This window comes from Phoca vitulina, unplaced genomic scaffold (assembly GCF_004348235.1).
Source record: "Phoca vitulina isolate PV1807 unplaced genomic scaffold, GSC_HSeal_1.0 scaffold14, whole genome shotgun sequence".
Taxonomy (NCBI): Eukaryota; Metazoa; Chordata; class Mammalia; order Carnivora; family Phocidae; genus Phoca; species Phoca vitulina.
Genome location: NW_022589717.1, coordinates 30,823,967 through 30,968,145, shown reverse-complemented (window position 1 = coordinate 30,968,145; position 144,179 = coordinate 30,823,967). Strand labels below are relative to the sequence as shown.

The 144,179-nt window shown below is 37.5% G+C and overlaps 2 protein-coding genes and 1 pseudogene across 3 annotated transcripts; 2 read left to right on the top strand and 1 right to left on the bottom strand.

The window, feature by feature from the left end:
* Positions 1–15,302: 15,302 nt before the first annotated feature.
* On the top strand, positions 15,303–15,828 carry LOC116637586 (annotated as a pseudogene).
* A 65,436-nt stretch (positions 15,829–81,264) lies between these two features.
* On the top strand, positions 81,265–118,995 carry MAP9 (microtubule associated protein 9). Of its 2 annotated transcripts, none has more exons than XM_032413047.1 (14): positions 81,265–81,384; positions 82,462–82,618; positions 83,391–83,475; positions 84,589–84,909; positions 90,888–91,117; positions 94,036–94,129; positions 95,676–95,914; positions 97,558–97,628; positions 98,645–98,813; positions 99,997–100,086; positions 101,513–101,674; positions 101,807–101,952; positions 102,133–102,265; positions 114,874–118,995. In XM_032413047.1, exons 2-14 carry the CDS (start codon positions 82,544–82,546, stop codon positions 114,994–114,996), a joined length of 1,938 nt encoding a protein of 645 aa, XP_032268938.1. In that variant the 5' UTR covers positions 81,265–81,384; positions 82,462–82,543; the 3' UTR covers positions 114,997–118,995. The 2 variants fall into 2 exon arrangements, with proteins under 2 accessions (XP_032268938.1, XP_032268939.1); XM_032413048.1 differs by having other exon boundaries at positions 81,265–81,414.
* Positions 118,996–142,294: 23,299 nt separating this feature from the next.
* LOC116637573 (60S ribosomal protein L30-like) lies at positions 142,295–142,642 on the bottom strand. Its single transcript, XM_032413075.1, has one exon. The coding sequence runs from the start codon at positions 142,640–142,642 to the stop codon at positions 142,295–142,297; it is 348 nt and encodes a 115-aa protein (XP_032268966.1).
* Between the last annotated feature and the right edge of the window lie 1,537 nt (positions 142,643–144,179).

Genomic DNA, 144,179 nt, shown 5'->3' with positions numbered 1-144,179 from the left:
CCGATCCTGTCTGATTCTTAGCTATTAGTTTACACATAGATACTTCTTCCAATTCCCTGGACTCTCAGGTCTTAAAACTCCTATCCTTTAAAGACCTTGTCTTCCACCTGTCTCAATCACTCTACCTGTATGATTACGAAGAAACACAACCCTTTATCAATTCCCTTTACTCTTTTAGCACCACCTTCTTTCCTTCCTGCACATTCTCTTTGGTTCTCTGGCTTCAGCATTCTTCCAAACCTACTGAAACGTCCAATCCTACGATCCTATCCCTTTGCACTCACTTCCATCTTCTTCATGTATTTTTTGCTCTTTATCTGGCTAAAACTTTACCATCTTTACAACACTCCCATGAAATCATCCTCAGCTTTCATGCTTTTACTTGGCGAATCACCACTTGATGAAACCAACTCTTCACCTAACCCACACCTACACTTCCACACCTACACCAGAGTGGCTGAATGTGGTAGTTGAAAAGCATGAAACCACACGACTGTGGACCTGAAAGAAGCCATCAGTTGCCTGGTGCTGACCTCTGCCATTCTCTCTGTACCTCTTCTCTTCCAATTCCCAACACCGCCTCCTTCTCTTCCAACTCCCAACTGCCTCCTTCCTCATTGCTCACAGGTGAGAAATTTCTTCCTGTAGAGCTGAGAAAATGGAAACTATCAGAAAATAATTTCTGGATTCCCTTTCTATATCTCCAATTTACAGGCATTTATGCCCATGATCTCTGCTTTTATTGAGCTATCTTGCTTTTTATCTAAAGCTAATTCCTCTATGTGTGCACGAGATCTTATTCACCAACAATTCTTCCCTCTATTTCCTATGTCAGCAAATTTTCTCCCTTTACTGGATTATTTCCAGCATCATACAAGCACGCAGTCATTTGACGCATTTTAAAAACAACAACAACGAACAAAAGCAAAACAAAACATGGTAAAACCTTCTTTTGATCCCACTTTCCCCACCAACCACCACTCATTTTTCTATTACCCTTTGTATCAAAACTTCTCAAAAAATCATTTATATTGGATGTGTGTGTCTAATTTCTTTCCCTGAATTTTTTAAATTAAAAAATTAGTTTTATTTTCTAAACAATTTGAAGTTAGTCATATAATATTCAAAAGCATGTAGGACTAAATGTTGGGAAAAAAATAGTTGAAACATTGATAACAATTCCTGAGTTACCAAGTTGATGATATTGTGACTTCTATAAAGGTAGAAGAAAAATTATGAGTATTATTTCTTTGGAATATTTGAAATGAAAATAACCATACAGGGGCACTTGGGTGGCTCAGTCGTTGAGCATCTGCCTTTGGCTCAGGTCATGATCCCAGGGTCCTGGGATCGAGTCCTGCATCGGGCTCCCTGCTCAGTAGGAGACCTGCTTCTCCCTCTCCCACTCCCTGCTGTGTTCCCTCTCTTGCTGTGTCTCTACCTATCAAATAAATAAAAGAAAAAAAATCTTTAAAAAAAAGAAAAAGAAAAAGAAAATAACCATACAAATAGGACTGAGAGGCACCGATGCTTTCATGCATTAACAATAATTGCATTTATCTTATTTTTTATTTTGTACTTATACAGGCCTATACCCGGTCAGGTCTCTCAACATCCATTAAGATGTAAATCTACACTTTACGGACATACTTTTATTAATGTCGCAGTAAAGGTGAACAATTAATCCAATAGAAAACTGCTTCTTATAATTAAACTTAAATTTGTTGAATTTTAAACTGGGATTTAGGTTTGTTTGGAGAATAAGCAAGTTATTTTCCTGGGATAAATATTTCAGAACCATTGTCTACCCTCAGGTTATACGCTTTTTCATACAAATGTTAAAAGGTCGCGTTGTGAGAACATTTCCTGCAATGTTTGATTTCATTTCAAGGTAAATGAGAAGTGAAGTTTCAAGCCACGTTCTGAAACCATTTAGCCTTTCCAGTCATGCCCAGTGACGCCAAACTTGAATGTTTTGAGAAAAGTTAAGTGCTCACAGTGCCAACACTAGGGAAATATTTGCACAGTCCTCCTTCAGTGCATATCAATCTGAGTGCTACTTTTATTTCATCTTCATAAAGCATTAGATTAAAAAATTAGTTCCAGAATGGATGGCATTTCTAAATACTCAGTTAAACTATAAACCACTTAGTCTCCAGTCATAATACCTAGGTTAGTTTACTTCCCTTAACTCTAAATCCAGAACGGCTGATTTCATGGAAATAAATTCTGAAAGAAGTGCATTCACATAAACAAGAAATTAAATGCTAAATATAGAGATTGTACACTCCTTTGTCTCCATATTTACCAAGCAAATGATTTACCAGTAAAAGGAATATATCAGGGGCTCCTGGGTGGCTCAGTCGGTTAAGCCTCTGCCTTCAGTTCAGGTCATGATCCCAGGGTACTGGGATTGAGAACCAATCCCCCCACCACCACCACCGTTGTCGGGCTCCCTGCTCATCAGGGAGACTGTTTCTCCCCCTCCCTCTGAGCTTCCCCCTGCTTGTGCTCTCTTTCTCAAAAAAATAAATAAAATCTTTAAAAAAATAAAAATAAAAAAGGAATACATCGTCTTTATTCTTTCTATATTAAAAATATTTAATTATATTGCTTCAAATTATTTAGTGTTTAATAAACTATAGTTCTGCTCTTCGGTGGTCAGCTCGTGATGGAAAAAGGAAATAATTATGGTAACATATTTGAATAGCACCATCTGCTTTTTTAAATTTGTTTTTGCCCTATTCAACGTGCACACAAAAGCTGATTAGAGCTTTTATCAAAGAATGTCATTAAGAATGGTGAGAAACAGTGGAGGAGAATGAATGAGAACAGTGATGTTTCCAAGCTAATTAATCAGTTATATGAAGGCAGGGCAGGCTAAAATGAGGTAATGATAAAAAAAAGAGGGGGTGGGATTCAAGATGACATCATAGCTTCTAGCTTGGGTTACTGGATAGACGGTAAAGCCATCAAAATAGATAATAAAGAAAGAGAAACTGGTTTGCGGGGGGAAACCATGAATTCGCCTTTGGATAGGTTTCATTTGAAATGCCCCTGAAATACAGACTAACACTGATATTTTTTAAGAGAGTGGTCAAAATGTAAATTCTGGAGTCATAAGAACATGGTAGATAGGTGAAGCTCTGTCGTAACACCTGTAGGAGCGAAAGGCATCTGCCTGAGGAGAGCAGCTTGGAACATGTAAACCTTAAAGAAACAAACAGAAGGAAACTAGGCAGGATGAGGGAGAATATGAAGACCAGAGAGGTAGAGGGGTTTGAGTCATAAAATCATAGGTTTAGAGAAAAGTTCTTCAAATGGGGCTTGGAGGTTAAGTTTGTGTGGACTCATCTCTACAACATTGCACAAACCATTCAGATGGCCTCCCCTTCCTCTTTCTGCTCATGAACTCTATCTATCCTGCCAGGTGCTAGCCTCCCTTCTCCCAAGCTCAGAGTGAAGCTCTCTATACACCTAAAAGCATTTTATAAAAGTATCCTTCCACCAGCTAACACTCTTAATTATTGCTTAAAATTTCAATCTTAAAAAATAAAAAATGGCAACCTTAACCTCTCCTTGGCCCTCTAACTTTCACTATTCTGTGCTACTTTTTTCAATGATACGTACCATGCTCTGGGGTACCGTAAATTTTATTTTTATTTTTGCTTACTATTTATTAAGTGTTTTCCACCATAAGGGCAGGAGTTTTAATCTTTTTTTCATTGATATATTCCAAGTGTCCAGAGTAGTGCTGAGTACATATCAGGTACTCAATAAATCTTTGTTGAATTAATTAATAAAGGCATACTTCTTCTACAGCTATTTCTCATTGTGGTTGTTTTTCTCTCTGACCAGGGGGCTCCTTGTTCCTCATTGTTGCTTCCAGACCATTCTCTCTGCTTGACTATGAAATCACCAGTGTTGGATTCCATATACCAAACTCCAGTCCCTCCATATCTTCCTGTTACTATCTTCTTTCTTCCATACTCCCAGGACATCCATCCTTCCCCACCTTCCTATAAATCTGTCCTGGATTTTGGTTATTGGATCACCGCCAGTCTCCTTAACCCTATATATGGATAACTTGTGTTTGCTCCCCCAGATCTACTCCCCATTCTTCTCCACTCTGCTCTGTGTCCCACGTGGATTGCATCAAAAAATCTCCCTTGACTTCTGGCTTCCCCATGAGTTAGACCAATGGGAGGGATTGTAGGACACTAGAGGACAGGAGGAGAGTGAAGTCAGTTCACACTATTTCCAGAATCCCCTCCCACCCAGTAAAGGTGGCTTGGCTTCCAATTCCATCAGATGACCGTCTCCATGGAACTTCCTTCTAACTAGGTTCCAGCTTCCTCTTCTTCAGCCTTAAGGTTTAAGATTGTTAACCCATCGGTAATCACAGGGTACCATACAACTATTCCATGTGGGATCCTTAAACTGGAATCCCCATCTGTAGTCATCAAACTTTTCTCAAATTGCCCATTTTGAATATGCCATTGGTTTTTCTGCTAGATCCCTGACTGATATAACCTCCTTTTTTCTACTTTATTCTTTCTAGTATTCATAGTATTCACCTTCAGAAAATCCCTACCTGATTGCAATCTTTAGTACATTGCTCTTATTATCTTTCACTGTCCTTCATTCACCTTACGTCCTCTTTTCCCTCCTTATTCAGCTCACATTTCATCATCAATCCTTGTAATCACTCTCTTGCTTCCAACCTCAGCCTCTCTGTCCCACTCTAGCTGAGTTACACTGGCATAGTGAAAATACACCTCATTAAATCAACTTTCTCCCTGTTCTGTGCCTGCACCCATGCAGTGACTATGGCAGGAAAAAAGCACATAATCATGCTGAATTCATGATCACTAACCAACCGCACCCTTAACAGCACCTGGCAGTCATACCATACCCCCCATTCATTTACTCCCTCTTATCTCTTCTAGATAAGATTTTATGCTTCTCCTTTCTCTTCTCAAGCTGCTGAAATCTCCTCTCTAATCTCCATTCTCAACTGATGACCTGTTTCTTTTTTCACTAAGGAACTTGTAGCAATCAGAAGAGTTCTTATCTTTATATGTATCCTTCTACTATGATTTTCTAACTTCTCTCTTGTTCCTGTGAAGGAATTATCTAGGTAAAGCTGAGCTTTCTTTTTTTTTTTTTTTTTTGGTAATTTGTCCATTACATCCCTTTCTCTATTTCTTATTCTCCCCACTCTTTGTGTATTACTATTTCCTATGCTACTAAATTATTCTTGTGAATATACAAAGATGTGGTTATTTCTCCCATCTTAAAACAGACAAAATTTATTTGAGCCCATTTCCCCATCCAGCTACTGACCCATTTCTCACTTTTTCTCACAGCAAAATTCCTCGATAAGGTTTACAGTAATTACTGGCTCCAGTTCCTCTCCCCCTATTGCGTCTTGAACCCATGCCAATTAGGTTTTTGCCCCCTACTAATCCACAAAAAAATATCAAGTCGCCAGTAATCTCCACATTGCTAAATCCAAAGGCCAACTCTCAGTCCTTATCATACCAGATCCATCCAGCATGTGGCACAATGAATATTTCTCTTCCTGGAGATGCTTTTTCACTTGGCTTCCAGGACATCATAGTTTCTTGGTTTCACATCTACATATCTGGCTATTCCTTCTCATGCTCCTTTGCTAATTCCTTTTTATTCTTCCAACTTTAAAATGTGGGAGTTTGGGGCGTCTGGGTGGCTCAGTCCTTAAGCGTCTGCCTTCGGCTCAGGTCATGATCCCAGGGTCCTGGGATCAGCCCTTCATCAGGCTCCCTGCTCAGCAGGTGGCCTGCTTCTCCCTCTCCCACTCCCCCTGCTTGTGTTCCCTCTCTCACTGTGTCTCTCTCTGTCAAATAAATAAATAAAATCTTTAAAAAATAAAAAAAATAAAATGTGGGAGTTCTCTTAAACTTAGTTCTTTTTTTCTTGCAATATATCTTTCCTTTGTTTCATTTGTACATTATGAGGTTGTAATATTTATTTTAATTATACAATTAAATTAATTTTAATTATAATTAAATTTAATTATGCAATTAATAATATAATAATTTAATACATATTAAAATACTTATAATATAATGTAATTATAATATTAAGTATGTTATATTGTATAAAATTGTTTTTAGTATTAGTATTTGGCAATAACTGCAGTTGAAAACGTTTGACCAGTTTCCTTGAACATTTTAGGTGTTTGATTTTTTTTTTTACTTTTTTTCTGCTTTGTTGAGGTATAACTGACAAACAAAATTGCAGTATATTTAAAGTATATAAAATGAAGATTTGATATACATATACATTGTAAAAGGATTTCCACAATCAAGTTAATTAACATGTTCATCATCTCACATACTTTTTTTTTGGTAAGAACATTTAAGTTTTTCAATCATACAATTAAATATTATCAACTATAGTCACCATGTTATAAATTAGACCCTCTGACCTTATTAATCTTATAACTGAAAGTTTGCCTGTGTTTACCAGTTTCCCTGTTTTCCCCTACCCCTCTGGGTACTGGCAACCTTCATTCTACTTCGTTAAGTTTCATTTTTTTTTTTTTTTTTTAAGACTGCGTATAAGTCATACCATGCAGTATTTTTCTTCCTCTGTCTGACTTATTAACTTGGCATAATGTCTTCCGGTTCCAGCCATACTGTTGCAAATGACAGGATTTCCTTATTCCATACCTTGACTATTATGAATAATGGTGCAATGAACATAGTAATATGCATATCTCTTTGAGATAGTAGTTTCATTTTCTTTGGATATATACCCAGAAGTGGAATTGCTGGATCATATGGTAGTTCTATTTTTAGTTTTTTTGAGGAAACTCCATATTGTTTTCCACAGTGGATGCACCAGTTTGCATTCTCACCAACAGTGCACAAGGGTTCTCTTTTCTCTATACCCTCACTGGCATTTGTTATCTCTTATCTTTTCCTAAGAAACACCCTAACAGGTGTGCAATGGTATCTCATTATAGTTTTGACTTGCATTTCCTATATGACTAGGTTGAACACAGAAGTGTTGAACACTTCTTTATGTACCTGTTGACCGTTTGGTTGTCTTCTTTGAAAAAAGGTCTATTCAGGTTCTCTGACCATTTTTTAATTGGATTATTTTGGGGGTTTTGCTAGTAAATTGTATGAGTTCCTTGAATATCTTGGATATTAACCTCTTATCAGATATGTGGCTTGCAAATAAATATTTTCTCCCATTGCACAGCTTGCCTCTTTATTTTGTTGATGCTTTCCTTTGCTGTATAGATGCTTTTAAATTTGATGGAGTCTCAGGGATTCCTGGGTGGCTCAGTCAGTTAAGTGTCTGCCTTTGGCTCAGGTCATGATCCCAGGGTCCTGGGATCAAGTCCTACATCAGGCTCCCTGGTCAGAGGGGAGCCTGCTTCTCCCTCTGCCTGCTGCCCCCCCTGCTTGTGCTCTCTCTTTCTGGCAAATAAATAAATCTTAAATAAATTTGATGTAGTCTTACTTGTTTATTTTTGCTTTTGTTGCCTTTGCTTTTGTCAGCTATTTCAAAAAATTATTGTCAAGAGCAATGTCAAAGAGCTTACTCCCACGTTTTCTTCCAAGATTTTTATGGCCCAGGTCTTACATTCGAGTCTTTATATTGAGTTGGTTTCTGTGTCTGGTGTAAGGTAGGAATCCAGTTTCATTCTTTTGCATGTGGCTGTCCAGTTTTCCCAGTATCATTTATTGAAGAGACTATTCTTTTTCATTGTATATTCTGGGATCCTTGGTCAAAAATTAATTAATCGTACATACATGAATTTATTTTGGGCTCTCTATTCCATTCCTTTAACCTATGGGTCTGTGTATATGCCAAACACCATACTGTTTGTTATTACTATAGCTTTGTAATATAGTTTGGAATCCGATAGTGTGATGTCTCTGCCTTTGTTCTTCTTTCTCAAGACTCTTTTGGCTATCAGGGTCTTTTGTGGTTCCTTATAAATTTAAGCATTGATTAGTCTATTTCTGTGAAAAATGCCATTGGAATTTTTTTTTCCATTGGAATTTTGATAGCAATTGCATTGAATCTGTAGATCACTTTGGGTAGTACAGACATTTTAACAATATTATTTCTTCCAATCCATGAGCATGAGATATCTTTTCATTTATTCATATCTCCTTCAATAAATTTCATCAATGTTTTATAGATTTCAGGGTACAGATCTTTTACTTCCCTGTTTAAATTTATCTCTAGGTATTTTTATTCTTTTTGATGCCATTGTAAATGGGATTATTTTCTTAAAGCCTCTTTTCAATTATTTAGTGTTAGTGAATAGAAATGCAACTGATTTTTGTACTTCTATATGTTCTCATCCCCCATACTCACCTAGTCTCATAGCTTTAAATACCATCCATATGGTGATTACTATCAAATCTATATTTCCAATCTAGACTTCTTCCTTGAAATCCAGATCTATTTATCTAATTTTCTATTCTCCTTTTCCTCTGCAATGTTTAATAGACACCTGAATCGTCATGGGAGCAACACTAGAGAAAGCGAGCAGAGAGAGTTAAAAAAATAAATCTTTAGGGTTTTTTTTTTAAGACTCATTTATTTATTTAAAGAGAGAAAGAGAGAAAGAGTGTGCACAGTGGGGGAGGGGCAGGGGAGAGGGAGAGAATCTCAAGCAGACTCCCCGCTGAGCACAGAGCCCCATGTGGGGCTTGATCCCAAGACCCAGAGATCATGACCTGAGCCAAAATCAAGAGTTGGATGCTTAACCAACTAAGCCACCCACCCAATAAATCTTTAGTTTTACAACTGGGATTTTCTATTGCAACATCCTGCCAAAAAAAATCTATCCATCTACGAACAGATACTTTACATTTAATCCTCAAACAATCTCCTAAAATGGGTTAAATCGATTCTGTGTTACTCATGAGAACCAAGGCTCAGAATGGCTAAACAAATTGAGATCACAAAGCTAATGAGCAGCAGAGCTGGGATTGAACCCAAATAATCAGAATCCGCTTCACCAAGCTGTTCCAGTGTATAGATTTCTAAATCAATTCAGATAATATACTCTAATCAAGATCTTGATGCTGAAGAGAAGCAAAGGTTTCCAGGATGAAGTTAAAACAGCTGTAATAAATTTTTTTAAGTATCTTAAAAATGTGTTATTTGAGCTTTTTCATTATCCACATCCCAAAGGAAATACTTGATTCATTAATTTTGGAATTTATCTCTGAAAAACTAATTTTAGTGTTGTTTAAAATTTATCACTTATAAATCCCTTCCATTAGAAGTTACTTTCCTTGGATATTTACTGATGGTCTTAATTTCCCTTCAACTTTAGGTCTTGCTTCAATCACAACCAAATAACAAAAATCTATCCATCCATGGAAGTTGTTAATAATATATCATCAAGTACCTAATCAAAAAAGGAAAGGAAGTTTTGTGGCAATCTTTTCTCTAATTTCCACAAATACAAATGACATATCTCATGAGAAATAAGAGACACTTAAAAAAATAATTACGTGATGCAATATGGCAGGATTTTTGACACAGGGATCTTTCCTCAATTTAATCATTTTTATTTTATCATTTCACTTAAATATGAGCAAATGTTTCTAGCCCTATCATTCCTTGAATCCAAGCTGCCATCAGGTCTCACCTGTCAAGATCCAGCAAGCTGCAAAGACAGAAACCACTTGAGGCCTTTCACATGTAGTCTATGGTTACCTGTGTAATAGAAGACCTAAAAAGCCAAACAAGAAAAAGTGAGGCAACTCCAAGACTAGTTGCATCAGGGAGCATCCACCATCCCTGAAAGGTGAATGATGAGAGGTGGGTTATCAGAGTCCTAAAGCCAGAGGTGTCTGGTAGGATCTGAAACCATGATGGAGTCTACATGTCAGGAACTCAGACCTACTAGGAGGGGACTTGTGACTGGAGCTGGAGTCATAGCTAGAGGAGGGAGAGGGAGTACATGGTAGGCAGAGTAATGTCCCCCTCTAAATGTCCACAACCCAATCCTCAGGACCTCTGCATATGTTGCTTGACATACCAAAAAGGACTCTGCCGATGTGATTAAATTAAGGATCTGGAGATGGGGAGATTATCCTGAATTATTAGGACTGGCTCAATGAAATCACAAGAGTGCTCTTAAGTAAAAGAGAGAGACAGGAGAGTCAGAGATGTGAGGACAGAGGCAAGGGTCAGAGTCAGAGAGATATTTTGAGATGCTAAATTTCTGGCTTTGAAGATGAGAAAAGGGTCACAATCCAAGAAACACAGGTGACATCTTCCAGCTGGAAAAGGCAAGGAAATGATTCTCCCATTGACTCTCCAGAAGGAATACAGCCTTGCTAACACCTGATTTTAGCCCAGGAAGACCTTCTTCAGACTCCTGTAAGATAATACAGATATGTTTTTTAAGCAATTAAATATGTGCTCATGTATTGTAACTGCAGTAGAAAACTAATACAGAATGATAAACCCAGATTTCCACCCATCTCCTACTCTCCAATCTTCTACCAGTAGCTCAAAATAGTAAATGCTACCAAAAAGGCAGAGAAGCAATAGTTCTCTGCTAGACAGGGGAGAGATGGGAGAAAAATAGGGATCTTCCTTCATTCATTCCTGACCTTTACAAGTCATGTTCTTCTGTGTGGCCATTATATTTTAAAGTATGGGGTTTATTTGGTTCTGCACTGCCCTATGTTCTTACTCTATACTCTCCCTAATTCTTTAATTTCCTTAATGGCAAATGCCCAAAAATATAGATTTTTTTTCCCCCAACCTCTCCTCTAAGCTCCAGTATACTAACTGCCTGTTTGAATTTATCACTTAAATGTTTCAAGGTTATCTCAAAATCAACATGTCAAAAATGAACCTCTAATGTTACCCCAAATCTGCTTCTGTGTTTGGCCTATAAGGGATATATGTAGGGGCAAGTTTGGAGGTTTATATGCTGTCTCACATCTTCCATCCTTCTCTCCAATCCTGTTCCTTTTTCAGCATTCCCTCCTCCATGAATTCAACTGTGCAAGGAAGAAACATGGGAACCATCTCTGGCTCTTGTCCAGTTCCTTGCCATCCCCATCTCACATCCCCAGTCTGCATAACAGACTAATAACTAATCTTTCCAAAATGCAAATGTGTCAAGTCATGGGCTCTTCAATGATTACCCAATGCTCTCAGGATAAAGAGCCATATTCCTAAAGCTGGTCCCAAGACTGCATGAACTGACTCTACCATGAACTGGATCCTCAGCCTCATTCCAAATGATACTCTCTCTTGTACTCTGCACAATAACCACACTGGCCTTCTATCGCTTCAAACAGACCAAGTCATCTTCTCGTACAGAATGTATATGCCTGTCTAGTCAGTTCTGGCTGCAGCGCAAACAACAGGATTGTTGTAACTAACATAGATTGTGGCATAAACAACAGAAATTTATGTTCTCACAGTTCTGGAGGCTAACAAGATCAAGATCAAGGTGCCAGCATGAAAGGTTTCTGGTGATATCCCTCTTCATGACTGTAGGCTGCTGCCATCTCATTGTGTATTCGTATAACTTCTTTTGTGTGTGTGCACGCAGGGAGAGAAAAAGAAAGAAAACTCTCCCATGTTTCTTCTCCTAAGAGCTCTAATCCTATCATGGGAACTCCACCCACATAACCTCATCTAAACCTGATTATCTCCCAAAAGCCCTATCTCCAAATACTTTCATGTTGGGGGTTAGGGTGTCAATATATGAACTGGGGAGGGGAGTGGGGTGGGGAGACACCACTCAGTTTGTAGTAATGCCTGTGTCTTGGACACACCACAACCCCATTCTCATAGCTCAGCCCTAATGAACATTTTCCAAAGCAACCTTGTAGGACCCCTCCCTAAGAATACAACCAATCCTTCTATAACAAATTATCGTGTCTCTTTCTTCATAACAAATGTCAAAGATGAAATTGTACATTTATTTATGTGGTTACCTAATAACATTTCATATCCCATATTCTGTTGTTGTCTTTGTGGAAGAAGGGACATTATCTTTTTCTGTTCACCCTTATATCTTCACTGTCCAAAACAAAGCCTGATATAGAGTAAGGGAAGGATAGTTGAAAGAAAGGCAGGCAGGGATAAGGGGCCTCCACCCTAAGAGGAAACCACCCTTAAAAGGATTTTATATCACCCTGGAAGGAGCTCTCCACCCTTTCCCACATGATAGGCAGATGACAAAAACCTGATTGGGTGACAGATGCAAGGAGGGTTAATCAGATTAAAACAGCCCTCCAACAAGCCCATAAAAACCCCTAGATCTAAAAGCCAAATCCACAGCCCTCTCGGGTCCCCTCCCTCTTCAGGAGCATTGTACTACAACTCAATAAACTTTGCTTTGTAGCCCACCACTCTTCATTTGGTCTACCTCTTCATTCTTGGAAGAAGCGTGACCAAGAACCGCCATGACCTAGAACCGCGGGCATTAAGGGAAAGAAATCCTGTAACATAAGTATTCAACATATATATGCCAGATGAAATAATGAATGGGAAAATTAGTTCCTAATTTAATTTCACCACTTCCTAGCTATAGGACTTTGCCAGATTACTTAATTTCTCTGATCCTCAGTGTTCTCATCTTTAACATAAGAGTAACAACTACCTCCTGCTGTAGATCTAAAACTTCTAGTGCAATCTGTGGCCAATAGTAAGTGGCAATAAGTGTTATTGATGAGAGATTTTACCACATGGTTTAAATGCCCTCATAAATGCTCTAAAATTTAAAAAAATATCTCTCTGATTAAACTTTAATCAGGCTGGCTCCCCTGAGCCCCCTTCTCAATGAGGCCCTACCTTTCAATCTCTATTCTTGTGGAGTTCAGTTCTTTTTTTTTTAAAGATTTTATTTATTTATTTATTTAATTGACAGAGAGAGAGACAGCGTGAGAGGGAACACAAGCAGGGGGAGTGGGAGAGGGAGAAGCAGGCTTCTGGCCGAGCAGGGAGCCTGATGCAGGGCTCGATCCCAGGACCTTGGGATCATGACCTGAGCTGAAGGCAGTCGCTTAACCAACTGAGCCACCCAGGCGCCCCTTGTCGAGTTCAGTTTTAGCAAGAATCCTGCTAAGTCAGTTTAGCCAGGATCCTCCATCTTTGGTATCTGATCACCCTCTATATCTGATTGAATTCCTCATCCCCCACCCTGGATGTCTTAACACCCTGGCCTGACCTCAGCAAGAATCCTGTCAAGTCCCTTTAGCCAGAATCCCCCTAGCCTTGATGCTTCCTCTCAGTAACTGTTCATCCACTGACTCCCACCTTGTTCCTTGGCTATACAATGCTGTTTTTCCTTATTCAGAGTTGAGCTTGATTTCTCTCCCCTACTGAAAAGCCCTATTGCAGTAATCCTCTTGAATAAAGTTTTCCTTACTATCTTCAATAAGTGTCATGGAAAAATGTGTCTTTAACAAAACTATTTGAAACAAAATAAGTTTATTTTATTCATTGTTATCTAGACCCAAGTGAGAACTTTATGTCACTGAAAAACAAGGAAAATAGGGTATAATTAAGGGGAAAGAAGTATCATAAAATCTGAAAAAAAAATCAAGATGTGATGATTCTAGTAAGATTGAGAAAATCTTTTTTTTTTTTAAGGATTTTTATTTATGAGTGAGAGAGAGAGAGAGAGGGAGAGATCACGTGGGGGGAGGAGCAGAGGGAGAAGGACAAGCAGACTCTGCACTGAGCACAGAGCCCTATGCTGCAGGGCTCGACCCCACAACCCTGAGATCATGACCTGAGCCGAAACCAAGAGTTGGACACTTAACTGACTGAGCCACTCAGGTGCCCCAAGATTGATAAAATCTTACAGATAAAAAAAAATTACATTTAGAATAAATTATTGGTAGACAAAATTATCATATATGAAAATAGAGTAGGAACCAGACTATAATTCCCATAACTGTGTGGCTCCTCTGAACTCAATTCAATGCCCTTCGGGTCCCAGGAGAAAAAATTCTAAAAGGCCTATCATAAGAGGAAAACTGCTGCTTTTGCCCATATCAGAAAAATTATTACTGGAGGATCAGAATAAAAGAGATCAAAGCTATTTCATGCCACTTGCCTTTGCACTTGAGAGCAGGTTCAGGAGGTAGAGCAGAAACTGTAAGACAATACTATGCTCCTTTGAGGGCATAATTACTTTTTAAAGGGGGGGATTAAAGAAGTCAATAAACCAAGATATAGGATGCTTGCCTATCATCTCACAAAATACAGTAAAATGTAGCCAAATACAATTATGTTCTTTATAAGAAAGTATGGATGACTTTATTCTGCATAATATATCAAAGAGCTTAGATCAAGGTCACTATAGTTTTAGGTTTTAATTATATATCACATGCATTTCAGATTAATAATATTCAAAGTCTATCAATCAAGATTCTGGCATTTAGTGATCAGAAATATACAAATTGGTTATAACCTCTATAATAGAAGCAATTTTAGCTCTACCATGTTCAGGAGTAATATGTGACTCCCAGGGGAGTGCCTCTCTATTTTCCCTTTGTGTATTTAGCATTCTTGCATTTGTTTGTAGTTATTTCTTCATTGTTCATCTCTCTAACTAAGCTGTGAAACTTTTGCATATAAGAACATGGTATTGTTTTGGTAACCTTAAGATCCAGCACCTGAATAGAATAAAAGAACAGATTTACTATACATTGAGAAATGAGAAAACTTAATATTTTCAATAATAGCAGTCACCATAAGTAATATTTATAATTGTAAAAACTTATTAAATTTAACAGAAGTTGATAATAATGTACAAGTTTATGAACTTGTTACTACAGAGGATTAAAAAAAGATACAAAAAACCCCGTATCTTTTTATTTTCAGTTAATCTACAGTGTAATAGGTGATGACATGTGTGAGACGAATTATTAAAAAAAATGAGACTAGTGCTATTATCAACAAATTTGTAGATTCAAAGGACAGATGACTTATGTAAGTAGTCTGAATAATGGCCACCCAAAAAGGTCAAATACTAATCCCTGGAATATGTAAATCTTGCCTTATGAGGAGAAAGGGCCTTTGCAGATGTGATTCATGATCTTGATTTGAGAAGATTATCCTGGATTGAGTAAATAGGCTCTCAATCTAATCACAGTGTTACCAGAAAAAAGCAGAGGGAGGTTACACAGACAGAAGAGAAGGTGATATGAAGATCAACAGAGAGAGATTTAAAGATGGCAGCCTTCCAGGACCAGCCAATACCTTATTTGAGCCTAGTTCCTTATGATAGATCAACCATGAGCTCTCAGATTCCTCACAATTATTCCACCAAGGTGGAGGCTGCTATCAACTGCCTGGTCAACATGCACCTGTGGACTTCTACACCCATGTCTCTAGGCTTCTACCTCAACCTTGATGAGGTGGCTCTGGAGAGCTGCGCCATTTCTTCCATGAGTTGGCTAAGGAGAAGCACAAGGGTGCTGAGAGTTCCAGGAAGATGCAAAACCAGCACAAAGGTTCCGTCCTCTTCAGGGACCTGCAGAAGACTTCCCAAAATGAGTGGGGTAAAACCTTGAACATTATGAAAGCTGCCCTGGTTCTGGAGAAGAACCTGAACCAGGCCCTTTTGGATCTGCAAGCCCTGGGTTCCCCCCACCCTGGGGAAGACTCTTATTTCTGTGCCTTCCTGGAGAGCCACTTCCTAGACGAGGAGGTGAAACTCATCAAGAAGATGGGCCACCACCTGACTAACTTCTGCAGGCTGGCTGGCCCCCAGGCTGGTATGGGTATCTCTTCAAAAGGCTCATCCTCAATCATGACTAGGAGTTTCTGAAGCCCAGCAGCCTTGGAGGGGCCCTTCTGGCATCCCTCTGGTGCCAGGGCTTGTGTGTGAGCCTTTCCCTGCAGCTCCTGGGCAGCTTTTTAACCACCCTGGAGTCCTCTCCCAAGCAGTGGACCAAATGGAAGCAATAAAGCTTTCTGCAGCAAATAAAACAAAATAAAGATGGCAGCCTTGAAGATTGAGGTGATGCTGCCACAAGCCAAACAATGCCAGGGGCCACCAGAAGCTGGAAGAAGTAATGGGACAGGTTCTACCCTCGGCCTCTGGAAGGAGCGTGACCCTGCTGACACTGATTTCACCCTTCTGACCAGAACTGTGAGAAGATAATATTTCTGTTGTTTTAAGTCACCAAGTTTGTAGCAACTTGTCAAAGCAGCCACAGGAAACTAATCCAGCTTTTAAATAAGCGATAATGAAAATCGCACAGGAGAGACACATTTAAAGAGTAATGTAATATTATGTAATATTCATATGGAAATGGAGGCTGACAGGGGAGGACTGAGGGTGGAGGAGAGTGTTGCTGGCAGAGTCGGTAACATGAGCAGAATTCAGTCACAGTCAAATTTCGTATTTATTATGTTGATTAATTACAGGAAAGTGCTGTGTTTTTGTTTTTGTTTTGTTTTGTTTTTTAGAAAGAGAGAGAGAGCGTGAGAGTGTGGGGGGGGAGAGGCAGAGGGAGAGGGAGAGAGAATCCCAAGCAGGCTCCATGCCCCAGCACATAGCCCAACCATGATCTCACGACCCTGACATCATAACTTGAGCCAAAATCAAGAGTTGGATGCTTAACCAACTGATCCACCCAGGCGCCCCTCCAGGAAAGTGATGTTAATAGACCAAAGAGAAATGCTGTACTGTTCCCAATGAAGTAAAGCCACAAAGCCATAAATCTCATATTTAGTGGCATACATTTTATATGTCAAGCACTGTTCTAAATACATTATAAGTATTTGTCCTGGTCAATTGCGGCTGCTTTAACAAAGTACCATATACTGTGTGGCTTATAAACAACTGATATTCTTTTCTTGACGTTACAGAGCCGGCATGGTCCAATTCTGAGGAGATCCGTCTTTTGGGTTGCAGACTGCCAACTTCTTGTATCCTCACACGGCAGAGAACGGATAGAGAAAGCCACCTCTTGTGACACTAATATGAGCACTAATCCCATTCTTAAGGCCTCCAGTCTCATGACCTCAGCAAATCCCAATCACCTCCCAAAGGCCCTGTCTCCTAATACCATAACATTGGGGGATACCATTTCAACACGTGAATTTTGTGGAGACACAGACATCGAGTCCACCACATTTATTTACATAAAAATCACAACATCTCTAGTATTATTCCTACTGACGTATAAGGAAACTAAGGCACAAAGATGTTGAAAGCAACCTGACCAAGACAACACCAAGAATTGTGGGCTTTTCACCACTGTAGGTCACTGCTACTCCTGCCTAGTAGTTTAGTTTGGTTTTAAGGGAATAGAGGGAATAAGGAGGATCAGGGTAAAAATAATCTGACAGTTCATTTTAAGGATAATAATATTAATAAACCTTATTCTACTCCCAATCTAATTTGCCCTCTATTATATCATTTGAAATTTAAATGGACAAGCATATTCAACTTAATTATTTTTCTTTACTGTTTTCTTTCCAGTATCAGGAAAAAATACATGTAAATTATTACAATTTATTTATAATTGGAGAATGAAAAGTAAACCAATGCTACACATCATTGGCCTCATTTAAGAAAAATTCTCTTCAATGTCATCCTGAGCTTTATTTTCATTGGGGAATTTTTTTGCCTACCAGAGGAACAGGCATTTTGATAAACAAAAGTTTTTTTTTTAATTTAAATTCAATTAATTAACATATAGTGTATTATTCATTTCATAGGTAGAGTTCAGTGATTTATCAGTTGTATATAACACCCAGTGCTCATTACATCATGTGTCCTCCTTAATGCCCGTCACCCAGTTACCCCATCCCCCACCCCCTCCTCTCGAGCAACCCTCAGTTTGTTTCCTATGATTAAGAGTCTCTTATGGTTTGTCTCTCTCTCTCTCTGGTTTTGTCTTGTTTTATTTTTCCTTCCCTTTCCCTATGCTCCTCTGTTTTTAAAGAAGGGTGTTTAATATTTCAATGGAATTTGTCAATTTTCAACAAGAACAAATTACCATTTTTAAAGGAGGCCTAGTTCCTATAATAACACATTTAAGTATGTTATCACTGAAAGAACTTCTTAGGGTGTTGTGAGAAATTCCAGTTTGGAGTAGCTGATGACTAAAATAATTGAATCTGAAGAGACCTAGGATTCACACACTTTGATTTTTGCTTTCTGACCAAGCATAATTCTTCATACTCTTTCTTTCTCACATAGCTTTTGTTTTTGACTAACAAAAATGAATGACTATTTTCAATAATTATTTGTACGAACTGTTGAGTTGACAAAGAAGTTAAATGTGGAAGGACCAATGTAGGTCAGCTTTCACAGAGCAATTTGGTCTCTTGGTGGCCATGATGGTTCAGAAGATGGCTCTTAGCTTTATGGCTAAGAAACATACTGCCATCAGACACAGAGGTGATCAGGCAAAGATAAAGTGATAAGTTATCCAAATTTGTAAAACACTGTTACATAAAGCCAATCCCAATTTTTACTCATGCAGATGGTTCATGCATTCCTCATCTAGTAAAGAAAGTATAGAGTGAACATGAAATTACCATCTAAAGATTGTTTTGTGAATAGGGACCTGGGGTGACATAAAGGGCAATATCATCAAGCTCATCAGAATCTATGCATACTTTTTTTTATTGAAGTAGAGTTAACACACAACGTTATGTATTCATTCTTAATGTGACAAGGATATGTCTGCTAAGCAAACTAGAACACTTTCAATGGACAGCACTAAAGACAACAATAAAAAATGCTTATTGACAAGTACTCCTTTTATATAATCCATAGAAGGTGGCATGGAAATAGGATGATGAGCACAAACTTTAGAGTCAAATTCTGCTGTTGCTATGTGATCTTGAGTAAAATCTATTCAGATCCCAATTTCCTCACCTAAAATGGAAGCAATAATATCTTTTTCATGGAGTTTTGAGAATATTAAACTCAACAATAAAATTAACATATAACAAAGTGCTTTTCTACCTTTTTGCAGAGCATTTTTTTCTGACAGTGATATTCCCATGTATTCCCATCAAAAGAGTATAGACCATATATCATCTTATTTTTTCTATATTTCCAAATCTTAACCAGCAACATAGCTATACAACATAGTTTATTGTGAAATATTTTTATACTGATAAACTACATTATTAAATGTTATTTCTTTCCCTTTCAGAAAGTAATTTGCTCTTGAAGATATTAGGACTCCACCCTATAGACTTCACCATTAACAGTGACATTGACAAGATAACAGTCAGCTATTATTGACTTTTGACTCCCATGTGCAATTTCTTAATCTTTGACCATATGTCTTAAAAATAAAAGGCAAACATGGGTGACACACAAAACTAAATATCAACTAAGCTTTTACAAAATAAGAAAGAACATAGCTTTAAATTATAGTTTACATTTACAGCTATTTTTCCCAAAGAAAGATTCATGGTATAATTTGGTACAGACATGTTAACAAAGCTTTGCTATCTGAAACCATAGATTATGACATTCAAATATATCCAGTTTGGGAAATGGGATACATCTTCTTGGCTTAATTAACCACAGTCAATCTTATAAGCTCTTTTGAGAACAATTGAAGAAGAATGGTTGGTTGTATGTTTAAAACCTGGACTGTAGGGTCATCTCTGACCCTAATATATCTAATAGTCTATGATTTTGAGAGGTGCCTTACTTTGGAGTCTTAGCTTCCACATCAATAAAGTTGAAATGTTGGGATTATTTTGAGGACTAAATTCTAGCATATGTAGCTTACTTTACACTGCAACTGACACAGAAAAGCTTACTAACTGCTCAATCATCTTTATCAATTGAAGTAATTTGTTAACCTCAGGTCTTTAACCCCAAAGCATACACGTCTGTTTACATATATACATAGGTACATCCACAAATACACTTAGAAACACACAAAACACTAAGCAGCCGCAGTACAAATGTAAATAGACCCTCATGTAACTCAGTAAGAACGTAAGTAATATTTAGTTTCCACACATAGCTAGAACTACAAGAAACATCTCTATCCCACCTCTTACTCATGAAGCGGGGTCAAGAGAATTCATGTCAACATAATTAACAATATGTGTCACCATCTATTAGAATCAACAAACAACCCTGTGGCTATTTGGCATCAGAAGCAACACAGAAAAGGCACCTAGTGGCAAAGACATGTCACTGTCTATTATTATTAAGAGAACAAAATAGAATCTCTCTCTGATTATAAAGTACATTCCCAGTTTAAATTTAGCACCATGCTCTTTTTGATTATGAAGTTTCACATTCGGATGATTTTAAATCACATGAAGTGGTTTTGTATCGTGAGCAGCAGGTTAACTAAGAAAGCCAAGAGAAAAATTTTCAAGTAGATATATATTCCCTCTGGTACTTTGTCCTCTCCTGAGAGCAAAATGGAGCTAAATAAAACCCATGACATGTGAAAAGTGAAAATATGTTATCACCGTTTCAAGTTCAAGAACTTAGGCTGTTTTCATAGGAAGGCAAACCAATACAACAGGATGGAATTAGCCGTCATCTTTTGGAAGAGCTGCTAGGCAGATACATGTTAGTTTAGGGCAGTACTGTATGCCCTGCTAAGAGAGTGCAGTAAAATACATTGGCAATCCCTCTCAGTCTCTCTCTTTCTTTTTTTTTTTTTTTTTTTTTTTTGGCAATCCCTTAATATTTTAAATAAAGTTTCGTGGACTAAAAGTCAGTCATTAAAGCATGCTTTTATTTTTATCCCTCTGATACTGAATTTTCACACTGTGTGCCAACACATTACTTCCACACTGTGTGTAACACAATCTAAAACAATTTTTTGGCTAAAATTAAGAAGGACGTCCATCCGAGACATTCTCACAGGGATCCCACTCACCACCACTTCTTCTTTTTGCTGTCTTGTTTATTGCAGCCTTAAAAAACCCTGCAAGCCTGGGGCGCCTGGGTGGCTCAGTTGGTTAAGCGACTGCCTTCGGCTCAGGTCATGATCCTGGAGTCCCGGGATCGAGTCCCGCATCGGGCTCCCTGCTCGGCAGGGAGTCTGCTCCTCCCTCTGACCCTCCCCCCTCTCATGCTCTCTCTCTCTATCTCATTCTCTCTCTCAAATAAATAAATAAAATATTAAAAAAAAAAAAAAAAAATTAAAAAAAAAAAAACCCTGCAAGCCTCAAGTCTGAATTGAGCCTATCATCTGAGTGTTCTGCTGGTATATTCCAATTATGCTGCAAGGCTGGAGAAAATCACATGAGAGTAGTGATGGGTGCCCCTGCAGAGTCATGGGCTCCAACCCCGTCTGGGGCCTTGGTGCAACCCAGCAACCCTTCATGTCCTGGTCAGTGTGATTTTCCATTGCCTTCAGCAGTCTTCTCCAAACTTTGACTTCAGTGTCCAAATCTACTACCCTATCGCCTTCTCTGTCACTTATAGTTTTATTTCCTATCATCATTTCATTTGCACTTCATTAATTTCTTTATCACAGAAAGAGAAGCCTTCCTAGGAGGTCTCCCTTGAATGTCTTGCTGCATAGTGCGCATAAACTTCAGCTCTTCTGACTCTCTCTCAGTAGAGGAAGAAACACCACTTCCTGCTCAAATTAAATTTATCCACCCTTCTCCTCCATGTCTCTGGGACTTCAGTTCACCATATATCATCTCTCCCTCCATAGCTTTAGAATTGTTCTTATCTTTCATAATGTAATGATGACAAAGGGTTCTCAATTCACAACAAAAAATTTAATCTCTCTTGACTCAACATCTCTGTGTAGTCATGGGCTTTACCAGTAGCTGTTGGAACAGTTGTCTGTGTTTGTGGCCCCTTTCCCAACCGTCCACTGCTCAGTCCATTGCCATCAGGCTTCTGTCACCACGTCTTTGCAACTCCTCTTTGTAAAGTCAACAATGACACCCTTGATGTATTATCTAATGAATTATTTTCAGTCCTTACCTTAATTTTTTTGTGAAATTTTGAGCTCTGAAATTCTTTCTTCAGCTTTGGTGATTCTTTCCTCTATCTCTCTGGCCGCTCCTTCTCACTCTCTTATGCTCTCTCTTTCTCTTCTGTCCATCTCCAAATCCTATTTCCCATCACTAGCCAGAGGGCCTGTGATATCGCTTCACCCAGTTTTTATTGCTTCATACAAAAATGACAGTGCAGGGGCACCTCGGTGCCTCAGTCGTTAAGCGTTCTGCCTTCGGCTCAGGTCATGATCCCAGGGTCCTGGGATTGAGTCCTGCATCGGGCTCCCTGCTCAGCGGGGAGTCTCCTTCTCCCTCTGCCCCTCCCCCTGCTTGTGCTCTCTCTCCCTCTCTCTATCTCTCGCTCTAATAAATAAAATCTTAAGAAAGAAAAAGAAAGAGAGAGAGGGAAAGAAAAAAAGAAGAAACAAAGAAAGAAAAAAGAAAGAAAGAAAGAAAGAAAGAAAGAAAGAAAGAAAGAAAGAAAGGAAGGAAGAAAGAAAGAAAAGAAAGAAAAGAAAAGAAAGAAAGAAAAACTTCCCTTTACCAGTTATAAACCTCTATCTTCCTTAGTCCAGGTCCTTATCAAATCTGATTATTACAGTAGCCTTCTAAATGATTCCCTCCCATCCTTATTATTGCTGCCAAAGATAGTTATAAAATATAAGCATGATTATGATACAACCCAGATTAAAATATTTCACTGTATTCCCATTTAGTTACGGTCGTCTAAACTACTTTAACAACTAGGCCCAGTTGTAATGACCCAAACATTGGTGATGTAATAGTTTAGATCAGGTGTTAACCTCTAGGCTGATAGAGCCTCTGGCACCTTCAACACGTGGCATCCAAGGTTATCCAGAATCTCACCATCCCGGAGGGCTAGAAAGAGAAAAGAGAATGGGACATCCATAGGGGAAGCACCTATCACTGCTCACTTTTCACTCACTGGAGCTCAGTCACATTGGCTAAACCCTGTTCTGAGGGAGGCTGACATACAGTTAAGCTATAACCCACGGGGAAAAAAAGAGAGATTTTGGTTGAGAACGATCAGTCTTTGCATTATTTCCCCATGGATTCAAAATACATTCAAATTCCTTCTCTTACCATACAAAATCTCTCTACTTTTTATGTCACCTAGGACTAACTCCTCCACATCGGTCCATCAATCTCTGCTTTTGCCATAACCAACTTACTTTCCTCAAACTTACGCTCAACTAGACCTTCACGGCATCCGTGATGTTGTTTCCCTCTGGCTCATCACGTTTCTCTACTCCTCCTTCTTTCCTTTAGCTAAATTCGCCCCTTTATTACCAGTTCAGATCACTTTCCGTGACACCTGATTGGATGTGCATCACCTCTGGCTGTGTTTTCACAGCCCGCTGTACAGAGCACTGAACAAAGTGATAGAGAGGCTTAGGTTTTCTTGTCCATTTGCCCATTGACTGCAAATCCTGACAGAATCTATTCATTGCAATGATTATGTAAGATAATGTTTCTTTTAATACATTCAAAATTACCCCTCTGCTTATTCTAAAATTAATTAAATCAGGCCCATTTTTTAGCCCCCAATAATTCAGTATTAAAGACAAATTTGATATTACTAATGATTTTAGACTTTTGCATTTGCCAATTAGATGGTTCAGAAATTATCCTCTGGCAGTGTCTGCGAAAACGTGTTTCTTGAGCTCTACTTATTACCAGTTTTATAAAAATTAACAACTCAGGCCCGTGTGCTATTGTCTAATTAAGCATGTCATAGGAAGCAGAAATATAACATAGGCACACACAACCACAGTTGCAGGTGTGTATACACTTGATTATGAGTAGCTTATATTTACATCTGCATAACTAAGACAAATCACAAATTATTTGGGGGCATCTGCAATTGGGTAGACCTCACATGTTGTACAAAGAAAACTTTGATTAGAATTTAAATAAAATTGATTTTAAAATAGTTTTTCCTTGGTTCTGCATAAGTCAAAAAAATAGGTAAATTTTAAACACCAATCTATATTAAGAGATAATAATATTTTAAGTGAAGATAATTTACTGAGCGTGTGAAAATTTACTCAAATAAAATTTTATTATAATTGTAACAAAGTATTAGATTCAGAAGACCTGAATTACATTTTTACTTTCCTAACTAGTTTACAAACTGTATGATATTGGGAAAACTAGCAACCATAATTTTTAATATTCTCACTTATTAACTGGAGATTTGCCTCACTCACAGAGTTAAGAGATCAACTCTATGGAGAAACTATGAAAAAAGAAAGTATTATTGAAAAAAAAGTTATCTTTCCAAAATCTTATCCAATGACATAATAGTATTTTGTGGCAAACTAGCACTGAGTCCTAGGCCAGGTTATATTTGAAATTCAGAAGGCCATTTTACCAATTTACAAGTGAATAAACTTCTCAATAAAGGAAGATCTCCATGTGTGTGGAGTTTGTATGTGAGTGTGTGGGCAGCTTTTGGGTATACACACACATATATATACTGTGGTGTGGGGAAGTCAGTAGAGGGAGGGGTTCTTTCTGGCACAGAAGAATAGGAACATTACTGATAACGTTGCTAATTGCCAGCACATAGTGATAAATGTCACCCTGACTTTTATTGATTTTATTGTTTTTAATTCTCTAATGACATGTCCCTAAATAGCCTGCACCCCAGAGTGACCGGACCTCACTGCCCCCACCATTGGTTACATCCCTGTCCATATGTGTATTTCTTCACCAAAAGCACTATCATTAACAGTGTTCTCACACGAAAGCACCGCTGTAAAAGAGAGATCTATCCCATTAGCTTTCAATGACGTGGGGCAACAGTTTTTATGGCAAGCTATCTGAAACTCTGAAATGTACATCTAATATACCTTCTAATACTTTATCAAAGAAAGTTGTCTGCTGGTTGGGGGCTCCATTAAAACTATTTTTTTAAGTTAAAAAAAAATCACAAACTACCACATTCCCGTGTCCTCTCGCTCCCTACAAGTAGATTCCTGTTTCCCTTAACAGCATTCTTCCTCTCCATAATAATTGTAGAAGCAGCTACATGAAAATGCCTGACGATTTCTCATTCCTTTTAGGAACTGTGTTTACTATCCGGATGACGACAAATGCTGGTTCTGTTTTCAGCGCTTGGTGTTCTGTTCTGTGCCAGGGGTGGAGCGCGCCCGTCATCACAAACGGGATTTTTTGAGGCTCTGCTCCGTCTACTTCCGCTGTAGGAAGCCAAGTGGTGAGGCTTGGCTTTCTTGCCTCTTTGCACAGATGCTTCTGTCGCTCTCCTGGGGAGAGGTTAAGCCCCTTGATCTCTATCCTTCCTCAGCAGGATCACTTTTTATCTGCTCTGCACCCCAGGGGGACAGTGGCTGCCTTTTCTGTTATTGATAAATTAATTAACAACCTTGGAAGCCCAGACCCTTTGGAGGGATTCTAAAATCCTCTCACTTGACGACTTTCACTAAGTAGAATATGTTTATCCATTTCACAGGACCTATATTTTTAGATCAACGACCTTTGGGTGTATGATTCATTCTGATTTCATTTTTTTCCCAGCGGGTGCAGTTTCACATATGCCTATTTAAAAACAATAAAGCAAAGCAATGTTTTAAATGGAATATAATCTATTCTACACCTGTTTCCTTAGGCTATTTTGATGGATGTGAATGGTTTCTACGATAAATTATCTTTCATAAATAATAGACAACTAAAATATATAGTCATTTCCCATTAAAGTTTCACATGAATATTTTGATTTTAAAACCAGTCAATTGAATGTAATTTTTTTTGCAGAACAGCCATACATCCAAAACAAGATATTTTTAGTTGAAACAACAAATATTTTCTAAACATAATTTGTTGGGGCAAGAATTTATTTTGTAGAGTTTTCTCTAGTTTTCTCGTCTCTTTATGTAATGAGAAATAAACCCAGATAGTAATAAATTGTGTAACACAATCTACTTACATGATTTCATCCATTTTGGTCACCAGAATCTTGGTTGTAATATTCACATAGGTTCCACATAGATCTTGATATCTCTATGTAACAATAAGAAAAGGTAACATTCACCTGGAGACAAGATCAAAACCATAAAAACAGTCTCTGGAGCATGATGCATTTACAACCCAGAAATATAATTACAGGATTTACTATAAATATAAATATATTAAATATAAATATTTTCATACAATTATTCCAGGCCTTAGGAGGGATGAGAATTATTTTTATTGCAATCTAAACTGAAAACTGGTTCCCCCTTGAAAAAACATGTGTTCTCCATGACACTTTTTTTTTCTTTTTTAAACGTTGCCTGATCCTTCCTCTTTCCTGTTGTCTTAGCTACCACCATCACCACTACTATTACCCTCTTCATTTTAAAAAGCACTAGAAGCTTAATAGGGGTCTTGGTGTTTATTTGCTTCTCGCCAAGATTTCAACATATGTACCTGCTGAATTTCCCCTCAGAATTCTACTGTTTACTTCAGGATCATCAATGTCTACCCAAACACATACTACCACGTCCATGCCCTTTGCCAATTTCTAATCAGAAAGAGCTGTAAACACTAATATATAGAGCTTCAGAGTAGCTCATTTTACCTAAACAATTGCATTAAGAATGAAAAAAAAAAAAAAGGAAAAAAAAAGAAGAAAAAAAGAGAAGAAGATAGCAGGAGGGGAAGAATGAAGGGGGGGAAATCGGAGGGGGAGATGAACCATGAGAGACGATGGACTCTGAAAAACAAACTGAGGGTTCTAGAGGGAGGGGGTGGGAGGATGGGTTAGCCTGGTGATGGGTATTAAAGTGGGCACATTCTGCATGGAGCACTGCGTGTTATGCACAAACAATGAATCATGGAACACTACATCTAAAACTAATGATGTAATGTATGGTGATTAACGTAACAATAAAAAATTAAAAAATAAATAATAAAAAAGTAAAACAGTCAAAAAAAAAGAATGATGAATAGAAAAAAAGTTAATATATATTTGTTGTATTTTACAACATTTGCAACAAACTGTAAATAAAATGGTATACAAGAACTATAAAAAAAAAAAAAAGAAGAATGACTGATAGCCACAGGTAGGAGGTGAAAAGGGCAGGGTATGGGGGAGGGAAGAGAGACATATGTATGGTTCTAGAGTCTACAGTGCACCAGAGAGCTCACAGCAAGACTATGTTGTGCATGGTATTCACACATCCCTCCACCTTAGTAATCGTCCTACTTAAGTCCTTGCTCCCCCTACTTTTGGGGCTGTTTGGGACTGATATAATAGCTTTCAAAGAGTAAACAAAATATCAGAGAACCTCAAACTTTTTGGACTTAAAGTTGTTCTCATGTCAAAGACCTTTAATGTGTGTTGTTTTACTTTTCTGAAGAGAAGACTCTTAGGACTGGAATTATAACCTTTCATAATTGTGTCCTAAGCAGTGCATATATTTTCTATTTCTATTCTCTGGCTTTTGGTTTCTTCTCACCAACTTTAGGCCAACGATGGCAGAGAATATTTCTAGGGCTAGGTCTTTGTAAAAGTGATAAATAGATGTATTCTATTCAGTCCCCATTACTCTTCTTTTAAGCTACTTCTTCTAATTAAGGCTTGACACATTCAAAACACAATTCCCAGTAACATAAACCTAGAAGCAGTCTAGCAAGCTAATTCCCTAGCCCTTTGGTCTTCGGATTTTGTTAGACTATAAGCTTCTTGAGGGCAGAGACCATATCTTTTTTTTTAAATCTGTATTTGATCTCCAGTGCCTAAAAGAGTATTTACCCCTAAGTAAGTGAGCAGTAGATACTCAAATGAATGCATAAAAAATGATAAACATTTTTTAGTTCATTTTAACATTGTTTTTCTTCAAGATCATTAAAATGTTTGAGAATTCTGAAAACCCTTAAACAAGACTATTATTGATTGAAAGCATAGTCTTGAACATAGCAGCCCAGTGGAGCAGCTACATCATATTCTGATTCTTGCAGAAATTACGCATCCTCATTAATATTAAATATAGACATGCATAATTATTGGCAATGCTGTTGAGGTGTTCAGGTAACTAAACTAGAAAAGAACCTGTAATCAGAGTAGGCTTTTCTGTTTGTCATCTTTGTCCTTAATAATAAGCCAAATGTGTTCACCAGGATCCTCATAGCTTTAAAATTCTGATTTTAAAAGACAGAAATAAACATGTTAATAACTTGTACTCAAGGCCTCTCTGGAATTCTGTCTTTAGCAATAACTCTGTGGAGGGAGATTACCTTATAAAAAGTCTTATTTGTCATTTGGGTAATTGATCCTTCTACAGTGGAGTCCAAATATACTAACTTTGGGGGAAAAATGTTACTGCCCTATTCCAATGTATGAGGACTCCATTAGAGATCGCAGAGTTCTGAAGAGAGAATTCTTGTAGGGAACAGAATGAGCCCACTGATCACTAAAAATAACTAGGAATATTTACTAAAAAATAAATAAATAAGTGTTGGCCATATAAGTAATACAAATAATCTTAGAGAAAATGTGTTGGTTTTCATCCTATGATAATATTGAGTTTCTATGGGTATTTGTGTGTTGGCAAGGGAAGGTAGGAGGAGCGCCAGTTATTTTTATATAGTTATGCCCACAATAGCTCCAAGTTATTTATCAGATGCAATATAAGAAGATCATTTGGCTATCTGAAGGTTCCAGAATTTTTTTTCAGCTTTTCAAAATAACCGAGTTTTAGGGACATATGGTGAAATGCTAGCAATTTTTTAGTATACACACCATATATACCACCTCCCCACACCATCATTCACACACACACACATACACACACACACACAATACAGAACTTTTAATTTTCAAAGTAAATCTGTCTTCTGAATTTAATTACTGGATCGTCAACACTAATAAAATCAAAAGATGATGGTCAAAGATTCACACTGTGTAGTGCTACATAATCATTCCCCTGATGGTCACACTTGGTGGCCTGTGTGAAGAGTTGCTGCTTGGCCACATAAATACTGGGAGATTTATGGGTGAGGTTTTTGTTTTGTTTTGTTTTTTTCCCATTTGTGGCATCATGTGTATTCTATTTTGTTCACACTTTCCTGGTTTACTTACTTTATGATCAGTTACATGCCTCTGTGAGAATTTGTCCTAGGGTAAGGGCCCGATATATGACCACAAGACAGCAAAAATAAGAATGACTCATACAAGAAGGAATCTTTAACTGTAGTGATTGGCCTTATTTTAATTAAATGAGTTTATTTTTCAGCACACAACATTCGCAGTGATAAAGACTGCGTACCTTTGAACTAGTAATATGCTTTATGTATCATAGCTTCTGCAGAGAAAAGACATTCTAGTCTCGCCCAGGTCCTGGAGGAAAAATATGGAAAGAAAGGAACAAATGATGAGTCAGACCAAAGGCTGCATGAGTTAGCCATTGATGCGAACTCACAGTGACTTCCAGAGCTCGTGAAGTTCACAGGCAGCTGCAGACCTTCGCACACGTAGATATGCCTGAATACACTGAGCAATTTCTCACTCTCCACAATCTGGGGGGCCTTTTCATTTCTATATTTGATCAGCAAAGGTCATTCTGCACTTACTCATCATTTCAAGTTAACAATAGCTCTGCGACTTATGCTGTACTACCAGTAATTGTGTATAATTCTACCCACAAGAAATCATGTGAAAGATGAAATCATTAAGTTGAGATGAGATTAAGGTCAACCTCATCATAATGTTAAATAACAAAAATGCAATTTTAAAACAGAAGTTCTGTTCCAGCTATACAGAACAATAGGAACAGATAAGGGTCAGGGAAACTGGGTTCCAGTTTGAGTTGTGCCAACTTGTCACCAACTTTAAAGGAGTCACGCAGCATTTCAGGGCCTTTGTCTCCTTACTTACATAGCCAATGAGTGGGATAGCGTATCTGCTAAGTCTCTTTCCCTACGTAGCATTTCTTTTTGTAAATATAAGACCAGTTCTAGCTTTCTGTCATCTCTTTTTGGAGGCTGTAGAGAGGGACAGGTAAATCCCTCTAGTCCTGTACCACCTGAGGCTTAGTTCGGGGAGGAGGGGCTTTCTGTCACAAAGAACCATTTCAAGCTTCTGCAGAAAAAGATGTTTCTGAGAGGCATTAAAATTTTCTTTAGTGGGACGCCTGGGTGGCTCAGTCGTTAAGCGTCTGCCTTCGGCTCAGGTCATGATCCCAGGGTCCTGGGATCGAGTCCCACATCGGGCTCCCCGCTCAGCGGGGAGTCTGCTTCTCCCTCTCCCTCTGCTGCTCCCCCTGCTTGTGCTCTCTCTCTCTCTCTCTCTGACAAATAAATAAATAAAAATCTTTAAAAAAAAATAAAATAAAATTTTCTTTAGTGAAAACAACTTACCTCATATTCCCAGTGATGATATTTGAAAGACCACTAAAATTCTCTATTCTGGGTTAAATAAGTGAGGAAGGTAGTAAAATGCAAATGTTATCTGGGAGAACAAATATGCTAGACCAATTTTTTTTTTTTTTTTTGATTTTCAATCTCAGGACTCTTTTGTACTCTAAACAATTTTTGAGGACCCCAAAGACTTTTTTTTAAAAGTATAGGATATAAACATAGAGACAGTATTAGAAATGAAAACTGAGACAATTTAAAAATATTTCTTAACGTTTTTTAAAATAGTAATAACAAACATGTTAGATATTAACATGAGTTGCCTGTTTTATGATAAGTAACTCTATTTTTCCAAACAAAAAATTGTTCATTTTATAAATGTCTCTTGTGTCTGGTTGAACAAATTGCAGCTGCATTCTCTGATTTATTTTTACATTCAATCTGTTTTAATGTGTTGTTTTGATTAAAGTATTTGAGGAAAATTGAGCTCTTCCAAATACAGTTGGAAAAGGGAAGAGTATTTTAGTAATCTTTTCAGATAATTGTGGGTATACTTTTTGATACAACACCAAAACTCAACAACTTGTATTTCTTTGAAGAGTACCTGGATTACAAATCTGAAGCCATACAAATAACTATTTGCATTCGGATACATTGCAATCCGTTGTTCTATCTTGCCCTTGGAATAAGTCTTTTCCCGTGTTTTATTTTGTAAGACCATACACTGAACATTCTCAAATATTGGTTTGCTAAATAGTCAAGAGCTTCCAAGTTGAGTAGACGATATCAGAGCATCCTATTCACTAATATCACCATCAATCTCATCAGGAAAGTTTTTTAAGTATTAGGAAGCTGGCAGGCTCTCAAGAGCTGACACAGGTTTTCAAAAACTCTAGTCTTTGCCTGAGAGCTTGAATTTTATCATTGACAACAATAACCATTTGGCTCATTCTGTTCATTTTCACAAAAATATCTGTCAAATGCCCAAGTGTGAATAACCATGGTTTGTCAGATATCCTTTCAAGTAAAAATATGGTTCTAATAAAAAAGCCACTTGTTGAGCTCACAGCTTAATCACACAAGAGCTTGTTCTAAAGACAACCATCCTCCTTTGGAACGAAGCAGCTCTTTATGCAAACTTCTCATTTTGTCGCACAGGATGTTAGAAGACTTTCCCTCAAGGATTGAAATGTAATGAAATAAATAATGTTCATTGCTTCATCAAGGACATTCTTAAATGAAAGTGACTTTAAAAAATAGCCAATTTGTGGCAGTAAAATATACAGAGAACTAGTGGTCTGGTGTGACTGCTTTGATTTAGATGAAGATGTTAACAGTTTTACCTATCATGGCTTTTATATCATTGCTGCAGAGGAAACAATGAAAAAGGCAAAATAAGATAAACTAAATAAAATAAAATAATCATTTTAACCCTACAGATCTCTTAAAATGATGTCACAGACCTGTGGTCCTAGAGTTCTGTGGTCAAAGTTTGAGAACTACTTCACAAGATTAATACTGTCAAGTAGATATAATTTATCACATTACCCGGAGCATGAGAGGTGCTGGTTGGACCTCCTGGAGTCCTTAGCAGAAAATATTTGACAGATGGAGGCAAAGAAACTAGCAAGAGGGAGAAGCTGTTAACAGAAAAGGGAAAAGCTTTTTATATTTAATGTCTTCCATAACTGAGTTTCTCCATGTACTATTGTCCAGACCTTACAGAGGAGGGGGTGTAGGATCCTTGAAAGATGAAAATAATCAGAAACTGAAAGCCTGGCTTTAAGTCCCGATTTTCTTTGTGGACTGAAAGAAATCATCTAATATCTTTGAAACTGTTAATTCTTCCTTCGAGAGTATGTAAACAAAACCATCTAACTTAACTACTTCAAATGTATCTAACGCCTTACAATTTATCATATCTTTTGAACTGGTAAATTCACTGCAGTGAAGTTACCCAGGGATGTAAGGCCCAGAAACTGAATGCACAGGGGTGTTTCCTCCTATGTTATGTGTAAAAATTAAAGACCTCCAGGCCAATAATAGCAGATAACCACCCCCCCCAAAAAGCAAATAAATAACTATGGTGAATCCTCTCTGCAATGTTCCATAGCATTTATAATTATATACATGAGGATTATCCAAACGTGTGTGTCACACTGAGGGCCACACTTGCTTCAAGTAGCAAGTAACAGATACCCAATTGCTAGTGACTTAAATAAATTTTGACTTATTTTTCCCATCAAATAAGTTGTCCAAGGTAGCTGGCTGCTGGCTGGCTTTGGCCCAGCTGCTCAAGAAAGACATCCAGAAGTCAGGCTCTCCACTTTTTCTTCTCTATTATGAGCATCATGTTGACAGTTCATTTTTTTTTTTTTTGACTTATCACCTCATAATCACAATTTGGCTTCTACAGATGACACTAAAGCCAAATTCAAAGGCAGGGAGCAAAGCAGTAAATCTGATAACAAGAGATTTTCTCCTTGTCTGCTTGACATGCATCCCCATACATACATCTCAGTAAGCAGAACTGGGACACTGTCCCCCTTACTACACAGAACTAATGTGAAGATGGGAAAGGGAGTTGGAACTGGATCTGCCACAATAAGTTACATGGGAAAAAAAGATATAATATTGTATGAAAAGTATGGTCACAAATACATTTTAGTAACAAAGCAAACATACTGGCATTTGAAAGTGACTGGAGAAGGAGTCAACACTTAATACTAGTTTTCTTAAGTTACTAGGCTATGGGCAACTTATTTATTTTTTATTTTTCTTTATTTTTTTCTGTATTCTGGATTTGGTCTCCTTGAGGACTTCTTCTGAATATCAGAGATGAAGTCTCCTATATTTGATGATGGATGTTCCACTCAGTGCCGTCAAGCAAAATTGAAAACTATATATGTGATTGTCTTCACGTGTATCTGCTGTGTGCAAATAATCATATGTTTAGCCTGATGATATAAAGCCATCACTTTTGTATTCTGTCCTGTCTGCAAACATGCTCTGATGAAACTATAATGTGTGTTGTGAATACAGGCAAACAGCAAACCAATTTGTTCTGCTTCCAAGTTTAAATTATATCCGAAATATATCCAAAATCTATATATATACTCTATATCTGAAATATCACAAGCTTTTCTCACACCTTTCCTCATCTCCTCCTTTAATTCACAGATAACTAGCCAAACACTAACCATCTTGGAATTGGCTTTAAGATTAGATTATGTTTAATGTAAGTCTGTGTCCTTTGACCTACGGATGCTTCATCCATATTTCCTGTTGGTTAAAAAAATATGTTTATAGTAAAATCATCCTAATGACCCCATTCTGTTTCTGTTACTGCTGCAATAATTGAGCTAAATATGATTTGTGTTTTAATCAGTGTTTCCATTCTGCTGGTCGTTAAGTTTTACAGAGCAGGAAACCTCATCCTAGGAAAGATTGAGCTCTTTTTGGTAAAGGACAGCAGTAGCTTGGAATGTGGTAGCTCTACAAACCTCTGTAACACCAATCAACTATTCTTATGAAATAGTATGATATTTATGGAATAAATATTTTAATACTTATCATGAGTTGGTTTTCCAACTAATGGCTAATAATTTAATGTTGGTCTCCTATTTGGCCCCCCACCTTTAAGTTCTTACTTTCAATTCATTCTTATGTTGCAACTTTTTGAAAAACAAAAACCACCGAATTAGCTCCACATTTTTTAATTAAAATTTTAACAGGTAATTCTAGACTCACATGCAATCTTAAGAAATAATACACTCCCATTCTTTTTTTTTTTTTTTTCCTATAACCACTTCCAACAAGTACTGATGAATTTCCTCACTCACAAAGCTTTGAAACCTCACTCCCCAGCTTCAGTGTGAAAAACTGACAATAGGATTCAAACCCACATGTGAGGACAGACCCCAGTGGATTAGCAGTCCATCTCCTTAACCACTCAACCACCTCATCACTTATAAGAAATAATAAAGAGAGATCCCATGTGTTCATCCAACATCCACCAATGAGAAAATTATGGCAATGCAAAAATATAACACAATGCAATATCATAAAGAGCATACTGGTATTTTTAATCAAGATGCTAAACAGTTTCATCACCACAAGGATGTCTCACATTGTACTTAATAGCCACATACTGTTTTTTTAAGATTTTATTTTTAAGGGTGCCTGGGTGGCTCAGTCAGTTAAGCATCTGCCTTCAGCTTGGGTTGTGATTTCAGGTCCCGGGCTTGAGCCCCGAGTCAGTCTCCCTGCTCAGTAGGGAGTCTGCTTCTCCTTCTCCCTCTGCCTCCTCCCTCCTCATGTTGTGTCTCTCTCTCTCTCAAATAAATAAAATCTTTAAAAAATGTTTTTTTTATTTTTAAGTAAAAATACACCCAACATGGGGCTCACACTCACAGTCCCGAAGTCAAGAGTCACATCCTCTACCAACTGAGCCAGCGAGGTGCCCCCCCCATACACTTTTCTCTTACTCCCACCCTCTCCTTAACACCTGGTAACCACTAATTTGTTCTCCATTTTGGTAGTTTTATCATTTCAGGAATGATATTTAAATGGAATTACAGGTTATAACCTTTGGGGATTGGCTTTTTTCACTCAGAGTAAATTTCTCGAGATCCATCCAGGTTGTTCTATGTATCAATAGTTCTTTTGCTTTTATTGCTGAGTAACATTCCAAGGTATGGATGTACCAGTTTGTTAACCATTCACCAGTTGAAGGACATCTGGGTTGTTTCTAGTGATTAGTGACTTTAAATAAAGCTACTACACATGCTTGTGTAAAGGTTTTTGGGTGAATATAAATTGTCTTTTTTTTTCTTTTTCTTTTTATATAGAGAGGGAAAGAGGAAGAGAGAGAAAGAGAGAGAGAGTGCGAGAAAGAGGGGCAAGGGAGGAGTGGAGAGAGAGGGAGAGAGAGAGAATCTAAAGCAAACTCCATGCCCAACACAGCGCCCAACACAGGGCTCAATCTTACAACCTTGAGATCACGACCTAAGCCTAAATCAAGAGTTGGAAGCTTAACCAACTGAGCTACCCAGGGTCCGTAAGTTTTCTTTTCTCTGGGATAAATGCTCAAGAATCCAGTTTTCCCTCTCAGCTGCTGTTGACTCCCAAGTTTGGAGAGCGAGTGGGAGTTGGTCTCAACTGCTGGGATGGGTTTGGAGTTCCAGCTCCCCACTAGGTTCCACCAGTAACTCCCTGCCTGGGACTGATAAGAAGGGGACTGATAAGAATGCCTTGTGATTGCTTTCTCTGTGGCCTCTACTACTAACTATACTTAACACCTCTAAATACCAACACTACTAACATTATGTGGACTCATTACCACCCAGTAGGATGAAAGCCCCAGGTCCCTACCCAGCTTTCTCTGACATCACCCTGGAAGGGAGATTGGGTGCTTTGTCACAATCTGGCAAAGGTGGAAGGCTAAGCTCCCCACCTGACCTCTGCTGGAAAGGATGGGGGTAGAACCACATTTTTTTTTCTGTGTGATTGGCTGAAATAGACCTGTTATTGTCTAATAGTTTTCTGTCTTGCTCGGCTTCTCCTCTCATGGTTCTTTGACTAGAGAGAGAGAAAAGGCTATTGTTGGAGGTGTTCTGTTTGGTTCTTTTTCTTCCGTGTCTCTTGGTGTTTCTGGATTGCTGGCTTCTTCATCTCCAAGCTCAGGATATATGAGGCAAAAGTAAAACCCAAATAATTCATCACCATGTTGCTCCTTGGATCCTTAGGTTTGTAGCTGGTCTGCCTTCTTCTCTCCACCGTTTAGTGTCTTCTTACATTTCCTGTATGTGTAAACATACAGATTTTACTTGGGAAAAATCAAGAAAAATATATCTACTCCATTGTTTTGGAAGCAAAAGACCAGCTCAAGATCAGCTTATTTTAAGGAATAAAACCTCCTTTGCTCTGTCAGGCATAAAAGCATGGCTCAATTTACATTACATAATTCCTATTTTGAACTTTTTTTTTTTCTTTTTTGAGCCTTATATGTGAAATCCTTTTGTTGTTCCTTGTGTCTATATTGAAGCAAACTTGATCAGTGTGTCAAAGCTCAGACAAATTTCACTTCCTCTAAGAAGTCATCCCTAGCTATAACACCCTACAACGGCTTCTCACTATTCTTATAATAGTCATTATCTGTACTATTAGTTTTGTTATTTATTACTTATCTTGTTATCTGGTGACCTTGTGTTATTTGGTGACTTTTGTTATTTACCTTCCCACCACCTTCTTGACCTCAAATAAAGAGATTTTGTTCGGAGGGCTTTGTGTTAGTTATTATTATTATTATTATTATTATTATTACTTTACCTAAGACACTTTTAAAAATTTCTGTTTGCATCCATATAAATATTCTTTTACATATTTAGAAACTCCTGAAAAATAAATCTGAAACTTTCAGGACAGCATTAGCATAGTGCCACAGAACTTCCTAATGCATCTGAACACTTAAAAAAAATCTAGTAATCACTGCCTTTTAGTTAATGTTTGCATTGTAGAGATGAGAATTAGAAGCTTGAGACAGAATCGGCTAGAAAGGAAAAGGATGAGGCATCATAATCAGCTATAAATTACATTGGCCATATATAATCTCCTTAACCAAACCATTAACTGGTGATTGAAATGTATAATCAAGGTTCTTATCAGAGCATATTATTAGCTTCTCTCTCTATAAAATTCCTAGTAAAGATTTTGCCATTATTAAGCTGCTTCTTGTATTTGCTGCTTTGGGTATCTGATAATTTATTATTTATTATTTAAAACTTCATGGTCTTGCCCATCTTTTATAATTTTCAGTGTTCTTCCAGGTTATAGTAATAAAAACACATAAGGATTACTTACTTTTATCTAGCAGAAAATTTGCACCAGTGAAAATGGAAACCAGACTGATTTATAAAGCTGAATCTCCAATTTTGATGAGAATTTTTAAAGGGGAAAGAAAAAACGACCTGAGGAACAAGAATTATTTTATTCTTCAAGAGCAAATAGAGCTTTCAGGCTCAATTTGCTCTACTCTTAAGTATTAGCTGACTTTCTGGAAATTCATGTGCAAAGCAAATACAGCAAATCATATTCTGCACTGAAAATTATAAGCTTTAGAAGCTTATCACTGAAAAAAAAAATCTCAAGTCATAAAAGTGTTTTCAAACAAATACATTTTTAGCCATCTATTACATACACTTTAGGTTAGGAGGAAATCATAATGAAAATTTTAGAGTAGTATTTAAAAACAGCAATAAGAGTTCTTAGCATTTGTATAGTGCTTTATAACTAGCAAAGATCATCGATATACATTATTTCATTAATTTGATTCTCAAAAAATTCTATATATTAAGCAGTACAGTTCTCATTTTAGGGACCTCTGCATTCACTTTGAAAGTCACTTTCTTTGCTAACCAGTAGATTTTCTATGCATTCTACATCCTCATTCCATGTGAGATGAGGTCATCATAAGTACCATCAATCTTTATGATATTTGCACATTTGTTTTAAGCAAACATATTAAAAGTACTGCACAATTAATTTCCATTTCATGGGGTGTTTTCCCTAGTTCAATAGTTGGCGATTAAGTAACTACAGTGATGCTATTGTTTCAGGTCTTCACCTGACCTCAATCATTGAAAGAAGGTAGGAGGCCCCTAATCTTCTTGTTTGCTGGTGCCACGTTGTGAACCATCTCTTTAGATTCTAAAGTCTAGATTATCCAACTCCTGTTTAGAAGACTCCATTACCAGTCCACATTAGGATGTAAGTAAGCATTAAGTGTATGCATGTTCATTAAATAATTGCTAGGTAAATATGGCTCCAGACTGAGATTTTAAATCCCATTCCATATATTTTTTAGAAGTTTTTCTCATGCTTCAGCAAAATGGTTATATACAAAAAGGTCTATCTATACAATTTGTGTACCTAGACCTTAAAAAACATGAAAGGAATTGCCTGTTGCAGAGACTTACCCAAACTCCATCTTCTCCTCTCCTTCCTGAGCACTCCGCTGGATAACATTTCCTTGCGTCACTTAAATTTAGTTATGGAATATGACTGACTCAATGGAATATGAACAAAAGTGAAAAGCATCACTTCCCAGGCTGGCCTCCAGAATCCTCCCCTGCACCAGTTTTTTTTTTGTTTGTTTGTTTGTTTTTGTTTGTTTTTTTTCTTCTGGCTGCCTAGGATGTTGATGACCCCACAATTACTTTAGAAGCCATATTGGCGATGGCAGAATGCCCATTCCTCTGGGTCCCTGAATGACTGTATGGAGAAGGGCTCCCCATAAACCTGTTCACCTATTCTGCAGTATTATATGAGCAAAAAGCCAAAAAGCCAAAAACAAACAAAACAAAACCCATTTGAATTATGTTTGAGGTTTTACACATTTTGCATCTACTTATTACAGTTGGGGGTGAACCCAGGTTTGGTCAAACTTAAGCTTACACATTTTGAGAGGCCATCTTCATGGAAAATAAACAAATTACAAATACAAAATTCACACAAGTGAACACTTAGAATGAGACTGAAAATCTCAATAAATTACAGAAGTCTTATAAATTTAGGTCCCTTTCTTCTGAGGTCTATTGAGACAATTACCAGGATTTCTTACACAAAAATGTTTTCTGGTTACAGCTTGGATTTTCACCTAGAACACCTGAAACTCTCAGAAAGTCCCAGCTCCCCCACAGGTTTGGGCAAGGGAGGGACCCCAGAGTTTAAGCTTCATTAGCTTTCCAGGGAACCTGCCTTTGGTAGCATCAGTTAGCATATCCTCATATTAAAATAGGAGCATTCCTCACGTCCTACTGTGAGGCAGAGTGAGATGCAGGATGACTAGAGAGCACAAAGCTCGTGGTAACACAAGTTTAGTAATACCCTCTTGGGAAAGAGGGACAAAATTGTTCCACTGATTTGAGCTTTGCATTATAGATAAAGTAGTTTTGCAAAGCTTCCTCAAGTTTTTAGTAATTGATGTTTCTTGAAAATATGATTTACTCGAAGGCATTGTTTCTCTTATTATCTATAGGACCCCTAGCCCTTTCACTACTTCCAATCAAAGACAAACAAATTTCAAACATTTTTTCCTAAATACCAGAGAATTCACTAATTTCACCTGCTTTCAAACTTGTACTAGAACACACCATGGAAGATATATATGTGTGTGTGTGTGTATATATATATATATATATATATATATATATTACTATTATTATATAATTATATGTTATATAATTATATAAATATATAATATATTATATTTGATACATATATCTGAAATATGTTGGTTTGTCTACAAAACTCTTTCACATTTTCTATTCTTATATTAAAAAAAAATGTTATTCAGGAAGTGTCAATATAACCTTTTGTTAAATGAACTAATGGCATGAAAATTCCTGGATTATAGAGTCATGTTATCTCTAAATTGCCCAGACTTTAAGGCTATATACATTTCTAAAATTTATTTTAAGATTTTTTAAAAATAACACAATATGAACCAAAATTATGTGATCTACACTATCCATATTATGATAATAGTCCAACTATGCCCCATAGCGTTATGGAGAGGAAGAGTATCATGAGGGGTTAGATCTCTCAGTGCTGGGTTTTGACAGTGACCCTAGTCTGGTTCTGTTCCCCATCCTCATCCCCCTATCCCTCTTAGCCCTCTAGCTGGGTTCCTTTTCCTCAGGGTCTGCTCACTAATGCTGTACAGCAAATACACCCCTAAGAATCGTTCTAAGTCATGTAATGCTTTCAACTCCTTCCAAAATCTAGGATAAGGAAGCCAACCATCGTCTCAACCAATGTCAGGACACCCGCTCCCCCACCCCCCAACCCCCATCCTTCCCTCTTGCTTCTGCAGTGAGACTTGACAAGAAAATAACTCTCCCAATCAAGGCATTTCTTCTGAATCCGGTACCTTCTGCCATCAGTCCTAAATGCTACTCTCCTACTCCCAAACTAAGCAGAACTCCGTGTCCTGAGAGCCCTCTTTCTATTTATCACATGCTAGAAACAGGAGACAAAGAGAGAATGATCAAATAGCACAATCTGCTTTCTCTTTAGTGACTTTTTCTCTAGAAACGGTTCATTAGCCAGAGAGAAACCCACAAATATACTGAGATTTTGCATGTTTAACAACCTTGAGCTGCAGCATTGAGCCACACCACCCCCTAGAGATCGTTTGTGGGCACTGCGCAGCCTGCTCTGTCCCTGAAATAAAAGCTTCTGTGTGTCTCAGACACATCGAAATATTTGTTGAGACACATCCTTTGATTTGGGAGATTTCATTTCTTGCTTTCACATCTTGTTGGGATGGCAAAAGGAGAAAGCACGTAAATTCCTGATATTTGTTGAGTAAATAAGAGGTTTCCTCCTCCTCAAATTTACAGTGAGTTTAGTGCTCCAGATGACGCAGAAATCTTATGAAAAAGAACATGCATACTATTAAAAGAGAGATGCAAATGTGTTTAGATTGTTGAGCACTTGTGGTAATAAGTTTATGAAGTATTTCACATAACGCCTGGCACATAGGTGCTTAGAATATATTGAAAGGAAAGAAGAAAAAAAGAAAGGGAGGGGGCTGAAAGAGGGAAGAGGAAAGGAGGGATGGAGGGAGGGGAAGAAGGAAGGAAGGAAGGAAAGAAAGAAGGAAAGGAGGAAGGGAGGACAGAGGGAAGAGGGAGGAAGGGAGGAAGGAAGGAAGGAAGAAGAAGAGGGAAAATTATAGTATGAAGTTGCCAGTCCAAGATACAAGGCACAGATATTGTGGGGGCAGGAAGAGAAGGGGACTTATTCCAGGTACAGAGTTAGACTACATCTGCCCAACCAGGCCAACACCCCATCCAGCCTGCTCCCTCAGTAGCCCTGTCTCACGTCAGCATCTCCAGGTATGCAAGCTCTGGGAAGGAGATGACCCTATTATAAAGGAAAGAATTGTGTCTAAGAGCTGATGGAAGAAAAGCAGGAGTTACTCCGCAAGACAGAGAGAAACCCCCTAGAGTGCTTAGAAAAGGGCAGATGGGCCGTGGCAAGTGAGGTGAGTCCCAGGGGGATGGCGAAGCATCCTGGATACCACAGCAGAGGAAGTAAAAAGCTTCAGACAGACTCTCACATTTATATTTATGTGTGAGCTAGCCCCCTCCCCAGGAACTGCAGACAGAATGAGTACTAAGGAATGGAGAAGATTCCAGAAAAAGACTAGATTTTCTGCATCGCAAGTATGCAGTGGCTCAGAGTACCTCTAGACTTGGGGTTCTGCTATTGATGGAGGAAAGAACGTTAGGGTTCGAAGCCAGCGGCCAAGAAAGAATTCTTGAGCATCTTTGGTGCAAAAAGGTGATTTTATCAAAGCAAGGGGGCAGGACCCATGGGCAGAAAGAACTGCACTGGGGTCATGAGGAGCTGCCCATGACCTTAGAGAGCTGTAAGTCTCTAAGGAATTTTGGAAGCAAGGTTTCCAGGACCTTGAGGGGGCTAGCTGTTGTTGGGAAAAGGTCATTTATTACCGTCTAATAAAACCTTAGTTCATGAGACCCTTCAGATGTGTATCGGTGGGCCATATGCTTGGGGGTTGATTGCCAATGCGTATCTTGGGGGGGTTTAGAGATAAAGGAAGTTTCCTAAGGAAACGTTATACGTTATACGTTAAAGGAGACTTATAGGATCCTCGCTGGGGGAGAGGGGGGCGGTCAGGCTAGGATTGCCTTTTGCCCTTAGCAAAGTCTTAACATGGAGGCAGTTGAGTCCCTAGAGGAAGGTCACTCTGCCTGTTTCAAGGACTTGTCAGTGGGCTGTAGGTAGGAAGGACATTGAATAATTTTTCTCCTGCCTTTGTTTCCCACATCACTATGACACATTTACTCTCAGTAGCAAGGGAAGCAAGAGGAATTTAAATTCTCAAGTAGTACTCCCATATGTCATTTTCTTTCTAACTTTTTGTATAATATTTTAGTATGATAAAAAAAAGTCTTGTTCTCCTTTAATGCTATTTAAAATTTCAGAAAAATCTAAGCCCAGAGCAATGATAACTATAAAAAGAAAACATTGTTTTAATATTAAAAGAAATATTTTCTTCTTACTTCAATCAAGATAACAGCTGACTCACAAATTTGTGTCAGTTGCTAGTTATAATATTTTCAATTCTAAGTAAATCTGAGGATAGAACACACTTTTACCATCAAACTTGTTGCACTGTTATATTTTCACAGCCAAAAGTGCAGAGAAGCAAAATTTACAAATGAGTGTTGGTAAAAATGGGAAAATTTGTTGTAAGACATGTTCACATATTTTAAAATAAACTGAGACTTTGCTGTAAAATTTTCTAAAGTGATTTTCTGAAAATTACTTTGATTACGAAAAATTTTATTGAATAATAAAAACTTCTTTTAAACATCTTCCCAGAAAAAAGTGAGTGTTTAAAAAGCGAGGCTCACAAGCTTCTACCTAGCATTTTTTATCTATAAAATAATTTCACTTTAATAATTTTAAATTACCTTAATTCAGATTTAATTATTTCCTTAGAAATGACTTTCAAGAGATTTTTCTTTCAAAGCCATAGCAGGTCAAGAAAAGTCTTTTATTTCCTGTGAGGCCCGATTTTGCTCAAAGTTCAGGAACAGCTTCTCCAAGGAGAACACAATGAGCAACGGATTGGAGTTTTTCCTGGCATTTCAGATTCAATGCCTTGAAAAGTCCCCAATTCATATGTTAAATATGTCTAACTTTGTTGGCAGTGGACTTTTTTCAGATGTCTGAGATGATCTTTCCTCTGATACCCTAAAAATATAAATCCTGATACGGGGAGTAGCATTTCCAGAACAGCATAGGCCTACTCTATGGTTTTTTTGTTTTTTTGGTTTTTTAATTTAGCGTATTTTACTTGAACAATTTTGACCCCAATATTTAAGAAAACAAATTATTCTCTCTACATTAAATAAATAGCTAAGCACAATGTCCTTCACCAGAAGATTCATTAGAACTAAGAACAATATAAAGTAATGAGTATCTACAAAATTAAAAAATATTGTCAGCTAAATTATCAGTTATGCATCTCACAGAAAAGTAAGATAAATATTTTTATGAGAAATGTATGTTCTGAAACTTTTCTTCAGCATTTTGAGATATTTTTTCTATTCTCTATAATTTATTTTTTTTAAAGATTTTATTTATTTGTTTGAGAGAGAGAGGGAGAGCACAGAGGGAGAGTGAGAGGGAGAAGCGGACTCCCCGCTGAGCAGAGAGCCCGATGCGGGACTCGATCCCAGGACCCTGAGATCATGACCTGAGCCTAATGGCAGATGCTTAACAGACTGAGCCACCCCAGTGCCCCTACAATTAATTTTTAAAAGCCCTTGAAGAGTTTTGACTGTATATTTCAGGATATCTAAACTCATGAAAAACAAATGATTAAACTTGGAAAGATATCTTGCTTTTAAAAATAATATATCCCCGTTTTTACCCCAAATAGTGCTCAAATATGAAGGTGAGTTTGAGACATACTGTTTTGATGTAGATCATAGTATTAAATTGGTTGCCATCCCTTACAATATGTATAACCTGAACTTGGCATAAGTCTCATAAAATATTTTGGGAGAGTTTGTTTTTTGCTTATTTACTTTGTTTTGGTTGCTAAATTCAGATATCCAAAGAAAACCTTTAAAAAATTAAAGAAGATAAAAAAGGGAAATAAGAAGTATAATCAGACTGTCTGAATGATGGTATAGCAAGTGTTGATTTCAAGATATCCCATGATGCCAAAGGCTGCTCATTTGCTCACTCAGCTCATCCATTGATTCAGCAACTATCTATCGAATGTCTACCCTGGTCCAGGAACTGTTCTAAGCTCTGGTAGTACACTGGCCAAACTGTGCCCCTGTTCTTGCATATTCCCTTGATGGAGACAGAAAATTAATTTTAAAAAACCTTCTAAATATATAATATGTTAGCACAATAAGTGCATAAAGGAAAATAAAGTAGGGAGAAGGACTAGAGACCAGTGAGAAGGGATGGGGTGGAGGTGTGGCATGTTGGCATCTCTGATGGGTGAATTCTGAGCAGAAATCTGAATGAGGTAAGTCACGAGCCATGATGATGCCAGACCATTTCAGGCCAGGGGGCGGGGGGTGGCTGGAATGTAAAGGTGAATCAGAAACAGAGTGAAAAATGAGAAGAGCTACTACTGGCCAAGGCCAGAGCATGTAGGGTATCATAAACTCTTACAAAGATTTGGGATTTTATTTTCACTAATATTTGTGGTATACAATTGAGCTAGCTGTAAATATCATACCTTACATGCACACAAAGAAAATAATAAGTGATAGACGTGGGCCGCTGACCTCGTTAATTGCATGGCTCACCCCAAATATTTTACTACTCTATTAGCTGTATATTTCCATGACCTAAACTGTTATCAAGATGGTTTTTTTTATAGTTGATAATTTTAAAAATACGTGGGTTTTTTTGTTCTTGTTTGTTCAATGTATGAGACTCTAATGTTGAAAATCTTTTTAAGCAACATATGTTTCCTCTCATGCCAGGTGTCTTTACAATTCTGATGAGGTCTCAGAATGTGCTCTCTGGAAGATAATCACTAGACAAATAGCCACGAAGAGTGAAAGTTACCCAATGATGCATCATATATTAAATTCACCCAATAACTACATGGATCTACATTTAAGATAGTTGTCCTTTGCTCTTCTTACTTAAAATTCTTGGTTAGTCTAATAAACTATATATTAAAAACTCACTGTGAGTCAGGTATAATTTATAATATACCCACATTACCCAAGTTCTTATACCACAAAGTTCCTTTTTGGAAATCTTTGCCAAAATCAGGAAAACTCTTTTCTTTTTACCAGTCCCTAATAATCAGTTGAGTCTTTTCAAAAGCAGTAAAATAATCAGAACTCAAAGAGATAGAAATCAATCGTAGTGTGATTTGTTTTCTAAATTTCTATTAAATTCATATAGTTCATGTAATAATGATGTATCATTCACACTAATTTCTCAATCATTTTCTGGTGAAACTTCATTTAATTTCAAAATTCTGAACAGATGAGGTACTCTTATCTTAGAAAAAGTGGAAGAAAAGAGAGACATGTCTATGGCCAAGTTCCATTGATAAGACATGGTAACACTTCCCTAAAGTGAGGCAGAACCTTGAGGCCTTGCTCTTTTTTTATAACCTAGATAGGATAGCATCTAATCATAATCTGTCTGATTTTCTTAGAGCATTTAATGACAATTTTCTTTTATTAAAAATATTAGTAACTAATTACCATGCATCTTTTTTTTACAGGGAGGAAAAATATTAAAAATTCTCAGTTTATTTCAAACTTCTATGTCCTTACCTTATAAATTGGAAATATTTTCTCAATGGAATATAACTTTAATGCCTTGTACACCATTCCCGAGAAACAATAGTAAGAGTTTGCCAAATCCATCCCTCCCAAATGGAACAAATATTGTCATATGGCAAACATTCAAGAGTCTAAGTCTACAAAACAGATTTATTCAAAGAGCTCCTGGATCAGTGAGCTAAATCTCTCCCAAATCCACCCACACTCATACCTTTAGTGTTTCACAATTTCTACCAAATGGTCATTCTCTCCTCCTATCCAACTTAAGCTTATTTGGAAAATCTTACAAAATGGCCTTACTTCCCACGCTCAAACATTCCTTTGTCTAAGATATGCTTTATCTTCAAATCATTTTTATATGCAGCAAAAGAAAATGAAATTCAATAGGACTTTAATTCACATAAAATAAAATTTTGCCTGATGATGTAATATATGCTTTATGAGTTGTCTTTTTAGTTAATTTGCACTGGCTCTTTTACTCAGGAAAATATTGGATTTGCAAACTTCATCAAACTATCAAGACTAATTTTATATCTGAGTGGAATGGAAAACTTTGGTCACAGTCTACACACAAAATCACATTAACCCTGGGAAGAGAGAGTGACACAGAAGGGAATCCAAAGTTGAGAGACACATAATGAATCTGAATCTGATCACTATCAGTTATCTCATTTGTATAAATTCAAAAACTTTAGCATATAGGGGCATCTGGGTGGCACAGTCCATTAAGCATCCAACTCTTGGTTTCAGCTCGGGTCATGATCTCATGGTCATGAGATCCAGTCCCACAGGCTCCGTGCTTAGCATGGAGTCTGCTTAAGATCCTCTCTCCCTTTGCCCTTCCTCCCCCCACCTCTGTCTCTAAAAATAAATAAATAAATCTTAAAAAAATACTTTAGCATATAATTCCTATAGAACTAAGCAATGTGATCTCTGAGGCATAAGATTATACAAAAGGAACCAGTTTGTATGTCACCTCATCATATTTTTTTTAATACAGAAGATATCTGTCTTTCATTCATTCTGTACACACCTACTCAGAGATTATTACATTTCTGGTAGTGTTCTAGGCCCTTGGGATACATTAAGGGGATAAAGGAAGAAAAGAATTTCTGTCTTGGGGAGTGGGGAGGAGACAGAAAATTAACAACTATGTAATAAATGCGTGAATTGTACAGTATATGAGAAAATGAAACTCTTATGGAGGAAAAGGCAGAACTTTCTCAGAGGAATGAGATCTGAGAGCAAGGAAGTGTCTATCAGCAATTTGAAATGAGATAATCAGGGCAAACTTTGCTGAGAAGATGACCGTTGTCTAAAGACATGAAGTGAAGCAAGCCGTGTGGCTATCTGAAGGAAGAGTCTTTCAGAGAGAATAATAGCCAGTGCGAAGAATGTAAGGAAGCAAGATGCTCGGCACGGTCAGGAAATGCAAGGAGGCCAGCATGCTGGAGAAGGGTCAAAGGGGAAGTCAATTAAGAGGATGTCACAATGATCCAGGTGATACATGATGGTTGCTTGGACTGCAGCGGTGGCAGTGGAAAAGGTGAGACATCTCCAGATTCTGAAAGTACCTTGAAAGTAGAGTCCATAGACTTTCTTAACAAAAATCAATTCAGTCTTTACCATCAATATGTCAATATTTATTGTCAGCAAGTCATCACTAAGAAAGGAAAGGAAAGAGAAAGAGAATATGCCATTTACTGAATGCCTATGATAAACCAGGTGCTGTGCTAAATTCTGTCCCCAATACCCCAGCACTCAGCCCACAGGGAAATGATGGCTGCCACCAACATGAGTCTCTGTGAACTAATCCTGCATTTCCAAGTCTTCTCATGAATATTCTGATACCTTAAATTCCTTTTTTTAATAACAGGTAGAGGATTCTGAATGTATGAGTGCTAAAAAGCAAAAAGTGGGATTATGTTATTGCCTGCTTTTTAATTTAATTTAATTTTATTATTATTATTATTATTATTATTATTATTATTATTTTAGGCTTCTAAAAGCTTAGTTGTCAGGGAATCCTAAAATCAGTGAAAAAAAATCTATACAATAAGAAACGCTTGTCTGAAAAAAAACAAAAACAAAAAACAAAAACATTTCCCAAAAGACACTCAGAAGTGGAAAAGAGAGCAGGAAGAAAACCTCAAAATAGAAAATTCCTGGGAGGGCAAAGCTGCCAAACAAAATCCTTGTTTGTAACAAAGAAGGGGCAGCAGTGAAATGTTATTTATAATTGCAAGTCGGGGTTATACGGATCTCTTATTCACATAACCTCAGTTAGCCCAGACCTGGAATCATGGTTCTGTGTCCTCTACTGAACCCAGAAACCTGCAGGTACTAGAATATTTAGTGCTTCGTTTTCTCAAGGGTGATGAAGTTTATTTAAAACAAATATTATGCTATTAATAGATTGTGTGCTATGTGCCAGGCACATGTTAGTTTGTGTTATTATCACAACAAGCATATGAGGTAGTTACTCTCAGTATCCTCACTTTATAATGAAGAAACTCAAGTCAGAGGGCATAGATCACGTGTCCTGGGTTGCATAGCCAGAACTGGAGGGAAATGTGTTCCACCACAGAAGACAAAGAGGGTTCTTGATCACCTCTTTAAGAAATGATGGCTTCTTTTCTTTTCTTTTTTTTTTAAGATTTTATTTATTTGACAGAGAGACACACAGCGAGAGAGGGAACACAAGCAGGGGGAGTGGGAGAGGGAGAAGCAGCCTCCCTGCTGAGCAAGGAGCCTGATGCGGGCTCGATCCCAGGACGCTGGGATCGTGACCTGAGCCGAAGGCAGTTGCTTAGCGACTAAGCCACCCAGGTGCCCCGAAATGATGGTTTTTGTGTAATAGTGAGATCACTGTCTGCAAGGGTTATAAAATAAATTTATGTTTTGAGCAGAAAACCAATCAGTTGGTCCTTCATATGTTCCTCACTTGTGATGAGGGATTGAGTTCCAAACAATTCCCCAACTACTCCCCGAAACGTTTTCTTCCGCCAGGCTGGACTTCACCGTGCCCTTATCCCATGCCTACATCTCGCCTATCTGCTTTGATCCAGACCCCAAATGCCATTCCCTCACTCCCTGCCTATTTGAAACTCACACGCCATGTGATCATTCTGGCTCATAGTGCGTTTTCCCTTAAGAGCTTATTTCTCCACCGCCGGTGCTGGGCCAGGTCATACTACTGGTATTGTATTGAAGTGTTCATTCTGAGTGTAAACTGGGGTGATCATTACAGGCAAAAATGGGTTGCAAAAAGATGCACCATAATTCCCTGGAACCGAATGCTGCATTGTTGATGGTTTTCCATTTCCTCTCAGTAGCAAAACAAAACAAAAATCACTTAATCTTGCAAATTTAGAAAACCTGTCAATTCCAGATTAAAAAAAAAAAAACACCACTTTTTTTTCGCCTGTAACTTCTCAGTAGTGGATGCAGAATTCTTTCCCCCCACTCCCACCCCTTTCCCTTCTGTCTGGCTAACTTCAGCTTCTGGGTGGGGCTCAGGTAGCACCACCGAAATCAAGGTAGGGAAAGGATACAGAGGAGAGGGGCTCCTGGGTCTGTGGCCCTCTTCTGTTCTCCCAGGTTTGTACGGTGATGTGATGGGTCAGCCAGTTCTCACCATTGTCCCTTGCCAAGACTACATGGGTAGTTGACATCCAGAGTCCATGATTTTTAATGGACATATTCAGGCCCTCCACATTCAAATGGCAAAGACTTGTTCAATTCTCTGGCTCTCTCTCTCATTTCTGGGCCCTTTTTTAAAAACTATCCCAAAACTCTGGCTTTGGGAGAGTGGTAAGTCATCTCAGACTCTTATCTCTAGTCTCCTCCCTTGCTCTTTTTCTTATCTCTCTTGCTAATCCATACTCTGGCTCCATGCTGAGCTTCTCTGTGAGGCACACAGTGCCCTTAGACCTCGTCCTGAGAAAAAAGACGCAAATCCTCTATGCCCTGGGATTCCCCTTAAAAAAATGTCTGCTGCCCTATCATTTCCCTCCAAGCCATGGGATGTGTCCCGAGAAGACAGTGGGAGGAATTCTTCATTAATCTCTGAATACTTTTTCTCCTTCCTCTTAACCAAGCTCCACTCCTACCTCCTACATTTTAAAAAAGGTCTTTTCTATTAATGTGTTGAAAATCAAAATGTCTTACTTTGTCCTATGTTCTTTCTTCTCTGTAGTTTACTGATTGAAACCTACTTTCCAAATCCTTCAGACTTTGCTCTTAATAAACAATGCTAAGATTTTCAAGTTCAAAACTAAGCATCAAGTCTTGTCTTTTATTCTTTATGTATGAAGTAGCAAACCTACACTGAAGGCAGTACATATAAAGCCATTAATGAAGCCTGAATGATAGGGGAAGGGTAGTAGTGAAAGGTATTGAAAATGACATGATTGAAAATCAAAATTTTACTCCACTAGTATGTCTTTTCTCACTAACTAAATAATAAGCTCTTCATCAGCGCAGGTTTATGCATCTTACATATTGCCATAGCCAGGCACTTAGTAGTATTCTTGACCTGTCGAATGGATAAATAAAGGCAAGACAAGAAAAATAAATATTCAGAAATATGTAAAAATGCCTTACACACACTGGAAAAAGGGAAATTAATGGTAATAATGGTAATAAAAATAACTGGTAGGGCTATGAAGCGGGTGCTATTCTAGTTCTTTGCATATATTTACTCATTTAATCCTCAGAACTCCTCTATGAGCTAAGTACTATGATGAAGGTCACAGAGGTGAAACAATGTGCCCAGGGTCACATACCCGAAATCAGGGAAGCTGAATCCCAACTCAGGTAATTTGGCTCCATTATCTGAACTCTTACCAGTGCTGCCATGGCTACCTCCCAGCACAATCCCTTTTATGGATATGCCAATGGAAACACGCAAATTTATGCCAAGCCATTTCAATGCATGTTACACAATCTCATCTCTGCCTTCAACCACTTTGAATTTGAAACTATGTTCTCATGTTTTCCTTGACAATCTTTCCCTGAAAATATTAGATGTTAAGATACTGCTTCTCCCTATTTTTGCATATGATTTCCTCCTTCTTTTTTTAAAGAAGTCCACATAGTAGACTTTCAGTATGCTGTTTTGTTTTGTTTTGTTTTTTTAAATGAATGTGTCTTTTATTCTCATTTCTTAGATGTTGGCTTAGGGAACTCATCTTTCTAACCCGTACCTTTATGCCAATTATCCTATCTGTGCTTTTTCATTCTCTTTTATTTCCTTCTCTCAGGGCATTTGGTAGGATAATTTTCCAGGCTGCCATCAACCATGGCAAAGCCTCCTTTTACTTTACTAATGATCTGTAAACATGTGTTGTTTGAGTCAAGTTGATGTTACTACCAGCTGCATGGATTTTTCTCTTTTGGTTCCAAAATTTCATCTAACTACCCTTCCGACATCTGAAATAGCTTAAAAAATTTCTTCTACCTCTGCTAAAACCCTAACTTCTCACGTGTCAAAACTATTGTATGAACATTTCTGTGACGGGCAAAATGTGGCAAACCCTCACATACTCGGCATCCCTGCCCCCCACCATATGCTATGTATCTGTCCTGACCCTGTGTAGTACATTTCTTTTTTTTTTTTTTTTTTTTAAGATTTTATTTATTTATTTGAGAGAGAGAATGAGAGAGAGAGCACATGAGAGGGGGGAGGGTCAGAGGGAGAAGCAGACTCCCTGCCGAGCAGGGAGCCCGATGCGGGACTCGATCCAGGGACTCCAGGATCATGACCTGAGCCGAAGGCAGTCGCTTAACCAACTGAGCCACCCAGGCGCCCCAGTGTAGTACATTTCTTTAATGTAGGTCAAAAGCTCTCCAATGACAGGAACCAGGACTGCTCAAACTTTAGCCAATGTTATATATTCCATGGATGTGCAGGAAACAATAATTAAAGACAACGATGATCATGGCACATTGGTTCCAATTGGCCTTAAGTTAACATATAGATGGAGGGTCATTTCCTCCTCTGATTAGACTAAATCAAGGAAATCATGGTTGTAAAGAAACATAGGGATATATATTCTGTTTTTCATAATGCAAAATTTTGAACAGCAAAGTAATTTTTACTAATCCTCACCATTTTCAATTGTGTATACTTCTCTGATTATTTAGAAGAAACTCTCATTTGAATATTCATAGTCATAAACATCACTCACTAATTTTTGGCTTATTAAACAAAACATACTTGTTAGTTTGAATATTAAAATCTTGATAAGTGTCCAGATGTGAGTAATAGAGTAATATTACGACATCAATTTTGAGATTAAATTCTTCAACAGAAATAGTGAGAAAATAATCTCACCTTGCTTTAAACTTCTTCTAGCTCAAAAATAAGAAAGAAATGAATCAAATTTGTTTAAGATACCTACAAATTAGAAATTAAACAAATCTAATGTTTAGTACTTTTAAGTAAAATTTCATTGTAAAAATTAAATAGTTATATTAATTGTTTCTCCTAAAAATAATTAATAATAAATATACATTAATTTGAGATAAATACATATGTAAGCATAAAAAAATAGTAGACCACTCCTGATATTGTAAATGTCTCCATGATAAATACTTACTGCATGCACACACACACACACATACATACACACACACACAGAGACATGCATGTACATACACACACAAACACATATAAGATTAGCATCTATCCTTCCAGGTAAATTATTGCAGCATTTTATTGTCAGTTGCTGGTTTACCAAATTAAATTGCTGGCAACCTATCTAAAACATTGCAGATAACCTCTAGCAGTCAGCAAGCTCCACTTATGCCCGTAGAGCTTCCAATTAGCTTTTTAGAGATTCACTTCTGAATGGAGCAGACCACTAATCACAAACATTTGAAGAATCCTTGAGTCTGAAAAAAAATTTTTAAGTACAAAAAATAGAGAAAACAGCAGTAGACCGAGAAACAAATTAAAAAAAAAAATCACATAAAGTGCTAATTAACGTTTTCACATTGATATGAAAAGATAAAACAGTCAAAAAACAAAGGTAGTAGAAGTAAGCAGAAATAAGCGTAAAGATTGGCGGGCAGAGAGAGAGATTTTAGGTTATCCTTTTTTTTTTTTTAAGATTTTATTTATTTATTTGACAGAGAGAGAGACAGCAAGAGAGGGAACACAAGCAGGGGGAGCAGCAGGCAGAGGGAGAAGCAGGCCTCCTGCTGAGCAGGGAGCCTGATGCGGGGCTTGATCCCAAGACCCTGGGATCATGACCGGAGCTGAAGGCAGACGCTTAAAGTCTGAGCCACCCAGGCGCCCCTAGGTTATTCTTTAAAAATAAAATAGAGAAGCAATTAACAGAAGACTAAGAGCAAGGGGGCGGGGAGGAGAGGGAAGAGCTGAAAGATCAATCCACAATGCCCAGTTTCTAAATAAGGAAGGTTTTAGAAAGAAAGAATGGAAGATGAAAAGAGGAAATTATCAAAGCATAGTAAGATAGCTTTCCAAAACTGAAGGACACGTATCTTGATTGAGAGCAGGCCAAATTTCAAGACCAAAGAATGAAATTATACACACTTCAATGCACACCATTGTAAATTTCAGAATACCAGGATTGTAAATTTCAGAATACCAGGAATAAAGCCATCATTTCTAAAATCTTTCAGAAAAAAATAACAAAAAGAGACGTTACATTTCTCAACAACAAAATCAGATAACAGAAGACATAAGTATAATTCCTTCAAATGCAAAAAACATATATAGTTTCTTATTTAAAAATCATGATGTAGGGGCAGCTGGGTGACTCAGTCAGTTAAGTGTCTGACTCTTGATTTCAGCTTAGGTCATGATTTCAGGGTCATGAGATTGAACCTCACATCGGGCTCCTAGATGGGCATGGAGCCTGCTTAAGGTTCTCTTTCTCCCTCTGTTCCCTGCCCCCTGCTCTCTTTCTCTCTCTAAAAAGAAATCATAATGTAGGTTTATTTTATTGAATTATGAGAATTTTTTACATACAAGGATGAAAAAAATTTATACTATACACCTCATCTTAAGAAGTTCTTGGAGGTGACATCAACAAGATGGCCGAATAGGAGCCCTGGACTATTCTTCCTCCCACGGATGTACCAATTTAACAGCAATACATGGATCAATTCTATTTGCGAGAAATCCAGAAACTAGTTGAAAGGCTCCTGCACCATGGGCAGGTGCAAAACCAGCCACATTAAAACTGGAAGGAAAATGAGAGACATCCTTTTGCCATAATCCCCCCCTTGGCACAGTGCCATATGACGAGAGGAAACCTCCAGCTCTCAGTTTCTCTATGAAGAGGGAAAGAGTTGGATTTCACATCTAACTTTCAACTTTTCCAGGTACTACTTGAAGGGGTGGCTTTTCTCTCACCTGTCTAGGAGCCCTAGCAGGGCCTGGCATACACCAGACCCCTGGGGACTACAGAGAACAAAGGCAGCAGTTTGAACTAGTGTGTGGGCCCTCACTACAGCTTGTCCCCCCGGCTCAATGCAGAGTGGGTAGGCATAAAAAAATGATTTCCCAGCTTCTCCCTGGGAAGGGAAAGAATTGGCCCACATGTCAAATGTTCCAACTTTTCCAGGAGTTGATCAAGGAACGAGATTTTAGCTTGCCTATCTTAGAGCACTGATGGGAGTTAGTATGCTCTAGAGACCTAGGGCCACTAAGAACAAAGACTGGAAGGTTGTACTACCACAAAGTTTAAGAGGCCCACAGAAGCTCTGGCTACATTGATTGATGAAGGTCTTATCCTATATGAGGCCAATCCATAGATATTATAAGAGCTTTATTCATAATTCCCCAAACCTGGAAATATCCAATATGTCCTTCAGTGAGTAAATGGATAAATAAACTATGGCACATGCAGCCAATAAGATATTATTCAGCACTAAAAATAAAAGAGCTATCAAGCCATGGAAAGACATACAGAAACCCTAAATGCATATTACTAGTGAAAGAAGCCTATCTGATAAGACTGCACACAATACGGTTCCAACTACATGGCCTTGTGGAAAAGGCAAAATAAAATCTGTGGACACAGTAAAAAGATCACTGGTTGCCAGGGTTTAGGGAGAGGAAGATGAAGAAGCATGCAGAGGATTTTTAGGGCAGTGAAAATACTCTGTATTATACTGTAATGATGAATACATGTCATTATACAGTTGTTCAGATCTATAGAATGAATGACACCAAGAGTGAACCCTAATGTAAACTATGGGCTTTGTGTGATTATGACATGTAAATCTAGGTTAATCAATTGTTACAAACATAGCACTCTGGTGGGTGATATTGATAATGGGGGGTGCTATGCATGTATAAAGGGAAAAGGGTATATGAGAAATCTCTGTACCTTCCTCTCAATTTTACTGTGAACCTAAAACATCTCTAAGAAATAATTTGCTTTTTTTAAATGGAGAGATAAAGACTTTCCCAGACAAACAAAAGCTGAAAGTTTATCACCAGATCTGCCTTATGGAAACGCTAATGGGAGTTCTTCAGCTTGAAACAAAAGTAACATAGTAGCACAAAAATGTATAAAACTTGTTGGTAAAGGTATATATGTAGACAAATACAGAATACTCTATTAATTTAATGGTGGAGGGTAAATTACTTTTAACTCTTGTGTGAATTTTAAAAGACAAAAGTATTAAAAATAACTATTACTAAAATATTTATCAATCGATACACAATATGAATAGATTTAAATTGTGATATCAATAACAAAGTGGGAGGGAGAGTAAAAGTGTGTAATTTTTATATGCTATTGAAATTAAGTTATCAGCTTAAGATAGACTGTAACTATAAGATATTTTTATGTGTGTTCCTGGTAACCAAGAAAAAAAAACTATAGAAATTATACAAAAGAAAAAGAGAAAGGAATCAAAGCATACCACTACAAAAAAAATCAACAAAACACAATGATAAAAAGAGGAAAAGAGGAATAACAACTACAAAAAAAAAAAAACAAGACAAACAGAAAACAATTAACAAAATGGCAAAAGTAAATCCTTCCCTATCAATAATTTATTTAAATGTAAATGGATTAAACTCCCAGCTAAAAGAATAGAGTGGTTAAATAGATTAAAAAAAAAAAAAACAATAATATGTCCCCTATAAGAAACTCACTTTAGATTTAAGGACACACATAGGCTGAAAGTGAAGAGATGGAAAAAGAATATCCCATGTGGGGATATTCCCATTATCCCCAAGAGATGGAAAACATTATCCCCAAAAGATAATCCCATGGGGTTATCCCATTACCCCATAAAAATGGCAATCAAAAAGGAGCAGGGGTGGCTATATTTATATCCAACAAAATAGACTAAAAGTCAAAACTGTCACAAAAACAAAGAAGGACATTTTATAATGATAAAAGGTTAATTCACCAGAAAAATGTAACAATTATAATTCTATTTGCACCTAACATCAGAGTACCTAATATACAAAGCAAACGTTGACAGAACTGAAGAAATACAATAATACAATAATACAATAAAATTTGGAGATTATAATACCCTACTTTCAATAATGGATAAAACAACCAAAGAGAACATCAACAAAGAAACAGCAGACTTGAACAACAGTATAGACCAAGTAGACCTAAAAGACATTTACAGAACATTCCACCCAACAGCCCCAGAATATATTCAAGAGCACAAAGAATATTCTCCAGGATAGATCACATGTTAGATAAAAGACAAATCTTCACAGATTTAAGAGATTTGAAATCATACCAAGTGTCTTTTCCAATCATAATGGAAAGAAGCTAGAAATCAATAACAGAAGGAAAACTGGATGATTCACACACATGTAAAAATTAACACACTTTCAACAGCCAATGGGTCAAAGAAAAAAATCAAAAAAGAAATTAGAAAATATCTTGAGACCAATGAAAACAAAAACACAAAATACCAAAACTTAAAGAATGCAGGAAAAGCAGACTAAGAGGGAATTTTTATAGCAATAAATACCTACGTCAAAAAAGAAGAAAGATCTCAAATAAACAACCTAACTAGGCACCTCAAGTCCAATGTTAAAAGGAAGGAAACAATGAATGTTAGAGGAGAAATCCATGAAAAAGAAAATAGAAAAACAATAGACAAAAATCATCAAAACTAAGAGTTGGGGTTTTGAAAAGATAAAATTGACAAACTGTCAACTAGACTAAGAAAAAAACCCAGAAAATATTAAAGAAAATCAGAAATTAAAGAGGACACATTACAATTGATACCTTAGAAATAAAAAGGAACATAAGAGACTATAGTGAACAACTATATGCCAAGAAACTGGATAACTTAGAAGAAACAGATAAATGGTAACAAGGGTGCCAGTAAGATTTAGGTCATTCTGGCTAATATTTACAATAATGTAATCTTTAGCATCATATTGTTATAGGTAGCAGTTGATACTTAAATCTTACTTCCTATCTTGATGTTTTTGAGTAAGATGAATTATAAAGAACAAAAACAACAACAGCTACCACTACAACAAAATGTCAGACATTTTCTATGTTCCTTCTTTGTATTTTTAAAAACATCCTTAGAGATGTTTCAATCTTCAGAATCTCATCATCATCCAGAAAAAAAGAAATAGGTTTAAAATAAAAGATAAAATCTTCTGAATTAGGTAAATTTTCTGAGAAGCATTGCTAGAAAACATCTAAAAATATGTATGTTATTTTTAATCTTTAAAGAAGCCAGAGAAAGCAATGGAAAAAAATTGAATGTGTGGGATTCAAACACGGGAACGCAAGTTGGGCATACTTGAATGACTCTAAGTATAACAAGCTAATTTGGTGTTCCTTATATAAATAAGTTCAAGCAAATTGCAGAGCTTGAAAAAGAAATCAAGCTTCATAGCTGCAAAATCTCACAAATGTTTTAAGTAGATTTGTCTAAGAGCATGCAAATAGGTAAAATATTTAATGCTTATGTATTCATAAGCTGTGCTACAAGGAACTGCTTGTCTAAAATGAAGTTACAAAGTATACATTGATGAATGAAATGCAATTATTAGAAAATGTTGCCACTTCTACATTCTTATTGTATGCCTCCTATGCCCGTACTTTTTGCCTTGCCCTTTGGCTTATATCTATTATGATTACTTTTACCTAAAAATTTTCCCTTGGGTAGCATTGTAAAAGATTCCTAAATTCATAAGATATTTAGCATTTAATAAAATAATAATAAAATAAAGGGGTTTGGGGGTTGTTTTTAGTAGAAGCTATTTTATGACAAAGAACATCTGCTAAATATGCTACAAGTCTTTTGGTATCTAAATTCTTCCTAACATGATCATGTCGACTAACTGGCCCAATCAGGTCATGGTTGTCTTCATGGAAATGAAAAATTGGGCCTTAGAGATATACATTAGTAATAGCAAGAAAAAGAGCCAAAAGACCAAAAAAACTAGCTGAGTCATAATAACATAAGGCATTAGAGTTAAGAGAGTGTCTTAGGTCGCTTTCCCCAGAAGCAGACTCCAAGACAACTTTGTGTGCAAGACCTTTGTTAAGGAATTACTCAGTAGAAACTAGTGAGAGGTGTGGGAAACTGGACAGAGGATGATAAGCAAGAATGTGAAGCCAGGCAAAGTCCCAAGTAGGCTTGCCTAGGACCAAGGGCAGTTCCTAGACACAGGGTTTTCAGAGTTGAAATTGAAAATGTCAGCAAACGGGGACGAATTGTTTCCGCTGCCTCAGGATGCTCTTGCAGGGGAACTCTGGAGTGTAGATTGGACCTCAATCATCTGATGGTAGGCAAGGAAGGTAAGGCTCTCCTAAGGACAGGCCAGTCAGTCCCTTGTTAAGGGCTTATTTGAAAGAACATGTATTTCTAGGGATTGTGGGCTTCTAGCACATAACCAGGGAAGGATCCAGTTGCTCAAAATGGTCACCTGAGAAACAGTTGCAAGTTCTGGCTGTTAGATGTGGAAAATACTTCATAGGAGGGGAAGGTGACAAACAAAACAAGGAAATCTGGCTAGAGCATTATCAATACATTTTGTTAAGAGACAAGCAGTTAATCTATCTCCGGGGCTGCTTGGACCTAAAAAGAGTTTTCTGGTTGTAAAAATAGATTCTAATCAAGTAAGATCTCTCTGTTTCTAGATTCCCAAGAGGCTGTGCTCCAGAGATGCTTGCCTTCTTTATTTTCATATGTATTTTTCTCTTAACAGAACCTGAGAGAGTCTCTGTTGAAATATGAAAGTCTTTTGGGGTGCCTGGGTGGCTCAGTCGGTTAAGCATCTGCCTTCGGCTCCAGTCATGATCCCAGGGTCCTGGGATTGAGTCTCACATCGGGCTTCTTGCAGAGACCCTGCTTCTCCCTCTCCCTCTGGTGCTCCCCCTGCTTGTGCTCTCTCTCTCTCTCTCTGTCAAATAAGTAAATAAAATCTTTAATAAAAATAAATAAATATGAAAGTCTCTTATTAACATGGAATATTTATTAGTGAGTATAAGTCAACAAGGCAAAGACACGAAACTCAATAGAGATACAAATAAAATTAAATAACGTAAGTCTTTATGAGGGGATGAATAAAGAAATTGTGATATCTATCTATCATCTATCTATCTATCTATCTCATATATATGTATATATATGATAGAATATTATTCAGTCATAAAAAAGGATGAAACCTTGCCATTTGCAATAACATGGATAGACCTCAAGGCCATTATATAAAGTGAAATAAGTCAGAGAAAGACAAATACCATATGACCTCTCTTAATGTGGAATCTAAATAAATAAATAACCAAGCTCATAGATACAAAAAACAGGTTGGTGGTTGTCAGAGGTGGGGGTGGGGAATGGAGGGGTGGGAGAAATGGCTAAATTTTTTTTGTTTAAATAAATTGAATTATTATTTACATATTATATATTATTACATATATTTATATATATAAATTGAATTATTATTTATATAGTGTATATATATATATATATTTATATATGCAATTCACAGAAAGGGAAGCCCAAAAGGCTAACATTTTTTTTAAAAATATGATCTGGGGGCTCCTGGGAGGCTCAGTCGTTAAGCGTCTGCCTTCGGCTCAGGTCATGATCCCAGGGTCCTGGGATCGAGCCCCTCATTGGGCTCCTTGCTCAGCAGGGAGCCTGCTCCTCCCTCTCCCACTCCCCCTGCTTGTGTTCCCTCTCTCGCTGTCTCTCTCTCTCTGTGTCAAATAAATAAATAAAATCTTAAAAAAAAAAGAAAATATGATCTGAAGAACGTCCAAATTCATTATTAATCAGAAAGACACATATTAAAATTCATAAGAATGTAAAAAATTTCAAAAACTAGATAACAAAAATTATTGGCAAAACTGTGGGGTTTGATATTCTCATTCTTTGTTGCTGCAAATATAAATTGATACATTTTGAAAAACAATCTGGTAGGATTTAGTTATCTTATATATTCTTATACCCAATGATTTATGATGTGTGTAATTAAGTTAAGCATACAGAAAACACAGAAAATATGAATTTATGCATATGTTAATTTCAATTGTACTGTAGGTGGGATCAATTGCCCTAATTAGGAATGCAGACTCTTAATTGGGATTCTAATTTTAATTGGTAATGTTAGTGGTTAGTTATAATTCTAACCAGGAAGCCATGCTCTAGAGTTAGCTGCTACAAAAACTTCAAAGATTTTTACCTTCCATTAACACTAGAGGATTTACTAAGATTAATAGATGCTGGGAATGGATTTTCATTAGTAAAATTAATAGTGTCATGATTCTTCTCACTCTTGCATAAATAGGGTTAAGAGTTTATTGGGTCAAGGAGACTATATGCTAGAAGTTGGTGCCCGAGACTTGGTCCCTAAAATGTCCTATATCCTGCCACTAGTTCTCGGAGGATTTCTAGTTTCTTGAGTTCAGGGGATGATGGGCCATATCCTGACATTGAAATGTCTTATTTTTCTGAAGTAGAATTTTCATACAAGGCATTTTTGAAGCACCAAAGAAAGACTGAAAGCTGGGAATTCATTGAGCCACAGAAAAAATTATATGATTGCTTTATTCTTGTTTCCTGATAAATACCTATTTGTAGAAGAATGTAGAAGAACTCTATTTCATTATAACTTCATGACAAGATTATAGGAAAGTAGTTGATCCTAATCTGCATTTAACTATTGGTGGGTTCTGAGTTCTATTACAATAAGCTAACAGTCGTATGAACCATGTTGAATTAAGTCAGTTCAGTGGTCTTTAAATATTTTGCTCATAATCTCCAAATGAATATTTATAAATTATGTTTCTCTCATGAACATTTTTAAGTTGACATCCAAATATTTTTATTAGTTTCAATGAGATACAATTTCCAGATTTTTATAAATATTGATATCATGAAATTACTAAAATATCTATCCAATGTATCCAATAGAATCTAAGTATGTTGTAATTACGCACTTGACAGAATTAGAACATTATCATAACAACATCGGAGAAAAAGGCATTATCCTAATTAAATTACACCCACTTTCTAAAGTTCAGGAGCAATTTGTTATAGATAAGATTTTGGTAACATTTTGCCCAAAACCCTTATAGATGTTCCGCTTTGAAGAGTATAATATAACGATCCTTGTTGAAATAAATATCGGAAACAAGAAATGATATTAGTCTATGGGTAATTTTCAAGCTTACCAAATGTATATTGATAATTATAGTACGTGCACTACTGACAGTAGATTTCAAAACCTGTTTACATTTTGTTAACCTAAATTAACCATTGTATGGTGTCATGTCTGTTAACAGCCCCAATGGTCAAAACAAGTCATATGGCAGATCCAAAATCAAGAAGCAAGCAAATAAACTCTGCCTTTAATGATAGGAATGAAGAAGTCACATAGCAAAGGGCATGAATATAGGGAAGGGTAAAGAATTGGGGTCATTTCTGCAGTTACATAGATAATAGGGCAACAATAGCCATGAAGCTTTGCCTTTCTTCTCTCATCTCTCCTATTCTACACTAGCTCTATCCTCCAGATTAGCAAAACATACCAGGGACAATAAGTCATTCTAATAGAAGTGAAAGAGGGGCAGTGAATTGATTGTTATATTTTTAAAATAGGTGATCCTATATAAGTAGGATGTCTTGTTAAAACAGAACTGCAGAAGTTTAGTAAAAGTGCAATTTTTTAAAAAGAAATATGCATCTGGAAATTTGGCTTCTATCTCTGTGTCAGTTAGTTGATCTTTGACGGTGCAAAATTCTCTCTCTAACCTTTGGTCTATTCTTTCTTAATCTCTTTGTTATAAAAAAAAGTACAATAGAGATGCAGACAGAGTTGGTCGGAGAGTGGGCTAGAGAGAAAGAGAAGAAAGGCAGGGTGATAGGCAGGCAAAAGGACAGATGGGAAGGAAAGAAAGAAAGACCCATGGCAAGTCAAGAAGAAAAAGTGCAGATAGGCATTGCTCTCCCATGATTTTATCATTTCAGTTCCTAAGATTATTGAAAAATAATACCACCCTGACATTTTTAATGAGAATCCATAATAGTTAAATAAGAAAGAGGGAACCTATAAGGACAAAGTTGTCCAAAGGGAGCCAGGGGGAGGAGTATCCATTCACCTTGCACTCCAGTCACTATTTGGTGCCGACCCTCTAAAAATGACAGATCCAAATAAATTGGTTAATCCCACTCAGGAAATGAAATCTGTGCACCAACAGCGTCTGTGTCAGCTAGAAGCCTGTGAGAAATTCAGAAGCTCAGATTCCACCCCATACCTACTGGATCAGAATCCACATTTTAACCAGCTGCTGAAGGGATTTGCAAGCACATTGAAGTTTGAGAATCCCTGGTCAAATGCACAAGGAAACCCCTTTACATATGCACTCCCAGAAGCTAAAACAAGCTGGTGTGCAGAGATTAATATTTTCTTACAACAGAATTCTTACCTCAACTGCATGCTTATTAAGGCTCAGTAAGCTCATGCGTGTTTGTTTAAGGCTGGGATGGGCCTTTTATAAATCCCGCATTGTCCAACTGGCTAAAGCCTAAGGTCTAAAGCTGTATATCCCCATGGCATAAAGCCTCTGTGTATTTTGTTTCATAAAATTTACTTAGTCTGAGTCTCAAGGTTCACATTTAAAGGAACCACATGTAGGGTCTTCTTTTTCTTCATATAACATAAAATTAAATATTTTCAAACGTACAGTTCAGTGGCATTTAGTCTGTTTACAACGCTCTGTTACCATCACCTCTATACAATCCCCAAACATCTTCATCACGGCCAGAGGGAGCCTCGTACACACTTTACCGGTCGCTCCCCGTTCCCCTTTTTCTCCAGCCCCTCACAACTGTTAATCTGCTTTCTATCTCTAGGGATTTACATAGTCTGGATAGTTCACGTGGATGAAATCGTACAACTCATGCTCCTTTGTATCTGGTTCCTTCCACTTCAGGTAGTTAGCCATCCTAATAGTGTGAAGTGGTATTTTGTGGTTTTGGTTTGCATTTTCCTAATGGCTAGTGATGTTGAGCATCTTTCATGTATTTATTGGCCACTTGACTATCTTCTTTGAAAATGTGTCTCATCAAGTCCTCGGCCCATTTTTTAAATTGAAATATAATTGACATCAAACATTACATTAATTCCAAATGTGCAACATAATGATTCAGTATTTGTATATATTGCAGATGATCATCACAGTAAGTCTAGTTAGCATCCACCATCACACAGAGTTACACATTACTTTCTTGTGATGAGAATTTTGAGGATCTACTCTCTTAGCAACTTTCAAATATACAATACAGTACTATTAACTATAGTCACCATCTTGTACATTATATTTCCCCATTGTTTTAAGTTGGGCACTTTGTTTGTTGTTGGGCTCAGTTTGCACACTCCTCTTCTAAATCTGATTTCAAAGCCACGTGTGAGATAGATGTTGGAGGAAAGCAGATCTGCCTTATTGTTGATGAAGCTGTAAGGGAGGCCATATCTGAAATGTGAGAGTTAAGTGGAGTGCTTCCCTGCCCCCTTCTCCAGTCCAGATCCTGCACCACCTCACCCAACATGTATGGGACCACAGAGCAACACTTTTATCCAGGAATGTTGCCTCACAGTGTTTTAAATGGAGTGAGCAGAAAGAGATCTCTTACTTTCAGATTTTAAAATGATTAGCTCCAACCACGTGAAAAATACAGATCAATGGCTTTGATAAAATAATTCACCCCACTTCTGTGGAAAGGAGTAAAGCATGGATTAAGGGGCCACAATACTTTAATAAGGAAAATTCTTCCTCTTAGGAACCAGAAAGTGGGGAAAAATCATTCCCTATTTGAACCATCAGAATAAAATATTTTAATCTTAAAATCACTTGTTTATTTTAGCAATGTAAATAATATCGAGGTGATTTTTTTCCACATTCCTCATTTTGTTTCTTAGATTGCATTCCTAAAATGAATACGACATCGACTATCAGATTAAATGTTTATAAGAGCATTATAAGAGTAACAGTTAAGGGACTAAAAATAAAAACAGACCACAATAGAAAATGTTTATATTGTATTTGCTTTTGTGTTCTTGAATTCTTTTTTATTTTTAGTTTTTTGTTTATTTTGACATCAAAATAAATTGCGTGTTTCTTTCTGGAGGCATACAATAGTCTTGATTACCCCATCAAAGGGAGTCAAGCAGAGAGACATTTCATAGTTGAAGTAATTCCTTTGGAGCATATTATTGGAAGTACTAGACAGTATGTGAAAGAGAACACTGCCGGCCTGACATGTTGTTGGGAGCCTCCAGTGAGCCAGCCATTATCATGCTGCGGGCATGATATCATGTTCCTCATGATTCTCACACCACTTGACTTCCTTAACATTTGTAGTAGCTCCTCTGCTCTTCCTACCCAATGGTTTTTTTATAGTTTTTTTGTTTGTTTTCATTTTTGTTTTGTTTTTGTGTTTTTTTCCCCCCTAATTCTCTATATGACATCCCTTCTGGCTTTAAATACTTGGAATGGTTTCTGCTCTTCTTACTGAACCCTGGCTCATGGAATATTTGCTACCAGAAGTAGTTCTGGGCCCCTCAGAGAGCTTCCATGACTACCCAAAACTATCTTCTCCCTCATAGCCCCAAGACCACTGTTTACTAAAGCAAATCTAAATTTTATGCTTCTGCTTATAATTACAGCACAAATTGAATTATGGTGCTACTTTAATTCATAGTCTGAACAAGTCTTCTTTATGAAAGTCATGGTTGAGAAAGTGTGGGTCCTAAAGAACTGGACTGGAGAAATCTGGGTAGATTCAGAATAATCTGGTGACCTTTATCCTTTAAATTCCACTGTGACTCTCCTAGAGAAACAGCTTGACTTTCTTAGCCTCAGGCCATTAGATTTCCTTTCTTGGAAATCCTTCATTGCCTTTTCTTTGAGGCATTTTTCTTATGCCTCAAAATGTGTTCTTTACACTACTTCTTTTTTTAAACTTTTTAAAAAAATTTATTTATTTATTTGTCAGAGAGAGAGAGAGCACAAGCAAGGGGAGTGGCAGGCAGAGGGAGAAGCAGGCTCCCCACCAAGCAAGGAGTCCAACACGGGACTCGATCCCAGGACCCTGGGACCATGACCTGAGCTGAAGGCAACACTTAACTGACTGAGCCACCCAGACGTCCCTATTCTCCATACTTCTTAATGGCTCTAGATATGTAACTAGAGTTAGACTCCCATATGCTGAATATGAACAAGTAAAAAGTATGGAAAAGGAAAAGATAGCATGAAGATCAAAATAATCACAGTATTTTTCAACGTATTTCAGCACAAACCTGGAGAATATTTGTGGGATTGCATTCTATCGGTGTTAAACTGGGGAGGAACTAGCCTAACACTCTGTCAGATGGAATTTTTTGATGCCGTATTTATCAGGGGTCTTTGTTTAATGTGTTAGCTCAAACACTAGAAATAGTTTTAATAGTTTGTTGTCTGATGGAAATCTGGACTTGATGGTATTGTGTATTTAATGAACTTGAGATTCCAGAACTTCCTTTGTATAATCCAAAGAAGGAATCTAAAGAATAAGGAGATGGAAATGTTGGAGTAGCTTTATTATGTGTAGCTTACTCAACCAACCTTTAATACATGCCCTGAAGAATCCAGAAGGAACTCTTCTGCAGCACTGACATTATCAGTGAAGGGAGCTCCATTATCCTTGAAGAGCCCTAACATGGTTCTTTGCAGGCCAGATATGATAATAGATATTACACCATGGAACATACTTCCTAATTTTACTGGGGAGGGCTTAGGATCTGAGAATGTTAGAGGCCAAGTAACAGCGCTTAATTTCTGGATACGAAGTGGGCACTGATTCTGTAATAAGCAGGAAAGTTGGAGCAGTAATGAAAATGAAGTAACCTGTAAAGATCTTTAGAGGCACCTAATCGGTGATGCCAATTAGACAGATGGGCAGCCTACAGAAGTCTCACTTGATCTCTACAATTACAACAAACACAAGCATACAGAGCTCTAGGTTTCTAAAGACATGTGATGCCACAACATCCCTAAGTCAATTCCCAGACCTGACCCAGTTCACAGATTCAAATCCACTTGAGGGGAGGATGAGTATCACTGAGGATCAGGCAAAAGGGTCACAAGTATGAGCTCTAAATTTCCTTCTACTTTTCCTGAAAGGGACCTAAAACCATTTTTATCTGGCACTGGGAGAAGATAAACACTGAACACTGGTTCTGAGATAAAGTTCATATCTGGGCAAAATGTCATGGCGTTCCATCATAAGAGAGGTTTCCAGAGGTCAGGGGATAAATGAATATTTTACCCAAGTCAGTTTCACTGTAAGTCCATCTGGTCTGAGAATCAACCCTCTGCTAATTCATGAATTTGCAGTTGACATAAGCATACCCTACAACTTGCAGAAGACCCACTTTGGCTCACTGAAACTGGCTTGTGGGTGACTGACATAGGAAGGGTTAAGAGGAAACCCTGGAATAGATCTTCCTTTTCAAATAATAAATAAAAAAACAATACTGCCTACCTGGTAGGTAGGTAATTGTAAGTATCATGGGATCCACCCAAGACTAGAAGGATACAGGAGTAGTGATTCCTGTTGAATCTTCGTTTAACTCAACTGTTTAGTCTGTGTGGGAGACAGATTTATCTAAAAAATAACAATGGCTTATTGTAGCCCTATTAGGTGGTGACTCCAACTGCAGCTTCTGTTTGAGATGTGATCTCATTACAGAAAGAAGTCCACAGAGTTCATGGGGCATTGTTCGAAGCTACTGAGCATTAAAAACGTTTTAAAAATATATATATCCAAAACCCACTGGGAACAGTTTATTTTCACATGGCAGAGAGAACACCATGACTTCTCTTTTTTAACTTAAGGATACATGATCTATCTTTGTCATAATCTAGTGCTCAAAAGAATTGATAGGCCCACCTTCTTACAAATTACCCATTATTGTCCACCATATTGATAAGTTCATGCTGTTTGGACCTTGTGAACAGGATGTGGCAAATATCCTAGATGACTTGGTAAGACACAAGTATACAAGAGGATAAGAGGTATATCTCCGTGAATACCCCCCATCTCAGGAAAATGTCTAGAAGCCCAGTATTCTGGATGTATTGGGACCTTACCTTCAAACATAAAGACATGTTGCTGGATCTTGTAACCCTTACCACCACCACCACCAAAAAAACAAAAAAAAAGGTATTATCTGTGAATTTTGCAAGCAACATGTAAAACAAGTGAGTTTGCTGCTCCAATCTGAGGCAAGTAGATAAGTTATATGGAGTTTTTGGTAAGTCTTGATGAAGAATCATGGCCCAGACCCAATAGCCACGCTTATTTCTACAAGTAGTCTCATTTTGAGAAAGAGCCCCTGACTTGGTTCCTGGTAGAAACTGATCATCTTATGAGACATGAATTGTTGTTGAAACTGCCAAGTTAGGAAGTTGAAGTTAATAACAACACTCAATTTTCAAGTGGAAGCAGTCCATACAAGATTGGGCTCAAGCAAGTCCTGAAGGCAAATGTGAAGTTACAGGAGTAGTTGCTTTGTATTTTTGTGGCATCTGCTTACTCCAACTGCATTTCACCTCTTCCTCAACCTAAACAAAGACCACTTTGGGAATTCCCTAGGACCAGTTATCGAGGGGCGGGGGGAAAGCAAGCAATCTGCTGATATCAGCCAGCAGTGGACTGGTGCAGCATGACAGCCCCTGAAGGAGAGTGAGGGTGAGAAATCCTCCAATGGGCAGCACTGTGGGCAGTCGATCTGCTTATTCACTCTTGGTAAAATAAGGGAGGGATGGCAGCTCCTCTACAGTGAGCTATGGATCTGTCTGAAGATTTCTTGGAAATAAAATATTACAGTATTGATGACAAGAGGGTTTGTGGATAGACCATTTGGAATGGGCCCCAATTTTTAGTATTTTGTTGTTCTGAGTGTTATATATAAAAACCAGGAAGACTATATTAATAATCAGGTGGATAAGATTAGCTAATGCTCTGTGAATGTTAGCCTTTCTTCAGCTAGCCCAGTGTTTATTCAAAGTGGCATCCTCAACAAGGATGGAGGTTATACATGAACTCAACAAATTAAACTTCTCTTCACCAAGGCTGATTTGGCTCCTGTTAATGTCGAATGTCTAACCTTCCAGAAGCAGACACCAACACCAAGCCCCTGCTAGGGCACCATATGCAGAGGAGACCAGCCAGCCACTTTAATACAGTTTGATTCTATTGGACTGTACCATCATGGAGGAAGTTGAGATTTGTGATCACTAAAATATACATACTTATTCTACATATGGCTTTGTCTTCTATATTTAGATTGCTCTGCCAGCAACACCACCCGAAGGTTTTTTTGAATGTCATATTTACCATCATGGTATCCATCAGAGCACTGCATTTGACCGAAGAACACTTTTTACAGAAGAAAGAAGTGATGTGCTATGCTGACCCCATGGGGTCACTGGTTGTATCATGTTTCCCTTTACTCAGAAGCAACTGGCCTCCTATTATAGTTGAATGGATTATTGAAGACTCAGTTACTGTACTGGTCCAAATAGGATACTCTCCCACATGATGCAGTACGTGCATTAAACTGGTACAGATAGTATGGCTAGCTCTCCCAAAGGTACACAGGCTCAGGAACAAGCGAGGAAGTAGAAAAGTCTTGTCTTACTGTTATTCCTAATGAATTACCTGAAGACTGTGCTTCTCATCCCTGAAATGGTGGGTTCTGTCTGTTGCAAAGGTCTTGCTTCCCAAAAGATTAATGCTTCCCTCAGGAGATAAAACAATGGTCCCATGTAGAAGTTGAGACTGTGATCTGGGCATTTGGGGCTACTTTTGCCAGCACACAAACATGAGAATAATTAATCTTGATTAATTAAGGGGCAGTTGGGTTGTAGTTATACAATAGGGACGGGAAGAGTTTATCTGGAACATATAGTATGTATTATATAGCATATAATAAGTGATAGAATATACAATATAAAACTGAAAGGTATATCACATATAAACACGTATTCACAGCTCCATCACTGACTCTAGCATTAGGATAAATGTGTTATATGTTATTTTTATTAATCTTCTTAACAGCAGTCAGAGAGAGGTATCCCCGTTTTTTTCTGTTTTGCAGAGGAGGAAACTGCAGAAAGGTTGAGTAATTTACCCAAAGTCACAAAGCTTATTAAGTGGAAGAGCCAGGATTTTAACACAGAGTTCTGATCCTAATGCCCAAATTTAATTGACAGATTAAAACAGACGAAATGACACTATGCAAGACACATGAACAAAGTGCCAACTTGCAACATCCCCTTTCAACATTGACATTGAAATTGAAGATGTTGGGAAGCCTGGGTAGCTCAGTCGGTTAAGCGTCTGCCTTCAGCTCAGGTCATGATCCCGGGGTCCTGGGATCACTCCTGCATTGGGCTCCCTGCTTGGTGGAGATCCTGCTTCTCCTTCTGCCTGCTCTGCCGGCCGCTCCCCCTGCTTGTGCTCTCTCAGTCTCAAATAAATAAACAAAATCTTTTTAAAAAATTTTTAAAAATTGAAGATGTAAAGAAAAGTGAAAACATGAAACAAAAATCTAACTAAAAAATTATAAAAAGAAAAAAACAAAGAATACAGAAGATTTAAGTTTAATAAGCAAATAGAAGAAATTAATGAATAAGGACACAAAAACGGTACATAAATCTAAGAGGTGCTCATATAAATGAATAAAATTTCATAGGTTTATATCTAGTTTTAACAGGCATCAAGAAGATTTATGATTTTGATGCCTATTGATTTGTAACAAAGAGTTGATGAGCAGAGCCGCAGATGTGAGGGTAGTCTGTACAGCATTATTCCTGTTAATAAATCAGCTTTCTTGCCCTCACGGAATTGATTTCCAACCTTGCCTGTTACCTTGTTTCTGATCTTTTCCTTTCTAAAATATATTTTGATTCATTTTTTTCAAACATTTATTTTTCTTTATTTACCTGCCATTTATGCATGTCCAACAGTAAGAATGTTCTAAACTCAAAGGGAACATCAACTATTAATGCCATCTCTGAATCATAAACGTCCAATTTAACCTTGTAAAATATCTTGGCCCACTGAAAGAGGAATATTCCACCCAAAAAAAGCAATAAGAAAAAGCCAGGATATAAGAAGATAAGAGGAGGTGAGTTCACAGATTTATTCTAACACACGTGCATGCAATTGTTGGAACAGTGTCCTCTGTACTGTTTTTGAATATCATATTTGTATGCACTTTTAATATATTACAAAGTAGTCTAAGCTTGCCTTATTTAGGGAGCCTAGTAAGAAAAATAATAAAATACTCTATGTTGAAAAAGATATGGAATAAGACTACTGAAAGAAGTTATGGTAGCTGATTCAAGAAACAATCTGTTCTTCAGGACAAAATTAGCACCATTACTATCATTACCAGAATCTAAAAGTAGCTTAACTCTATTATGTTCATTGCACTGCCCTTGGGAAAGACTGTTAAACAAATTTCATCCCTCTCACCTAAAAAATACAAAAATCGAAATAAATGCAACCCTTATCTGAAGTAACATTTATATAGAAAGACATATGATTATATAATATCTATATCATATCTATACACACAGAATACACAATATCCCTAACTCTGCATCCATAGAAGTTATATATAAGAATTATTTTACTTTTTCTATAAATGCCCACATATAACAGGGCTAAATGATGGAATCTCTATTTTAAGATCTGGACAGTGAGGAATAAAGGTGGATACTCAGGGAGAAATTATCATATTGTATTTGGTTAATTATGAAAGTTTTTGTGGAGGATATAAATGTGGGAAAGAGTTTTGAATGATGGTATGTGGGAGGATTGGAAGAAATGACATTTCTATTTAAAAGATGCTTCCAAAACACAGTGTATGTGTAATAATAAAACATAGGTTTGCCTGAATAGAGTGGGAGGGTGGGCTTGGAAGCAGGTGTGTAGTCATGGAGTTCTGTGTTTCTCTAACTTTTGTTCACATTTTTTGATGCTGTTAATTGTATCGATCCCTGCAAGATTAGTTATTTAGAGTGCTTAGTCCATTTCCAGTTGTAAAGCTGTCACACAAATTGGAGTTGTCTTCCCTTAATGGTAGACAAATTAAGTATTATGGTTTTAGGGAAACTGGTTTTCAGGTTGTACAAGAACTAGGAGATTCTTATCTTTCTCCTCCCATTCTCTTTCCTAAAGGAGCAGACTACATTCAATACTTCAGGGGCTGTCAAGGTTTTTGCCCTTACCTACTGAAAAAAAAAATATTTTATTCTACCACCTCAACATATGTATATATACAATACAAATGTGTATTAAATTTCTATTTTATATGTATTATATTTGTATATTATGTGATATATTATAAATATTTGTTATATATTTTCCATATATAATATACTCATTATATGTGTGGGAATACAGTCTTTCTGAAATAGCACATACTTTTCCAGTTTGTAATGTCTGTGTATTTTTGTACTATTCTAATCTAGTTTATGCCAGGAATTTCTTTTTAATTTTGATTACAATCAAATTAATGTGATGACTCTTTAGTGGGTCACACTCACAGTTTGGAAAAGGCTGCCCCTCCTCGTGCACAGTCACTGATGTAGTTGAAAGCACTTTCTAATCCCTCCCCTACCCTGTGTTTCATTCTCTCCATCTTCTGGGTAGCACTCCCTGGTTTTCATGTTCTTCCACTCTACATACACTCCTATCACCTCCATTTTAGAAATGGACAGACATGTCTAACTTCCAACTGATCTGTTGAACAGGTGAGGCGATTATCTGTTCCTGTTTATTGTTTCCTGTGCGTGATCTCACTACTCTGTTGGTTCTACCAGTTCTCTGTGAATTTCCAGAGAGCAGCAGCGACAACCACCCTGTGGTCCTCCTTGCACACCCCCCAACTCTATTCACACTGAAAGTGGTAAAAAAAAAAAAATTGAAGTTCCCCTCTATTCCTCTTTTTCAAGATGTAGCCTTATATTGACATGGATACAGGAAATATGGTTGAGATTTTATTGGGATAACTATGGTGAGAGTGGTGTGATAGAATAGGGCAAAATCAGACTCCAAAAAATAAAAGCAATGCCCAAGGTGACAAAAGATTTCTTATTCAATGATAGTTTGAATCCTGTACAAAAACAATGAAAGTCTGTGTGTGTGTGTTTATGTTTGTGCAACAAAAGTCTAACCATAAAATCAAGTAGAAATAAATATTCTCATCAATAATGAAATGTTTAAAGTTAAAAAATAAAATAAATGGAAGCATGTCTATTGGTGTTTCCTGTAATAGAAATGTAGCTTATCCTAGGACTTGAAATAATTCATATGTAACCCTCAAAAAATAAAAAAAGAAGTTCTTACATTTTTGAAATTTACTAAGCCTAGTCTATCAATGTCCCCTAAGTAATCTTAGAACAATTGGGACTATTTCTGTTTTCATTCTGACTCTATGCTTAAATTCTTTATTTGCTAAAATAAAAGAAAACTATTAATATTTCCTTTAATAGTTTAATAATTGACATGTCTGGTAATAGTAATTTTTGCAGTGTAATCCTGTCCCCCCAAATCATCTTAAATTATATATAATTTAATTATGTGTAATTAAATTAATTATATTAATTTTAAATAAATTAAATATAATAATGTTGAAGAATTTTTTTCTTCAAGTTTTTATTTAAGTTCCAGTTAGTTAACATACAGTATAATATTAGCTTCAGGTGTAGAATTTAGTGATTCATTACTTACAAAAAACACCCAGTGCTCATCACAACAAGCGCCCTCCTTAATCCCCATCACCCATTTAACTCATAACCCCCACCCATCTCCCCTCCAGTAACCCTCGGTTTGTTCTTTATAGTTAACGGTCTGTTTTATGGTTTTATGGTTTACCTTTCTCTTTTTTTCCCCTTGTGTTCATCTGTTTTGTTTCTTAAATTCCACATGAGTGAAATCATATGGTATTTGTCTTACTCTGACTTATTTCGCTTAACATAATACTCTCTAGCTCCATCCATGTCAGTGCAAATGACAAGATTTCATTCTTTCTTATGGCTGAGTAATATTCCATTGTATGTATATGTGTGTGTGTATATATATATATATATATATACACTTCTTCTTTATCCATTCATCAGCCAATGGACATTTGGGCTCTTTCCATAATTTGGCTATTGTTGATAATGCTTCTATAAACATCGGGGTTCATGTATCCCTTCAACCAGTATTTTTGTATCCTTTGTGTAAATACCAAGTAGGCAATTGCTGGGTCTTAGGGCAGTTCTATTTTTAACTTTTTGAGGGACCTCTATAGCTTTCTAGAGTGGCTGGACCAGTTTGCGTTCCCACCAACAGTGTAAGAGGGTTCCCCTTTTTCCATGTCTTTGCCAACAATTGTTGTTTCCTGTGTTGTTAATTTTAGCCATTCTGCTGGTGTGAGGTGACATCTCATTGTAGTTTTGATTTGTATTTCTCTAGTGATGAGTGATGTTGAGCATCTTTCATGTGTCTGTTAGCCATCTGGATGTCTTCTTTGGATAAATGTCTATTCATATTTTCTGCCCATTTTTTTAACTGGATTATTTGTTTTTTGGGTGTTGAGTTTGATAAGTTATTATAGATTTTGGATACTAGCCCTTTATCTGGTATGTCATTTCCAAGTATCTTCTCCCATTCCAAATGCTGCCTTTTAGTTTTGTTGATTATTTCCTTCACTGTGCAGAAGCTTTTTATCTTAATGAGATCCCAGTAGTTTATTTTTGCTTTTGTTTCTCTTGCCTCAAGAGACAAAGCAGAAAAGATTATCAAATGGAAAAAAGACAGTTTCTTCAAGTGGTGTTGGGAAAATTGGAGAGCAACATACAGAAGAATGAAACTGGACCACTTTCTTAGAACATACATAGAATAAATTCAAAATGGATGAAAGACCTAAATGTGAAACAGAAAACCATCAAAATCCTAGAGGAGAACACAGGCAGTACCTCTTTGACCTCAGTCATAGCAACTTCTTACTACATAGTGTTGAGGAATTTTTAGAAAGGAAAAGCAATTCTCACTAAACTGTCGCAGAGAGAAATGACAAACTACAGATTATAGTAAATACATAGGGTATTTTCCACTGAGGCTTCATTCAATTAAACATTTCTTGGACATTTATGATTTTCTATACAATGTTTTAGGTTTCAATCATATTACGTGACTACTAAGCCTATTAACAGCCTATGACATAAAGCAATATTATAATTGCAATTGCCAAGTGCTACTGAAGGACAAGAGAACCAAATGTAAGGGAGCCCTGATGTTGCTACTGCTGCCTTAAGAAGGAGAAAGAAGTAGATTCTATTTCTCTAGACAACTGCCAAAGGGGCAATAGCAAAATGAACTTGGCATTAATCCTGGTTAGAAAGACATCCATGAATATGGATAAATTAAATGTTCTAATGATATTTTTAGTAAATATTCTTGCCGTGTACATATCCTTATTAAATTTAAAGTTGACACAAAAGTGAAAAATTGTATGCTGGGTGACAAAATAAGAACTCAGTAAGTTTTCTATAGAGTGAACTATTGAAAAGAGATGCCTGAAACCAGACAATGGTATTTAACATATTAAAATACCACATCCTACATTTTGATTCAAAAACTCTTTTGAATCATATGGTACCTAAAAAAATCACAGCGTTTGGTTGAAGACAAGTCTACCACACCAAGTCTACAACCAATGGTGGAACCCATCTTCTAGAAAGACGTCAACATAAGCTCAGACTGTTAGCAGTTTTCAGATCTTAAAAAGGAATCACTCCTTTGCATAGGTTAAACCACATCTAGGTTATTCTGCTTATCTTTGGACACAACTCCTGAAGGACAGAATCAAATTATGTTGTCCTGAAAAGAACAATCAGGATGATAATGGGTTTTTGAAACTACAGAAAATAGCAGTAAAGGGAAATGGTAAATAGGGGGAGGGAATATGCTAAATCTTTCCAAAATGAAAGTTTTGTCATGTGAAAGAAGGATTAGATTTATTCTCTGAAATTCTGCAGACTAGAACTAGAATCAATGTATATAAAGTAGGGTAGCACATTTTGATTAAGTATGAAGAATAAAATTGTGATAATTAAAGCTGTCTAACAATGGAAAACATGCATCGGATGTGGGTGTATTCCCTCTATGTCATTGGGAGTATTCCAACAGGTGTTTTCCCTTAATATTGTCAAAGGCATTCATATACCAAGAATTGTGTTATTATTTCTATGGCATTCTAGGATTCTAATTTATTCTTGCGGGGTGGGCACAGTTTCATTTAGACAGTAGAACTCTCTAAGTGAGACATAATGTTCTTGAACTGCTTTGTCTAAAAGAAAAGAATCTAAAACATATGCAAATATAAACTTTGAAACTGATATTCATAAACCAGATGTAAAATCATGTCTCATTACTTCGTTGTCTCACTCCATCTAAAACAGTGAGATTTCCTTCTTAAAAAGGTGAGTCCAAACTTTGAAAAGATTTAGATTTTGCAATATCAGCCCTCTCAAAAAAAGAAAGGAAAGGAAAGAAGAAGAAGGAGAAGAAAAACAAAGTCTGTACTATCTGTAACTTTTTAGACTTCACTTTACCAACCCCTGACACATAACACTTCAAAAATGTAAAACAAAACCAACATAATAAAAACAGGAAAAAAAATAGATTCACTGGCAGCCAATAGGGAAAATTTATCTTATCTAACAGACACAGTATTGGCTGTTTTAAAGGGAAAATTTTGTGGGCTTTAATTATAGAAGGAAAGGAGACATTATAAGATATAATGTAGAAAAAAAAAAGAAGTCTGCATCGGATTTTTATAGAGTACATTCTTCATTTTTTTCTCCATAATAGAAAAAAAATCAGTTGGCTATGGGTTGCATGGACATGCTGTTTAAAACGGAAGGTTGACATCTGGATCCAAGTCAAGGAATAAAAGCATCACCTTATATATTTATTCAGGAATCACAAAAGTTCATTTTAAGGTTAAGAAACTTGTATAATAGAATGTTTTTATGAAAGTTTATTCTGAGTTTGGCTACACTATATGTATATAAAATACCTAAAATTGAATCCTTGATTGGGCAAATGTAGAGTCTTTGAAGTTACGTAAACTATTTAGTAATGCCTTAGCATTCATCATTGCCTGTTTTAAACATGAAGAGCTTTAATTTATGTTATTTTTAGTTCCCATGACCTATCGGATCTCCTTAAGAGCACTATGTTAAATAGTGCCTTCCTAATGCTAGGAATAATAGTTATGGAATTAAGGAAATGTGAAATATTTTATTTTTACCGCCAGAAGAATATTTTCCTGTTACATTTTAAAATAATTCTTTCTTTCTTTAACCATTAATGTTTCCTTTTAAAAATTGAAGAAAATATTTTATATTAATGTTTTACTTGATATGTAGTATTTTATTTGGTGCCAATATATAAAGTTTTTTAAAAAGAGACAGTCAACCCTGGAGTTACACAGAATAAAACGAGAAAAAAATTTTAGCAAACAAAATTGCATCTTATAAGGGAGCAATAAGGCATCTAACTCATGAATAAATTTAGGTGAACACTATTCTTATGTTCTTATATTCTCATGCGTATATTGTGAAAACCTTTCTGGAAGGCGTTTTGGCAATAAATATAAAGCCAACTAATGTACATATACTTTGACCCAGTGATTCCACCTCTAGGATTTTATTCCAAATAAATAAATATGCCACAACATTTATTTCAAAGCTGCTCATAAAAATTGGAAACAATCTAAAGAGCCATCAGTAGTAATCTTAGAATATCCATAATTGTATAGCCATAAAGTAACGCGCCATTCAAATTTTAATTAACATGAAAGATACTCAAGTGAAAAGACCAGGTTATAGAAGAATAGGTGTGACCTGGACACTTTTATGTGAATAGAAAAAATAATATGGAAAAGATGCTTACTATTAACATGGCTGAGTTCAGGAGAGTAGAGAATGGCTTGGGGTATGAGCAGGTATGTGAGTCTTCTAAAAATATTTATTAAAAAATTTTTCTTGTCACATTAAACTAAATTCCTAACATTCTAATATAAGGAAAAAGTTGATCATTCAAAAAGCTTTATGAAATTATTTTACAAGTAGTTCATTTTTTAATGTAATTTTTAATCACTCTAAGCATAATAAAATATCCCCAAAATACTAATGATTATGTTCCTGTTATCTAAAGCCTTTGCTGCCATCTTTTGGAAGTAGGTTACTAATGCAGCCGTGGATTTCTTTCACCTTCTGGAAAAGCCTTCCCAAATTAGAAAAACAAGGAAAAATTACATTCTCACAGGAGTGCGACGCTAAAGCAAAATTAGATTTTCTCCATAGTGTTGAAGAATTTGTTTTATTCACATTACCTACAGCTGGATTCTGGCCTCTCTTTCTTGAAAATCCTCAAAGGGGTTTTCCTTTACAAAGAAACTCCAACTGAACAATGCCTGGACTTTCCTCAACTCTGCGTTTTAATTCCACAAAAACTCATAAAATTTTTGTGCAAAACCAGTAATAGTTTGTCTTTTCTATCCCCAGACTGGACTCGTCTTAAGGGGAAGGTGCACAAAGCAGGAAGGGGCTGAGCAATTCCAAAAAGGTAGGTGAAAGAGGGAGTTACACTTGGAAGAAATGACATGTAAAACTATTTTACGCAGTGTGGGCTAATCAATCAGGAAAGAAAGAACACACTAGCTCAACTTCCTAAATAAGAATAATGTCACTGTGTATATGAAAACATTATTAAAATTGAAGATTTCTTAAAACTTCAGGAACATCATAAAGTCAATATAACAAATGAGTCTTGTCTGACATTTCATAGACGAAAATAACTACCTGATTATCAAGTTGAATAATGTTTTTTCAAACCTACCTGAGTCTCAAGATGTTACATTAGACATGCTGGTATAATAGACTAACAATGGCGGGTTTCCTTCACTCATCAGAAGCTGATAAACACTTTTAATCAGTGTAGTTGGTTATCACTGGCTTCCTCAAGATTCTGACACTTCCCTTCCAGAAGTTCTCACCCCGCAAGTTGGCACCGGTATTGAGAAACACACTTGCATCTTGGGTGCTTACTCTTATTCTCTTCTCACATGAGCATTCAGTGTTTAATGTATATATAATCTTTATCAGTTGACATCTATGAGGATTTGCTTTTTGTAGTGCACTTCTCAAAATGCTAGACAGGTGCTTTATTTATTCACCCAGGGCTGGCTGTGAGTACAAGATCCTTTGTCTCTCTCGAACTTGTGCTGCCAATCACAGGACAATAAATAATTTGCCTGCTGAGGGGAGGGCAGGGAACGTTTGAAGAAGAGTCACTCCTCAGTTGCTTCTTGATTGGAAATAGATCTTCTCCCTCCCCTTGTGACCCAAAAGGCATCACACTATCACTTTGTTCAAATGCTTAAATCTTCAATGAGATAGACTCCATATTCATAGACGATTTCCTCTGCTTAAAATATACTTCTGATCCCTCCTATTTCCTAAACTCATTAATCAACTCACACTCAGTTTCTCTCTGAAAACTTTGTAGTGCCTCCAGGAAGAATTCTTTGCTCTCTCTTGAGACCTCTCTTTGTACTTCACAGAGAAATTAGCACAAAGTATAATCACCATGTGCTTACCCAACCTTCCAGCTGTCTCTGGTCTATAAGATCCCTAGGCAGAGACCTACTCTGGTTTACATTTGAACTCCCCAAATCTGACCTAGAATGTTATTGATGTGGGTGTACTGAATGAATGAATGAATGAGCGAAGACAAGGTGGAAAAATGAAAAGGGCATAAACTCAAAAAATATTTGCTAAGCAAATATGTCTGAGATCAAGTATATATTTGAAAAAATAAAATAAAGAGAAAATGTTACATAAGCTACTGAAATTTTGTGTGTTGTAGTGTTTTTATTTTTTTAATTGAATATATGTGGCCTTTTGGAATGTTTCAAGAATTATTTTTCAGTTTAAAATGCTATTTATTTATTCATGAGTTCATGCAACAATTATGCATTTATTGCAAACTATGTGTTAGATAAAATCATAGTATTAATTCAGGTATTATATAATGTTATTATTAACATATTATACTGAAGCTACCTAAAAATATTGATAATGTGCATAATATTCTACTGTTTAAGGTAACAGTAGAAAAATACTGTGCTTTAGGTTTTGTGTAGAAATCAAGTTGAGTTCAGGTTAACTTCCTTTGTTTACTGTAGCTTTGTAAGGCATAGCTTGATATCGTTTATTAATTATTTTGTACCAAGTTGAAAATAAAAATCTAGTGGGTTCTATGGAAAAGATAGGATCTTAAAGCCTTTTTCATTAATACTTTTTGTGAATTTTATTTTCTTAAATCATACCTAAATGAAAACTACATATTAGCCAGGTGGATAAAAAATGAACAGAGTTTTTTGAATGAATATAAATATTCAACATGAACAAATTAGGACTCCGCATAATAGGATGCTGGGGATTCTGTCCTCTCACTGTGGGTACAGTTACCATGATGGAATCATATTTGTTTATTAAGAACTTACAGGAATTAGAAAGTTAACAGTAACTGGTAGAAATGGGAAATATTTGTCTTATGCAATGACTCACTCAAAAATGTTTGAAAACATCAAAATTAGGCAAATGTTGATCAAACTGAGTTTCCAAACCAGTTGAATATGAATCGAATACAATTTTGAAAAGATTGAATTGTCAATGTTGTAAATGTTGCTAAAAGTAAAATGTTGTAAAATGTTGCAAATGTTGTTGTTAATGTTTGTTTGGTTGTTTTGGTTGTTTTGAAAAAATTGAATTGTAAATGTTGTAAATGTTGCTAAAAGCATAATTTTTAACTAAATTTCATATTTCTTGTTATGCACATTTAGTTTTCAATATGTTAATATTAAATCTATATATCTCAATGGGATTTGTTTATAAATAATTGTTGAATGAGTGAAGAATTAATAAATTTTAGAGATATGGGGAAAAAATACCAGGAACAACTTTAATTACTAGTCAATGCATTCATTTGGACAATTTAGCTAGGATTAAATATCTTCTAAGTTAAAAATAGTATAAATCCATGTTATTTTGAAGTCTTTAAAGAAGTGTTTTTGTCTTTTGTTTATTTAAGGATTCCCTATGCTAATTAAGTGATGTTGATTTGGGTTACTTCAGCAGCATGTGGTCCTCCGGTCTGAGACCATTTTGTTTATTGACTGGTTTGATTTTAACCAGATTATCCACTTCGTATACAAAGGGGGAAACTTTACATTAAAGAAACACTTGGAATGGGATTTTCAGCTGTGTCAACAAGGGATGACTTCTGTCCAGGTCCTTTGTGACTGAGTTGCATAAAAAGTGTATCTAATATTGACTGAATGTAATCCCAGGCACTCTTGGAGGTATCCCACCTGCATTATTTCATTCAGTACTCACAGCAACCCTCTAAGGTGGCTATTTATTATTATTATTTTTTTTTTTTTTTCCAGAAGAGGAAACTGGAGCATCATTTGCCTGACATCACACGAGTATAGGGAAGTACCAGAATTCAATGGAGCAGTTCCTCTCCTTAGCCTGCAAATGTCACTATGTAGCTAGCTATTCTGTCCCATCTGTCAGTACGCTATTCTGTCAGTCCTCTATTCCGATTCGTAGAACTTCATAGCCTAACTCTGGCAAAACGGTAAATGTGCTTTGGCTCAAGCAGCAGGTGGAGGTAAGGACTCTCCACTAGAAAGCTCAAGGCTCTTGGTTCCGGGTGGGAGCGGGAGGGTCCTGTCTCCTAGGCAACAGCTGTAGCACCGTAGACGATAATGCACCCCTTTCCCGGGACCCAAAGGGGTGATGTCATTTCCTTCGTCTGGGCGATTGCCTCAGGGACGCGTCAGGCGGAAGAGCGGTGTTGGGTACCCGGGAGACCTGGCGGCAGGGAAGTCACTTCCTTCCGGAAACGCGGTTTCCTAGCAACCGTCTCCCATCTCCGCTTTTAGTCCCTCCCCTTTGCTCAGCTCAGTGCCAGTCTCCCAGAGCCGGCAGGCCCAGGTCCGGGCGAGAGACTCCTGCCGGAGGCCAGGGGCTCAGTCCTTAAGGTAGCGGGAGCCCATCGAGGATCGGCGGGGGTGGGTACAGAACACGGGTCTTGGGGGGTCTCGGAGGAACGGGACGTGGACAGCGCTCGGTTTGCACGGGCCTGGAGAGTGCTGGGAGCGGGGGGGGGGCAGGCGGCGCCGTGCTGTGCGGAGCCGGCTGGGACCCGAGGGCCACCCCGCCGGGCGGGAGCGGTCCCCGGGCGCGCGCTGCGGCGGACGGCGAGGTGGCTGAGGCCCAGGCCTCGACTCCGAGCACGAGAAAAGTTCACGGGCCCATTCGTGCAGTGATTTTAATGCTGCCTATCATGGAAGCTTCGTTTTGTTTTATCTAGCCCCATGAGCACTGTTGTGAGAGGGAAGAGCGACTGGAAAAAAAAAAAAAAAACGTCGCTATTGCAGTTTAGCATTATTGATCTTTGTCTTTCACTAGAGCTGTACGCAAGCTTTTGTTTGTTTGTTTTGGTTGTCCTTCTAGTATCTTTTATGCTGCCGATCTCCTTAGTAGTCTTTTTAAAATAAGGTATGGCTGTTTCATGGGCAATGTTATATTTCTTGAATGGAAGAGACGGGAAAAATAAGGTGTTGCATTTTAATTGGCAACATTTTATCATACTAAGCTGTTGCAGTCGTTTATTTGCTCATCCTTAAAATAATTGCAAAACTATTTTAGGATAACTTCAATTTGACTTTTCTTTTTTTGATAATAAACTCGTGAAAATTTTATATTTTTTTAGAAGAACTCTACATATTTAAGTGAATATGTAGTACAATGTTCATGAGATGCTTTTCTTAATTGTTCACTCATTTATTTATTTATTTATTTGACAGAGAGAGAGATAGCAAGAGCGGGAACACAAACAGGGGGAGTGGGAGAGGGAGAAGCAGGCTTCCTGCCGAGCAGGGAGCCCAATGCGGGGCTCGATCCCAGGACCCTGGGATCATGACCTGAGCCGAAGGCAGACGCTTAACGACTGAGCCACCCAGGCGCCCTCGCTCTTTTTTTTTTTAGCACTAAAGGGTAGTAATAGACATTCTCAAGTTTGCAAAAAAGTCTGATTTGTTTTTTGTATATTTCAGACACCATCAGAGTTTGAATTATTCCTATTATTTATTAGCTGTTTTATAAAGGTAAAGAGTAAAAAACAAAAAAAAAAACACTATGTCTGATGAAGTTTTTAGCACAACTTTGGCTTATACAAAGAGTCCAAAAGTCACCAAAAGGACTACTTTCCAGGTAAAGTATTTCAAAACATTTTTTTTATTTTGAGTGATTTTAAAAGTAAACACTGTATTAGCAATGTTGGACTTGAAATGATTCTAGAAAGGGCCCTGTATCATGCAGGAGTATATCTTACATTCCTGTGGAGGTTTTGCAGTTGATCATGTTTAGGCTCCAGTATTACCAACTCTTCTGTGTGGCTTTCAGACTACTTAACTAGCTTCACTACTAAGTTATTACTAAGTTAAAAGTTTAACTTAACTTTTAAAAGTTAAGTTATATAGCAACTTCAAATTTGCATATATTTTTTTTTCTGTTACAATAACATTTCAGTTTTCTCTATCCAGTCACCACCATTTGAACTCAGCCTCTAAGTTTGCAGTATTAATTATATTTATTACTGCAATGTGCTAAAACAAAAGATCTTAAAAAGTACCAGTTTCTTCCGAAATGCCAGTTTGTAATAAATCCTGTCTAAATTGAGTCCTGTCTTGTTTATTATTCTCCCGCCCTGATTACACCCTGTAATTTATTTATTTGATATTGCCTGTCTCTTCCAATTGAACTGTAAGCTCCATAAGGAGGAGGAACTTGTCTGTGATGTTACACATTGTGTCTGAGGGCTTGGGTGCATGGCATAAGGTGGGCTTTCATTGAATAGTCGTTATATGAATGAAACCTGAGTTTGAAAGCAGTTATTAATCAAAAATTGTTTGTTTAAAGAATTAATTCTAAATATGAGAACTCTATGTTTGGGTGGAAATTGATTTTAATTATCTCGTTTCAGGATGAGCTAATAAAAGCAATTACAGCTCGCTCAGCCAGGCAAAGGAGTTCCGAATACTCAGATGACTTTGACAGTGATGACGTTGGTATGTGTGAATATGGAAAAGTAAACCACTTTTCCTCTTTTTGCTTCCTTAGTTGTGTTTAGCTCATCCCTTCAAAAACAATCACGTTAAAACAATAGCTGTATATACACTGGTTTTAAATTTCCAACTTTTTAATGAGTAAAAAGCCACTTGTAATCTTCAAGAAGAAGTTGTATGATTGTCTTTGTTTCTGAACGGTGTATACTGAAAATATAAATTAACCGATAGCAGGTTTGAAATAAAAGGCTGCCTGTCTGTTGTAAACCGTGTTGGACCCACCAGTGTCAGCCCTGTGATACTCTACAGCGAATTAAAAACTAGAGCCCAGAGAACTAGACTTTGGTGCATGTCAGAATCACTTTTGTAATGCTTTTTGTAAATCAGATGTTTTTGGCTGTAATAGGGGCTCAGTTTTAAAAACCTAGTATATCAGTGCTGGTATGACTTAATTTGGTCTCTTTTGATTATGTAAAAATATTAACATTTTAGGTTTCAGGTGTAAGCACACAGAATTCTAAACTTGAAATTCAGTGCTTTGTATGTTAGTATTCAGTGAATGATTTTGAATGTTCTCTGAAAATAATCAGAACAGTAGTTGTAGCATTGCTATATAGTTAAGTTGGCATTCTTTAATATTCTTCTCACAGTAAAACGTAATACTCTAGTATGGATGAAATTGTGGTACCAAAATTTTTATGGAAAATAATATAATTAGCTAATAACTAGTAAAATTCTTCTACTTACCATTGTTTTTGATTTTATATAGTGAAGTCGTTTGCAAATAAAAGCGCTACAGTCCAAAACCTAATTTAAATATCCTATGCCATTGTTATTTTGAGGAACCTTTGAATGACTTCTCAGGGTAAGCGGAGGGTTTGACACACAATTCACATTCAATAAGTAAGTTTTGAATAAATTAATGAAATTGAAATTTTTATTTCATAAATAGCAATAAAAACTGCCTAAGTTAACTGTGTTTTAGAGCTGCAGATACTTGCATCCTTTCATGGTTGTAAATTCATTTCTAGTCTTTAGGGTAATCTTTTTGATTACTGTAACCTTCACAACTTCAAAAGAGACTATTGAAAACATTTTTTCTCTTCCATTTTTCAGTTTCCTTAGGTGATTTTTCTGACACCTCAGTAGATGAAAATTCAGAGAAGAAAAAAATGAATGATTTCCATTTATCAGATGATGAAGAAAAGAATTCTCCAAAACTGTCTTTTTTGAAAACCAAGAAATCAAACAGTGACATAATGAAAGATGAGCCAGTATTCTCCACCAAAAATGATGAGGAAATGGCACCTGATGGTTGTGGAGACATGGTTGGAACTCCCTTATCTGAAGCTCAAAATAAAGACCAGGAAATTGAAAAAGACAAAACTAAAATGAAACCTAAACCCAGAATTCTTCCAGTCAAAAGCACATCTTCAGGTAATTCACGTTACTATAATTGCATTTCTTGAAAACTTATTTATTATTTTTAAATTTTTTTAAGATTTTAGTTATTTATTTGAGAGAGGGAGAGAGAATGAGAGAGAGAGCACAAGTGGTGGGAGGGACAGAGGCAGAAGGAGAAGCAGACACCCCCCCCCCCCCCCCCCGAGCAAGGAGCCCAATGTGGGATTCAATCCCAGGGTCCTGGGTTCATGACCGGAGCCGAAGGCAGACGCTTAACCCACTGAGCCACCCAGGTGCCCCTTGAAAACTTATTTTAAGATAATCAAAAAATATCTTTATATGGTAGCTAGTAAATGTTTAAGAAATAGACTTAACTTTTTAGTTTTAAAGTTATAAATGAAAATAATGGAACCATAGAGAAAACTCGTAATTCTGAGGTCCAGTTACATGTCAGTCTTGCATCTATGCTGGTGCCTGATAGAGGGCCAGAATACCTTGTCATCCACAGCTATGGCTCCCGAAGCTTCTGGGTCCAGGCTTGCGAGGCCTTGGGGCTTCAGTTTTGGTTTTAGGGATGAGACTGCAATGCAGTCCTTTCTGATCCATCTTACACTCCAGAAATCAGTTACAGCAGGAAGGAACTAGTCCTTCAAACAATCATTTCCATGTCATCATTTACCAGAAAATTTTTTTTGACATTTGAGTATGTGAAGGGAGAGAGTTTTGTTTTTTGACATTTGAATATGTGAAGGGAGAGAGTTTTGTTGTTGGTGTTGTTATTTAAGCCTCCAACTTTCCTTCAGAAAAGAGAATCTCCATTTAGTTTCTCTGTTCCCTGGGAAAGTCCACTAAAACTCAGTTTTCTGAAGGGGAGTTCCTGATGTGATTGGGCGTACAGTAGTTTCTCCCCAATTCTATTGAGCTGTAGGCACAATGGAGCAAAGATGGAGTGAAGCAGGAACCAGCCTCTCTGAGGTCCCCTGAGCCACCACACAGAAACAGGGGCATAGAAGTTTAAGGGTTTGGTGCCTTCTAGTCATTTTTTCCTGTCTTGTAGAAAAAATATTAGTTGATACTACCTTCATAAAAATTTCTTTTCTTTATATCATCATTAAATACTCTACTGGTAAATATTCATACTTCACATATTAGATATCACTGGTAACATCAGACAGAACTTTATTTCAGACATATATTAGGGAACCACTCCTTCCCCCACAATCTCACTAACTTTCAAATATAAACAGAGCAGGGACTATTAGGAGAAAAGCCACCATATGTTAATTATACGTGACCTTGGTGAATAGGGTAGGCCTTATTGTCCTTGTGAGGAGGAGGATAAAACCTGCTCTTCTTGTTCTACAGAATTGTTTTGAGAATCTATTGAAGTGTATCTCAGAAACTATATAATTCTACCAAAAATATAAGCACAAGGCATAATGAAACAGAATTAAATTGCTGAAATGTACCTTCCCAGTGTACTAAATAGTACCAAAAATAGAGAGAAAGGGAACATAATGGAACTTGGTGAATAATCTAGTAGTTCACCATTTCCCAAAGTACCTTCTACAGTTTGTGCATTGGTATTATTGGAAAAACACAGAACTATAGAAATTTTAAAGTAATTTCTTTGTGAGAGAACTTCTTGGAGACATTAATAAAGAAATATTAACAGGGAATTTTTAAGAAGGGTAGAACACACAGTGTTTCCTAGTCCTAGTGACTTTAGAAATCTATTTTTGTGGATTATATTTATCCTATTTGTCTTGATTCTGAAAAGCTTTTCATTAGGTAAATAAGAAAATGTAAGCATACAGAACCTAAAAGTTGGTCTGATATAGGTAGAAGTATATAATTAGAACTTTATGGTAGATAATCATCAATAATCCACCTATTTAATACCTTTTTTTAAAAAAAACCTGTGACAAATTAAAATGAATAGAGAAATGCTGTCTCTAAACCACAAGATGGCACCAGGATTCTAAATACTATACACAAATGTGCAATGCTTATTTTTAAAATCATTAGCCATTTGCAATTTACTATACGTTATATAAAAATAATTACCAAAAACAGGTAATCATTTACACTTAATTATAAAAGAAAGCATTTTGAAAATGTATAGATGTATTTTTTCTTTCTGAAAACTTGACAATACTTCTGGGAGTGGAATTTTGGTATAAAATATATTAAAGTCATTATTCCTAGGCTCTTCAGACTGAAGAAAAAAAATTGAGATTAGTGGTTAGTGCCTGGCATATACAATTCAATAAGTATTTTAATGTATAAATGAATAAGTGAGTGATTCATTCATGAAAGAAAGAGTGTGGTTCACAAGCTAAGTTTTATCCTTTTCTAAATTTTTAGACTTTTTCTTACAAAGTTTGGAACTTAATGTTTTTAATATGGTAACACATTGCAGAGTAGCAATTAATGCTTTATAAAAATATTGGAACCTGAAAGTTTCCTTTGTTCTTGCTTGTCTTTTGTTAAAAGTGCAATAACTAGACTCTTTCACTTTATTGAGTAACTGTCACATGGGGAGTGATTGCAGAAAGTAATTTTTACAGGGTATGTTGCTTTTATTTTAACATTAAAATGACTAAAGTCATGAACTTTGGAGCCAGGGTGCTCTTGCTTTAATCCCACAAACTAGAGTTTATGACCATGGGCACACAACCTCTTTGTTCCTCATTTTATTTGTCTGTAAGGTGGGCATAATAGTTGAACCTGCACTAGTGGTTTGAGGCAATTAAATGAGTTTATATATTTGAAGTGTTTAGAACAATCTGGCGTAAATTAAGCACTTTTCTAAATGCTATTATTATTTCGCATTTGTTCATAAGCAGATCATTTTATTTTTCCGTACATATTTATTATGAATACAGTCTCTTTCACTATGTTACAAGCACTGTGATGATAACTAAGAATATGACATTAAAAAGGCATGGTACCAAAAAAAAAAAAAGACATAATACCAATCCTCCAAGACTGTCTTAATCCATTTGGGCCACTGTATCAAAGTACCATAGACTAGATGGGTTTTTAAACAGCAGAAACCTATTTCTCACAGTTCTAGAAGCTAGAAGTCTGAGATCATAGTGCCAGCATAGTCAGGTGAGAGCCCTCTTCCAGGTCTCGGACTTCACATTGTATCTTTACGTGGTGGAAGGGGCAAGGGAGCTCTCTGGAGGCTCTTTTATAATCCCCTTCTTGAAGGTTCCACCCTCATGACCTGATCACCTCCTTCCCGCCTGATACCATCGCCTTTGTGGTTAGGATTTCAGCCTAAGAATTGGGAGATACACAAACATTCAGACCATAGCAAAGACTTTGCCATTTAATGTGAAGGTATATAAAAGGTGTGGTAAGAACACAGGAAAGTAGGCAACTAAATTTACCTGAGGGCATCAGGGAAGGCTTTCGGGAGGAAATGGCAATAATAGTTGTAACTGACAAATAATGGTACCCCTAGTTAGGAGTCTTGGTTGTAAATGACTCAACTCAAACTTCAGTGGAAAGAAGAATTTATCACCTTATTGAGCACGGATGTGAGAAGACCTCTCTTTAGGTGTGATTAAGTTTGGAAACAGTACTTTCATGTCATTTGGATTCTCTACTTTTGTCTTCCTTCCCTGATTCCCAGACCTTCTCACTGTCTCCTCCCACCCCTGTCACTGGCCCAGTTACTCCATCCCTTGGTCCTATATTTTTGGTTTCCTATATTTTGGACCTATATTGGTCTGTTTGTCTCAGACATCCCTTCACTTGGCAGGAGTAGTCCCCAAATGATATCCTTCCAGCTTCATGACCTTAAAGGCATATCCTCCAACTCTAAATAGAAAAATACTGACCTGACCTCCTGCTGTGGACAGGGGAGAAGTTTCTGTGATAAGCTGGGAGGCTGGTATGCATTGGGGGCCCACCCTTCTCATTGAGGTATGGAGGAAATCTTTGTTCACCCACTAGAATTATAAAGATGGAGAAGAGGAGAAACTACCCGGAAGAAAACAGGAGTGATAAACCAAAAAACAAAACAAAAAACAAAAGAACACAAAGAAAAGAAAGAAAAAGAAAAGTTTACCACAGTTATTAATGTTCACTGAGCACTTACGATGAGTCAGGTACTGTGCTATGCACTTTATTTTCTCACCCAGGTCCCACAGGTGCCTTAGGAATTCTTAACTCATTTTACCAAATGGGAAAATGAGCCTGTGGAGGGTTATATGGTTGTGTAAGGTTACAATGTTAGTAAGTGTCAGAGCCAAGATTCAGATATGAAATACCTGAAATAGGCACACTCATACAGACGGAAAGTAGAATGGTGGTTTCCAGGGGCTGTGGGGAGAGGAAGAGGGGAGCTGCTCTTCAATAGATGTAAAGTTTCACTTAACGCAAGGTGAATATATTCCAGAGATCTGCTGTACAACACCGATCCTTTAGTTAACAATACTGTATTGTGCACTTAAAATTTGTTAAGCGGGTAGATCTGTGGTTAAGTGTTCTTACCACAATTAACAAAAACTGACTCGACTCCTTCTTTCAGGCATTATACAATATTCTGCTTACACTGAGGCTCAAATGGCATGCAAGCATTTGTCAGGAGAAGAGGCAGGAAGCAGACATTCTAGGCGGAGGGATCGGCTTGGGTAAAAGTATGGTACCAGGAGGGATTGCGGCGCAGCCGCGAGACAGCAGGGAGCCCGGCACTTCCAGAACACGGATTCCAAAGGGGGTGTGCCAGCAGACGAGGCCCGCCAGCAGACGAGGCCCGCCAGCAGCCAGCGAGAAGACCGTTAAGACCTCGTATCTTGTTCACAGGCACTTAAGCTCTTATTCCGTAGGATTGGACGCTGGGGAGCCATTGAGGCATTTTGTGGAGAGGAGCCTTGTGATCTGATTTTCATTTTACAAATACCTCTGAGGCAGGAATCTAGGAAAGAGCGGATGAGGAGCTGACGGTGGGGATGCAGAAAGTGGGATAAATGAGAGATGTAGCAAGAAGAATCAGTAGGGTATCCTGACGCGTTGGATACGGGGGGAACAGAGGGAGGAATCCAGGATGGCTTGAACATTTGGCCAGAGTTTAGACCACAACTAAAATTGCCAATGAAGCATTTATAGCAGTGCCAGCTCGGTATGATGATGGAATCTTCTAGTAGCATTCATAAGCCCATGTGTAGATAAAGAGGAGGAAGGTGGTGATTATTTCAGTTTTGAAGTTTTGTCGGAAGAAAACACTGGTAAACAATGGAGAAATGAATATGCATAACAGGTAAAATTTAGGCAAAAAGTTTAAGTAGAAAACTTTCTTGTGTTTTGAGGGCTGGAAGTATACCAGCATTAGATTGTTGTTTTAAACTTGGAAGTAATGGAAATAGTAACTGAGAAATTTTAATAACTCCAGGGAAGTTTTATGGACTCAGAGAACTGCAGCTCATAAATGGAGTTCTTCATTCCTCCGTCCTGGGAGAGCGAGCACTTCTGTCCCCAGTACTCACATCATCCTCATACTTGGAACAGAACTTACCCTTCTCTTGGACTTTCTTTTGTTTAGAACCACCTCCTCTCCCATCCTGTAAAATCCTTGGACAGGGCCATTGTCACTGTCTTGATTAGGAAGTCCGGTAGTGTGAGTAATGTGTACGGGGCCTGGCAGCCCTCACTGCAGGTTTATGGATGAGCCCCCCTCCTGTTATAGAGGCAGAAACTGGGGCACAGCTGGTGTTCTGTTTTCTGTTTTTTACTTTTTCTCGAATGCTATGAGAGTTCATAAAATCGAAGAGTTAACTTGTAACAAGTGTCACAAGGAACAAGTATACTGGTTCCTTCCAGCATGGCAGCTAGTTTTAAAAAAGAAAATTGGATTACGGACTATTGCTTATTTGTGCTTAGGGGAGCCCTGTGTAGAGAAGGACTGCCCGGGACAGAGCCACGGTGCATAGGCACGGGAGGGAAGCCACGGGCATTGTTTTGTACGCCCACTTTAAAATGGTTTGTTTTTTCAACAGAAAGCAGCAGGGGCCTTGAAGCAAACAACCCCTTTAAGCCTTCACCTCGGCCCCGGAGCATGTTGAAGAAACACAGCCCTGGGGACGTGAAAGATGGGCTAGGAGAAGATAAGACAACTGTCCTCCATGAACAAGTGGAGGCACACTCTGCACCGCTCCCCCTTCCAAAGCTAAGTGACAGTCAGCTAGAAGCTGAGAAAAAGTCATTCTCCGGAACCCTCGATCCAGAGGTTAGCACTACTGCTGAACCGCTGAACTGTGCTCTTCAACTGAGGTCTTTGCGCCTGATTATGGAAAAGAGAATATTTGTGTACATGTGTGTGCGCACGCGCGTGTGTGTGTGTTTATGTGTGTGTTGTACGTGTTTTCTTCAGCAATTGATAGGGAAATAACCTAAAGAGGTTTTTTTTTTTTTTTAAGATTTTATTTATTTATTTGACAGAGAGAGAGAGAGAGCACAAACAGGGGGAGAGGCAGAGGGAGAAGCAGGCTTCCCGCTGAGCAGGGAGCCCTATGCAGGGCTCCCTCCCAGGACCCTGGGATCACGACCTGAGCAAAGGCAGACCCTTAACAGACTGAGCCACCCAGGTGCCCCTGAAGAGTTTTTTTTAATATACAATATTCCATTGAGTCTAAAACTTCACCAACTCTAAGATACGGCAAAGATGTAGCATTATTTTATGTACTGCTAAGAAAGAAGAAAACTCTGCCAATTAATCTATAATACACCAGTATTATAAAATGCATCATCTGATTTCAGAGAAAGTAAAATGTGAAAAAAAAATGTTGCCCTTTTGAATCGATGCAATACTGTCTATCTTTCATCATAAGAATTTATAGTTTTATTCACATATCTTTGAGTTATATAATCTATGGCTAAGGACAATATAGCCAGTGTCATTTTATTCACTTGGTTTTATTCACTCAACAAAGGTATGGTGAATGATCATGACACTGTCCTGTATTTTGGGGGATCTGCCAGAATGGGAGTAAATGTGACTCTTCAGGATTTCATCATAGAGTTTACTATGTATTGTTATTAGGGGGGAATGCTTGGCCCCCTCTCTTAAACCGACTGAACCACTCAGGCACCCTAGGTGTGGGTTTTTAAAAAATATTTATTCCTTTTGGATTTCATTGAGCCTTCAGGATCTATAAACTGGATTTCATTGAGCTTTCAGGATCTATAAACTGATAATTTCTATGAAAATGGGAATTTTTAAGATATTTTTCCTGCCCTAGTTTTCTTTTCTCTCCTTTTAGGACTGAAATCTTTGATATGTCTCATCTGATCTCTAAAATTCTGTTCATGTTTCTTCAGTCTTTATTCCCTTTGTTTTTCAGATTGAATAATTTGTATTGCTCTGTCATCAAGTTCACTGCCCTGTTCTGCCATCCCCGATCTGCTGTTGTCTATCCAGCAAATTTCTTATTTCAATATTGTAGTTTCCAACTCTATAATGTCCATTGGGTTTTTTGGTTTTTGTTTGTATTTTTCATATCTTTAAGATCCCATCTGTGTCAGCTTCCATGCGTGCATTTCCTTTAAGTGCTTAAACATATTTATAATACCTACTTTAAAGTCCTTGTTTACTAATTGCAACATCTGGGTCATCTCTAGGTTGGCTCCTGAGGACTGTTTTTGGGTTTTGGGTTTTTTTTTTTTTTTAATGAGTATGCGCCACCATTTTCCATTTCTTCACCATTTAGTAACTTTTTGATTGAATACAGGATATTATGAACGATATGTTATAGAGATTCTTGATTCTGTTATGTTCCTCTGAATATGTGTTTTAGTATACAGATATTGTGGCTGGACTCAAATTCCCAATTCTGTCTCCCTTGCCATGGGTATCAACAGAAATCTCTGCTTAGTTCTTCCAGTTTCTAATTGCTGTGATTTCACAGGATCTTTTCTCTTTTTTATTTTATTTTATTTATTTATATATTTTTTTTATTTATTTGAGAGAGAGAATGAGATAGAGAGAGAGCATGAGAGGGGGGAGGGTCAGAGGGAGAAGCAGACTCCCTGCCAAGCAGGGAGCCCGATGTGGGACTCGATCCCGGGACTCCAGGATCACGACCTGAGCCGAAGGCAGTCGCTTAACCAACTGAGCCACCCAGGCGCCCCTCACAAGATCTTTTCTGATGTCTTTTCTATGCCATGCATAGATGAGCAAAGGATTTTGGGTGAGTTTAATAGGCAAATTTGGGGGTTCATGCCCACTACAGCTCTTTCTCAAACTTACTGGCTGATCTTCTCGTCCTAAACTCTATCTGCTGCTCCTTAAGCTAGTCCAGTAAGGCTGTAACCTTGTACCACTTGAACTGCACAGATGGGTGAATGCACTCAGGCAGAAAGCTACTAATTTGCCACTCTCCTCTGCAAAGCTTTGTCTCTCAAGGTAGTGTCCTGTGTTTCAGCTCTTTTGCCATCTTCTGAGATGGTTTCTATTTATTGCTTTTGACAAATAATTGTCTTTGTACTATAAAATATTGTGGAAATGAAAAATAGAATTTATTATTTATACAACAAAGCCAAACTTCTTACATTATGATACCATCAACTTAGGCTAGATTACTATTCTCTAAAGAGATGTTTAGTTCAGGCACACAAATATAATTATTTCATTTCAGATATAATTTTCAGAATTTTAAGGAAAACTCAAGTGCATGAAATCTGTACTTTTTCTAGCTAAATATTTGGTAGTAGCTGTCTACTTGGTTTTATAAATTGCTTTCATTTGGACGAATAGTAATATTTGACACCAAGGGTTTTTGCCTACCGTCTCCTTTATGCTTTCTTAGAAATAAGAATTAGAGAAAAAGATATCAAATCTTTGTCTCAAATATTTATGAGATTTGATTTGAGAGCAAGAGTTTTGAAAATCACTGAAAACAAATATCGAGATGTCGGTTCAAAACTAGAATAGCTCTTTAGTGACCCCTTTTATTCAAGACCCCAGGGTTTGAACGTAAAGCATGTTAGCCTCCATAGGCTTAATGCTTTTGGTGTTTCAGCAGCAAACTCCTAATTACGATGATTTCAGAGTTATAAAATTGTCTTAATAATGCTGTTGCCCTACCACAAATCTTAAGAACTAAACCTACATAGTAAATCCTTTTTTTTTTTTTTTTTTTTAAACAGGATCCATGTCTGACAAGTTTATCATCATCATCCCTTAAAGAAAGTCTTGGAGATTCCTTTTCACCAGGATCTGGGGGGAAAGCATCCGTAAAAGGTGGTTATATCAAAATATTACAGCTTAGTTTATGTGTGAACTCTATATTACTTAGAATCCTATCTGTAAAAGAAAGAATACATAGTTATAGGAATGACAGGTTTGTATTTGCCTCAGTTTTAATCCCAACTGTGCTATTTACTAACCATGTGATTTTAGATGCAGAACTAGACACAGTTCCAAGAGCAAAGTAACAAATCTCTCTGGCCCTGTATACTGATCTTTAAAATGGGGATCATAAGAGCAACCTACCCCACACAGTGGCTGTGAGAACTAAATGAGTTAACGATACATGTAAAGCACTGAGAACAGTACTACAGTAAGCACGCAGTAAGTGTGAGGGGTGAGTTGTCAATGTATTTCTTTCCTTAGTCCTAGGACTTATAGCTTAATGAGATCTATAGACTGATAATTTAGAGCTAAAACGCATCGCTGTTTCTAGGACTGAGATGTGTAACATTTATTAACTGCTTACTGTGTAGTATAATATTTGTCATTTTACAGATGAGAAAAACTGAAATGCAAAGATATTGGGAAACATACCCAAAGTCAGTGACAGAGCCATAATTTGAATCTTCGGCTCCACAGTCCTTGTTCTTTTTACTGAACGCATTGATTAGCAGCTCTAAAGAATCCATTACTGATACTTGGGAGTCATGAGTGCTCTCCAAATGAAAATGTCTAACTCTAATTAGAAAATTATTTTAAATCCCGCTTACTTCAAAACAAGTTTCAAAAATGGCTGTAATGAAAGCAGCAGAATTAAGACTTTGACAATAAAGATCCAAGGTTGGCCAGTAGGTGGCTCCTAGTAGTAACTGAAAGTTGGTGATGACTGATTTCTTTCTATCGAACATTCCAAAGTTGGGTAGACAGAATAATGGAAGCAGGTCTGTGATAGCAAAACTGAATCTTCTCATGCCAGAGCCTGAGACTGTCCCTTGGAGCACGAAAGGGAAGAGCAATAGGCGCACCTTTAATGCCTGTTACTAAAGGCAGGCCTCAGAGGCAACACTGCATCTCAGCAGGAATAAAACTGTCTAGAGGATGGCTTTATCCTGTGTGATGACTCTTCTGAAATTGCATGAATTCTGGGCTCTCCTGAACCTCTACAGCTTTACAACTGCGCCGCTTGTACCTATGGTAACAGAGATGTGTGCCTTCTGCTTACACAGCCTCTTGCTCCAGCTGAGAAACACAGGCTTTGAAGAGAATAGATAGTGCCGTCCTACTTAACTGGTTTATCGTCAGCAGGAGCTTTTGGTGTGTCTTTGGTTTAGGGTAGTTATTCCATTCTCTTTACTAATATGATGGTTTTTTCTAAGTATTAGGTATGTCAGATGTTTTAGTAGATTGAGTTTTTCTCTTTCATAGATCACTTTGGAGAAAAGTTTATTCAAGTTGATTATAATAGCTCTCCTTGTATTTTATTCTGCAAGACAAAGAGATTATAAACAATCCTCATTTAGTAGAAAGCAAATGAATCTGTTACCCACCGTATTAGTTCAGAAGAGAGTTTTAGTTTTGTGACTCTGTCTCAAAATAGATCAGAATGAAGAACTCCCTGAAAACCACATGAAATCAAATGAAAATGAAGAGAATTCATTTTTGATAGACTTTGTTACTACTCCAACTGAGAAATCCCAGGAAAGTCAAGTGATTACTGATGACCTTGAAGAAGAAAAGGAGAAAGCTGAACTGATTATGAATGACTTAACAGTTGATCCACCACTATTGAAATCTCAGAGTATCTTAATATCTACTGACACAACTGAATCTTCAAAGGTATTTATATGAAATTATACCTTTTATACTACAGCTTTAAACTCAAAATAGACCTTTTAAATATTTTATCTGCCACATTATGTACTTTTGAATCATCTGTGGAAAACTCATCTTTTGATAATAGTATATTGTTAGGTAGACAATAGAATCAGTAGAGTTTTACTTCGGGGAAGGTTTACAGTGAATATAAGTCAGTATTTCTTTAAAAATTATCAAAGGTATATGATCATAATATACTCTTAAATATCTCAGAAATACAAACTGTTAAGTGGGTAAGTTTCTATAGGTCTTCATGTTAAAAAATGCAGCTATCTGGAACAATTTCTGAGGCTTTGAATTAGTGAAAGTTACTCCTTTAGATATCATTTTTAAACATTTTACAAATTTTAAGGAAAATCTTTAAGAAATGTTTATCAGCATCTTGCTTGTTTAAATGGATGGACAAGATTATTACCAGAAACTTTATTATTATTATTATTATAATAACCTTGAGAACCACAGTTTCAGTGTGTAGGATTACTTGTCACCTAGCTATAATGTACCAGAATACTATATTTTTAAGATTTATGGTATAGCATTTTTAGTTTTTATTTCTCTTGAATTTAGTCTTTATTCCTTATAGCTATAGTTAGCTGGTAACTATGTATACTTACTATTGAGGAAGATAACAGTGCTAGTTGAAAACCTGTGGTTGAATAGGACTTGTATAATACAGAATATCAGTGCTTTGTGTTAAAATTTATGGGGAAGGTTCATTAAACCATGTTCCAGATATATTGTTCCTAACCACTTTCTTTAGGAAAAGTCACTCATGCCAAGTTAGTGATGTGCTTACATCTGTGGTCTCACTTCAATGCTAGCACCTGTCTGACTGTGTAAAGTAAAGAGGTTACTCCATAAAAAGAAAAAGGGTATTCTGGAACTTATAGACATGATCCTAGAAATGTCTAATAGAGGCGTTCTAAGTAACAACAGCCAATTTCTGTATAACAAGTAAGATCGTAACATTTCTTTTGATTGAATCCTTGGCTTTATCCATACTCCCTCCTGTGGGATCTTCCTCAAGTCTGAATCACATCACTCCCCTGCTAAAGTCTCTTGGTTGGATTGTCATCCGGAGAATAAAATGCAAACTCCTTCCCGCATCCTCAGGACCTCACGCGATTCTTCTCTGACCATATTCATCCACTCTCGCTGCCATTCACTGTGCTTCAGCGTCATTCACCTTTTTCTGCTTCTCAAAATCATCAAGCTCTTTCCCTTCTCAGGCTCTTAACATTCACTGCTTCTTTCTTTCCTCCCACGGACCTTCCTTCATGTGGCCCCTTTCTTCCCATCATTTGTCTTAGCGCTGCTGTCAAGACCTCGGGGAGGCCTTTCCTGGTCACTGTCATTAACATAACCCCTCACCCTAGTGACTGTCACTGGACCCTAGTTTATCTCCGTCGTGACTCACTTTCGATTTTGTGTTTCATGTCCGTCAACACTCTCTAAAATGTAGTATCCTTACGAGTTTCCAGAGGCTGCTGTACTTGACACATAGTAGATGCTTTAAGAACATTGATTCCCTGGCAGTTTGGCCTCTAAGCCTAACTGTGATAATTATGGTGAGTAATCCATCTATGGTATTTTCTCTTTAATAGAAAACCACTGAAGACAGAAATATGAAGAATAAAAAGTCAACAAATAATAGAGCATCCAGTGCATCTGGCAGGTAATAAAGCTATCATTATCCGAGTGTATGTTCCAATAAAGCTAGTTTTAATTTAACTTCTGTAAAGTGAATTTCATTTGGTATTATCTGACTTTCTTTAAATTCCCATCTCATGAATTGAATGAAGTAGTTACTTCATGATAAAACTCCTCAGTTGATCATATTCCTTTATGAAAAGGAGTTGATTAGAGGTTCTCTATACTCTACATGGTTCCTGGGATAGAGTTGCTTTCCTGTTTTTCCTCAAACAGCACATACACAGTAATAGAGCTGAAGTCCAGCATTATATTTCTCTATTAACTACCTTTGTCTCACACATGGAAACTGTACTTAAAACCTTGAGGTTCTATGGACTAAGTTGGCTTATTGAAATGATAAGACTCTATATTGCTTCATTCACACTGAGGATAATGAATGCCTTACTCATAAATGCTACTCAAAACCTTCTCAGTCTTTTAAATTACCATAAATCAAATAAAACAAGAGTCAGCAAACTTTAACTGTAAATTGCCAGTTAGTACATGTATTAGACTTTGTAGGCCGTACAGTCACTGTTGTAACTACTCAGTTCTGCTGGTGTAGCCGGGAAGCAGCTGTGGTGCAGAAACTTACGAAATAAACTGTACAAAACCAGATCATGGGCCATATTTTCCTGCCAACCCCTGAAATAGAGGATGTTATTCTAACTTTATATTTGGAGTTGTTTTTTGTAACAAAATGAGACAAGAGACTTAAAATCTGCTTTATTAATATTATTTTTTCCATGTAACTTGAGATGTAGTCCATTTTTCTTAAAAATGTTCTAATTATAAATATCTTGAAAGAGCAATCAGTTTGAAGCTCTTAGTAGACTAAGAAAAAACTATCATTTTCCTTTTTTATCATCACTTTCAAAGTACTTATAATTTATTAATTTACAATATAATTTAAAATATAGTAATTGCAAATTCTAATGAATTTTTCTTCTACCAAGTGCAACTGTAATATTTTATGTTGATTTATTTCGATCTTTTCAGGTTGATGACCTCTGAATTTTTAAAGAAATCTAGCTCTATAAGGAGACCTCCATCAACAACTACCTCTTCTCACTATTTAGGGACTTTGAAAGTCTTGGACCAAAAGCCTTCACAGAAACAGAATGTAGAGCCTGAAAGAGCAGACAGCATAAGGGCAGTTGTTTACCAGGTAAAAAGGAAAACATTTAACAAAAAATGAAGAACTGATCACGTAATAAGGTTACCTGTTTATCAAGGAATAAAACGACCCTGTCAGAAATGGTGGCTTAATACTTAATTTATTGGGAGAGATGTTCTTTTATAATACCTCAGCAACCCAAAGGTTTTTTTTATTAAATTTTTTCCTTCCAAGCTTTGCTTAACTGATTCATGGTTGTTTAAGAGAATACGCCATAGCAACTTATGAAAATACGATAAAAGGAAAAATACTGTTAAGGTCTATATGTGTTTTTATACTTTTTCTCCTTAAAATGTATATTGTTAAGAATAAAAAGAGTTTTAATTTTTTCCCGAGACTTTGCATTAAGCTTACACAGAAAAAGACTTTCCTGATTTTTTCATAGTTCCAAAAGAGGTCCTTTTTTTTTTTTTGTCTTGTTTGTTATACAAAATAGTACACTTTAGAAAATTGTACTTGTAAATTTCGGAGAAAAATGTTAACTTATGTAGCCATTATATTCAATCTTTGAAGTCTGTTGTTAAAACTAAGAAAGATAAGGTTTATTTTCTTAACTCATGCTCATCTTTATATATTAGAATATTATCAGAAAAAGAAAAATGATACTAGTTTATATAGAACTTCTAAATTTTGTGTTTTGCTCTTTTAAAATTTCTTGGGTGCCTCAGTGGCTCAGTTGGTTAAGTGTCTGCCTTCAGCTCAGGTCATGATCTCAGGGTCCTGGGATTGAGTCCCACATCAGGTTCCCTGCTCAGCAGGGAGTCTGCTTCTTCCTCTTCCTCTGCCCCTCTCCCCTGCTCCTGCTCTCTCTCTTTCTCTCTCCCCCTCACTCTCAAATAAATAAATAAAATCTTAAAATAAAATAAAATTTCTGTCAAATATTTCAGAAATGGATAAGAATTCTGATTCATTTGGGAAACTGAATATTACATACTTTTTTTTTTAAAGATTTTATTTATTTATTTTTTCGAGGGAGAGTGAGAGAGAGAGAGAGAGGCATCATGAGTGTGGGGAGGGGCAGAGGGGAGAAGCAGACCCCCCGCTGAGCAGGGAGCCTGATGTAGGACTGGATCCCAGGACCCTGGGATCATGACCTGAGCTGAAGGCAGACACTTAACCAACTGAGCCACCCAGGCATCCTGAATATTACATACTGTTTTTCTTGTTTTCACAGGAGTGGTTAGAAAAGAAAAATGTGTATTTACATGAAATGCACAGAATTAAAAGGATCGAAAGTGAAAACTTAAGGATCCAAAATGAACAGGTATTCTGAAATATAGAAGTGGAAAATATTCTGGGTTTTTAAGTCAGTAAAATATCTGAGTAACATTTCTAAATCCAGTCTTTTTTTAAATGGCAAAATAACATGTATATAAAAGAATTGATCACTGATTTTATTTCTCTGGTACTTCACACATTTTTAGTTTGATATAAATATAGCCATCTTACATAAAAACAGATGCTCAGAGATTGCTGGTTTTATATGTGTGGAATAGATTTGACACAACTGATTAGGAGCTTATTATTACTTGTGACCTCCTATTCACTCTTACTTTACTTTTCACTGTTAAAAATTGACTTCAATCTTATAGCTTAGCCAAGAACGTAAAGGGTCATCAGGTAGGAACCTCCAGTTTTCCTCTTCTCCACCTTGAATTTTATATGTATCCTTAAGACCAGCTCTTACCCGGGCTCTTGACCAGTATCCTTCCCACTCACTGTAGCTGACTCTTGTTTCAGTCTGGCCTGTACTTCGGTCTCTACCTCTAACTCCTGCCTGGGGGCCCAAACAGGCTTAGTTCCCTCCCGACTTCTAAACTAGAAGCCCTTCCCTCTGCCGCCAAGTACTAAATGGATTTAGAAGGAACCCCGGGTCCCCAGTGCCCGGGACTGCATGGAGCAGCCGTGCATGGGTGCGCCTGCGTCCCCATCAGCACCTCTGCGGCCTTAGATGGCTGTGCTCAGTGCCCAACACCTTCTCATGTCCTGTTCGCACCTCGCTGAGGTGGCTTGTACCTTTACTTCTAAAGCATGTTTTCTCTTTATAAGCCTTCATGTCATTTAGCGTTAAGCAATAAGACAAAGAATACTATGGGATTAGATGGCGGTAAGTCAAGTAATAACATTCTTACCGAATCCTCGCCTACATCTTTTCCGGTCTGGCACCCAGTTTCAACATTCAGGCTGCATTTATTTTTTAACAGGTTTATGCTTTGATGTCAGTCCAAACTCGGGTTCAAAGCAAAGATCCAGGGCTTCCTGCGTGACTTGGCAGGTTGACCTCACTCGGACTTACTTTATAAGCCTGGAACTTTCCTGATCTTTTTCTTGTAATGGAATGTTTTATTATGAGCATTTTGCAGTAGCACTCAGCCTATTATAGTTTATTTTGATAACATTTGTATAGTACGCTTCCAAAACAGAGTTCTTTCCCGTGAATAGCAGATCAATATCTGATAAATGATTTTAGAAAAGAACATTTTAAACTGCAATGAATAATTCCGATAACATTTTTTTTCTAAATCCACTTGTCCCAACCATTCTAAATAAGTTACCTGCTTTGAAAAACAATATCTAGAAAGGATGACTATGAAGGGAATTCAACACAATCTGTATGTGTGTGTCTGTATCTACCGCTGTCTGTCCGTCTGTTTATACACACACGTCTGTCTCTTATTTTTTTGAAATAGAAAAGAGCTGCTAAGAGAGAAGAAGCGTTAGCATCCTTTGAGGCCTGGAAGGCTATGAAAGAAAAGGAAGCAAAGAAAATAGCTGCCCAAAAAAGGCTTGAGGCAAAAAACAAGAAGAGAACAGAGGAAGAAAATGCCGTGAGAAAGGGAGAAGCGCTGCAGGTACTCAGTGGCTTGGCGTCCCAGCCTGCATCATGTCGCCTTCTCTGACTACTGTAGATTAGTGACGAGCTGTGGCTCTTCTTCCGTGATCACTTTCACAGTTAACAAGAAAATCGTTATGAACTTTTTCAGGCCTTTGAACGATGGAAGGAGAAAAAAATGGAATATCTTAGAGAGAAGAATAAGAAGGAGAGAGAATATGAAAGAGCAAAGAAGCAGAAAGAGGAGGAAACGATTGCTGAGAAAAGGAAAGATAACCTAACAGCCGTTGAGAAATGGTAATCCCAAAGGAGGGCTATTTTGGTAGATTTCAAGTGAATAACGCTTTAGGCTCTTAAAAAGATTATTTGCTTGAAACTTACTAACGCATCGCCATCTCATTATGGCAAGGATATATTAGGGAATCTTTATTATATCCTCCCCGTTAACCGTCCAGTGTTCTCTACTATCCTACATAGGAATGAAAAGAAGGACACTTTTTTCAAAGAAAAGGAGAAAGAGAAAATAAATGAGAAAAGAAGAGAAGAACTGAAAAGAGCAGAGAAAAAAGATAAAGATAAGCAAGCTATTGATGAATATGAAAAATGGCTGGTAGGTATTGTCTGTTAATGCTCTTGTGTCTTGTGAATGTACTTTACTCGTGACTTTTCCATCCATTTCCATCCAATTTTCTTTGTCTCTGCCTACTGACCATTTTTACCTGAAGCTGCGTTGTGGAATCCGTTCTCTCCACATGTCTGTCATTTTGTCTTTGATTTACTCATTTCTGTTGACTCTTTTACTATTCCCTCAAGCACTCAGACTTAAAACTTCAGGCATAATGTTCTCCCTTATCTGCATCCTGACATGCAGTCACTTACCAATCACACCTGTTCTTCCTTTGCAACGATTCTTACGTCTAAAATCATGGAGAGGGTGCCTGGGGGCTCAGTCATTAAGCGTCTGCCTTCGGCTCAGGTCATGATCCCAGGGTCCTGGGATTGAGCCCCGCATCGGGCTCCCTGCTCGGCGGGAAGCCTGCTTCTCCCTCTCCCACTCCCCCTGCTTGTGTTCCCTCTCACGCTGTGTGTGTCTCTCTCTTTCCACAGTTTGGCTATTGTGGACATTGCTGCTATGAACATTGGGGTGCATATGGCCCTTCTTTTCACTACATCTGTGTCTTTGGGGTAAATACCCAGGAGTGCAATTGCTGGGTCATAGGGTAGCTCTATTTTTAAATTTTTGAGGAACCTCCACACTGTTTTCCAAAGTGGCTGTACCAACTTGCATTATAAATATGCATGTTTATCATTTTTTGACCAAGTAAGGCATTCATATGAATAAGTACTTTATACATGAGTAGGTGACACATTCGTATGAGTGGTTAGCACATCCCATGTTGCGGCAATCAAAACGTGTAAAATTGCTCCACTGGCTTTAGGATCCAGTTGAGTTTCTTTCCAGTAGGAATTCTTGTCAAACCTATTTTGAATTCACATCAATCTGCTAGTTAAAAGTACTGTCCAGTGTATTTTTTTTTTTTTAGATTTTATTTATTTATTTGACAGAGAGAGACACAGCGAGAGAGGGAACGCAAGCAGGGGGAGTGGGAGAGGGAGAAGCAGGCTTCCCGCGGAGCAGGGAGCCCGATGTGGGATTGGATCCCAGGACCCTGGGAGCATGAGCCGAGCTGGAGGGAGATGCTCAACCGAGTGAACCACCCAGGCGTCCCTGTCCAGGGTATTCTGTGGTTGTATTTCTCTGGTTAGGACTGAACTTGAGCAGCCTTTCATTTGTATAAGGGTCATTTGTAATTTTGTTTGTAAATTGTTAATTCATAGACTTTGCACATTTTTCTCTTGGTCTTTTTCTTGATTTTTAGAAGCTTGTTTATATACCAGGGCAATTAGCCTGTCATTTCTGGTAGGAGTTACAACTACTTTTTTCCCATTGCTTTGTTGGTCTCTCAACTTTGCATATCGTATTTTATGCCATGAAAATTTTTATTTTATTTTCTGGTGTCAAATTTATCAGTCTTTTGGGTTCTGATTTTCAAGTGTAGTTGAAAAAAACTTTCTTTATAACTCGAGGTTAAATGAAATGCTCCCATTTTCCTTCTAGTAACATTATGACTTAATATCTTCGCATTTTAACATTTGATTCGCTTGTAATTTACCTCGATAATACTGAGATACATGATTTGGACTTTATTTTTTCCAAACTCACCTCCTATGAAATAGCCTATCTTTTACCCATTGATTTGAGGTACTGCCTTTGTTATATGATACCTTCTCAGATTTTAGGGACTGTTTCTTGACTTTCTGTTCTGTGGTCAATCTCAGATCTCATGGTACATGTTCCAGTACCATACTGTTTCATTATCAGGGCTTTATATATTTTCATATCTGGTTTGTTTAATCTTTCTTCATAGCTCTTCTTTCAAAGTATTTCTGACTGTTACTGTTTACTTTTTCACATCAACTTTAGAGCAAGCAGTAGCTAGAGAGGCATGCAGGACACAAAGCAGGCTATTTAAGATAGGATAAAAAGATGAAGCACTTAGGAATAAACTTAAGAAATGTGCAAGACCACTATGAAGAAAATTTTAGAGCACTTCCACAGGACCCAAATAAAGACTTGAGAACATGGATCAAAACTGCTCTTGGATAGAAACACTCAGTCTTATAATGATGTTATAGATGTCAGTGCTCCCTGAAGTAATTTACAAATTTAATGTAATCCTAATAAAAATACCAACAGAATTTCTTCTTGCTTACGTATTGATTTTAGTGCTGCTTTATGCTAATTCCTTGCAGAAAAACAGTAAGAAAATAAAGTGATCAAAATTGGTTGGATGGTTTGAATGAGGAAGGTAGTGTTTCATGATGACTTCCTTAAACTCTTAAAGAGTGCTTGCTTCTAAGAAAAATTAAACTCTTCTTCTATCAAGGAAGCATACCAACTGTGCCAGATCACTCAGGGCAACTAAATGTACATGTTTTTCAGTTTTATTTTCACATACTCTTGAAGATGGAATAGAATTTTCTTAATGACTAAGTCACCGTGAGGTACATTATGTTTATTACAGTATTTAGTCACTTTCTTATTCTAATCAGCCCTCTGGAGAACAAAAACTCATCAATCAAAGATGAAAATGAAAATAACTTGTTTTGATATGTAGTATAATCTTGACAAATATAATGCTACTTATAAAAACATCCAATCACAATATGTTACAGATCTAGTCCCCCAAATTACCAATTTCTTATTGCAATTTATTTGCAAAAAGAATGGAAAAATACCCCACATGGAAGTCTAAGAACTTCAATTTTCTTTTTCTTTTTTTTTTAATTTTATTATGTTATGTTAGTCACCATACAATACATCCTTAGTTTTTGATGTAGTGATCCACGATCCATTGTTTTCATAGAACACCCAGTGCTCCATGCAGTACGTGCCCTCCTTAATACGCATCACTGGGCTAACCAATCCCCCCTCCCCCCTCCCCTCTAAAACCCTGTTTGTTTCTCAGGTCCATAGTCTCTCATGGTTCATCTCTCCCTCCAATTCCCCCCCCCCCATTTTTCCCTTCCTTCTCCTAATGTCCTCCATGCTATTCCTTATGTTCCACAAATAAGTGAAACCATATGATAATTGACTTTCTCTGCTTGACTTATTTCACTTAGCATAATCTCCTCCAGCCCCATCCATGTTGATGTAAAAGTTGGTATTCATCCTTTCTGATGGCTGACTAATATTCCATTGTATATATGGACCACATCTTCTTTATCCATTCATCTATTGAAGGGCATCTCGGCTCTTTCCACAGTTTGGCTATTGCGGACATGGCTGCTATGAACATTGGGGTGCATATGGCCCTTCTTTTCACTACATCTGTGTCTTTGGGGTAAATACCCAGGAGTGCAATTGCTGGGTCATAGGGTAGCTCTCTTGTTAATTTTTTGAGGAACCTCCACACTGTTTTCCAAAGTGGCTGTACCAACTTGCATTCCCACCAACAGTGTAAGAGGGTTCCCCTTTCTCCACAACCTCTCCAACATTTGTTGTTTCTTTCCCTGTCCATTTTTGCCATTCTAACTGGTGTAAGGTGGTATCTCAGTGTGGTTTTGATTTGGATTTCCCTGATGGCTAATGATGATGAACATTTTTTCATGTCTCTGTTAGCCATTTGTATGTCTTCTTCAGAGAAGTGTCTTTTCATATCTTCTGCCCACTTTTTGACTTGATTATTTGTTTTTTGGGTATTGAGTTTGAGAAGTTCTTTATAGATCTTGGATACCAGCCCTTTATCTGTAGTGTCATTTGCAAATATCTTCTCCCATTCTGTGGGTTGCCTCTTTGTTTTGTTGACTGTTTCCTTTGCTGTGCAGAAGCTTTTTATCTTGATGAAGTCCCAAAAGTTCATTTTTGCTTTTGTTTCACTAGCTTTTGAGATGTATCTTGAAGTTGCTGTGGCCGATGTCAGATAGGTTACTGCCTATGTTCTCCTCTAGGATTTTGATGGATTCCTGTCTCACATTGAGGTCTTTCATCCACTTTGAGTTTATCTTTGTGAATGGTGTTAGAGAACGGTCGAGTTTCATTCTTCTGCATGTGGCTGTCCAATTTTCCCAGCACCATTTACTGAAGAGACTGTCTTTTTTCCATTGCATGTTTTTTCCTGCTTTGTCAAAGATTATTTGACCATAGAGTTGAGGGTCCATATCTGGGTTCTCTATTCTGTTCCATTGGTCTATATATCTGTTTTTGTGCCAGTACCATGCTGTCTTGGTGATCACAGCTTTGTAATATAGCTTGAAATCGGGCAACGTGATGCCCCCAGCTTTGTTTTTCTTTTTTAACATTTCCCTGGTGATTCGGGGTCTTTTCTGATTCCATACAAATTTTAGGATTGTTTGTTCCAGCACTTTGAAAAATGTCATTGGAATTTTGATTGGGATGGCATTGAAGGTATAGATTGCTCTGGGTAGCATAGACATTTTAACAATGTTTATTCTTCCAATCCATGAGCATGGGATATTTTTCCATCTTTTTGTGTCTTCTTCAATTTCTTTCATGAGTGTTTTGTAGTTCCTAGAGTATAGATCCTTTACCTCTTTGGTTAGGTTTATTCCGAGGTATCTTACGGTTTTTGGTGCTATTGTAAATGGAATCGTTTCTCTAATTTCTCTTTCTACAGTTGTGTTGTTAGTGTGTAAGAAAGCAACTGATTTCTGTGCATTGATTTTGTATCCTGCCACATTACTGAATTGCTGGACGAGTTCTAGTAATTTGGGGGTGGAGTCTTTTGGGTTTTCCACATAAAGTATCATGTCGTCTGCAAAAAGAGAGAGTTTGACTTCTTCTTTGCCAATTTGAATACCTTTTATTTCTTTTTGTTGTCTGATTGCTGTTGCTAGGACTTCTAGTACTATGTTGAACAACAGTGGTGAGAGTGGGCACCCTTGACGTGTTCCTGATCTTAAGGGAAAGTCTCTCAGCTTTTCCCCATTGAGGATGATATTTGCTGTGGGTTTTTCATAGATGGATTTTATGAGCTTGAGGAATGTTCCCTCTATCCCTATACTCTGGAGAGTTTTAATCAGGAAAGGATGCTGTATTTTGTCAAATGCTTTTTCTGCATCAATTGAGAGGACCATATGGTTCTTCTCCCTCCTCTTATTAATGTGTTCTATCACATTGATTGATTTGCGAATGTTGAACCACCCTTGCATCCCGGGGATAAATCCCACTTGGTCGTGGTGGATGATCCTTTTAATGTATTGTTGGATCCTATTAGCTAGGATTTTGTTGAGGATTTTGGAATCCATATTCATCAGGGATATCGGTCTGAAATTCTCCTTTTTGATGGGGTCTTTGCCTGGTTTGGGGATTAAGGTAATGCTGGCCTCATAGAATGAGTTTGGAAGTTTTCCTTCTGTTTCTATTTTTTGAAACAGCTTCAGGAGAATAGGTATTATTTCTTCTTTGAATGTTTGGTAGAATTCCCCAGGGAATCCATCAGGTCCTGGACTCTTGTTTTTTGGGAGGTTTTTGATCACTGCTTCAATCTCGTTACTGGTTATTGGCCTATTCAGGTTGTCAATTTCTTCCTGTTTCAGTCTTGGCAGCTTATAGGTTTCCAGGAAGGCCTCCATTTCATCCAGATTGCTCAGTTTATTGGCATATAGTTGTTGATAATAATTTCTAATAATTGTTTCTATTTCCTTGGTGTTAGTCGTGATCTCTCCCCTTTCATTCATAATTTTATTAATTTGGGTCCTTTCTCTTTTCTTTTGGATAAGTCTGGCCAGTGGTTTATCGATTTTATTAATTCTTTCAAAGAACCAACTTCTAGTTTCATTGGTCTGATCTACTGTGTTTCTGGTTTCTAATTCATTGATTTCTGCTCTAATTTTAATTATTTCTCTTCTAATGCATGGCTTAGGCGTCATTTGTTGCTTTTTCTCTAGTTCTTTAAGGTGTAGAGATAGTTGGTGAATTCGGGATTTTTCTATTTTTTTGAGTGAGGCTTGGATGGCTATGTATTTCCCCCTTAGGACCGCCTTTGCAGTATCCCATAGGTTTTGGACCGATGTGTTTTCGTTCTCATTGATTTCCATGAATTGTTTAAGTTCTTCTTTGATTTCCTGGTTGACCCAAACATTCTTGAGCAGAGTGGTGTTTAGCTTCCAAGTGTTTGAATTTCTGCCAAATTTTTTCTTGTGATTGAGTTCCAGTTTTAGAGCATTGTGGTCTGAGAATATGCAGGGAATAATCTCAATCTTTTGGTATCGGTTGAGACCTGATTTGTGACCCAGTATATGGTCTATTCTGGAGAAAGTTCCATGTGTGCTCGAGAAGAATGAGTATTCTGTTGTTTTAGGGTGGAATGTTCTGTAAATATCTATGAGGTCCATCTGGTCCAATGTATCATTCAAAGCTCTTGTTTCCTTGTTGATTTTCTGCTTAGATGATCTGTCCATTGCTGAGAGTGGAGTATTGAGGTCTCCTACAATTAACGTATTGTTATCAATATGACTCTTTATTTTGGTTAACAGTTGGCTTATATAGATGGCTGCTCCCAGTTGGGGGCATAGATATTTACAATTGTTAGATCTTCTTGTTGGATAGACCCTTTAAGAATCATATAGTGTCCTTCTGTGTCTCTTATTACAGACTTTAGTTTAAAATCTAATTTGTCTGATATAAGAATTCCTACCCCAGCTTTCTTTTGAGGTCTGCTGGCATGGAAGATGGATCTCCATCCCTTCCCTTTCAGTCTGGTTGTATCTTTAGGTTCAAAATGAGTCTCTTGTAGACAGCATATGGATGGGTCCTGTCTTTTTAACCAATCTGCAACCCTGTGCCGTTTTATGGGAGCGTTTAGGCCATTCACGTTGAGAGTGATTATTGAAAGATATGAATTAATTGTCATCATGTTGCCTGTGAAGACGTTGTTTTTATAGATTGTCCCTGTAAATTTCTGTTGTATATCATTCTTGGGGTCTTTCTCCTTTTATAGAACCCCCCTTAATATTTCTTGCAGGGCCGGCTTAGTGGTCACATATTCTTTCAGCTTCTGCCGGTCGTGGAAGCTCTGTATCTCTTCATCCATTCTAAATGAAAGCCTTGCTAGATAAAGTATTCTTGGCTGCATGTTCTTCTCATTTAGTACCCTGAATATGTCTTGCCAGGCCTTTCTGGCTTGCCAGGTCTCTGTGGATAGGTCTGACGTTATTCTGATGTTCCTCCCTCTGTACGTAAGGAATCTCTTCCCCCTAACTGCCCTTAAGATGGTTTCCTTGGTTCTAAGATTTGCAAGTTTTACTATTACATGCCGGGGTGTTGGCCTGTTTTCCTTGATCTTAGGAGGGGTCCTCTCTGCCTCTAGGACTCGAGTGTTTGTTTCATTCCCCAGATTAGGGAAGTTCTCAGCTACGATTTGCTCAAATACATCTTCTAGCCCTCTCTCTCTCTCCACTCCCTCCGGGATTCCAATTATTCTGACATTGGAACACTTCATGGTGTCACTTATTTCTCTGATTCTGTTTTCATGGATTCTGAGTTGTTTTTCCCTGGCCTCCTTTTTTCCCTTTTTATCTATTATATTGTCTTCCAGGTCGCTTATTCTCTCTTCTGTCTCAGTTACCCTAGCTGTTAGATTATCTAGAGTGGATTGGATCTCATTGATAGCATTTTTAAGTTCTGCCAATTCACCTTTTATTTCTGCCCTTAGAGACTCTATGTTGCCATTAATTGATTTCTCCATTCTAGCCATTGTCTTCACAATTGCTAGCCTGAATTCCATCTCCGACATCTTGGTTATATCTGCATCCATTTGTAAATCTGCAGCATAAGTCATAATCTCTGAGTCTTTTCTGTTTTGGGGGCTCCTCCTCCTAGTCATTCTGTTGATGGGTGTTTGAGGGAATGTATAGAGTCCAAATTATTGACCAGAACCCAAGCAAGATGCACCTGTTTTCTTGGGACCTTAGGGTTGCTGGCCTCTTGTTTTCCCAGCCTGTCGGGAGGGGCCTGCCGTGCTGTTACTCAGGCAACCCTGTTTGGGCGGAGTTGCCCTGCACCCCTGTGGCGGGGGATGGGCTCAGTGGGAATCAGTCTTTGGGGCTTTTGTTCTCTGGTGCCTTTCCCTGGTGGCTTTCCGCATCTCTTCCACGAGTCAGAGCAGAAGAGACCGTTTCCAACCCTCTACCTCAGAGCAGAGAGATCGCAGTCTGTTCTTCAGTGAGTTCTCCAGGCCACACTATCTCTGTTTCTGTCCGTGCTGCTATAAACTGCAGCGTCCTGGGTTATGCGCCCCTCCGCAGCGCCCCCAGTCCTGCCTCCAGGTCGGGGCACCTCTCTGCCCTTTGTGCTTCTAAAACTGCCAGCCGCTCCCAGTTCGCTCACGCGACTCCACTGCTCCGGGTTTCTGCCCCGGGGGCTACAGTTCACCGGTGTGACCCTGGCGCTCTGGGTTTCCCTCTGGGGGGCTGCAGTTTGTGTGCGCGCGACTCCGTCGCCCCGGGTTTCCGTCCGGGGGGCTGCAGTTCGCGTGCGCGCAACCCTGCTGCGGCTCTGGGTTTCTGTTCTGGGGACTGCCCTAAAGTCCTTTCCCCGCCGCTACCGGTCTGCGAGTCTGTGCCCCGTCCTCAGCGCACGAGGCTGTCACTCACCGGCGGTGTAGGATCCCCATGGCCAGGCACCCTCCCGCTGCCGTTTATCCTCCGATATCTGCCTGCGGAATCACGGCTCCCCACTTCGTACCTCAAAACCAACCGCCTGCGATACTCTGTTTGTAGAGATCCAGATCTTCTTACATCTCAGGCTGGTTTCGTGGGTGCTCAGAGTGGTCTGGTAGATATCCAGCTCAATTCCGGGGACCAGCTGAAATAGGGTCTCCTACTCCTCCACCATCTTTCCTAAGAACTTCAATTTTAATGTAAAGTTACATCTCAAAATTTTTTATAAAAATCTAGCTTGAGTAGTGAGCATTGGATTGGTTATTGTTTTAGATGAAAGTTAGAGCCAAAGATCAGTAAGACTCTCTTCTTCATGCTGGTTCCCAGATTAATTAATAGTTACCATTAATAAGAAAATGAGTAAAAAATTCACACTCCAACAGTCAATACTCAGAAGGACTGTTTAACGAGGTTCTTTTGATTATTCCAGATAGCCTTATTGATCATCTTAATTAATATTAAGGTTGATAATTAGTTGCTTATTTCCTATTCTGACTTTCTTAGCCCCTACTAGTAAGAGCAAACTTGTTTCATGTTTCCCTCTCTCTCCCCATGTTAAATGGAATGGACAAAAAGAGGTTTGTTCAGTCAGTTTCTGTGGACACAGCCTAGTCATTGCTTTTCTGCTCCCTAGTTGGAGGGTCTGCCTCTCTCTAATATATCAAATAATTGACAGTGACCCAATTACAGTTTTTTGGTTTTGGGGGGGGTTTTTTGTTTTGTTTTTCTCAATTAGGATTCTGAAAGGAGATTCCCTCTTTGCTTCAGTAGGAGTAGCAAGCATTGGAGGAAAATGTTAAGACAGAAAATAGGAATTTCATACCTCTCTTCATTCCTTTTGTTCTATGTAAATAATTGTATGCTGATGGAAACCTTGCGTTATGGTATTCTCCTTGTGACACCTCTCAATTCCATACATATGCTGGTGAAAGAATCATAGACACCTCATAATTTACCAAAATGCTGTCCCTCCCAAGCCATCCAGCCCGCAGAGGCAACATTGTCTAAGGGTTCCTGGATACTGTTGCTCTTTGAGAAAATCACCAATATAAGGAAACCACCAAACTTTATAGTGTTAGCAGAGACTTGGAGAAATGAAGAGACAATCTGAGCTGCAGGATGAAAAGAGCAAGTACTGCTAACATTTCAAGCATTCCTGGATTAATGTTTAAATTTCATAGTAATCCTCGCATAGTCATTTCTTTGAAGGGAGTGTGTGCAGGGAAACAAAATGGTTCTAAAATTCATCCAGTATAATAAAAATGTGAGAATATGGATGATAATATTGTCAAAATAAGATGAAGTGTAGGACTGTTTCCATCAAGCAGTAAAATATAAATTTACCATTCCACTCTCCCATGAACCAGCATTCTTCTCTCCTGGATTATTCCTATCACTTTCCAAAATGTATAATTCTTAATTCCTCATTTGCCTCCAGATGTGGCTCCACATTTCACTGCTCTTTTTTTTAATAGCTAAACTTCTACAATTTTTATTTACACTTCTTGGTTCTCCATACCCTTTTCACCTCAGCACACTCCGGACTTGTCTCTTTCACCATCACTATACTGAAACTACGCTTGGAAAGTTAGTTTTGCCAAACCATCTAGCCATCCAGTTGTGTTGTTTTCTGCTACATTCCCCAGACCTCTCAAACATTCTGCGTGGTCGCTTTCCCCTTGTGGCAACTGTCTTCTCCCCTGGGTGCCCTGCTCCCCTGGTGTCTCTCATTTCTCTGCCTTCCTCCTCAGTGTCACTGTTGACTTCTCTTAACCTGTGTTCCAGATGTTACCGTGGCCTGCAGGCCCCACAGCACCTCACTCACCTGCCTTTTTTTTCTCATCTGGTACCCTCTCCTGTCTTCCGCTCAGTTTGAGTCGTGCTGGCTCACGCTGGCTCTCTCGTTTCCTCTCACATCTCATGTGTCTCCCACATGTCGGAGCCCTCACACATACTGTTCGCTCTGCTTGGATGCTCTCTCCTCAGTGCCTCTCACAAGGGGCTTCTCTTACCCGTTGTCTCACTTTGAAGTGACTTTCCCTGAATCCACTTTTCTTTGAACGTAAGTACTCCCTTTTATTCTTTAACAATCACAACAACTTTTTTATATGTTCCATAGAAATTCTCACCATTTGAAATGATCTGTTGTTTATTTAATTGTTTATTAACTATCCGTTTTGAAAATCCCCCGAGGGACAAGGACCGAATCTGTGTGTTTGGATTTTAGAATCACTTTATGCATGGTCTCCAGTATGTATACTGCTTGACCTACAGTAGGATCTCAGTGCTTAACAGTTGAATGAATGAACACAAATCAAAGCAGTGTAATACCAGTAAAATAATAGGCCCCCCCCCCCCCGGATCTCTCAGAACCTGTTACAAGTAAAGATGTGCCATATAATAAAGTGACACCAATTAATAGATGCAAGGAAACTATAACTTGGGTTATTTGTGTGACATTTGGGCATGAAATCACTTCAAAGAAACAGCAATAGAAACTTCAAAAGCACCTAAGCGTTAAATATAAAATGCCAAACAATAGAAGAACTGAAAGAAAATAAGACACTATCAAGTCTTACAGGGATAAGATGCTTTTCTAAACCGAGAAGTGCTATAGAAATAACAAAGGAAAACATGAACAGATATTGAATTTAAAATCATTAATGCATTAACATAAAAAGTCAGTGTAGGTGCTGCTTGGAGGGTGGATTCCTACAGCTGCTTTGGAAAATAAATCATTTCCCAGCAAAGTTGAACATATTAATACCCTAGAAAACCAACAGTTTCACTCCTAGGTATATACATGGAGAGAAAATCTTGTAAGTACAAGGAAACAAACAGGGATTTTTATAGTATTGTCTTTACATGGAGAAAAAAATCATCATGTTTTCAATTACAACAAAAATAGGTTAACAAATGGTGATAAGTTGACATGCTGGAATTCTATGAATATTCTATGGAATATCAATGAACTAGAGCTATAATTCACATAGGTGGATCTTAGAGATATTAAGATGAATAAAAAAGGAAGTTGCAAAAAATATATAGCGTGTTACCTTTTACTCTAATAAAAACATGCAAAACAAAATTACTTGTTTTGGGATTAATAACATTTATAATACAAGTATGAAGAGATGCACTGGAATGCTAAGCATCAAATTGAGAGTAATGGTTACCTCAGTGGGGTGGAGAGGAAGCAGTGTGATGAAGGAATGAACACAGACCTTCAAAAGTATTGGTCGTTTTTTGTTTTTTTTTCATAAGGCAGATGGGCATACAGGTTTTGATTACATTATTGTTTAAACAATTGTCTTGGCTGAAATATTAATATTTCTTAATTTTTTTTTTGCTAAAAAGGACTAAAATTAATGTAGATAAAATGTTGGCTTTGCAAAGATAATATTTATCATATGAAAATATAAAATTGCCAAACATTAAAAGCATTGATACCCATATAGTTAGATGAGCCAGATAATTGAGCAAAAAAATTCACAAAAAGGCTAAAGAAATAAAAATGTGCTCAAGCTTAATAATAAAGAAGCAAAGAAACATGAGACTTAATTTTCAACTATTTATAAAAATTTTTAAGTATCCCTGCTGTCATGGCATATTCAACCTTTGCACCCAGTAAATTTAGTTCTGAGAATCTGTTCTCAGAAAGACATCACTAACTTCTCATAATTATACTCTTTGAGTTATAGAATTATAGGTCTTTTTTTCCCATTTTTCATAATTTTGTTTAAATATTATCACTTTTAATATGAAAAAATAAGTGATCAAGTGGTGTATTAATACCTGTTGGTAGTATACTTATAAATGAGCAATATTCTCAGCCACTATTCCTTTATAACCAGTTAAATAGGAAGTGACATTTTAATGTCTTATAATAGATTACTTTGTTCTTTAGCAAGCAACTTGATTTGAAAATAGTGCTCATATATGTATATAAATTTATAGTTTTCTATTTTTTTTTAGGAAAAGAAAGAAAGGCAGGAAAGAATTGAACGAAAACAAAAGAAACGTCATTCCTTTCTTGAAAATGAGGCACTTCCTCCCTGGAGCCCTCCAAGCAGAACTGTGTTCTCAAAAGTGTTTTGATGATTCTCATTTTTACATTATTTAGTTATTTATCAGTTCACCATTTTAGCCACTATTTATTCAATTAGTTATAGTTAGAAGAGTCTATTTTAATTAAATGCCAGCCATTTCCACTGACAATGGAAAAGATGCTTTGGAGTTTAATCAGTGAAATGATTGAAAGCATTTTTTTGGACTGTAGGTAAACTGCCTCAAATGAGAAAGTAGTAATCAGATTGCTCTTACCATTCTAATGACTCTTTATCATGTCCTCACAGTCCTCACAATCAGATGATCCATGGTCACTTTCTCTAAGCTGTGCATGGTATTTAAGTGTGTTTATTCCCCAGAATGAAAAGGAAGCCATCTAGGTACTATAATCATTGAAATAATTGAATCTGAATGAGTGTGCATCGATTCAGGTTTTAAAAGGAATTGTCGCTGGGTGTGTGTGTGTGTGTGTGTATTTTTTTCCTCCCAAAACTGATCTTAAGCTCGAGCAGTTGCACTTAAACTGTGCAAGTTAGAGTTTCAGTCAGTTGAGGCAGTAGTTCAGTAGAACTCAGATCATCAAGGCATTTTGTTTAAAAAGTTTGCCTTATGTTTTAATATGAGTTTTATCTGTCCCAGACCTTAACGTGACAATCATAGGCACTTTATAATGAGTAGACCTCTGAAATGTGTCTTCTAGATTCTATCTCACTTTATTATTTCAGTGGTACCAAAAAAAAATATCCATTTCTTGGTAGTGAATATACTTATACAGTAGTTATGGAAATTCCATAAGAGCTCAAGGTCATTATCACTGTTAATAATTTTTTCCAGACTAAAGCCATAAAGGTGATAAAGGCAATTTTTGATCTCTTAGCTTTTTCCAGAGTCTTATAGCTTATATTTAGAAGACAGCTGTATAGGAAGACAATTTGTGGAAAATGCCCAAAGAATCTTTATTTACTTATTTGATCACTGCATATCTTTATATTAATTGAACTTGTACTTGAACTGCTCAGCTAGTTTATCACAGACCAAATGTATGCTCTCAGAGCTGAAATACTACTTTAGCCAATGATGCCATGCAATGATGGATGAGAATAAATAATTACTATTTATTAAGCACCTAATGTGTGCCCTCTGCTGGATCTTTACAAATGTCACTTCTTATCTTTACAACAGTTATTCAATGTAGGTGTTATTTTGCAGATAAAAAATACTGAGACTCGGAGAAATAACTTGCCATACATTTAGCATGTGACAGAATTGGAATTAGAATTAAGTCTTTCTCCCTCCAGAATCAATATGCTCATTTTTATGCTCTATATTATATCAACTTTACAAACACATTTTACCTCTCAGATCTTAATATCATGTATTGTTATCTGGAGATTATCTTTCCTTTAAGAAATATCTGTTATTAGAGATGGTGAACTTTATTAGATCTATGAAATGAAAGAAGTTTCCATAATATTTAAAGGTTTAGTCAAATGCCTTGTACCTACTGTTAGAATGTCAGGAAAGCCAGCAGGTTGTGGAACATAGGCTTTAAGATAGTCACTCAGGACGTTTCACTCAGAGGCTTAACCTTGCTGCGGTGTGTGTGCAAGATAAGGAAGATATCACGGATCACTTCCTATGATCACATCAGTGCTACAGATAAATTTGTTTTAAATTTATAAACAAAACTAGAAGCCTTTTTATACTGCCAGGAACTAGGAGCATACTTCATGAACTTGAAACTGTTACCATCAACGTGTACTATCAACATGGGATTTAGCTCCTTTCATTTTCACCAAATATATATATGGTGCCTACCAGAATGAATCGTTGTTTCTGGTATCGAATTAGCTATTCAGAGCTAGAAAGGTATTTGCAAATTCCAGGAAAGTAAAAGGAAGAAAGATCAGGGACATGAGATCATAAATGTATGTGTCATAAATATCATATTAAATATTTGCTTAAACTTCCCAATTATTTTCTTCTTCATTATCATATTTAGTAGCTTGCCATTATCGTTTCTTAGTTGTTGTGAGCATTGAATGAAATGAGTAATTAAAGCATATGGCATTGTTTACATTTATTGCCTATCAAGAGCCCTGCATTTCCCCACTTCATGTATGTGAGAAGAAAGTTAACATAGGCACGGTTCATAATGGTTATTTGACATACATTTTTAGCATACAAGAAGAAATCTCCGCTTTCCTGGCTAGTCTAGCACTCAAAGGAGAATACAGAGGTGACCTATCTTAGGGAGTTCCTAAAAAGAAATCTAAATACTAATTTCTTAGCACTGCTTGTGAAGTAGGATCAAAAGAGAAATTGAGGTGTTCGCAGAAGACCCAGCAAGTCGTTTCCCTCAAAAGGGGAAGTTTGTCTTACTATGATAAATAATATATTATTTCCAGTTTACAGCGACCCATGCTGGTCAGCTATCTAGTTGAATGAAATCCTGTCTTCTCCTGCAGCAGAAATAAAGCTGAATTTTAGGAGCTGGGTGAAAGTAAAGTACTATTTACTTTCTGAGATCCGAAGAGGCGAATCAAGCCTGGTAATATTCTCTTGAATGTATTTATCTGTGTAAGGGGTATGAGTTCCCCATATGTCCTTAAAAGTATCAAATATCAATATACATATTTGCTCATCAAGTTTTCATTAATTTATAATAAGAGGGAATTCAAATTCAAATTAAGGACACTAAAAGCCTATAGGTTTTCAGATGAAACTTCTAGTTTTGTAAATTGTATTGATCCCTTGAATGCCAACACTTCAAAGTAAAGAAAATAAGAATTTAATGAATATTTTAAGACATTACTGAAAAGAATTTCCCGAGAAATTGACTTATCAGTACAAAAAATAAAATTTTAGACACAATGTATTTTCCATAGCAACCCAGAAAGTAGTGTTACATAAATAAAGAGAAACTATATGGCATTTTGGATCAGAAGGAAGAGGCAGTTTTCTTAAAGAAGATAAGAAGTATTCAGGGATAACAGTTTTTCAGTGGTTTGTATCATATCATGTTTTGAAAATGTTAGTGGTTCATTTATTGTTTTAATAGTATTGAAACCGATATTTTTCACTGTTGCCAAAGCAGTAGCTGATAATAGTTAAGTGTCCACAGTGGTATTACCTTAGAGTGATAAAACTGCATCTGGAAGGGTTTTTAATACTTTAATAAAACTGGCCCAAACCCTATTTCCAAGGTGAACAAGACTACTCTGACTTGTCCAAGCCCATACCACTAACCATAAGAATCCGGAGTTAGAGATCAGGTGTCCAGTTTTCTAGTTGTAATCTGCCCACCATTCCACAATTTTGAGAATCTGGTAAAACTTTTCACGCTAACTTTTGTAACCATGGTCATTTTCAACTTGGTTCATTGTGATCCTCTCAGATGGTCCCTTATTCTTCCAGTGCCTTCTCCATTACTCCACCAGATCAAGGCTCTTTGGGCACCTACACTACTACTTCCTGGGTGGGGGAGGACTGAAGTTTCTCAAGCCCTGAGTCACAGGTGAAGATACAGTGGAAAAAAGGAATTTCGCAAAATGGGAGAAATTGCATGTTACTCAAAGTAGTTCCCAAGAATAAACTAGTACAGAAAACAAATTTTCCTGATGTCATCTTGGCTCTAATTTCAGTAGTGCTATATTAACAGGTATTTAGACCCATATGCTTCCATGCTACACAAAGCAAAGATATTATCAATTGCCCTGCTTCCTAGGTACATTGGCTGACAGAATAATGAATGCTATGTAAATGCTTAACTGAACACTTCCCTGAATTCTTTTTGCTTCAAAATTTTATGTGATTTGATTATTTTGAAACATGTTACATGTAACCGTATAATGTTAACTAAATTATTGGTATTAAATTAAGATGTTGTTTTAAGAATTACTTGAGGAGATGTATTTAATGTCTGCTGCTTAGTAGCATACTTCATGTTGTGCTGAATTAAAGTTAACCATTCAAGATTTATTTTATTGGGTGACATTATTTCTTGATTGTGCCAAATTTCATTTCATAACTTTGGAAAATGTGGTATGAGTTTTATCTGTGGGCTAACGATGAAATAATCATTGCATTTTGCAGCAACATGGTTGGATCTAGAGAGTATAATGCTAAGGGAAATAAGCCAGTCAGAGAAAGACAAATACCATATGATTTCACTCATATGTAGAATTTAAGAAACAAAAGAAAGAAAGAAAATCCACCTCTTAACTATAGAGAATAGAGGGTGACCAGAGGGTAGGTGGGTGGGGGATGGGTGAAATAGGTGAAGGGGATGAAGAGCACACTTGTCATGATGAGCACTGAGAAGTGTATAGAATTGTGGAGTCACTATTTTGTACACCTGAAATTAACAGAACACTGTATGCTAAGTACACCAGAATTTTTTTAAAAAGTTGAAATAATCATATTATGCTGATATGCCTTTTACTAGAAATGACTGAAAAATTTTTTTAAATGACTGAAAATTTGGATATAAACCTTTCTTTTACTTGAAATACTACACAAATTACAAAAGTAATGCAATTATAAAATTATCAAATAGTTAAAAAGTGCAAATAGCAAAAATAACCCACATTCCCATCTCCCCAAAATAATCATAGTTAACGTATTTTGTACTCTTCCAGCTTTTAATTTCCAGTGCATTTTTTCCTGTAGTTGGAATTAAATGGAGGATGAAGAAAATAGAGATACAATTCCCTCTCTCTCTCTCTTTCTGTTTTTTCTCTGTGTCTCTGTCTCTCTCCCATACTACCTGTGTGTATATACATATGTGTTGTATGTCTATATATACGTCTATGTATCTCTATATTTCTCTCTATATATACAGATATATATAGTTGAGTGGAAAACTCGGGTAACCAAATATGCAGTTTGATCTCATTTTCTATTTTAAAGAATAAAAAGAAGTTTGAATATATGCATGTAATCATATGTGTTGTATTTCTATATATATCTGGTTACCAGAGTTTCTATATATATTTGGTTACCCGAGTTTTCCACTCAGCAATATATAATGAACATATTTCCATGCTATTATGCTTTTTCTAATAATCTTTGATGCTGCAACTACAATTTAACCTATTTTGGGCAATTTGTTTCCTTATAAATGTTTACTATAGTAAGTAGTAATACAGCCAACATTCTTGTAACAAAATCTTTTGTTATTAAGAGGGTGGACCTCATTAAATCTATAAAAGGAAAAAAGAATTCATAATATTTAAGGAGTTAGTCAAATGCTTTGTATCTGGTATTAGAATGTTAGGCAGGGCGCCTGGGTGGCTCAGTCAGTTAAGTGTTGGACTCTTGATTTCAGCTCAGGTCATGATGTCAGGGTCCTGAGGGGCTCTGAATTGGGTTCCACACTGAGCGTGGAGCCCGCTTAAGATTCTCTCACTCCCTCTCCCTCTGGCCCTCTCCCTTCCACCCCCTCCCCCTTTGCATTGTCTTTCTTAAAAAAAAAAAAAATGTCAGGAAAGCCAAAGGATGTGGAACTTAGGCTTTGAGATAGTCAGGAGGTTTCACTCTAAGGATTAACCTCGCTGCGGTGTGTGTGCAAGAAAAGAAAGACGTCATGGATCACTTTGTCAGATCCCATCATCACTATAAATAAACAAAAGAAATTTCCTAAACAAAACTAGAAACCTTTTTATATTGCCAGAACTACAAGACATGGCACGGGAGTTGTTTAATGGGTACAGAAATTCCGTTTCTCAAGATGAAAGGAGATGGAGATTGGCTGCACCACAGTGTGAATGTGCTTAGCTCTACTGACCTGTACATTTAAAAATGGGTGAGATGGTAAATTTTATCTTACGTGTATTTTACCACAATTCAAAAAAAACTTCACAGCAAAACACAATGCTTACTCATTCATCTACAGGAGAGATATAGAGAAAACTTCTCCCCTAATTAGAGCTATGTCTTTTCTTTTGGTCTGATCAGATCGACTTGCTCATCCCAGAGGACACATCCTTGATTCAATTACAGTTTCGAGGAATGTCCTAGCTGCTCGGTTTAAACCGAGATTGAACACTGAGAAGAAAAGAAACATTTCAACCACACCTCCTAAATAACTCCTCCTTTCAGATTTTTTTTTTTCTTGGATATTCTTGCCCACTTAATTTTGAGATAAGCTTTAGGGTCCTTTTTAAGCTTTTAAAACAAAATTACGATTAGTGGTAGAATTGCAATAATCATGCACAATAAGAAAATCTGTTGGTTTGAAAAAGAATAAAAACCAATCCCTTTCTGAAACTGATTAATGTTCACTTGTATTTTTGTACAGAGAGCCATTTCACTCTTAAAATTGATGAACCTATGGTGCTCATGGATTCCCTTTGGGGAAAATCCACTGTGATCCCTACTCATCTTACATATACCCAGAGTAACTTAGTTACTTTCTTTTTTACGCTGTTTCCTTGCTTAAATAACTGTTATTGAAGGTCTCACCTTTGTAGGTGAATGAATGTATGTATTTCCCCAGCTTAAAAGCTTTATGAGGACAAGAACAATATTTTACACATCTTGGTATTTCTACTTTATCAGTGGGGCCTAGATGAATATTTCTTGGCTAATAAAAGAGCAAGTTAAAAATAGAATGTAAAAGACTGCATATGTGTTTATAGTGACTATATAGTACATATATGAACAAGGACCCTATTATTTGATAAAATTATCTAAATTATTTTATATATAATTAAAATGGCTTTAAAATGAGTATGATAACTATTGCAAATAGCTTAAAATAAATGTTACATCATTTTTTTTCAGCCCAAAACAAAACAAAAATTTTAAAAATGGAAAACTCTGTGTGCATGTGTATGTGTGACTGCATTAAGTTGGAAAATCTCATATATATTCTAGAATTCACAATTAAATAGATTGAGCCCTATCAAGAGAAATCTTTTCTTTCTTTCTTGGTATCCTTCCTATGGTACTATTCAGCAACAAAAAAGAAGGAATGAAGGAAAGGAGGGAGGGAGTGGGGAAAGATAGCAAGCAAGCAAGGCCAGGGCTCACTGGCTCATTCAGTCTAAAGGATGAAACTCAGTAGAATAATCTATTAACTAAAGCTTAAATTCAGATATACCAAGTGTGGATGCTGAAACTAGACACAACAGTGAGCCCTCATTCCGGGTAAGTGGAGGGCATGGTCACTCTGTGGCTACTTTTATCTCATTACTAGATTTAGAACTCAGAATTACACCTTTAAAGCTTGTGATTGTGATTTCCACAAGGCTACCAGATGTTGATTGTCCCATAGCAAAACTGCTCATTTATCAAGCAGCGAACAAGCTGCCATGTGTGAGACTCTTCTATGAACATTAGGGATTTGGCAATAATCACCCCTGCTTTCAAGGAACTTACAGTAAAGTCAGGAGGAGGCAAACAAAAATCACCTGAGCAAACATACAAATAAAATAATTTCAGTCTCTGATAAATACTGTGAAGAAGATAAAGTAGTTTAATGTGATAGAGCATGACCACGTTGTGGAAGATTGCTTTTCAGCAGGAAGATAGAAGAGGCATCTCTGAAGAAAAAACATGTGAGTTGTGACCTGAAATGAGAAGGCAACCCTGGGAAGATTTGTTGGAAAAACAGTCCAAGCAGCAAGAACATTGAGTGCAGAGGCTTTGAGGAGGGAAAATGCCAACATGGTGGGTGGTGAACAAGAAGCAGAGAGGAAGGAAATGAGGCCAGAGAGGAGGTTAGGTTATATAGAGAGTCTGAGCCATTTTAAGAAGTCTGTATGTTATTCCAAGTGCAATGGAAGAGTTTTAGTTGAGGTGAAGTGAAGTGACATACACTTTAAAAAGTTCTCTCAGGCTACTATGTGAGGGGTAACCCGTTGGGAGGTTTCTATACTAGCCCAGATAAGGACTGATGGAGACTTGGTCTGGGGTTGTAGCACTGGAGGTAATAAAAAGTGGTTGGATTTGATATGTGTTTGGAAGGTAGAGAAATAGACGTTTCTAATGGATAGAATATGAGGTATGAGGGTGAAAATCAACAACGGCATCAGGGTTTCATTCCAGCCTGAGTGAATGGATGGATGGCGATGCCCTTTATTCAGATAGGCTTGAAGGCGACGGATTTGGGGATGCAGGATATGGAGGTGGATCATACGGTTGCAGGGATGGATGCCAGGAGTCTCCAAGCCTAGTGAAGAGATTAGGGAATGGAGTGGCCGACTGACCCAAATTTGTGTCTGGCCCCGCATGCTCTTTAACTAGCACACACCATACAGAACCCCATGGCACACTCATAGTTCCAGAAGTTTTATTAGTATGGGCCATGATCTGTCCCAGGAAGCAATGGTATCCCAAGACAACTCATGCCCGGTGTCGAGTCCAGCCTCGATGCCGACCAGCACTGCTCTTGCTGTTTGGAAAGCCTTGTTTGCCTTCTTTTCCCACCACATTGAGCAGGAGGCATTTCAGTCCATCATGACAAGGGGTCATGAAAAAATAGTATCTCTGTGTTTTCACTTCCCGGAAGCTGCTTGGCCCCTGTGCCACTTTCCTCACTCCTTTTCCAACAATTCTCCAATTCTGCATAATAATAAATACCTATGAAGATCAATGTTTGTCAAACAAAGCACAAACGCAAACTGAATATTGTATTCCAGAGCTAATAGCTGGTAGGTTCACAAAATCCTAGATTCACAAGTGCGACATTGTGGTAATAAGAAATAAATATTTCGTATTCACTTCTGGCACAGAGCTCCTATAACTCTTGGAATCTCTTAAGGGATAAGAGCAACCAGGGTATCTTTTGTTATGTTAATAAGGTGACTGTACTTTAGGAGGAAGGCTGGTTGCTAGGAGACCCGGCCACGTGATTGGAGGGTTGGAACTTTCAGTCCTGCTCCAGGGAGGGGAGGGGGCGGGAAGTTGAATCAACGGCCAGAGGCCGATGATTTCATCATCATGTTTTAGGTAATGAAGCTTCCATAAAAACCCAAGTGAATGGGGTTTAGGGAGCTTCCAGGTTGGTGAACACGTAGAGATCTGGGGAGAGTAACACACTGGGATAGGGCATGGAAGCTCAGCGCCCTTTCCCCATACCCTGCCCTATGGATCTCTTTCTGAATCCTCAGACTGTTCCTTTTACTACATCTACATCTAAACCAGTAATCTAGTAAGTAAAATGTTTCTCTGAGTTCCATGAGCCACTGTGGCCAATTAATCGAACCCAAGGAGGGGGCCGTCGGAACCTCCAATCAGAAGCACAGGTGATAAATAACCTGGATTTGCAACTAGCATCTGAGGTGGTGGGGGCTGGGGGCTGAGGGTTGGAGGGGTTGGGATTCATGTAGGATGGAGCTCTTAACCTGTGGAATCTGATGCTCTCTGGGTACAGAGTGTCAGAATTGAGTTGAATTGTAGAACACTCAGCTGGTGTTGCAGAATTTCTTGTTGATGGTGTGGAAAAACCTCCACACATTGGAATTAAGGTACAGAATCCATTTAACAGGGTATAAAAGAGTACACAGTAAAAAATGTCTCCCTTTGCTGTTCTTGGCCACCAAGGTCCCTTTCCAAAAGGCAACTGTTACTAGTTTTTTGTTTGTCCTTCCAAAAATATTATAAATATTAAAAGCATATAATTATCTGTTCTTTGTTACCACCCTCAAATGATAATATACTACATATACTATGCCACACAGTGCTTATACCTTGGAAAACTTTCCAGACTAATGCATATAAAAATACTTTATTCTTATCTATAGTTTTATGCAATTATATTACATGGATATTTGATAATTTACTGAGGTAGTTCCCTTTTAAAAGACCATTTATTTCCAATCTTTTGCAGGTATTATAGTGTCAAATAATAAATCAGACATATAGTTATATTACCATTAACATGCTATTTTATTTGTATACAAGGGAAACCAATCAATAAATTGATTTCATCTTAAAAAAAAAACCTAACAGGATTTATATAAGAGGAAAAGTAAAGAAGAAAAAAGGAAGAAAAAAACACCAACCATGTGGAAATGTGACCTCTGTTTTCCTCTCCTTGAGTAAACTGCTGATTAGCTGTCTGTTCTCTGGGGCCAGTGGGGGTATTCTGCCTTGGACAGCTGGATAGGTCATTGAAGGAAACAATTTCAGCTATTACGCAGTCTTTGAAAAGCTTTGAGATTTTTTTTTAATGTTTTCATCCATTTTTTATTTTATTAGATTTTTATTTATTTATTTGAGAGAGAGAGAGAATGAGAAGGGAGAGAGGCAAAGGGAGAGGGAGAAGCAGACTCCCCGCTGAGCAGGGAGCCCAATGCAGGGCTCGATCCCAGGACCCTGGGATCATGACCTGAGCCGAAAGCAGACGCTTAACCGACTGAGCCACCCAGGTGCCCCAACCTTGAGATTTTTAACCATAAAATATACCTGCCAAGCGATCTCCTCAGTGTTTTTGGTTAACACTTTGTCTTAATCAGGCCAGATCTGTACCAGTCCCTTCATTGGCATTTCTCACAGATGATATTGTAGAGAAGAATCTTGGGCACGTCATTTTACACGTGGATAAGCACCATCATAGCAACAACACTGACAACTGGACTTGCTGGATTGAAAGATTTGTGCATTTTAACGATGAAAGCTATTGCCATATTGTCCTGCACAAAGGTTGTACCCACCGTGAGAAGAGGCAGGACACCCTTACCTATGCAATGTGATATCCACCTTTCCTTCTTTAGCTCTAAATCACATTTAATTTCTAGTTTTTCAATACACACTGACTTGACTTAGAACCCATAGGTGTATTTCACTTCCACCAAGAAATATTATACAAGTTCACTGTGAAATTTGTTCTCTATTAATTTGTTTTTAAATATATATGGAAAATGAAATTAATTTTGTTAGCCAAGCCTGAGACAGGCAATCTTTAACACTCAGAGTCGTCAATAATAACATTGTTTTTCTGATGTCAGATATAACATCTTGAACCCACAGCTCCACCGTTCCCCAAGAATGGATGTCTTATGTCTCAGAAATACATAACCAAAGTTGTGATTCTTCCAGAACAAATCTTTGGCCAGGTCAACTCATTTTCTCCATGCTAGTTATAGAGTTACAGAGGCTAGGTGACAAAATTTTTAATGATGCCTCCTTTTGTTAAAGAAGAAAGAAAATATGCGTAATATTAATATTAAGTGGATAAACTTAATTAAAAAATTCAAAGGGGGGGAAGTAGTGTCATGAGATAGAGGAATGATTTTGGCAATATTAATGATTCTATACAATATGGAAACTCAGTAAGTGAATTGGATGTGCCAAGTGTGAGTCTAGTTATAGAGTCTACCTGAATGGATAAAGCAGAGTTCCTGCCCTCATGTAGTTTATATTCTAGAAGGGAAGAGAAACACTGAACAAACAAACAAGCACACATATAATGTAATGTCCATCAGTTTCGTAGTATAATAACCTCTAACCAGGTTAAGGAGATAGAATAACAGAAGCTAATAGAACTATGAAGGATTATCAGAGGTCTATCTAAAGAGAATAATTCTAAGCAAAAACCTAAAAGGAGTGAATGAGAAACCATGTTAGTACCTATAGAACAGGATTTGGACCTGTCGGATCTCATGGGGCATGATGCAGCCTTTGTTTCCATTCTGAGTATATACTATAGAATTGGAGAATTAAGACCAGTAAATATCACAAGCTCTTATGATATAGAAAGTTTTCTTAGGTGTTTGGATGGATAATACACAAATACACTTTAAGAGGCAAGAGTATAGACGTGGGAAGCTATTACAATTGTTCAGGAGAAAGACGGATAGTGCTTGAAGGAGGTGCTGCATCATCACGTTCCAGATGTGTTTGGAGGGAGATGTTGCACAATTTACTCATGGGCTGGGGGAGGGTGTGAGAAAAAACAGAAGAGTAAAAAATGGGCCAAACAACAGAATCAATGCCATTTATCAAACTCGGTGTCCCTTATCAATTGGTGGTGCCATTTATCAAACTGGGGACACTTGGAAATCAAGTTTGGGAGGGAAACAAAGAGTTTTTCTGTGAATACTAATTCCAAAAGGAGAGGTCGTGTAGTTTGAGTATTCAAATCAAAGGAAAGAAACTCCAGAAATATAAATTTGGGCGTTGGCAGCACACAGATGGTATGTTATAAAGTCACGGGATTAGATAAGATCACCTAGAGAGTGAGCATTATACAAACAAGGAAAGGGGATCCCAGACTAAACCTTAGAGTGACCCAACATTTCACGGTCAGAAAGACAAAAGGACATGGCCCATATGACTGAGGAACATGGGCCAGTGTGGTAAGAGCAAATCCAAGAGAGGTGGGTTCCCTGGAAATCAACAGGATAAAGTGTTTCCAGAGACGAATGATGTACAGTGTCACATCTTTATGATACATCAAGTGATCAGGAGACTAACTATGGACCTGTTTGGTAAAACAGAAGTCCGTGTAACCTGAAAATAAGATTTTAACAGAGTGATGGGATGAAGACCTGGTTAGGAGAAAGAGGGAAGAAAGGAAATAAAATTATAAGTATACACCACTCTGTCGATATGCTTGGCTATAACCAGAAAGAGAGAAATGGGAGTGGGTTTCGTTGCTGAAGGAGATGTGGGGTCAAGGCTGGGATTATTTGTTTTTAAGATGGAGAATTTATAGCTTATTTGCAATAATTATTTAACAAAAATGAAAAAGAATTATGCCTCATGTTAGGCAGAACAGAAATCAACTAATTTAGCTGAGAATTATCTATGCCATTCACACAATATTAGTATTTTCCTCCTCAGCAAGCACAATCTAATAAGGAGAAAATATCTTTAGTAATAAAATTAAAATTCAGTGCCTACATGCAGTAAAGATTTGTTACCCATCAAGGTTTTCAGGTCAATGTTACACATGTCTGCCCTCACTTTAAAAAAAAGAAAAAAAAAAAATTAACCAGTCATAAAAGCTGGCAATATGAATGTTTATTTGGAATATTTACAGACAAAAAAAAAAGCATGGCTTTGGATAAAATTCCCTAGGTAACAAATATGTCTACTTGGAAACTCATTTAAATAATTGTGATTCATATATTAACATGTAATTACAGAAAATATATTAATTAAATGTATCCACACACAATTATTTTCTATGTTGAAAGAAACATTTGCAAGGAAAATTAACAGAGTATATGAATACTGAGGCTTCATGTATAGTACACCAAAATCTTCATTAGTTGCTGAATGTCTCAGCTTAAACTAGCCCCACATCAAGAAAAGGAAGGAAATGTCAATCTTCAAATAAATGATAATTATTATCAGCCATGAGTCATGACAGCAAGTGAAATCTGTCATAAATATATAAATGTGGCTTCCAGATGTTTTTGACTGGGTGAAAGGTTTACTTATGAGTCATATAGGAAATTTGCTTAATTAGAAACTCCCAGCAAGATAAATTTAAAAAAGAAGCTACTGTATTCCTCAACTGCCATCACATACTCAAACTAAATAAGGAGGTTGTTATCTGATTAATTAAAAATTAAAACTAAGTTAAATTGAAATGTAAAAAGTTGATTGAATGAGCCAGTATACGGGAGACTTGGAGGGTTTAGCCCTGAAAACTTTTATAAGTACTTTTTTGTTTCTTTATTCTTTCCCCACATCATTTTAAAAGTATTTGTACACATCTATGTTTTATCTCTTTCTTATTGTGTCATGAATAAGAACCAACCACTTGAACACAGCTGGGTTTTCATGCAGCAAGTGGTCTTCCACACTGGAAACAAAAGTTATAAATAGCCCTTGCACAGATATGATTATTTCTGTTAACTTTTGGCATTTGGTAAAAATAGACTACTTTCTGAATTTTTTCTGGGTCTTTTTATCCCCCATATAGACAAATATGTGGAACCAAAAATTTAATAGTTTGGAGTTCATTATTACCCATAGAATTACAGACATTGTCACTTACCTAACAAATATTTATTCTCCCGTTCTCCTTTGATAACAGAACCATAATTATGTCTAGGGCAACAAAGTATCTGGTTAAATAGAAATTTTCCATCCTTCCTATGGCTCGTGGTGACAAAGGACACACTGGCAGAAGCCTGTGAGATTTGAGCTGATGTTTGCTGAGAAGTCTAGATAAGTTTCGACTTTTCTGATAGAAGGAGACAGATGCAGGGGGCTTTTCTACTTTCTTCCCGTCTTGAACATAGCGTGTGAGCTGCAGCACTCACGTTGCAAGAAAAGCAAGAGGTTCCCAGACACATTGGCTGCCGAAATAAGGCAATAATTGCTACTTCTGGATCTATGTTCTTTTTTTTTTTTTTTTTGACCTATGTTCTTGTAAGGAAATTCAATCCCTGGATGTTTAAAGCTGCTAGGAACAGGCTTTTTATGACTTGGAATCAAACAAAATTCTGACTGATACACTTTTGTGCTAGTCATACAGCAAAATGGTGAAGCCAGTGTTCCATAATTTATATAATATTTGCCTTTAATATTTATTAGTGTACTGGTGTATTAGTCAAAGTAATGCTAGCTGCTCCACTAGATGGAGTCCTGAATTTCAGTGGTCTCAAGGCAGTAGAAGTTTATTCTTTATGCACTTAAAACTCTGAGAAACAGGGTCGGGGGTTTGGAGAATGTTGGTGGTGGTGGCCTTCAGTCCCTGAAGTCAGAGATCCAGTGTCTTCCATCCTTTAGCGAGTGAGCTCCAACATGCAGCTGGTAGAGGGAAAAAGAACATGTAGAGAAATTCATGGAAGGATCTCATACGCCAGGCCTGGAAGTGGTGATGCACACCCCTTCTACCCATCCCAGTGGGAGGAACTCGGGCCCTGGCCACTCGCTGCTCCAGGGGAGGTTAGCATAGGTAAGCTAGCTGTAGACCCAGGAGGAAAGGGGAATGTTCGATAAATCCTCAGCCAGTCTCTGCCATGAGTAACAAGTAAAGTTTGATGTATATCTTCTTTTGCCAAATATTTCTAATTATATTATATGTGTCTGTGTGTATATCCATATTAGACTTTAGCACCTACTGGATGCTCACTTTAATCTAAGCACTGTGCTCAATATTTTCCATGCATTTTGTCATTAATCCTCCTATACACCCTGTGAGGTAGGCACTACCATTCTCCATATTTTACTGACGGGGATACTGAGGCTCTATGAGTTTAAATAACTTGCCCAAGAAAACAGTCAGCAGTGTTGGAACAAGGAATTTTTCTTTGTTCTGGTGCATACTGTGTTTTTAAAGAACACTTTTGGAAGTGTAATGTATCAATAACAAATTATGTCATATCCGGTGACAGGCTTGACAATATGTATTGATGTCATCTGTGTAAATAGACTAAATGTCAGGTCCTTCCTCCTAAATATTCCTTTGTTTATATATCTGCCAACTATAATTGGCCTTTTAAAAACTGGAGTGATTTTCAGGTGAAATGTCTTTATTTCTAAATATTTATTTGCATTAGCAGCCATCTCCTGATATATCTGCTTTATCTGAATGTAATTCATAAGGAATTGGGCAATACCTTGATGTGCCCTATGGTTTACATCATGCCTGATCCTCTTTACGTTTCTGCTTTCTGGCATGATCTAAAGTTTCTCTATATTCTTCCATGGCTTGATAAGCATTGTTGCTATTAGGGACAGCTCTGTCCTTTAGTTCTCTACAAAATGGTACTTGGCCAAATATTCCTTTAATTCCACCAGCTTCCAGTCAATGCCCATCTGCTGCCTGCTCAGTGAAGCATGTTTCCCCCTTTCCCAACTATCTAACTCAATACATTGGTCTCCTGTTTATAATAACCAAGATACTATGATATTTACACAAATTTATCTCCAAGAAGGTTCTTTGATGACCCAATATCAATTATGCAAAGTAACAATGACCTCTCCCCACTTTTACCTACCTCCTACATAAAATTACCACTCTAAAGATAAAATGAAACATAAACTATGGTAACAACTGTGGAAAATAATGACGGATTTTCATGTTACATGTCAGATTAAACTACATAGCATGTAAAGAATAATTTGCCTTAATTGCTAAGTATTTTAGAGATCTTTAACTAATTCATTCTCCAGATATCCCAGTGAGTTTGGTTAATATCAGTATCTCAGCTTTATATATGTGGAACCTGAATGAAACATATTAAATGACTTGAATTCAAACTTATAAAATCATATTTTAACCCCTTTTATGTTTCCAATTCATCCCCACATGTATTTTCAAAATCAACTGATAAACAAGGTCAAGTAAAATTTACAGAGGTGATTTTTAGTGAGCTTAAAATAATGATTTCCTTTTGAAATATAATGTACATACAATAAAATGCTCATATCTTAGGATTATCATTCAGTCAGTTTGAGAAATGCATACCCTCCTGACACCCACATCCATAATCCCAGAGAGTTCTCTTATGTCCTTTTTCAGCCAGTACCCTCCCTCTGCCTCCCATGCAATCACTGGTCTGATTTCTATTATTGTGGTTAATTTGTGTGGTTTCAGAATTGTATATAAATGGAAGTACATAGTATGTACTTGTTCATTTCTTGCTTCTTTGACTCAACGTAACATTTCTAAATTTTTAAGATTCATCTATGTAGCTACATGTATCATCAGTTTGGTGCTTTTTATTGTTGAGTAGAATACTACTCATTATTCTATTGTTGAATATATAACACTTGGTTATCCATTGGACTGTTGATTGGATGCCCATTGAACATCTGGTTGTTTCCAGTTTTTGATGATTATCAATAAATCTGCTATAAATATTTTTGTTCAAGGCTTTTTGTGGACATACGTTTTCATTTCTTTTGTGCAAATACCTGTGAGTGCAGGAAAGGATTCTGGGAAGATGACAGAATAGGAACTACCAAGAATCTGTCTCTCCATCTAAACAACAATTGTGCTGGCAGAATCTGTCTGATGTAACTACTTTGGAATTCTAGGATCTGTTGAAGGCTTATGACTTCCAGGGGAAGAGTTGGACAGTAAACTGATTAATTTCGCTCAATTTGCTGTTTCCTTTGGACTGGAAATTTCTTTCCATCTCATCTCCATTTACCCACCTGACTCTTACTCATCCTTTACAGGCCAGCTTAGAAGATTCTTCCTCCAAGCAGTCTTCCCTGGCAATGCTAGTCTGGATTGACTGTTTATCTTTGTGCTTCCATCTCAACCTGAAATATCCCCATATCCCATATCCAATGCATAATATCTTGTTTAGCTTTTCTGAATCTTCTACTCTACTGTGAGCTCAAAGAAAGCAATGGTCTTTTTCTTTTTCCTGATTTTGTTCTCAACACCATGCCTCGCCCCTTGTACATGCTCAATACACATTAGTGGAATGAGAGATTTACTAAAGAAAATGAATCGTATGAAGACCCTAGGGTTTAGTGTTACATCCAATGAACTGTCCCTGAACTATAACCAGAGAAAGGAGATTGTGGAGTATATTCCAGGAGGAACCAAGCCCTGATGAGAGGTAAGAGTGACTTCAGAGTCCTATAATATCTGGGTGAGGGTTTGAGCCAAATAACCTTTTTATTGTGACCAGAGCTTTAAAATTCCCCTATAACTGAGCAATTTGGAAACACTAATTATATATGCCCTCATGTTTTTTTAAAAAATATTTTATTTATTTATTTTTCAGAGAGAGAGTGAGAGAGAGAGCACAAGCAAGGGGGAGTGGGAGAGGGAGAAGGAGGCTTCCCGCTGAGCAGGGAGCCCAATGCGGGGCTCGATCCCAGGACCCTGGGATCATGACCTGAGCTGAAGGCAGATGCTTAACCAACTGAGCCACCCAGGCATCCCTGCCCTCATGTTTTTTAAAGAAAACTAGACTTGAAGTCTCTAGGCTTGCCTCTAAATCCTGACTCTGACCCACCCTACATGTTAAGCTCATGAAAACAAGTTTAATAAGTTCATTAAGCACTAGCTTCTTCAAAGGGTATGTAAAAATACATTAAGTACTAAAAATTGCTCTAACATGTAAGATACTAGTAGTCTAAATGAATGAGAGCTTTAAGTCATTGTTAACTTCGGGCAGACCAAGCAGTAATTAGATTGTCTGAATACAGTGGTCTCTCTCAAGCTATCTGTATATTTAAATGGCGCCTATTACTGCAGTCCTTGGATGCTAGAACAGACACATTAGACTAAATTAATTACCCAGGAGTTGGGAGAAAGCCATCCTTTTTCATTTCATCTATCCTGGAATCATGAGGGAAACATTGTTCTCACTTCTCAGGTGCACCCTCATGAATTGGGAGGGCGGGCAGTAGTGACTCCAGGAGCAGATCTTTCATTACCTCCTAAAGACTGATATCTGCCTCAAGTCCGAGTGAGGTCCTCTACGATGACCTCTGTTTCATGCCCTTTTGTCTCTCCCCAGGGACGCAGACACAGAACGTCTGCAAGAGGCAAAATCAAATCAGGTTGCAATCCATCCATTTAGGAGAAAATAGAATAGGTTTTTAATCTGTAAAAGAGTTAGAGTCTGGCTAGGTTTTACCCAGACTATTAGGATGAAAATTATCATTCGGGAATTACTTGTTGTCATTTTTGAATTTCATGGTTTCAGAGGTGCATCTCACCATTTAACCACCTACTCATATCCTTTTTGAGTTTCGGAGCTAACTAAGAAATACTTAGGAAGCTTGTTAGCAACTCAGAGAAATGTAATGTTACTAGGATGTGACACAGGAATCTAACAGTCTAAAACAGTGCCCAACAATCATCCCTGTGGGATTCGTAGGTAGTTCTAAGTGTGACAAGGAGTGAGCAATGTGGTCTTTTATGCCCCCTTCTCCCTGCGAGATTGTGTAATTCTACAACCCCCAGGCCACCCTTCCAAATGTACAGCTCTAATACCTATGTTTAAATAGTTCCTAAGATAGGGCGTTTTCACACTTTTCCTCTAGTTGGTCCTGTGATAGAGAATTGTACTGTTATGTGGCTGTCAGGTTCTCATGTCTCTCGCCTCCCCTCTGAGTAGGAATGAGCCAGTGAAAAAGAGAAGGGCCCATGGCCTCAGGAGGCTCATGGCAGCAACAGGACAGAGCATCATCAGAAACTCAGCAGCCACAGTCCCATCTCTAGGAGTGCACCTTGGCACCTGTGCCTTGGACTTTCATGCTTCAAACCCATTTTTCTATAGATGTAGTGTGAATTTTCTGAGATACGCAGATAGGTTGAGAATTTGGAGGACAGAAAGGCATGGCTTAGTTTTTCAAAGGGATGCACCAACTATTAGTCCCTAAGCCAAGATGGGAGTCAGACTTATGGCACAATATGTGAAAGAGAAAAGAGATAAATTGTGAAATAATGTGGAAGGAAAATCTACTCCTGCACTTTAAATTATAATTCTTTAATCAGAAAAAAATTCTCTTAAGCGAACAACCAACACAAGGTGAAATAGTTCATCTTCTACAAATTAACTGGAATTTGCCCTGTGGTATTCTCTGTTTTCTGCAATATTCTTATCTTTAAAGAGAATGAAACTGATTGAGCTTATGAATCCACAAAGGGAAATAATAAGCTAGTAAAACAGTTCTTCTCAATGTTGAAATAAATATGAATCATCCATACCATTTAGCCTTTTCCCTAATGATCTATTCCTGAAAAGAACAATTGAATAGAAAACTCTGTAATAATTATTGAACTTCATGAGAAACTCTACAAAAGGCTGGAATAATATTTCTTCCATGTTTCATTTCAGTATCACTATAGATACGTACAATTTCCCTGGGGGAAAAATCCATAGAATCTAGGTTTTTCTCCCTTATCCCCAAGAATGAAACTTGATTGGTAATAGCTTATAACAGTGGAAATGAAAATTGCAAAGAACACGGACTTTGGAATTAGAATGACCCACATTTATATCTCAGTTCTTTTGCTTAACACTCATGTGCCTTGAACAAGACTCTCTAAGCCTCAGTCTTCTTATCTACAAAATGTCAAGGTTTTGTCACATTTTTACAAGAACATAAAAATACTAGGGGCCATATAATGGACTAGAGGTGTCCTGCTGGAGGTTAAATGTGTTTTTTTAACCACTTGCTTTTCCTGCCTCAGCTAGTGAGCTGTTGAAAAGTCTCCTTGGTTATCCAAGGAGTCGGGGTGGGAAGAGCGGGGATGACTCCTGAGGTGCTGAGGTAACTTCCTTGTCCTTGAAGATTGCATGTATAATGCTATTGACCAGAAAAAAAGGAGTGTATGAACACTTTATGTTTAGAATTATTAGGCAAATGTGCCAGATTTAGAAGAGGTGAAAGGGAGCAAGCTAAAGTTACTGGGGATGTGTTCCCTCAGGAAAATTAGGATGGCCACATTATCCAGCACATGGTTATAGTCAGGCCTTTGGGTTAGAGGTTCTGGAAACTTGGGGTGAGAGAAGATAATAGCTTATTTGCTGATGCCAGCTCATGTGCCTGGAATTAATGATACACATTAGGAATAATGGCTAAAAAAGTCCTGAGATAAGAGCTAGACCAGAAGACCCAGCCGGGCACCATGTTTCTAGTAAATACCAGATCAGTTGTGACATTTCTGACATTAGAAGATATTTCTCCCTAATGCCAACTAGTTCCTCTAGTAAGTGAGGAACTGGGGGCTTAAGACCTTTATTCTAGGAACAAACTGGGAGAAAGTCATATAAATCATGTAAAATACCATCTCCACCCCAGCACCCTTATTTTGCTTGATATCACACTTATTGTATATTTTACTTATCTCTTTACTTACTGATCAAGATGAACTTAATGTTCTTCTCAGCTTGACTAAACTTTAGAGTCGTTTCTTTCTGACAGTAGACTTCTGACCTCTCTTTTCTTAAAGCATTTACTTTAGAAAACTTACTACTGGAAATTCTTTCTTTTCCCCTTTGAGATAAGTTTTCTCCCAGCCTCTTGCCAGTTTTACAACCCAGAAATATCTTTCTCAAAGGAACTATGAAACATCTCTTTGAAATATAATTATCAAGAAAGATTGCACCCTATTTCCCAGTCTGTAAGAGAGTAGGGGCCTAACTTTGACAAGTATCAATTAAAAAACAAAATGGTGTATGCGGTGCCTGATTGTGAAAATCTCTCCCACCTTATGTTTCAGAGGAGTTGAGTTCAGTCTCTCTCCTCTATTGTAATAGTCTTGAATAAAGTCTTCCTTGCCTGTTTATTTTGTCCCATGAAATTTTTCTTTGATACTCCCAGAGGAGGTAAGCTCCATGAGAGCATTGACTGGTCTGTTTTGTCACTGTTGCGTCTCCAGCACCAAGACACTCAGTCATGGTTTCTTGGATCAATGAATCATATCTTCTCAAGTCTATTGGAACAAGCTTTGAATCCTATCTGTTATTAGTTATGTGACCTTGAACAAGTTGTTAGCCCTCTCATTTTCAGTTTTCCTTGGTAAAATGAGGGAAATAGAAGTACCCTGATATCATAGGCTTGTTACAGAGCCTTAGCAATATACCGAGCCTTTGTATTTATTCTTATATTTTTACCTGGTGGACTTGGAGTACATACGGACATTTAAGAAATCCATGCTTTTATAAATGCAAAAATAGATAACAGAAAAAGTCCAGGAAAAAGGGAAAGGACAGAGAGAAAAAAAAAAAAAAAAGGACAGAGAAACTGAAAATAGAAATAAAAATGGAGACAGGCAGGTCTGAGGAAACAAACTAAAGAGTGTGTGAGGGAGGTGACTACATGGAATTCTACAACGCTACCGCACACATTGTGCAGGCTTAGTTAGAAAGAGTGCCTCCCTGCAAACTGCTGTCAGGCGTTCTAGCTGGAGCTCATTAAGCAGTGTGGCAACATTTCCAGAAGCATGACTTCCTTAGGTTGTGCCTTCTGAGTGACTCAATCATGTTTTTACAGGATCATCTGTCTGCCTGGACCCATCCCAATTCCCAATAATGAGTAGCACCACCCCCCACCCTCACGCACCCCCATGACACTTGGTTCCCTATCTATAAAGGAAGTTGTCTCCTACAAGCAAGAGAGAAAGAAGACGGGTTTAAATGCATGTGTAAATAGTGAAACACCATGCTGCAGCCAGAGGCAATATTTAATGGTGTTATAAAGAAAAGTGTTGTTTTTTTTTTTTATCAGTGAAGTATGCAACTAGGAAGCCAATTTTAGATCAGATTTACTCTGGAAATCTTTCCCCATAAATAGAAGAAAGATAAAATACTCCCTTCCCACTGTGGAAGCAGAGCAGAGAGCAGACTGTTGTGAAAGAAAGACAGGGCAACTGGGCCACTCTGCAGATATGGAGCATGCTTTCCCTGGGGCAGTAAACAGGCAGAAGAGCGCTGGTGAAGGGGCAACTCCTCAAGACCAAATGATGTAGATCTGTGGAGGCAGGAACAGCCAGGCAAGGAAAGATATGAGGAGAGGTACCTGAAATATGAACTTTGAATGGAAATACTGAGAAATTTCTGCCAGTGATTCTATGATTCTGGCTGGTCTAAGAATTAAATTTACATGAGATAGATTAACAGGAGAAAATCAAATTTAATTATGTATATGGGGGGGTTCCATGAGAATATGGGGCTCACAGGCATTCAGGCAATTGAGGCCTATATGCCATTCTGAGCTAAGGAGAACATGGAAGTGTCTGGAACTTCAAAGGAAAAGAAGATAATCACAGAAAGAGGAGAAAGAGTGAACGTTTGGCAAACAAATATTTGCTGAGCCATACAGTAACAATGGGACAAAGAGAGGAATTTCAACAAACAGGTTTTGCTAAGTTCCTCCCTGTCTACCACCCCTCATTTATGTTATACTGTAGTTATCTATTGTGGTAGCTCATTTCCCAGAGCAAGTCCTCTATCTAAATTCTTTTGGGCAGTGAGGGGGAAGGTCAAAGATTATTTCTGAGCCCTCTGTTTCTTAAAAATAACCAGCAGGAAGGGAAGAATGACGGGGGGGGGGGCAGGGAATCGGAGGGGGAGACTATGGACTCTGAGAAACAAACAGGGTTCTAGAGGGGAGAGGAGTGGGGGGATGGGTTAGCCTGGTGATGGGTATTAAAGAGGGCACGTACTGCATGGAGCACTAGGTGTTATACGCAAACAATGAATCATGGAACACTACATCAAAAACTAATGATGTAATGTATGGTGATTAATGTAACATAATAAAAAAAAAATAACCAGCCTAAAATAATCCACATACCAAAGAGACATATTTTGGGATGGTAAATTTTGCTTGCCTATAATCTCAAGGCCCATACAAACCCCCATGTCTTATAGGATCAGTACTCCTTCACTCCTTCCCTTCTTCCCCCTCCCTCCTCTGACCCATTTTTCCTCACCTACCCTCACAAGACATAGCCAGACTTCCTTCTCTTTCTGAATTACTCTCTCAGTGAATAGCTTGGCACAATAGCCTCCAGTTTCCAAAGCTAAATACTTCAAACGCCTCACTGACTGCTTCCTCTCTATCATACTTTATAGGTCTCCAAGTCAGATTGATTCAACTATCTTTCTAGTCCTCAATCAGTCCACTTCTCTTTCTCTTTCCTTTGCTATAATGTTTCTTTGAACCCTTATGATATATATTTCCAATCTCCCTCTCCAATCTATTCTTCACACTTGCCCCAGAGAAAACATTTCTTAAATATAAGTCTGCTCAAGTTGCCCCACAATTAAAGTTATTCAGTGCCTACTTTTTAGAATAAATTTTAAATTCTGTGGCAGGATACACAAAAGCATGTATAATTTGAATTCATAATTTGAATTATTCATCTCTCTTACTTTCCTCCTTCTTCCTACATTATAGCCATACTGAACAATTTCCATGCCCTAAGAATGTCATGTTCTTTATTCTTCTGAATCTTTTTATTGTGCTGTTTTTTGTTGTTGTTTTTGTCTTGTTGTGTTTTGTTTTGTCTTGTTTTGTTTTTCTGCTTAGAAAGACCTTCAGTCCATTTTTTAATTTTATTTTTATTTTTTTTATTAACATATAATGTATTATTTGTTTCAGGGGTACAGGTCTCTGATTCATCAGTCTTACACAATTCACAGCGTTCACCATAGCACATACCCTCCCCAATGTCCATCACCCAGCCACCCCATCCCTCCCACAGCCCACCACTCCAGCAACCCTCAGTTTGTTTCCTGAGATTAAGAGTCTCTTATGGTTTGTCTCCCTCTCTGGTTTCGTCTTGTTTCATTTTTCCCTCCCTTCCCCTATGATCCTCTGTCTTGTTTCTCAAATTCTCCATTTTTTTATTGTATAATGTCTCACGGTCATTAAGACCTGGCTTATGTCTTAATGTCTAGATAAGTTACCCCTACTCAGTTCCCAGATAGCATCAGGTGCTTAGATCAGTCACAGTACTTATCATACTTTTTTATCATATTTGTTTCTCTGCTTATGTTTCCTCCATTACACATTGAGTTCTTTACAATCTGAGACTATGTCTTTTTTTTTTTTTTAAGGATTTTATTTATTTGTCAGAGAGAGAGAGCACAAGCAGGCGGAGCGGCAGGCAGAGGGAGAAGCAGGCTCCCCAGTGAGCAGGGAGCCTGATGCGGGGTTCGATCCCAGGATCCTGGGATCATGACCTGAGCCAAAGGCAGACACTTAACCAACCTGAACCACCCAGGCATCCTATCTTTTTTTTTCTTAAACTCCTAGCATTCAGTAGACTGTCTGCCACATTGTAGGTATTCAATAAATTTTAGTACTGTATGTTAATGGTCAAGTAGTATAGATTACATTCTTTTTTTAAATTTTATTTTAATTCCAATGTACTTAACATACAGTGTTAAATTAGTTTCAGGTGTACAATATAGTGATTCAACATAGATTACATTCTTGACCAGCATGTGGAAGTTTCAAGAAGGATTCCCTGGTCCCATAAATACTCAGTATATCACAGAATTTAAAAGGCAAACAATATCTTCCTATAAAGCTATTATTTTTTGTTGCAGTTTCAATTAAATAAGTAATGCATGTCTACTATGTACAAAATATTCTAGAGGATGTCCTGATACATAAAACAGGACCTTCCAATCTAATTGTCTAAGGGAATTAATACAGTCATGGTGACCAGTGCTGATGTCACACAAGGGAAATATGCACTGGGTTATGAGTCATCCAACTGACAGTACCAAGAGGACAACTTGAAAATTAGGGCCAACACTGGGAGTGATATTCAGGTAGGTGATAGGTAAGGACATACATCCTTAAAAGAAAGGACCAGTGGAGGTGTGCCTGCTAGAATAGGATTAGAAGTCAAGAGATGCTTGGAGACAAGTTTGCAGTCAATAATTTGGGGCACAGCTAAGACTTGGTTCATGTAGTAAGGAAGTGATGCTAAGCAGAAAATCCAATCAGAGCAAACAAACAAAAACATAGGAGCCCAGGGAAGAATTCAGGGTTGGGGGAAGATTAACTGCATCAGACTGGGCAGATGGTACTAGAATAGGAACATCATGAGCACTGCAATAGGCTGGCATTAAATAAAAAGTAAAAGAACTAACAAAAATTATCTCACATCCTTTATCAATACATACACATGCACACATGCTCTCATTAACATTTATGTGAGAAAATTGAATGAACAATCAGTTGACTTTAAGTGATGAGGAATACCCTTGATAATGTGGTTGATAATCAGCTGAAGGTCTTAAGAGCAAAAACTATATCTCTCTATCTATCTATTATCTATCTATCCATCTATCTATCTATCTATCTATCTATTATCTATCTATTATCTATCTATCTATCTATCTATCTATCTATCTATCTATGTATCTATCTATTCATGTATCTATCATCTATCTATCTATCATCTTATCATCTATCATCTATCTAAATCTCCTACTGGTTCTATTTCTCCGGAGAGCCCTGACTGATATGAATGTGATGTCTTTCTGTAACAACTAAAGAGATGCCTGGATGGTTGAATAAAAATCTTTACATAAATGACTCCTCTAATGTGAGAACCAGTTGCAAGTAAGCTGTGTTAAAAAACAAGTAGAAAGTGTAAAACATCTTCTTTATCCACTCAGCTGTTGACAGCATCTCGGCTCTATCCACAGTTTGGCTATTGCGGACATTGCTGCTATGAACATTGGGGTGCATATGGCCCTTCTTTTCACTACATCTGTGTCTTTGGGGTAAATACCCAGGAGTGCAATTGCTGGGTCATAGGGTAGCTCCATTTTTAATTTTTTGAGGAACCTCTACACTGATTTCCAAAGTGGCTGTACCAACTGGCATGCCCACCAACAGTGTAAGAGGATTCCCCTTTCTCCACAACCTCTCCAACATTTGTTGTTTCTTGCCTTGTCAATTTTTGCCATTCTAACTGGTGTAAGGTGGTATCTCAATGTGGTTTTGATTTGAATTTCCCTGATGGCTAATGATGATGAACACTTTTTCATGAGTCTGTTAGCCATTTGTATGTCTCCTTTGGAGAAGTGTCTGTTCATGTCTTCTGCCCATTTTTTGACTGGATTATTTATTTTTAGGTTGTTGAGTTTGAGAAGGTCTTTATAGATCCTGGATATCAGCCCTTTGTAGTGTCATTTGCAAAAATCTTCTCCCATTCTGTGGGTTGCCTTTTTGTTTTGTTGACTGTTTCCTTTGCTATGCAGAAGCTTTTTATCTTGATGAAGTCCCAAAAGTTCATTTTTGCTTTTGTTTCCCTTGCCTTTGGAGACGTGTCTTGAAAGAAGTTGCTGTGGCCGATGTTCTCCTCTAGGATTTTGATGGATTCCTGTCTCACATTGTGGTCTTTCATCCATTTTGAGTTTATCTTTGTGTATGGTGTAAGAGAGTGGTCGAGTTTCATTCTTTCGTCACTAGAAGTCCAATGCGCTATCCATTGCACCACAGAGCCACCTGAGTTTCATTCTTCTGTATATAGCTGTCCAATTTTCCCAGCACCACTTATGGAAGAAACTGTCTTTTTTCCATTGCATATTTTTTTCCTGCTTTGTCGAAGATTATTTGACCATAGAGTTGAGGGTCCATATCTTGGCACTCTATTCTGTTCCACTGGTCTATGTGTCTGTTTTTGTGCCAGTACCATGCTGTCTTGGTGATCATAGCTTTGTAATATAGCTTGAAATCAGGCAACGTGATGCCCTAGCTTTGTTTTTCTTTTTCAACATTTCCTTGGCGATTCAGGGTCTTTTCAGATTCCGTACAAATTTTAGAATTGTTTGTTCTGGCACTTTGAAAAATGCCATTGGTATTTTGATCAGATGGCATTGAAGGTATAGATTGCTCTGGGCAGCATAGACTTTTTTTTTTTTTTTAAACAAGCTGTGGCCAGTTTTATTAAAGGAAAATTTTGCATGATTTACTTTTCACCAGTCTGTTCTGGCATGCTTCTAATGATATCAGAATCACCTGGATCAATGATAGCCAGTGTGCATAGTCTGTAGTATTTCCCACATGCTGTGCCCAATTCAATATTATTGCCACTGTAGTGATGGACGCCAGTTTTGGCCAACATGGCATAGTATTCTATTTCAGATTTCCTCAAGGCTGGGCAGTTGTTGGCGAGGATGACCAGTTTCGCTTTGCCATGTCTGATCATTTTCAGAGTCCGCTTGTACCCCAGCACGTACTTTCCACTTTTCATAACAAGCTGGAGCCTGGAGTTGATTGACTCCAGTGACTTTTTTGTCTTCTTTGCAGCCACCATCTTCTTGCCTTAGATGCAGGATGGCCCCAACCAAGAGCAGCCACCAAAATGGCCCCAGCATAGACATTTTAACAATGTTTATTCTTCCGATCCATGAGCATGGAATGTTCTTTCATCTTTTCGTGTCTTCTTCAATTTCTTCATGAGTGTTCTGTAGTTCCTAGAGTATAGATTCTTTACCTCTTTGATTAGGTTTATTCCAAGGTATCTTACGGTTTTTGGTGCTATTGTAAATGGAATCGATTCTCTAATTTCTCTTTCTACAGTTGCATTGTTAGTTCATAAGAAAGCAACTGATTTCTCTGCATTGATTTTTGTATCCTGCCACATTACTGAATTGCTGTATGAGTTCTAGGAATTTGGGCGTGGAGTCTTTTGGGTTTTCCACATAAAGTATCATGTCACCTGCAAAGAGAGAGAGTTGCACTTCTTCTTTGCCAATTTGAATACTTTTATTTCTTTTTGTTGTCTGATTGCTGTTGCTAGGACTTCTAGTACTATGTTGAACAATAGTGGTGAGAGTGGGCATCCTTGTCGTGTTCCTGATCTTAAGGGAAAGGCTCTCAGCTTTTCCCCATTGAGAATGATATTCACTGTGGGTTTTTCATAGATGGATTTTATGAAATTGAGGAATGTTCCCTCTATCCCTACACTCTGAAGAGTTTTAATCAGGAAAGGATGCTGTATTTTGTCAAATGCTTTTCTGTATCAATTGAGAGGACCATATTGTTCTTCTCTCTCCTCTTATTAATGTGTTCTATCACATTGATTTGCGAATGTTGAACCACTCTTGCATCCTGGGGATAAATCCCACTTGGTCGTGGTGGTTGATCCTTCTAATGTATTGTTGGATCCTATTAGCTAGGATTTTGTTGAGAATTTTGATGAATGGATAAAAAAGATGTGGTCCATATATACAATGGACTATTACTCAGCCATCAGAAAGGATGAATACCCAAATTTTACATCAACATGGATGGGACTGGAGGAGATATGCTAAGTGAAATAAGTCAAGCAGAGAATGTCAATTATCATATGGTTTCACTTATTTGTGGAACATAAGGAATAGCATGGAGGACATTAAGAGAAGAAAGGGAAAAATGAAGGGGGGGAAATCAGAGGGGAGATGAACCATGAGAGACTATGGACTCTGAGAAACAAGCTGAGGGTTTTGGGGAGGGGGTGGGGGGATGGGTTAGCCCGGTGATGGGTATTAAGGAGGGCACGTACTGCATGGAGCACTGGGCGTTGTGCAAAAACAATGAATCATGGAACACTACATCAAAAACTAATGATGTAATGTATGGTGGCTAACATAACATAATAATAATAAAAAAAGAAAGTATAAAGCAAAAGGAGAGAATGTTTTCCAAACCATTGAAAATGCACTCATAAATAAATAGAAACTATATATGAGAACATATTTACCCACATTTAACAAACATAAGCATACACACATACACCTCCGCCACACACACACACACACACACACACACACACACACACACACACACAGAGTTATGCCAATACCACTACC

Bases quoted from the DNA above. Each gene is read 5' to 3' on its own strand.
- LOC116637573 (XM_032413075.1), bottom strand. From the start codon at position 142,642: ATGGTGGCTGCAAAGAAGACAAAAAAGTCACTGGAGTCAATCAACTCC.
- MAP9 (XM_032413047.1), top strand. From the start codon at position 82,544: ATGTCTGATGAAGTTTTTAGCACAACTTTGGCTTATACAAAGAGTCCA. The intron at 84,910-90,887 runs GTAATTCACGTT...TTTTTTCAACAG, and splicing joins AGTCAAAAGCACATCTTCAG to AAAGCAGCAGGGGCCTTGAA. The intron at 97,629-98,644 runs GTAATAAAGCTA...CGATCTTTTCAG, and splicing joins GCATCCAGTGCATCTGGCAG to GTTGATGACCTCTGAATTTT.